This window comes from Sapajus apella, unplaced genomic scaffold (genome assembly GCF_009761245.1).
Source record: "Sapajus apella isolate SASKATOON/1434 unplaced genomic scaffold, GSC_monkey_1.0 scaffold30, whole genome shotgun sequence".
Lineage (NCBI taxonomy): Eukaryota > Metazoa > Chordata > Mammalia > Primates > Cebidae > Sapajus > Sapajus apella.
The window spans coordinates 19,559,707-19,675,020 of NW_022436970.1; the positions used below are offsets into that span (position 1 = coordinate 19,559,707).

The 115,314-nt window shown below is 47.1% G+C and overlaps 2 protein-coding genes, 1 long non-coding RNA gene and 1 other non-coding gene across 6 annotated transcripts in view; 2 read left to right on the forward strand and 2 right to left on the reverse strand.

Annotated features, from left to right (window-relative positions):
- Positions 1-23,094: 23,094 nt before the first annotated feature.
- On the forward strand, positions 23,095-23,229 carry LOC116561895. The gene has a single exon (XR_004273661.1). It is a non-coding gene; the product is annotated as a small nucleolar RNA SNORA55 (small nucleolar RNA).
- Positions 23,230-39,154: 15,925 nt separating this feature from the next.
- On the reverse strand, positions 39,155-60,274 carry DIPK1C (divergent protein kinase domain 1C). Its single transcript, XM_032293753.1, has 4 exons — positions 60,058-60,274; positions 49,310-49,987; positions 45,038-45,202; positions 39,155-40,128 (listed from the first exon to the last, which is right to left on the reverse strand). The coding sequence occupies exons 1-4, from the start codon at positions 60,259-60,261 to the stop codon at positions 39,910-39,912; spliced, it is 1,266 nt and encodes a 421-aa protein (XP_032149644.1). The 5' UTR covers positions 60,262-60,274; the 3' UTR covers positions 39,155-39,909.
- A 23,449-nt stretch (positions 60,275-83,723) lies between these two features.
- LOC116561678 lies at positions 83,724-85,034 on the reverse strand. The gene is made up of 2 exons (XR_004273553.1): positions 84,541-85,034; positions 83,724-83,997 (listed from the first exon to the last, which is right to left on the reverse strand). It is a non-coding gene; the product is annotated as an uncharacterized LOC116561678 (long non-coding RNA).
- A 12,295-nt stretch (positions 85,035-97,329) lies between these two features.
- The window catches only part of CNDP2 (carnosine dipeptidase 2), a 22,950-nt gene continuing 4,965 nt past the window's right edge, over positions 97,330-115,314 (forward strand). The window contains exons 1-8 of one of the 3 annotated variants that reach the window (XM_032293757.1): positions 97,330-97,348; positions 101,270-101,366; positions 102,205-102,348; positions 106,057-106,219; positions 108,974-109,062; positions 110,908-111,108; positions 112,512-112,596; positions 113,616-113,776. In XM_032293757.1, the coding sequence (XP_032149648.1) occupies positions 101,307-101,366; positions 102,205-102,348; positions 106,057-106,219; positions 108,974-109,062; positions 110,908-111,108; positions 112,512-112,596; positions 113,616-113,776 (903 nt within the window). In that variant the 5' untranslated portion in view covers positions 97,330-97,348; positions 101,270-101,306. Of the gene's footprint in view, positions 97,349-97,569; positions 97,695-100,040; positions 100,117-101,269; positions 101,367-102,204; positions 102,349-106,056; positions 106,220-108,973; positions 109,063-110,907; positions 111,109-112,511; positions 112,597-113,615; positions 113,777-115,314 lie in introns of those variants that run through there. The other 2 variants (XM_032293754.1, XM_032293756.1) reach the window with 2 other exon arrangements.

The following is a 115,314-nucleotide window of genomic DNA, read 5'->3' on the forward strand; positions in this document are numbered from 1 at the left end:
CTTTTTTAAAACTAATTAAACTTTAGACTTTATTTGAATTTGATTAGTTTTCCACTTAGGTTTTTTTTTTCCTTGTTCTGGGATCCAGTCCATGTTGCCACACTGCATTTAGCATATTATAGATTTTTGAGGGAAGTGATTAAGCACTGGGGTTTTCATGGTTTTGCTTTAAAAAATCAAATTTGCTTAAACAGAAGGAAGGAAATTGCACAAAAATCAACAGTTTGTTGAAAATTTATTTTTGTATGACAAATAAAACTTAACCAAATAAACCCACAGTTCTGATTATTACCACACACAAATGCACTCGTGCGCGCACGCACACACACACACACACACACACACACACATACTCCTCTTGACAGAATATAACATGCAGGATTAGAACAAAGGAAATGAGGTGAGGGATTTGTGCTGACCGCCTGCTGTCCACTCAGACCACGGCCAGCCGCCAAAAGCCTCCCTCACCTGGAGATCCCTTTGCCTCACAACCAGCATCAAGACTGCTCCTCATATGCAGTGTGGGAGGCCGGGGCCTGGAGGGCAACCTCACAAACTGGGATTTGCCTGAGACCCCTAAGGGAGGCACTGGTAGGGCAGGGGCCAGAAAGCAAGTCTCCCGACTGTGTGCCTGGGGCCTCACTCCGCTCCGTGAGCCAGCTTCAGGCACACAGCGTACACCCAGGCACTGGCTTCCAGACCGACCTCGATCACATCAGACTCACGCTGTGAGAGAGAAAGGGACAAATCCCAACACTATGAGAAAACGAAGGGAAGAAAAATGCTTCCAGACCATCACTAACCTAATATTTTCTTATTTCTTCAACTTGGAAAACTTTGCCCATTTTCAGATCTCTGGGCATGTTCTCAAGAAATCCCGCTACTTCCAGCGATTAAAAGCCTCCTGGGAGAGCACTTTTGGGCACTCAAGTTTCCAATTTCTATATTATGGTTTCACGTTTCCCAACTGGAAATACCACAGTTAATGTATCTATATTTAAAATATGGACTCAAAGTATTTGCTAATGTTTCACTTAGTCTTGCATTTCTTTGGCACCTGTAGAAATGAGGAGCCTGGGGAAATGGTGGTTAGCAAGCATTTATGGCTGACAGCACCCTGCAATTGCAAAAGGAACTTTTAAATGCTTTTAAGCCATCATTTCCCAATCCCTCTCCTGTGAGAAGGTGGCTCTATTCCAGAAAGTTTGTTAGGCGGTTCCAAAAAGTCATCGCACATAAGTGCGGGAGACAGAATTCTCGCCGTTCTCAAGCCCAGATTTGTCTGCTCCGATAAAGCTTAGGCAGGCACTTCCTCAGCACAGAACTGGGCCTAATCCCCAGGATCAAGTGGTTGCCCTCTGCCGCCTTCCACCCCACTAGCACCCGAGAAAAGGGAACCCTTCACCCTAGCGAACTTCAGTACATAGAATGCACAAATCACTTGTATGATTTTTCTCTGACATGGTAAATCCCAACTTCTTTAAGCTTTTTCATCTCATTCCATCACATCAGCATAATACTCTTTAGGAGAGCATTTTTTCTTTTAAGCAATAAAATGTCAAGTGCAGGAACTATGAGTTTCTGTCTTCAATTGTGAAATCTAAAAAGCCAATGATCTGAGGGGTTGCAGAGCCAGGCCTCAGAAAGGGCACAACTTCAGTGAAATTGCTTCCCAGTTTCCCCTGTGTTTAAAAGAGGAGGTGGCACCTAACATAAAAGAATGCATTACTTGGCCAGGTGTAGTGGCTCACACCTGTAATCTCAGCACTTTGGGAGGCCAAGGTGGGTGGATCACCTGAGGTCAGGAGTTCAAGACCAGCCTGGGCAATGTGGCAACACCCTATCTCTACTAAAAATACGAAAATTAGCTGGGCATGGTGGCATGCACAAACTTATAGTCCCGGCCACTCGGGGCTGAGGCAGGAGGATTGCTTGAAACTGGGAGGCAGAGGTTGCAGCAAGCTGAGACTCCCCTACTGCACTCCAGCACTCCGGCTTGGGCAACAGAGTGAGACTCCAAAAAAAAAAAAAAAAAAAAAAAGAAGAATAAAGAATGCATTACTTTACTCATCGTGGAATCTCAGGTATCTGCAGGAGTTGGGCGGGGGATGAAGAGGGACCATGCATCGCAGCCTCTCAGCTCAGGCAGTGGAAGCTGCCCTGTAGATTGCAAGGCACCTATGGACTCCTCGGTGGACTCTAAGACCTTGGTTCTCAAAGCCTTGTGTTCACCAGAATCTCCTGTATGTTGGGGTGGGGCCTGCATTGCTTACAAGTTCCTGAGGGTGGCTCCTGAGGCTGGTCTAGGGTCCAGGCACTCTGACAGCCGCTGGGCTGTACCTAATAAGGAGCATCCAAGCCAGGCTTCCCTGACTCACTGTGCTGCCAGACACTGGATCTGAACTACGACGTGTGCTGCGCTTCCCCCAACGCCATCCATATTTTCTGTTTACCGTCTGCTGTAACAGGATACCATTGACTGGCAGCCAGCCATGATGGCTCATGCCTGTGATCCCAGTACTTTGGGAGGCCGAGGCAGGCAGATCACTTGAGGTCAGGAGTTTGAGACCAGCCTAGCCAACATGGAAAACCCTGTCTTTACCAAAAAAACAAAAACTAGCCCAGCATGGTGGCAGGTAATCCCAGTGACTCAGGCAGCTGAGGCAGGAGAATTACTTGAACCTTGGAGGTGGAGGATGCAGTGAGCTGAGATTGTGCCACTGCACTTCAGGCTGGGCGACACAGCAAGTCTCAACCACAGGTATTTCTTCCTCATGGTCCAGAGGCTGGAGGTCTGAGATCAGGGTGCCCACATGGCCAGTTTCTAGGGAGGACGCTTCTCCAGGGTGTGGACCGCTGCCTTCCAACCACATCCTCACATGGCAGAAGGAGGTTTAGGGGCTCTCTGGGGCCTCTTTGATGTGTTTGTTTTGAGGCAGGGTCTAGCCCTGTCATCCACGCTGGGGTGCAGTGCTATGGTCAGGCTCACTGTAGCCTCAACCTCCTAGACTCAAGCACTCTTCCTGCCTCAGGCTCCTGAGCAGTTGGGACTACAGGCGTATACTATCACATCTGCCAGATTTTTGTATTTTTTCTAGAGATGGGGTTTTGTCATGTTGCCCAGACTGGTCTCAAACTCCTGGGCTCAAGCGATCCACCCGTCTCAGCTTCTCAAAGTGCTGGGATTGCACAGCCCCTGGCCTGGGGGCCTCTTGTATGAGGGCACTAATAGCATTCCTGAGAGCCCCATCCTCATGATCACCTCCCAAAGTCTCCAGCCCCTAACACTACCATGCTGGGGATTAGTTTTTGATGTAAATTTTGGGGTGGACAGAAATATTTAGTCCATAATAAATGTTTAAAGTGACTGAGCTAAATCAGTTAAGGGGAAAGCAACAATTTTTAATGTAGAAAAAGCAGTATCGACTGTTTGGTGTTGTCTTTAAGGGAAATTTCCTAGGCTTTGAAAGTCTTACCTTTGAAACGGAACAGTGCGGATGCGTTTCTGTTGAGTATTTTGAGCTACGCAGGTGAAGCTGTCTTCATTCTGCTTCCTAATCTGAAGGCTCCCATTTTCTACAGCCTCTGAGCTTATCTTATTTTACCAGCCATGGAATATATGTAAGTGTTGCTATTTTTAAAGGCAAGAGCAGAGGAATATTAAAGAACCCAGTCTAAAAGCAGAAAAAGCCAACAGACACAGAGATTATTTAAAGTCCTAGCACATTTCCGTGCTTAAGATGAACCGGTTCCAAACTGCCCCATTTACCACTTAACCTCCTTTCCCTCCACCACAGCTGCGCTTGGGGAATGGCGCCAGAAGAAACATTTCCCTGTGCTTAGTGGCTCTCCTCTTCCTTTTCCTCTCATAAGTTCTGGAAGGATTCCTATGCAATCAACGAACATGAAAAATGACTTGCAAGAGGATAATAGACAAGTCAAAATAAAAACAAACAAAAAAATGTGAAGGGGGTGCCTGGTTCTCCAAAACAGCGCAGCTGCCATTCTGTGTGGGGAAATCAATGATCGCGCCAAAGGAAGCTTCTGATCAGACTCAGTCAGTTAAAAATTGACCAGCCATTATAGATGGAGTGCAATGTTGGATGGGGGCTGGGGCATTCTAGAGGGGTCAGCACAGGCGTTGCCTTTGAGGGTCCCGCAGCACTGGGAAGGTGCAGCAGACAGAATAATGGCCCCCACCCGGAGGCTGCACATCCTAGTTCCCGGAAACCACAACTGTGTTGCCTTACACGGCATCAGGTGCTGATAAGTAAAGGGTCCTGATGTGGGAACAGTATTTTGAAATATTTGGGTGGGCACAATGTCCTCCAAAAGGTCCTTCGAAGGAAAGAGGGAGGGAGGAGAGCCAGAAAAGAGGCTGAGACAACAGAAGCAGAGATCTGAGGGAGGGAGCCCACAAGAAGGAGCACTTCTGGCACTGAGGGTTTCAGTGTGGGAGGGGGGTGGTGGTCCGTGGGCAGAGGAGGGCAGGCAGCCCCTGGGAGCTGGAAAATGCAAGGTCAGATACCCCCCTGCAGCCTGTGGAGGAACGAGGAACGCAATTCTGCCATCACCTTGGTTTCAGCTCCTAAAGACCCACTTTAGATTCCTCCAGGACCGTAAGGGCATAACCTGCATTGTTTTAAGTTATTATGTTTGTGGTAATTTGCAACAGCAGCCGTAAGAAACCATATAGAGGGACGGGGACGTAGAGAGGATGTGGAATGAGCCTGAGTGTCTCGCATGCCTGCCGCGAGGCTGAGTGCACCTGCCCCAGGCCCAGGTGCAGCAACCTCTCCCCAGCTACCTGCAGGGGCCTCTGACTTAGGCTTACAAGGGCAGTGCAGGCAGCCTCGGCCAGGGTTCTCCTCACCCCCACTGCTTACCACCCATCTTTAAAGACTCTGGACACATGAAATTTTGTGGAAATTCTAGGACAGTATTTTTCAGATGTGGGATCTGAGAAGCAACTCCTCAGTAGGAAACCCACTTAGAGTTCCTCACCAAACTGAGCAGATAGACTACACACAGCACCCATGAACAGGAAACTGGGACAAAATGATTTGTTAACAAGGAACACTTTCCAATAATGTTCTGAATACTATAGTACATGAGGATGAGCCCTACATGAGGCATTTAAAAGAGAAGAAATTGACTGAAAGCCATTCACTGTATGAGCCAAAAATAATTGCCCAATAGGCTTGGGATAAAGCCAGTGAAAGCAAGGAGCAGAGCCCACAGCAGCACAGGAAGCCTAGATGCACATTTGCTTTGAACTTTGTAGCTAACAGACCAGTTGAAGTTGGTCCTCCCCGTCCTGTACCCTACTTAGAAAGAAACCAAAAAGGAGGTAAAATCCAGCCCCCAAGGTCAGAGAAGTAGAGACTCCCGGTGGCTCAGAGCATAACCTTCATTCAGCCAGATTCTTTATTTGCCAAAGAGATCCAAGACTTGATTTACTTTGGGGTTTGTGATGGGGAGTGTAACCACGGGAAAGAGGACCAGGGATTGTTGGGTTGAACTCTACACATCATTCATCCAACAAGCTCTGAGCACCAGTGCACCAGGTGCTGTGCCAGGTAATAGGATACGAAAGTGCAAGAAGCAGCTCTGGGCACTCCAGGACCCCACCATACGAAGTAGAGGGGAAGGAGGTGAAGCATCCGGGAAGATGTGAGCAATCACTTATAACAGAAAGTGTGGCGGAATAACTTGAGGCCCCATGGGACATACTTGGTGAGCAGCTGGTGGTCTTGTCTTGCTCGGCAGACTGTTTGGCTAGAGTGTGCAAGTTGACAAAACTTTGAAGATATCTTGGAGAGAAAGTGGCTGCTTCTGCTTAAGAGGGATTTGGAGGATCAGAGAGGGAAGTAATAGGAACTAAACAGCTGCCCCAGGGAAAAGTATCCGGGAGAAAGAACAGAAACATTTTTAAAGGGATTTTAGAAATTTATGTGGTTTGCAATATAATATCCTTCTCCATCTTTTCAGATGTATTCATAAAATTGACACTACTTTTCCATGCTTCTGGAGTTTGTGGAGGGCGTTTTGAGTTGCAAGGATATGATAAGTCTATCAGTTAAGATTCTGCTTAGGCTATGTATAACAGAAATATCCAAAATAATAGTGGCTTAAATGGCATGTGTATTCCTCTCTCATGTAAAGGCAGTCCAAGGCTGATATGGCAGGTCCATGATAAGATCTAGGCTCCTTCAAGTTTTCTGCTCCACTATCTAAGCAATGGCTTCCATACTTAAGGAAACCTCTTTACCCAATGTGGCTGCTGGAGCTCCAGTCATCACATCTGCCTTCCAGGAAGCTAGAAAGAAGAGGGAAGGGCAAAAAGGCTGTACCAACCCTCTAAATAAAATTAGGATTCTGGTATTAAGGAAGAAGAGAATGGCCATTGAAGTCCAACCGAACAGTCTCTGCTTCACTTAGTCCAACCTATAAATGGGACTGGAGTAAAAGCAAGAGGACACCCCAAAAATCCCCATGTGAGTTACAAGTGTGACAAAGCCGCAGTGAAGAGATATAAAAATGTCTTTGAGATCATAAAGGCAGGTGGGGCTGACTCAGATTGCATGAGCTCTGAGAGGCTTCCTAGAGGAAGGTGTGCAGTATTTGAACTGAGCCTGGAGGCATGTATGAGAGTCCACCAGGTAAAAGGGAGAATGACATTCCGGTGGAGCACCAACCAAAGAACAGAAACTGGATGGCACTGTTCAAACTGCTGGTTCTGGCTGTGGTAATCCTGTGGTTGGAAGATAACAGCAGTCCCTACTTACATAGCACTTGCTGTGTGACAAATGCTATCCTAAGCATTTAACATGTATTAACCCATTTAATCCCCACAACAACGCTATGAAATCTGTATTACTTTTTATCTCCATTTTACAGGTAAAGAAATTGAGGTCATCTGGGTGTGGTGGCTCACACCTGTAATCCCAGCATTTTGGGAGGCCTAGGCGGGTGGATCACCTGAAGTCAGGAGTTCGAGACCAGCCTGACCAACATGGAGAAACCCTATCTCTACTAAAAATACAAAATTAGCCAGGCATGGTGGCGCATGCCTGTAATCCCAGCTACTCGGGAAGCTGAGGCAGGAGAATTGTTTGAACCCGGGAGGTGGAGGTTGCGGTGAACCAAGATCACACCCTTGCACTCCAGCCTGGGCAACAAGAACAAAACTCCATCTCAAAAAAATGAAACAAAACAAAGCTCCTACCCAAAACTTCCTCCCTCACCACCACCTACTTGGGAGTGGTATAACTAGGGCATCCTCTTTTGCTGTCTAGGACAGCTGGATTTTTCTTTGAACCATGGAGATGAAGTATCAATAATGAGACAGTACTTGCGCCATGCAGATGAAGAGCCTTCTTATTTGGAATCAAATATCACCTGGCAAGCTCCCTCTTAGAACCCAGTGGCTTCCATGCGAAGCCCAAGCCACATGATGAGATCACATGTAGATGCTCAGGCAACATTCCCAGCTGAGCTAATTTAACAGAGGCCAGGGAGCAGCCCAGGGAAGGAAGAGGCCATGTTGGAAGCAGATACACCTGCCTCATCTGCTCTAGACTCAGACATAGAAGGAGGGCATGCCCACCGCAGGCTTGCCAGACTCTGACTTCTGGAATCTGTCATGGTTGATTTTATGTAAGTTTGGGTGATTTTTTTACAAAGCAGCGGCAACTATAATGAAAAACTGACACATTTATAATATTATGTCTTCAAATACATACATGTTGCAGGTCTTTGCATTAACCCAAGTCTCTTTTCTATCCTTTTTTAAAATTTTTATTTTTTATTTTTTTTTGAGACAGAGTTTCGCTCTTGTTGCCCAGGCTGGGGTGCAATGGCACGATCTTGACTCACTGCAACTTTTACCTCCTAGGTTCAAGCAGTTCTCCTGCCTCAGCCTCCTGAGTAGCTGGGATTATAGGCACCCGCCACCATGCCTGGCTAATTTTTTGCATTTTTAGTAGAGACAGGGTTTCACCATGTTGACCAGGCTGGTCTCCACCTGCCTCGGCCTCCCAAAGTGCTGGGATTATAGATGTGAGCTACCCAGCTCCTTTCTATCCTTTTACAAAATTAATGTAATTTTCTGCATAAAGAATGTCCACATTTTATCTTAAATTTATTGCTACTTTGTTCTTGTTACTATTATAAATGGCAACTCTTTCAATTACATTTTCTAACTACTTGCTGCTTCTAGAAAAATTGCTAAATAATAATTAATTTGTTCTTTTTAATTATTTGGGTTTTTGTTTTAAATGTTTCCATCCTATTTGAAACTTTGTACTCTTTGACCAACATCTCCCCATGGCCCCAGCCCTCATAACACCAGATTCTGTTCTCTGCTTCTCAGTCTTCTTTATATTCCACATGTAAGCAAGGTCATGCAGTATTTGTCTTTCTGTGCCTGGCTTATTTCACTTAGTGTAATGTCCTCCAGGTTCATTCAGTGAGTTTTCTGAAAAACAAATTCTTTTGGGTTTTCTACTTAGACAATCGTATGATTCAAAAAATAATGACAGTTTTATTTCTTTCCTCTGGTACTTACACTTTTATTTATTTTTCTTGTGTTGCTGCGTTGGCTAGGACTTCCATTCAGGATGGTGAGGATTTCTGTGGCATTATGTATTCTGTGGCTTTATGTTTTCTGTGGCATTTTGTTTTCTATTTGCTTTGCTCTGTATCTGGCTCCTTTCTTCATCATTTCCTCTTTCAAAAATTGAGTTTATCAAGGTTTCTCATTTTCCTCTTTCTCTCCTTGTTAGAAAGTTACAGTTTCTATTTCTATTTTAACACACATTCCTAACTGTAAAATCTCTAAATGTGAACCCCCTACATACCTGCCCCTGTGGGCAGGCTCAACATTCTAGAATATTCTGTCCCGATAGCGCTGGATCAAACTGCTCTGGATGAAAAGACTTCAGGAATAGCAGACTTTTCCAGTTCAGGGGTTCTGGTTTCTGGGTTTCTTCCCAAACTGTCATGTTAAAAAAGGCTTAAGACAATTTGGCATATATTAATTCTTGTATGTGATTTATTATTCATCACTGATTCCACCCAAGATTATTGATAAGGTGTATGTCGTAGCTGTTTCTCCCTTTCCTACTCAACGGTCACCATACCTACCTACACCTGGGTGGCAGGTATTGGCCCCTAGTGAGTCGCCGCCAGATTCCCAGCTTCAAATGGCATGTAGCGAGCAGCCCACGGTCCATCTCCCAACTTTCCACTGCAATACTGGGGAATACGAGCATTCCTATTGCCAATCTCCTTAGCTAAGCTAAATAAACACAACTCACATTTCCCTAAAATGGCATCCAAGTGGTCAGAACCATTTGGACATTTCTTGACGAAACAGAAGACATACAAGCCGTGAAAAGGATGGAGTTTTAATTTTGATAATGGGTGACAGCTTGGCTTTTCTCCCAAGTCTAGTTTACTTGGATTTCTTAACTTAGCTCCTTTAGAATTTCCTAGCTGAGCTAAAAGTCTTTCCCTCCTTTTGGAGAATAGGTCTCCATTGAATTCTCTGGGATTTATTTCCTCCCACTCAAAATTAAAGCGAGTGAAAATTTCTATTATTTTCTGCAAAAAATCACTCCCTTAGAATGTCTTCACTCCAAATTCCCTCCCACTTTCCACATCATTTTTTACTTAGTTCCATTTTGTTCTTAAGTTTCTCTAATTTAGTCATTTTTAAGAGCTAAAACTTACCTACATTTCCTACCCTATGTTACTGACTTCTTTTTTCCCTCTGCACCCCTGTCACTCACTGTGCTCCCAGGATCCAATCCCCTTCTAGGATACACCGTCAGTCATTCTTTCAGAGGGCATGGCCTGGCAAACATCTTAGACTGTGAGTGCCTTTATTTTACCCTCATTCTTGAGGATAAACTGGCTGAGTATAAAATTTGAGGATGAGAGTTATTTCTCTCATTAAAAAAAAATACACACACACACACACACACACACACACACAAACACGCACATATATATATATTATTTGCATGTGTTTAATACAGGTTGAACATCTTTAAGCCAAGAATCTGAAAGACTCCAAAATCTGAAACTTATGAGTGCTGACATGATGCTCAAAGAAATCTTCACTGGAGGATTTTGGATTTTCTAACTGGGGATGCTCAGTGGGTAAGTACAATGCAAATATTCCAAAGTCCAAAAAACGTCAAGACCTGAAACCGTTCTGGTGCTAAGCATCATGGACAAGGGACACTCAGCCTGTATTGCTGGTAAGAAATCTGTATTAGTCTCATTATTATTCCGTGGTAAGGGATGTGCTATTTTCCTCTGAGTTTTGTTTATCTTTGATATTTTATAGTTATGATGAGTCTAAGTGTGAGGCTGCTTCTCTTTTTCCTGATTTGGATATCATGTGCTTTTCAACATGAAGACTTAAGTTTTTCTTAAATTCTCAGACTTGGCCGGGCACAGTGGCTCATACTTGCAATTCCAGCACTTTGAGAGGCCAAGGTGGGTGAATCACCTGAGGTCAGGAGTGGAACACCAGCCTGGACAACATGGTGAAACCCTATCTCTACTGAAAATATGCACACACAAAAATGGCTAGGCATGGTGGCTTGCACCTGTAATCCCAGCTACTTGGGAGGCTGAGGCAGAAAAATTGCTTGAACTGGGAGGCAGAGGTTGCAGTGAGCTGAGATCGCACCACTTCACTCCAGCCTGGGTGACAGAGCAAGACTCAGTCTCAAAAAAAGAAAAAAAATTCTAAAAATGTTTAGCCTTTATTTTTTCAAATACTTTGTCTTCCCCATTCTCCTCATGCCTTCCCTCTGAAGGAAACTCTGTGGGTTTGCTAGTGTCTAAGCCAGTTTCCATTTCCTCTGGGCACGTGTTGGAAGTTTTCCTTTTGTGCCCCATGCTGCACCGTGTCCGTCCTGCAGGTCCCTTTGCCATGTCCTGTCCCATGCTCCTGGAGGCCTCTGCAGACCTGTCTTCCATGTCCCTCCCAGCTCCTGGTGGCTTCTGCAGACCTGCCTCCCCCCCGCCTATGCTCTCAGTGGTGGCTGGCTTCTTGCATGGCACATCAGTTGAGTTTTCATCATCACTGCCATGATTCTTAGTAGAATTCCTGCTGGTTCCTTCCTAATTTTGCCTGTGCTTTTTTCATCCCCTTTTCTCTCCCAAGACTTCAAGCACAATTTTGTTGACATCTCTTCCAGATTGCTTCTGGGGTGTGCTTTAGCCTCATTGCTACATCCAGCCCCTGGCCCAGGAGTTTGCTACCTGTGTGAGGTGTAGTACTTGGCTTCAGTGTAAGCTAGCTCCATATGTAGACGTGCACCTGTCCAGGGCGTGAGACATCCACAGGGCCCCCAGGTTTTCTCATTTCTGGGCCAGTGTCCCATGTTCTTTTCTCAGCTCATAGGTGGCGTGAATTCAGAGGCCACACCTTCAACTGGCCTAGAAATCTGCCAACGCTTTTTCCATGCCTGGCATAGAGTGGAGGTGACACTTCTGAGCTGTGGCCGCCGTTGATGGGCAGATTGTTCTAACTCTTAGATCATAGTTGGGGTGATCCTCCCAGCTCCCTCATGAATGACAACTCCCAGCTCTGTGCTGAGTGTGGGGCACGAGGCAGGGGACAGAGGACACCTGTGGGCTCAACTCCTTCCTCCAGGCAAGCAGAGGCAGAGCTCTGAACGCTTCACAGTCCACTGAGTTCCCATCTTTGTTCTCAGCTGTGGCTTGGAGTTGCCTTCATTCTGGCGCTAGGGAATTTCAAGCGGGGATCTGAATTTCCACATGTTTTGTTATTTTATGGAGCATTTTTATGTGTTTGGAGCAGGGCCACTCTGTGAGGGGCTGGTCTCCATATCGGCTCCATCCACCATGACATGCTGACCAGAAGTCTGAGGTCATGGGGGTGGAACTGGAATTCTCAATTAGTAATGTAACCAGGTTGAGCTTGGAAGAAAAACCCAAGGATGCTGCGTCCTGGTGCCAGCAGTTGGCGCTTCCAGCCTGAGAGCTGTTGCGTTTCCCTGGACCGTGGAAGGGGTCAACTCCACTGCTCCTTGCATTTTTAGAATCCAGCCTTGTGCCTGGCCCAGCCTGGGTGCCCACGCGGCAGACGGCGGCCCCCTGCTCACACTTCACAGACCTTGTCTCTATGTCTCATAACTTTTTGAAGTAGACATGTTATGGCTTTTGTTCCTTTTAAAAATTGACTGTTTTGTGCTAAAATACATTTGAAATAAAATGTGCCACCTTAATCATTTATAGTGTACATTTTGGTATCGAATACATTCACGACGCTGTGCGACCTTCACCGCTGTGCATCTCCAGAACTCTCTCCACCTTGTAAAACTGAAACTGGCCCGGGTGCCCCTTCCCCTCCCTGCTCCGGCATCCACACTGCACTTTCTGTCTCTCTGATCTTGACTGGAAGTAGCTATGTACTGAATCCGCATTTTAAAGTGCAGAGCCTGGGGCCCAGAGAGCTAAAGTCTCTTGTCTGTGGTCACTTGCTAGGAAATGGCAAACCCAGGCTCCCACTCAAGGTCTGTGTCCACAGCCCACACTTTCGTGGCTCCTACATGTGGCTTCTTTCAAGTGAGCGCAAAGGAGGAAAGGGGGTTACTCTGCAGGACCTCAGTGGAGAGAGGAGATGAACAGGTGGAAACTAAATGTAAGGAATGTAAGGCAAGGGGGAAAAGAAGCCAGTGAGCCTTCTGGAAGGGCAGCAAGTTCCCAGACATTTGAAGAATTGAGGTCCTGAAAGGATGACCCAGCAGGGACAGGGCAGAGGGGACCCTGCCACAGCTAAGCACTGGCCTAGATGCCAGCCCTGTGCACCATCCATTCCCGGGCTCCAGCAAAACTGTTTTCCTGTCTATTCAGAGTCTGCCATTCATTGGACTATAATGCCCCATTTCATCTAATTGATGACCCAAATAGCTTCAAGTAACTCTCCGCGGGTGGCCAGCCTTTGTGGAGGGTATCCAGTTACAGGAGCTGTGCACCCGGGACGCCTTTTCTCTTCCACAGTGGGCACTGCATGGCGGGTCCCCCCTTGTCAGGATTAATGAGAGTTTTGGTTGCAGGGCCCCCGCCTGTTGCCACGTGACAATCTCACAAGCTCACCCGGGAGGAGAGGGGAACAGCTCATCAGGCCACTGAAGTGAGCAGAGAACCCAGGAGAGGAAGAAAGAGAGGTGGGGGGAGGGAGGGTGCAGAGGCTTCGAAAGTGTTTTCCAACATCAGACTTGGGTCAGCCTCCCTCCCCCTGCGGCAGGAGCTCACTGTGCCTGAGCCACTGCAGTACTGACCACGAATTCATCCCCGTCCTGGAAGAGTGAGGCGAGAGCTGCTGGCACTCAGGGTGCGTGGGGCCAGGCCCAGTGTTCCAGTGCCCCCTGCTAACCAGGAGTTTAGATGCCAGGGGCAGCTCCGGCAGTTTCTCTCAGCCACACTCAGAGCTGAGTTCCCTGATTCTGTGTGAGGAGGGAGACCGTCCCTGAGGCTGGGGACAGACAGGTCTTGGCTGGAGAGAGTGGTCTCATTCCATCTGTCCCGGCTTGGTCTCATTTTTGGCTTTCTGACCTTCCCAGGGCCCTGGTCTCGTCCTCACCCTAAGGCAGGCCCCCTCCTTCTGAGGGGCCTTCACACTGGGATGCCCGCTGGCCTTCCCAGGACCCTCATCTCGGTGGCTCTGAGCTGTTCCCCTTCACCCCGGACCCCCAGAGGGCAGTGGATGAAGAACAAAAAGCAGCAATTCCCAGCTACCGGCACCGGAAAAGCCTCTGCTGACTCATCAAGTCCTCTTTTTCAGCCATCTACAAAGGACCTTGAAGGAAAAAAGAACTAGAATTAAGAGCTAATCTCCGCTGTGATTGCTGCATTCACTCTAGTCCCATCGCCCCGGGGACAGTGGGGAAGGACCTGGTTTTCCTCTGTAGCCCTGGGGGACGCCTGCCCTAGCAGCCCTGCTCCCTGCTCCCTGCTCCCAGCTAGGCTGCTGGAAGCAGTGTGGCTCCAGGCCATCCTGTCTGCACAGGTACGGGTGTTCAGACACAGCCCAGGTGCCGTTCCTGCGAAGGGAAGGCCATCGACCATCCAGTGGTTTTTGTCCGAGGAAGCTCCTCCCCCTGGAATGGGCAGAAGGATTAACATCCAAGGATTAACCATGGGAAGAGGATTTAAACCCCCGAAAGGCCGACTTCATCCCAGACGGAGAGCATCTTCGGCTTTGGAGAATGCTCTTCGTGCTGTGTGAGGTGTTTACATCCTGAACCCTCTCCTTCTGCTCATTTTATTATTATTTTCAATTTGAGTCAGAGTCTTGCTGTATCGCCCAGGCTGGAGTGCAGTGGTCCAATGGCACGATCTCTGCTGACTGCAACCTCCACCTCTCAGGTTCAAGAGATTCTCCTGCCTCAGCCTCCCAAGTAGCTGGTATTACAGCTGTGCGCCACAACGCCCAGCTAATTTTTGTGTTTTTCTGTAGAGATGGGGTTTCACCATATTGGCCAAGCTGGTCTCAAACTCCTGGCCTCAGGTGATCCACCCGCCTCAGCCTCCCAAAGTGCTGGGATTACAGGCATGAGCCACCGCACCCGCCTAAGATCTCCGCATTCCAGTGAGCTCTCCTGTGTCACGCTAATCAAAGCGCTGGCACAGACTAGAAGGAAGGAATGACAACACCCCACCTCACGCATGGTTCCAAGGACAGGAGCAGCGCATGGGTAACTGATGTCAGCACTGTTTGGCCTGGGGAAAGCAAAAACGAGAGACACAAAGCATCTTCATCTTCATTCTGCTTTATAACCAAGGGCGTGCTCCTGGTCTGGGGGAGGTCATAGTGTTGAGAGAAATCATTTCTGGGTCACAGATTTTCCTAAAGAATGGCCCAGCTCAGCCAAGTTGCACCAGGAGGTACTGGAGCTCAAGGACAGTCTCCTCGCCTTTGTCACCCAGAGCTAGGAGGCTTCTGGACTCAGTGGGTGCTCACAGAGGCGGTGGCCTCGGCACACAGAACCAGCAGGGGCCTCGGTGCTCTGCAGATGCTGAGAGGCAGAGGGACCGCTGCACAGGCCTCTTGGGCTCTGCGTGTTGTTTGATTCAAGCCCACCTTAGAAACGCCGGAAAGAGAAGACAAGAGGGACGGGGAGGAAGGGTGCAGAGACAGAGCCTTTGAAAGTGTTTCAAAGACAGGGCCTCATAGACACCAGAGCAGGATTGAGACTGAAATTCATGGAAGCCCATGGCAGGCTGTTGAGGAGTGTTTGGGGGAAGCAACCTCTATAAATCCCAGTTTTAAGTATTGCTTGTGCCATCCAGAGTGTGCTGGGCAGTGGAGGCCCATCATTCCAGGCCCTGGTCAGGCGGAGCATCAGTGTATCACAGATTTTTTCCCTCCAAGGTATTATTTTCTTTCTTTTCTTTTTTTTTTTTTAATTGCATTTTAGGTTTTGAGGTACATGTGAAGAACATACAAGATTGTTGCATAGGTACACACATGGCAGTGTGATGTGCTGCCTTCCTCCCTATCACCTATATCTGGCATTTCTCCCCATGCTATCTCTCCCCACCCCCCACTGTCCCTCCCCTATTTCTCCCCAACAGACCCCAGTGTGTAGTGCTCCCCTCCCTGTGTCCATGTGTTCTCATTGTTCAACAACCGCCTATGAGTGAGAACATGCAGTGTTTGATCTTCTACTCTTCTGTCAGTTTGCTGAGAATGATGGTTTCCAGGTTCATCCATGTCCCTACAAAGGACACAAACTCATCATTTTTGATGGCAGCATAGTATTCCATAGTGTATATGTGCCACATTTTCCTTGTCCAGTCTATCATTGATGGGCATTTGGGTTGGCTCCAGGTCTTTGCTATTGTAAACAGTGCTGCAATGAACATTCATGTGCATGTGTCCTTATAGTAGAATGATTTATAATCCTTTGGATATATACCCACAAATGGAATTGCTGGGTCAAATGGAATTTCTATTTCTAGGTCCTTGAGGAATCGCCACACTGTCTTCCACAATGGTTGAACTAATTTACACTCCCACCAACAGTATAAAAGTGTTCCTATTTCTCCACATTCTCTCCAGCATCTGTTGTTTCCAGATTTTTTAATGATCACCATTCTAACTGGCGTGAGGTGGTATCTCAATGTTGTTTTGATTTGCATTTTTCTAATGACCAGTGATGATGAGCATTTTTTCATATGTTTGTTGGCCTCATGTATGTCTTCTTCTGTAAAATGTCTGTTCAAATCCTTTGCCCACGTTTGAATGGCCTTGTTTTTTTCTTGTAAATCTGTTTTAGTTCTTTGTAGATTCTGGATATCAGCCCTTTGTCAGATGGGTGGATTGCAAAAATTTTTCTGTTGGTTGCCGATTCACTCTAATGACTGTTTCTTTTGCTGTGCAGAAGCTGTGGAGTTTGATTAGGTCCCATTTGTCTATTTGGGCTTTTGTTGCTGATGCTTTTGGTGTTTTGGTCATGAAGTCCTTGCCTACGCCTATGTCCTGAATGGTTTTTCCTAGGTTTTCTTCTAGGGTTTTTATGGTGTTAGGTCTTATATTTAAGTCTTTACTCCATCTGGAGTTAATTTTAGTGTAAGGTGTCAGGAAGGGGTCCAGTTTCTGCTTTCTTCACATGGCTAGCCAGTTTTCCCAACACCATTTTATTAAACAGGAAATCCTTTCCCCATTGCTTGTTTTTGTCAGGTTTGTCAAAGATCGGATGGTTGTAAATGTGTGGTGTTGCCTCTGAGGCCTCTATTCTGTTCCACCAGTCTATATCTCTGATTTGGTACCAGTACCATGCTGTTTTGATTACTGTAAACTTGTAGTATAGTTTGAAGTCCGGTAGTGTGATGCCTCCCGCTTTGTTCTTTTTGCTTAGAATTGACTTGGCTATGCGGGCTCTCTTTTGGTTCCATATGAAGATTAAGGTGGTTTTTTCCAGTTCTGTGAAGAAGGTCATTGGTAGCTTGATGGGGATAGCGTTGAATCTGTAAATTACTTTGGGTAGTATGGCCATTTTCACAATATTGATTCTTCCTAACCATGAACATGGAATGTTTCTCCATCTGTTGTGTCCTCTCTTATTTCATTGAGGAGTGGCTTGTAGTTCTCCTTGAAGAGGTCCTTTACATCCTTTGTTAGTTGTATTCCTAGGTATTTTATTCTCTTTGTAGCAGTTGTGAATGGCAGTTCGTTCTTGATGTGGCTCTCTTTAAGTCTGTTATCGGTGTATAGGAATGCTTGTGATTTTTGCACATTGATTTTGTATCCTGAGACTTTGCTGAAGTTGCTTATCAGTTTCAGGAGAAATTGATAAATTCCTGGACACTTGCCTCCTCCCAAGCCTAAACCAGGAAGAAGCTGAAACCCTGAATAGACCAATAACAAGGTCTGAAGTTGAGGCAGCAATTCAGAGCTTACCACCCAAAAAAAACCCCAGGTCCAGACAGATTCACAGCCAAATTCTACCAGACATACAAAGAGGAGCTGGTACCATTCCTTATGAAACTATTTCAAACAATTCAAAAAGAAGGAATCCTTCCCAAATCATTTTTGAGACCAACATCATCCTGACACCAAAGCCCGGCTGAGATTCAACAAGAAAAGAAAACTTCAGGCCAATGCCCATGATGAACATAGATGCAAAAATCTTCAATAAAATACTGGCAAGCCGATTGCAACAGCACATCAAAAAGCTTATCCACCATGATCAAGTAGGTTTCATCCCGGGGATGCAAGGCTGGTTCAACATACGCAAGTCTATAAACGTAATTCCCCACATAAACAGAACCAAAGACAGAAACCACATGATTATCTCAATAGATGCAGAGAAGGCCTTTGACAAAATTCAACAGCCCTTTATGCTAAAAACCCTCAATAAACTAGGTATTGACAGAACGTATCTCAAAATAATAAAAGCTATTTACGACAAACCAACAGCCAATATCATACTGAATGGGCAAAAACTGGAAGCATTCCCCTTGAAATCTGGCACTAGACAAGGATGTCCTCTGTCACCACTCCTATTCAATATGGTATTGGAAGTTCTAGCCAGAGCAATCAGGCAAGAAAAAGAAATAAAGGATATTCAGATAGGAAAGGAGGAAGTCAGATTGTCTCTATTTGCAGACGATTTTCTTCCTTTCAGGTATAGACAACATTCTGAACTACTCACAAAGCACTCGTAGGCAGAGTCCTGCTCTTCGTGAGTCACACTCATTTGTAACACACAGGGCCTCACTGAGGCTCTGCAGTCTGTGCTAAACCCCTGCTATTGGTGAAAATTCCTTTTCAATGATGTAGATGGTTACCACCTAAGCCCTCAAACGTCGTTCTTCCCTGTAGTGTCCTAGCGACCCTTGCAGCCTCACCTCATCTCGTCTGTCTTCCCCTGATTCTGGCCGCTTGTCTCAGGCAGGAGTCACACCTCACGCCAGGGCCCTATCTGCTGTTGTCTTTGATGTGTGGCCACAGGGCTGCTTTCTAGCTGCCACAGCTCCCCTGCTGAGCCAGAGGGCAGCTGGTTCCCCCCAAGTCCTGTTCGCACTGCAAGAATCTCCCAGAATATCTCAGCCTTGGAGCCATGGCAACCCCTCCTTGTGTGAGGGCTCCCTTCAAGTGATTCCCCAGGGCAGAACTGAGCCAGAGCGATGGGCAGAGGGGGCAGCTAGGAGGAGGGACCCAGAGTCCAGTACCCCCACATCAGAGCCGAATCCGGGCTGGTGTGTCTCCGCACTGCCTCGCCCCTCCCATAGTGGCTGCAGTAGTTTGGGTTGAATTAATGATTCTCATGTAATCATGTCGTGTAAAAAGAATAACTGTCCCCGTAGCCATGGAATAAGTTTATACTGCTCATCCCTAAATAGGAGAGTCAAGTTCTGCCAATGTTCACAGCATTTTTCTGAGCTGCAATCGTCGAAGCATCAACTTCTCTCTATCAATCACAGAGCGCTCTAGTTAGGAAAGCAGCATCACACAATCATTCCATAAGCACTCATTAGAGCACCAACCCTTGCAGGCACTGTGTCTGGTGCTAAGGATGCAGGAACAAATAAGACCCAGTCTCTGTCCCAATGGAAAGAACAACAAACACAGGCACTGACTGTACTGTGCCCAGTGCCTGAGAGTTAACCACATCTGACCTACAATGGGGAAACCGAGGCACACATGCACTAGGTGGTGACGATGTGCCATGAATCACCTGTGCCCTTCAGTACTACGCATTGTTGCCTCCAGGCCCCTATAAAGTTTGAGGGCATTTGATCCTACTTAATAAAGCAAAAACCAACAAAATACAAAGCTCAGAAGCTCAGAAATGCAGGAGTCTGTGTTTCTGCCAAGGTGAACCACTGACCACCGGCAGTCCATGTGTCTTGCATGTTGTCAGCCTCCAAGGCTGGTTCTTCCCCAGGTCTCTCCATTTGAAGTTGTGCCGTAACACAGACCCCACGCCAGCACCGTGGCTCCCACATTGAAGGGCAGAGGCCAGCAGAGCCAGTCATGTGCTGGCGGCGGGGGCGGGGGGGGGGCAGGCAGGGAGCCTGGCTCCCAGGGCACAGGCTGCAGGTGTCATCGCCCCAGCATTTTCCTTTTTGGCCCCAATGAAAGACGGTGGCTTGAGATCCTGCTGTGCTCTCCAGAGCCTGCAGAGCGACACCATCCCTGGGGCTCTCCTCTTGGCCACCTGCCACAGGTCACAGGGCTCATTCTCCCATTGGAAAGCTCACAAAGAAAGAACCCGTTCCCACACACCCAGGGGAGGGGAACAAGCCCGTTCCAAGTATGAGCAGCTCAAAAGAGTGTTTCATTTTAAATGACTTCATTTGGTGGCAAACACAAAAACATAATTCACTTGTGCTTTAAGGAAAAGAATGTCTATTTTTTAAAAATACTGTTATTTAAGTTTAGGAACTTTCTATCTGGAATCTTGAGGTACTTTTAAAAAATACCCCCTTCCTTCAAGACCTTGTCAGAAGCTCTGGGTGATTTGTAATCTGCTAGTCTCCATGTTAATATTTGCAGCTGTGAAGCTTAGAAATGCTCTCAGTTTCCCGTTAGTGAAATCTTGCTTTGCAGGAAAAGAAAGTTTCTCAGAACAGCGTGGCTTTAGGTTAAAACGATAAAATAAACAAAGTGAAAATTGAGTGTTTCCTTTTGCGAACTTGACCTCAGTATGGGCACAATCTTTGTGTACGGGTTACAGCCATGGTGTTCATCACTAACACGTGTCTAAAAGTCTCTTTCACAACAAAGTGTTCGCGATTGGACACAGAGGTGGTGGGCAGGTGTGGAATCCTTATCCTTTTCCCCAAAAGCCTCCCGCAGGAGCAGGTGGAGCTTGCCCGGCCCTTCCTGCCCTTTCCTGCAATCCACAGGCTGCCTCGCTCTGCTTCTCAGGCCCCACCCGGGGTTCACTCACCTCTGGTAGACATAGGAGCTACATCCTTCACTCTCCTTGCTCTGCAGTTCTCTCTCTTCAAACAAAAATGCCCCTTCACTCCCCACAGCTGATTTTAGTTACATTTAGGAGTGCAGGTAACTTGCCAGGTGTCTGCCTGGTTCATCCACCCAGATGAAGGTGAGTTGTTGGCTGATCATGACCCCCCCAACCCCGCCACTGAGATGCCCACATCTTCATCCTGGAAACTGTGGACGGTGCCTTCTACAGCAAAAGGAACTTTGCAGATGCAATTAAGTTAAGGATTCTGAGATGATCCAGGCAGGCCCTAAAAGTCATCACAAGTGTCTTTGTAGGAGGAAGGGGGTGTGACCACAAAGGCAGAGCTTGGAGTGAGGTGGCCACAAGCCCAGGAACAGGGGCAGCCACCAGGTACTTGAAGAAGCAGGAGGAAATTCTCCCTGGAGCCTGCAGAAGGAACCAGCCCTCTGACACCTTGACCTCATGAACCTGATTTGGCTCTGGCCTGCAGAACTGTATGGGAATAAACTGTTGTTGCTTTAAGCCGCCAAATTTGTGGTGATTTGTTACAGCCATGGGGAACAAATCTAGGTGTATTATAGAACAGTTAACTCTCCCTGAAATGCAATGTTTGCTTTTGTAGAGGGGAGTCCTCTGTATTGGGAATTCATATGCACTTTGTGGAGTATTTGGCAGAGTGAAGGGAAGATTTGTGAAACGGACACTTTTCACTCACTTCTAGCTGGCCCTGCCTCAGTTTACTAGTGTAACATTGGCCCCTGGCCATGAAGAACTATACCAAAAGCATATTTGTATTAGTTGGTCGGATTAGCACTAGATAATTTGCAGCATGTCCTAGATGATTATTTTTCTGTACCAAAATTTGGCAAACCAACCTAGCTGATCATCGGAATGGCATGAGAAGCTTTTCTCAAAAAAATACTGACTCTGGAGTCATCCTTAGAGATACTGATTAAGGAGGTTTGGGATAGAGCCTGCGAATTTGCATTTTAAAAAGCTCCTGTGGGGGTTCTCATGGTTAGCCAGCTTGGGGAAACAGAGCTGTACACACCGAGTGCCCTGTAGTTTAAGAAACTATTTGCTTTCTAGCCCTCAGGAAATGTTTATTAAGCAGGGTCTGCCTCCAGGGACTTGACTTTCTTCAGAGATAGAATTTCACGATCATTTCCAGAGCCCAATAATAATTGTGTCAAGGAAATCCCTCATCACACTCAAGCTCCCTATTCTGCAGGGTAAGTTGGACATATCCACTCAAAACATTCATTGGGCACCTGTAATGTGCCAGGCACTGGGCATATACAAGTGAACTAAACAGGTAAAAATACCTGCCCTTCCAATCTAAACTCAATCGCCCCCTTCTTAAACCCATGCTTTTTTTCCTGGGTCACCCTCCAGTCCATCCCTGACCCAATCCACTTACTAGCTCATGACTCTTCTTTGCATTCATCTCTAGGTTCTCCTTATTCCTGGATGGTAAGGGAGCTATGAGAATACCATGCTGATCAGAGGTCACTCATTGACACCCACCGGGCACTAAGCTGAGTGGTGGGGACATGGGGGTCCCCTCACAGCCTTGGGGAAGGACATGTGCTGATTGTGTCCACAATGACGAAGCTATGTGCCAAGGCTAAGGGGAGTGTAGAGAAAGGGACCAGGTGTCTTCTCAGAAGAGAAGGACCCTGAAGGACGAGTGGGCACCTGCCTGGTGGAGAAGGTGGGAAGAATATCCCAGCATGCGGAGAGGCACAGAGGCGAAAGAGGAGTATGGATGCCCTCGTGATCGCAGTTTTCATTATTCAAATGGCCACAGTAACACCTAAGCATCTGTAAAATCCTCACTCAAAGACCCCCTGGTTTCAGGAGGCCTATTCCTGCCTATGACAGTCTCCTTCTGCCTCACTGTTCCCAAATCATTCCTGGACCAACAGACTTCCCTCCCAGACCTCAGGAAAACACCAGTCTGCCTTCCCTGATCAGTACACTTTGCCAGGCTGACTCCAGGTATCCTCTTTTTGTGAGCAGAGGAAGCAGCCCACCTGTGCTGTGTTATTAACACGGACAAGTCCCATCCACAAGCTGGTGAAACTCCATCAAGAAGACTTCAGATTAGAGCTGATGTCCATGACAACAGCACCCATCTGTGGCTGCTGAAGGCTTCATCGTCCCTTGTGAATGAGTGGTAAACTCCAATCCTGTTGCATCAGGCATCCACAAAGGATCTGTGGCTGCTCCTCATCCTCCTCCATGGCATACTCTTGCCCACGGAAATGTCTGTCTCCACCATTTTTCATTTACAGTTTTAGTTTTTCTTTCCCAACCAATTTCTTTGTTTGATCCCCAATAAACCTTCTTTTATAGATTTCCATGTGTTTCTTCCAAGGAATTAGAAGGCTTTATGTCAATTTCAATCTCCAAAGCTGATAGCAACTGAGAAAAGTGCTTTCTTCAGATTAATACCTCCTCCTGACTTGACATTGAGCTATTAATAATCACTTGGTATATGCTTTCACCAGGAAAACCATAAGAGCCAATAGAACTACAATATGTGGATATAAAATAAGCTGTTTCTCCCCAAGCTAGATTTTTATGGATAGGCTTAAGTGCTTAAAAGAGACAGAAAGGAGCACCTGAATCTTTCCCATTCCTTGCTGCTTCATGCCGGTGTGGGGACAGACAGTGCTACAGTATGAGCAGAGGAAATCCGGACAGGTTGTTTCCCATTTGTCTTGGGGCCTGTCTCTACAGCTCTGCCACATTTAAAAAAAAAAAAAAAAGAGTGAGAGACAGAAAGGTTCCTAGTTCACTTCCTTCCTGTTATCCACTAAGATCATTATCACATCGCCAAAAATGAGGTCCATTTGTTAAGATGCACCTCAGTGACTTGTTCCCCAACCATGTATCAGCACATCTCCCTCTCCAAGATTTTAAATTGATGACTCCTCTGCCCATTTCAGCAGTTTGTTCAGCATTGTATGTTATTTACAGCTGCCAACTGACTTGTTGGGGCTCCTTATGAGTCGACTGAAGACATCTTAGGTGGGTTCCACTCCAAACATGAAATCCAGTCACCTTCCAGGGGCTGCCCCCACACCTCTGTGGCTGCTGCACCTTCCTCCTCCTCTTCTCCAGAATCCATGTCCTCATTTTGGTACCCCAGCAGAGCAGAGGATGACAGTGGCCTGGACGCCCTGCCTTTTCAGCCCTAGCCCTTCATTCTCTAGACCACGTGATGTTGAATAAGATTTTCTTGAAGGGTTTAGAACAACTAAAGGGAAATAAGTGGTTGAATAGGAAGATTTTCAAATGTGCAGTATAGGATGGCCTCCATAGTCCAAGGGGATGGTTAATATTAAATGTCAACTCGATCGGATTGACGGATGCAAAGGATTGTTCCTGGGTGTGTCTGTGAGGTGTTGCCAAAGGAGATTAGCATTTGAGTCTGGGCAACTTTCTTGCCCAGAAAGTTGCCCCAGAGACAATGTGGTTCTCACGAGCAGTACCTTCCCCTGCTGGGATTTCCCGTTTAGGATGTTCCCCTTGGTGCTAGAACAGTCTGGACCGGTGTGGGTTCTCACCAGGAGGCACTCACATCTCCTCACCCATGGATGTCTCTTCCAAATATCAATCTGGTGCCAACTGGTGAAACACACACACTCCCAAGTTCAACGTCATGAGAAGCATCTGGAAGAATACAAACATCTTCCTAAGAACAAAATTTGCAAGATCTTGAATGCCATCACATTCCCCTTGGACTATGGAGGCCGTCCTACACTGCACAGTTGAAAATCTTCCTATTCAATCACTTATTTCCCTTTAGTTGTTCTAAAGGATGGATGGATTGATATGGATGGATGATGGATGGATGCATGGATGGATGAATGGATGGATGATGGATAGGGGATGGATGGATGATGGATGGATGATGGATGGATGATGGATGGATGATGGATAGATGATGGATAGATGATGGATGGATGAATGATGGATGGATGGATGGATGATGGATGGATGGATGATGGTTAGATGATGGATGGATGGATAGATGGATGGATGGATGATGGATAGATGATGGATGGATGGATGATGGATGGATGGATGACGGATGGATGGATGGATGGATAGATGGATGATGGATAGATGATGGATGGATGGATGGATGGATGATGGATGGATGGATGGATGGATGGATGGATGATGGATGCATGATGGATGCATGATGGATGGATTGATAGGTGGATAGCTAAGATAGTAGCTTCCCTTTCTAAAGCTAACACATTCCAGCTATTTCCTTAGCTATCTAGGAGCTGGTACATTACTCATCTTGGGCAGACTTTATTTTTTGTCACCACCACCCTCTCTACGATGATTTGAATGTGTCCCCCAGAGTTCATGTGTTGGAAACTTAAACCCCAATGCAACACAGTGCAGAGGCAGGGCCTTAAGTGGTGCTTAGGTCATGAAGGCAAAGCCCATTAATGCTGTTATCATGGGAGTGGATTCCTGGTAAATGGACATGTTCAGCCCTCTTCCCTTCTCTCTCAAACACACTCTCTTTGTATTTCTGTCACAGAATGTCTCATCAAGAAGGCCCTTGCCAGATGCCAGCACCTAGGTAGTGGACTTCCCAACCTCCAGAATTATGAGAAATACATTTCTTTTCCATATAAATGACCCAGCCTGTGGTATTCTGTTACAGCAGCATGAACGGGACTAAGACAGCCCCCAAACCCTTTCAGATTGTTTCCTTGGGCCTGTTAGGTGTTAAAAAAACAGGATCATTTCTCATCTATCTGCCTGCTTCCCTAGCCTCACAAAGACCCAGGTACAACTTTAAAAAGACTGCTTGCAAAAACCTGGAAAACACAGGCCATCCTATTCACCTGGGGGAAAAGGGAAAAAAGGGGGGAAATCGAGGGTGAAACGCAATTTTTCTTTCACTTATATATGGTGGATGGGGGTGGTGCATTTCAAAAGGAAACTTCCGTGAAGGGGAGAGGGATCAGGGTGGCTTTCCCCAGCCCCCCATTCTGCCACCTGCCAGAAATACTGAGTGTTCTGCAAGCTTTGCAGCATATTGGCTCCACCAGTACACTTATGAAGACTTGGAACTCCAACTGTGAAAGGTTTCCAATTTCTATACTAATTTATGTCATGTATATTTTCAGCGTCACTGTAGATGTTAATTCTCAAAAATGGTACCATCTCACTCAATATTTTCTTTTCATAATAAGAGAGCTTCTATGGAATGTCTTTTTAAGTCAATACTATCATAAGACAGCTAAATGATAGATGGATATAGATGGATGACGGATGGATGGATGGATTGATAGGCGGATAGCTAAGACAGTAGCTTCTCTCTCTAAAGCTAACACATGCCAGCTATTTCCTTAGAGCAGGTACCTAAACCTTCTGACTGCTCATTAGTTGAAAGTGGGCCCCCCCACCCATGTTTTAATCTTCAGACTCAGCTGTTCAATCAAGCTGGGGAGGAAATGACTGCGTTGACAACTTCATGAGGAATCTCAGGCATATATGTTCCAAGGAAAAGCCACATTAGAATGTATTATGAGCCCATATGGGCCCTTGGAAGCAGCAGCAGGAACAGCTGTCTTCTGAGGTCCTTGCCAATGGGCCTGAAAATCAGTTGCACCGTTGACCTCAAGTGGAAATTTCCTCACCCACCCTGCCATGAGCTTTCCAAGTTGCCATATGGTGCTTCCTGCTCTCCCATGAGCCCCTCCCATATGGTCCCCGTGTGTGGAGGTTACAGTTCGAGGAAGATTTGAAGAATAGAATCACAAGGATGGATCCAAGAACAAAAGGTATGGCCAAGCCACAGATGTGCTCATGCACAGATCCAACACACTCCTCCACACGGCTCACGCTGGACCTAAAGGATGTGTTTAGTCATCCCTCTCCTCGGTCCCAAAAGGATTTAAGATAGATCACTATGTTACAGCCTTTGTTCACAATTTAGGAGTAAATATATTTTCTCAATTATCCTCAAGAAGAAAAATTAAAATGAAACCAAAGCAAAATGAAGAAATGAAGGCTCAAAAGAGATTTTAACAAATTGCTGTCACACATTTTACAAACCTACTTTCTTTGCCTGACACATCTCAGTTTTTTTCCTATCCGTATCTTTAGTCTCAAAAAAAGGCTGCAGGGATCCAATGTCCTTCATCAATTTTGCTGCAACAGCAACCACAGACTTACCCCATTTTCATAGAGAGAGAAAGAGACTTTAAAGACGCATCATTTGCCTCTACTTATACTCAGGTACAGAGCCTACCTGTCCTTGTTACCTGCTTTACTTTTCTCTCAAAAAAAAAAATGAAATAAAACAGAAAATTAATTACATCCCAAAACCTGCAAAACATAAAGAAAGTGCAACATCAGAAGTAAAGTCGAATTCTATCCTGACAACATGTGAGTAAATAGTGCCTTTAAAACGTTTTGAGAATGAGCAGTAGATTCAAATAATGGAATTTTCTTTTCAACTGTGAGCACAGTACATCATAGAAGCTGTGTCTATTCAGGGTTAGAGGCACAAATACAACTTCTGTATTCCTGACGACATGAAATCCAGCCTCTTACATGAACACAAATATGAACGTGCCTCCGATGTTATTCAAAGACAAGCAGTGCATATTTTGGGTGTGAGAGCAGAATGCTTTGTTCCCAACTCACAGAACAGTTCTGTACCAAGGATATGAGCAAAAAATAAGCTTGATTTTTATAGACTTGTACTTTTTTCCCAAGGCCTTGCCCCATAATCTTATTAAATTTAACAGTTCAAAATAAGTTTCCCTGGGAAACTTCAAAAACTGACTCCTATTTTTGAAAACACTGACTTTTAAAATGTTTATTATCGATTTTCAATTACCAAAAAAGTCAGAAATTTCCAATATGGAAGATTATGACTTCAGAAGTAAATAGTCACCCTTTTTTCTCTCTCAGAGACAACTGGAATCAGTAGTTTGGTGTATATACCCTTTCAGGGTTTAAAATTTATAGAGACAGATTATTTGTATAGATACACACTCACTGACAGATGTTCTGCTTTTCCTAGCAAAATGGAGCTGGAATTTACCAACTGTTCTGCTGCTTGCTTTCTCCATGTCATGATGTATCCTGGACGTCTTTCAATTTCTGTGTCCCCTTTCTCTTGGGAGACCCCACTTTCCCGTCCATGGTGTGGCTGGGACAATGGCCCCCTGCTTACCCATCTCCTGCTGAGGGACAGTTCACAGGGAGTGAGTAGGCTATTGATCGCTCTCTGATTTTTAGCAATTGTGAGATGCAGCTGTGAGTCTCCTGTGCGTATGACTTTCTTGACTTGGGCAAGTCTGTCTCTGGAATGGAGTTGGGTCCCTCAGTATGGGACAGGATGAGCATGGCATGACTCTGTGGACAAGGAGGGCCTAGCTGGCCTCAGGAGGCAGCTTCCGGCCTCAGATTCACAGTCATGGAGAGTGGGCCTCAAAGCTCTAGGAAAGTGGTTTTCAACTTTTTATTTTAAAACAGACAGATCCCTTTTCAAGTAAAAGCTGACTTGGGCCACCTCTATCTAAAAACAAAAACATCAGAAAAATTGTTCTGGCTGAAATAGGATGAGGGGGCTCAGAGACAGGCCTCAGTTTCCCCTTTTCTCCCTATGCCTGCTCAAACTCCTTGGGCTCCAAGAAACAAAGTTTAAAACATCAGAGTGAGAGCTGGCAGGGGACGCTGACCTTTGATACCAGAGGTCGAGCAAAGACCCCGCAAACAGGGCAGGGCAAACCCCAAATCACAGCCTCCTGAGTCCTGCGGTCATGTGCGGAGCCCCTTCTGTGGGACAAACCCGGGCTTCAAATGGGAAAGAAGTCTGCAGAGCAGAGACGGGACAGGGTGCTCCAGCGTTTGGAGGTGTGGAGTGAAAACGGTGTGGCCATCCTGAAATTATGAAAATCATCATGGTATCCCTCACATTGTGTCCCTCTGACCCGTTGGCTGTGCGCAGGCCTAGAAATCACCCATCTGCAAGTCAGTTTCCCGTCAGGGAGGGAACATTTCAATGCCTGTTTTGAGCCTAGCAAGGGACTTTCCTGAGTTTCCCGGATCTTGGGAAGAGACATTTGCCCCGGGTTCCTCATCGCAGTCACCAGCCACTGTGTTAATTGCACAGCTGCTCTGGGCCATGCCTTGTGGCTGCTGGGAGGATATAAAGAAAAGCAAACAGAGGTGGCTCCTGCTCTGGCGTGGCTTCTTACAGTAAGTGGCGACCAACTGTGTGGTGCTATGGAGGCAGCGTGGGAGCTGAGGCCACCCTGGAGAGAGGAGCTAAGCCTGCTGCGTGGGAGAGAGTCCCTGGGGAGGGGCCCAGGGAGAGCATGGAGAAGGTGGGCGGGGTGTATGGTGGAAAGTGTAACACTGAGAGGGCTTGTCTCGGTCCAGTCCTGGGGAGTGGGAAAGTCACAGCTGGGGACTCACACTGTCCTCTGCTGACCACTTGTGATGTCTCTGGCAATACCCCTCGGTTTACTCAATACCTCTGCCTCCGTGGTGGATAGACACCCACACTTGCCTGGCTGAAAACTCAGTGGGCTCCTGATCTCCCCAGCGACACCACGTCTCAGTGAAGAACTACTGCATCTTTTCACTGCAGTGGCCACAAAACATGGGGCGCTGCCGGAGTCCTCTCTTGGCCATGTCTGGTCTGTCGGCAGATTCCATGCAGAGGCTGCCACTCCCCCACGGGGACGCGCTGGGCCTAGCCATGCCCAGGAGCCCCCGCCAAAGCCTTCCTGTTTTGCACCCCCAGGCCTGCTCTCGACACACCTCCAAACCCCTCCACTTCCCACCTTCAGAATCAGAGCCCAGCCTGCGGGATGAGCTCCGCCAACCTCCTCATCATCCTCCGCTCATCTCTGGCCTCCAGCCTCCAGAGAGCTCCTCTGCCACTCCGCTCATACCTCCACGGTCCAGCCTCACAGCCTTTGCCAGGCTGTGCCCCTGCCTGGACGCTCTTCTCCCTGGGCAATAGCCCTTCCCCGCCACCCAGCTCTGCTTCCACCCAGAGCCCTGAGCATGTTTAGCTGAAGGTAAACATCACCTGCCTTCTGCCCACCCATCCCCCTGCCTCAGAACGTTAGCTCTTTGAGGACGTGGATTTTTGGCCCGTTTTGTTCATTGATCTGTCCCCAGGGTGCTGGGCACATTGTAGGTGTTTGATAAAAATGTGTGGACGGAATGGATGAGATTTGAAGCTGGGGAGGCTGTGAACAGAGGCTTGGACTTCTCCACCTAAGAGCGGGTTTGTGGAGGTTGCCGACGAGGCTGCCACATGGATCCAAGTACCAGAGGAGAGCGGGGCTGGGCCAGAGCAAGTGGAGGCGAATGAATGCAGGTAGACTGGGCAGCACCGAGGGGCTCAGGGGGACTGGGCATGACGGGGAAGGGATGGTGTTGATGAACCCCTATTTCAGGATGGGGCACAGGGGTCTGGAAGCCCTGAGAAGCCTCTGGTTTAGGGAGCTGATGCATTCCGTTTTGTAGAATTGAGTTTGTGAAGCCTTTTAAGAACCAAAGAAGAAGGAAGATTGATTCTCATGGGACTGGGGGTGGGACTTGGAAATAAAATTACATTTGGCTTCACCTTGAAAAATGGAATAGGACTTCATGGGCAGTGACGGGGAGAGAGCCTGGGGGTCCGTAGGTACCACCTGGATGGGCAGTGACCACCAACCGTCAGCTTGGTGAGTGCTCCCGAAGGGAAGCAGATGAGGGCAATGTGTCATAAACTACAGTATACAATGATCTTGGATGCTAACGTTACTAGTTTCCCACCCAAATCCTGTGAAGGGCTGACTATTCCAGAATGCGTGACTGCGCTGTTGCTTTGGTACTAGGGAAAACTCATGCTTTCCTTTTTCTGGTGACTCTCTACCATCTGCAATTTTCAAAAGTAGGTTTCCTTTGTTTTCCCACAGATAGAAAACCTTCGGTGACTTGGGCAGAGTGTTGCATAAGGGAAATGGGTGCCAGTCCTGTTATGAAGGGTGAACAGGTATCATTCACGGTGTGGGAAGGAGAGAGGCAGAATGAGGTGGGGGCCATTGATTCATGGAATCTCGGATGGTGGTAGGGCCACAGAGGCAAGTAGCAGCTCTCGGACTAGAGTCCTGGTGTGTGTGTGCATGCAAGTGAGAAGGAGGATGTGTGCATGAGTGTGATGGTGTGTGTGTGTGTGTGAGCATGCAGGAGAGAGGAAGAATATGTACATGACTGTGATGGTGTGTGTGTGTAAGCACACATGTGAGATGGAGGATACATGCATGAGTCTGATGGCGTGTGTGTGAGCATGCAGGTGAGAGAAAGAATGTGTACATGAGTGTGATGGTGTGTGTGTGTGTGTGTGTGAGCATGCAGGTGAGAGGGAGAATGTGTACATGAGTGTGATGGTGTGTGTGTGTGAGCATGTGTGTGAAAGGGAAGATGCATGCATGAATGTGATGGGGTGTGTGTGTGTGTGTGTGAGCATGCAGGTGAGAGGGAGAATTTGTACATGAGTGTGATGGTATGTGTGTGTAAGCATGTGTGTGAAAGGGGAGATACATGCATGAGTGTGATGTGTGTGTGTGTAAGCACACATGTGAGATGGAGAATGCGTGCATGGGTGTGATGGTGTGTGTGTGTGTGAGCATGTGTGTGAAAGGGAGGATACATGCATGAGTGTGATGGTGTGTGTGTGAGCATGCATGTGAAAGGGAGAATGTGTGCATGGGCATGATGGTATGTGTGTGTGAGCACACACATGAGAGGGAGGATGTGTGCATGAATGTGGTGTGTGTGCATGTGTGGGCTTCCACAAGTGTGTTTGCATGTACAAATGTGCACGTGAGTGTGTGTGTGTTGGGGTTGGGGGTGGCTTCTTAACCAGAAGTAGTCAAATGCAGGCCATGGGTTCTCCGCCTGCTTCCCCTGGTGTCAGCAGAGGCACAGATGATGCCCTGCAGGCTGGAGTGAGCACATGGGGCTTTAACTCCAGCAGGAGCAGAACAGTGGGGAACCAGAGGCAATGCAACAGATGCTGATGGGCTGGAGCACCAACAGAGACGCTCTCAGAATTGATGATGCCCAAGTCCAGCCAGGCCTTGTGGTCCCAATGCTGATCACGAACAAGAAAGAAAGCCTCCTTGGTCAGGGCCCACGAGAGTCAGCCTGCTCCTGGGTGCCCGTGGACCCAACCAAGCCTTTGCTACACTCTTTCCCTTAGCAAACTGTATTATAAATACCCCTCAACAATCCAGATTACAGCATTTCTGAAATTATACTATTAAGAAGCATTTAAGAATTTGGCCATTTTCCTCCCAAGAGACTGCATAAATTATGTTATTATGAAAAGCAGAAGTTTATTTATTTTTTCCAGGATATAAAATGTTCTTAGAGATGTTGCTTTTCTTTTCTGGGATTTCTGAGCCTCCACAGTGAATTAAAATTCCTACTCTTACAACTCAGGTAAACTATTTGAAGTTTTCATAAATAGGTTTGCCTGTTTGCCCTTTCCACACTAGCTGTGTTAGCTGAAGCCTCTTGTTCTAAATGTTTGTGACGTTGCTGGCTAATGAGTTCAGGGGTATTGACTTTTCTTTCAAAGACAGCACCTTCCCTAACGAGACAGGGCTTGTCCGGCATATGGCTCCCATTGGCCTCCAAACGGAATCTGGGAGCCGTGGCCCCCACATATCAGGGACAGGGTCTCTATCGGGTACCCCAAGGCCTCTCCCACAACTGTACTCTGGTTCACCTCATGTGTTAAGGCCTCAGCCCACAGTCCTCCCTCCCTGAGCCCATCTGGGAATATCTTTCTAAACCCACTTGGAGTGATGAAGCTTTGTGATCACTGTGGGACACCGACCTCCTGCCATCTCCAAGGATGAGCAGCCAAGGTGGCCCAACAAGGAGGTGAGGGAGAGAGAAATGAACATAGTGAGTGCAGGCTGGCAAAGCCCCTTCTGCAGGGAAATCCTCCACTTTGCTGCCCAAGTTGATCGGGGACTATTGGCTCTTGCCCATAGGGCAAATGACATCTACAACAAGCAACCTCCTCCTCTTGCGAGGAACCGCAGCCTTTGCCCGTCTGCTAACCCCAGCTGCTGCGGGTCAAGCGGGAGCCAGGAGCTCTTGCATTGACTCAGTTCTCAGCTGCACAGGCAGAAGGTTCTCTGAGGCGCACAGCCACACAGCAGAGCCCACCATGCTCTCAGGCAGGGAAGCTCGGCCAGGTCCCAGACAGGCGATGTCCATCAGAATCACCTGTGGAATATGATAGAAAGACATGTGCCAGGCTCCTCCACCCCAAGGCTCTCTTCCCTGAGATAGGAGGTGGGGCCCAAACTCTCCTGTATCAGCTGGAGCCCGTGTTTGGATTCACCCTGTGTGATGTGGCTTCCAGAGGGCTGGGGATGGGGCTGTCGCTGCAGCGTGAGATCATTGAACAAAGAGTCTGTGCCAAGAAAGGAGTTTAAGGACGCAGTGAGAAGGGGTCAGGAAGAGAAGCAGGAGAGACTACTTCTCACGCCAAAGCCAACCTTGTGGCTTAAATAGCTTGTAATCAGTTACTGACCTCTCTCAGTATGTGCGCTGTCCCAGGAAATCCTCACAACAGCCCTGTGAGATAGGGCAATTAAAATTATTAATGCACTTACAGGTGGGGAAACTAAGGCAGGGAGGTTAAGTCACTTGCCCAGTGTCACTAAACTGCTAGATGGTGCTGCTGAGAAAAGATTTCAGGTTTTCATCTCAGAGTTCATGTTTCAAACAGCAGACGTGGAAAATACAATGGATCCCAGTAACTTTTTTAATTTTTTTCAAGTTTCTTTCTCTCTCTCTCTTTTTTTTTTTTTTTTTTTTTTTTTTTTTTGTGGAGACAGAGCCTCACTCTGTCGCCCAGGCTGGACTGCACTGGCACAGTCTTGGCTCACTGAAACCTCCACCTCTGAGTTTCAAAGTGATTCTGGTGCCTCAGCCTCCCGAGTAGCTGGGATTATAGGCGCATAGCACCACACCCAGCTAATTTTTGTATATTCAGTAGAGATGGGGTTTTACCATGTTGGCCAGGCTGGACTCCTGACCTCAGGTGATCCACCTGCTTCCACCTCCCAAAGTACTGGGATTACAGGCATGAGCCACCTCACCCAGCCTGCCAGTGACATTAGAGGAGGAAAAGAAAAAGTGTGAGCCCAAGGAAGAGGCAGGAGAAGCACAGAAGGGTGAGTTTCTGTAGCATGGAGCCTTCGGAAGACATGAAGGAAGTGCCCTGCTTGTGAACTCCTGGACTCCTGGCCACGTGTGGCAGACACACTTGACAGTGATAACAAACACACCCTGAGAACAGCCATGGATGCATGATGTCTTAGCTCCGTTCTGTTCTGAGCCAAGGAACTGGGAGCGGCCATCCCAGAGATTCATTCCTTATCTGTGAGGAACATCTGAGCCCCCAGCCCACACCACAGAATGCGATTCCAGGTATAGAGGCCCTTTGTGTCAGGTTAAATGAAGTTTGCTGGGTAGAAGGTGGTCGTGGAAGGGCGCTCACTGAAGGTGCTCTAGGAGCTGCATGCATTTTGCAAGCGCCTCCAGTTCCCCCGTCCAGCCCAGCACTGCCAGGTCATTCTGTATAAAGATTCCCCTCCATGACCTCTATGCCTGGTGTGCTGACTCTGGGTGTTTGCTTCAGCCTCCCAAACCTGCTGATACAGGAGCTGAGAAGCAATTACTTAGGCAGATAGTGAGGGCCTGGGAGTCCTCAGTAGGGCTTTACTTTTTAATGAAAAACAGCCCCAAATCATTTTCTAGCAACGAGCAGCCTTTAAAGTCAAGCTGCTAACAGAGACGAGCAAGCTGGGAGGCCGCATGAGTGAATGCTGGCGGAAGCTAGGGACTAGACAGCTTGAGGATGCCAGCTCCACCTTCCCTTCTCTGCCAGCCACGTGTAGAGTTGAGCAGACAAGATGGCCCGATCCACTGGAAAGCCCATTTGCCTAATAAGATTAGGGTGAGGTGACCATCCTTCCCCTCCCCCATGCACCATGTAAACATCATACCCAATCCTGTCAATCTGTGAGTCCGAGGTGAGTCGGATACCTCCTCAGACCAGACACTAAAATCTGGTGCCTTCGCCTCCAGCTGGTCCTTCCCACTTGGAGACCCCTTTCTCTATGCAGAGAGCTGTTTCTCTTTCCCATCTATTAAACCTCTGCTCCTAAACTCCTCGTGTGTGTCCATGTCTTAAATTTTCTCGGCACGACAAGGAACCCCAGGACATAGACCCCAGACAGTGTAGCTGCTTTACTGCCAGCCCTACTGCAGTTGATAGGGGTCCAGCCCAGCAGGCCATGCCAGCTGCTCAGACAAGACACTCACAGTGCAGCCCAGCAAACACCTTTCTCTGATCTTCAAAGTGTCCTGTAGGATTTCTTGAAAGGCTGAGCCTCAGCAACACACAAGAAGAGTGAACGACACCCCACTGGCAAAATACAAGGCGCAGAAGGAAGGCCAGACTTGGGGATCAAAACCCTTCAAGGCAAGTTTCAGAATCCAAAAGAGGGGACAAATCATTCCTGGGTATTCTCACATCACAAAGCAAAAGTAGCCAGTCCGGGAGAGGGCATGGCCCAGGAGCTCTCTAGGATACATTTTAGACAGCAAACTTGAAAGCCATTAGACTTGGGGGGACAAACGGTCAGACAGCCTTTTACCCTAAAGTGTCCTCAACAGTGAAAGAAAACAAAGTATGTTTTTAGAAGAGTAGCCAGCCTCAGTCATCTGTTTCCTCTCTGACAGCGGCAGACATAATTACACAGACCATGCATTGGAAGAAAATATCTGCAGCATCAATACCAGATTAATCATTTTTTAGAAAGATGACCTAGCAAAAAATGAGCGAAGTATGTGCACAATTCACCAAAAAAGCAGACATGTAGCTAATGTATGAGCACAGCCTCACCAGTGACGTGGAAATGCAAATTGATAAGATCTATGTCTCCCACTCCTATTAAATAGGCAGAAATGGAATCAACCAATAATATCCAATTTTTGTGATTTGTCAACACCTAGTCTTAAAATGTGCTGGGGCTCAGCAGCAGAAGCTGGCCGAGGATGTCAGTGTCCACTGAGAGCAGCGTCCAGTTGTATCCACTCTCTGGTCTCCTTTCATTCAGGGTTTCCCAACCCCCAAATCCCCATGGACCAGGACTGGTCTGGGCCCTCTTAGGACCTGGGTTGCACCACAGGAGAGAGAGGGAACAAGTGAGTGGAGCTTCATCTGTGTTTACTGCTGCTGCCCATCACTCACGTCACCACCTGAGCTTCACCTCCTGTCAGATCAGCTGCAGCATTAGATTCTCAGAGGAGCGCGGACCCTATTGTGAACTGCACATATGAGGGATCTAGATTGCGTGCTCCTTATGAGAATCTAATGCCTGATGATGGGTCATTGTCTCCCATCAACTCAGATGAGACCATCAAGTTACGGGAACACAAGCACAGGGCTCCCACTGATTCTACCTTACGGTGTGTTATGTAATTTTTTCATCAAATATTACAATGTAATAATAGAAATAAAGTGTACAATGAATGTAGTGCGCTTGAATCATCTCAAAACCAACCCCCTCCCCACCCTGCCCACGGAGAAACTGTCTTCCATGAAACCAGTCCCTGGTGCCAAAAAAGCTGGGGACTGCTGCTTTAGGTCATTAAGGAAAACCTGGACGAACCTTTTAGCCAAGACCACCATCCACGGAGAGTGGCTCCAGGAACAATTCTGTGCGGAGTTAAAGCCCAGTGCTGGGTCTTCCTGAGCTGGAGTGCTGGCATAGTGGGATTCCGAAGCTGGTCCCCTCCCTGGAGTCCTTCCATTGGCATTTGTGGAAGATTCCCGTGCCTGTTTCTGCACCAGGCCCTGTACCACAAGCTTGGTGCTCATCATCTCCTTAAATCCTCCCAACAGGCTGTGAGCGAGGTGGTTATCCCCAATTTAGAAGGTAAGGAACAGACTCTGGGAGGTAAGGCTTTAAAAGAAAATCAATAACCAACTCCATCAGCTTCAGCTGTAACAGATTGCATTCTTAAAGATACAGAAGTAAAAGGCAGGTTTTAAGGAGCAGCAGCACATGAAGGTGAACCAGGTGGGGGCACTTCTTTCCATAGCTGTTTTCCCTGAACTAACAGATGTTAGAGCCAAAGTGGCATTTGTTTGCCAAACACAGGGGCTAGTGTGGTAAACACAAGAGCATCTTCATGCCGTCATTGGTTTAAAAGATTTTCAGCCAAACTCCTCCACCTACTGCTATTCAAAGAACAGCTTCCCAATCAAGTTTTAAAAATAGTCATTCTTCCAATCATTTAAGGCAATGTCCTGGATGTTCATCTTAGATACTCTAGGAGGGCTGAGCAGGCTGGGCTTTAGATGGGCCAGGAGGCATGGGAGGCTAAGCCTGGTGGGCTTCTAGGAGGCGGCATGTCTCTGGACTGTTAGCTTTTATTTGCCTCATATGAGATGAGAATTGAGAGGAGGGTTTAGCAATATTGGCAGTGTTTGCAAACATTTGTGATGTTATGTGACATTGCCATTTGATGTTGGCCAACTGACTTGCTGACCAGTCCAGGTATCCACAAGCAAGTAGCCTGAGCCACCTACAATTTCTACACAAACCACAATGTGTTACGGTTTGTCAGCTGTAAGCCAATAGAGCATACAATTATGGAATTCTTTCTTTTCATCAAATGACGTTTTAACTACAATTTATCTAGGTAAATCGTGGCAAAGGAATCCTGCTGAAGAACTGGAGATGAATAAAGCATCATTTGCTTTCATTTGGATCAAACTTAAAGAGAAATAGCCTGAGCTTGATGAGTTTATAATCTTTTTCAGATCCCATCAACGTGTCTCTGAGAGTATTCTGTCTACCATGTGTTATTATAACAAAACATAGAAATCATTTAGGGAGACATTTTCCTCTATGAGTGGGGCTGTTGCCCAATTAGATCAGCCAGAAGAAAACTCATTTGCCATATTCAGAATACTAAATATTGATATACACAGTGTTAATTTATTACATTATATAAAAGCATTATTTTGCAAGGTTTCAAAATTAAAAACCAAACTAAGCTTCACCACAATTTAAGAGCTGCTGCCCTAATGGGAATTCCCAGGCAGGGATGGAAAAGTGTGTGTGTGTGTGTGTGTGTGTGTGTGTGTATAACTGGGTAGTCAAACATAACAGGAAGAGAGAAAACAGCTCCCTTTCAGCAATAAAACCACAATTGTGTTGGGTAATTATATGTTGCATAGTCTCCACAGTAAACAAAAATGTGTCTTTCCATTTTGGTTGAAAGGAAAACTAATTTTTTCCCGTTTCCAGGCTGGCTTTGCTGCCTGGTCACTGAGCTCAGGCCACTAAAGAATGGTTGGCATTCCAGAGTCCACCCATGAGAGAACCACTTGACCTCCCAGAGCAAAACCCACTGTTTAAAGGGCACAGAGGGCAACACCGGGTGGCTTCCTTCCTTCCCTCTCTCCCTCCATCTCACACCCGTCTTCCTGCAAACCTTTTTGCTTGTAGAGAACCTGCCCAGAAGGTGAACATCACCCAAAGTATGTCCCGACCGCCACAGAATGGCAACACACCCAGCGCAGCTCTGGAGAGAAAAGGAGCCCGACAGCCCAGAGCCCCCTTTCCTGTGGAATCCACTAGTCCTAGGCCTCGCCCTGGAACTTGGTTTTAATTTACTTGTGCCACAGGGTGGCTGACGTGGGTATTTTTCTTCTTGCTAGAATACAACTGCAAAGCCAGTCTTCCTGTCCGTGATGAGAGGAGGCCCTCTGTGGAACTCGGTGTCATTTGGAAGATCCCCAGTGGTGATGGATAAGAATAGCAGCTGGCCGCGGGCCTTCCAACAGGTCCTTGAGGAAGGCAGAATTTACAGCTGGGGTCTCTGATCAACCTAGTCCCACACATCATTTCTCAGAGTGCCCTGAGGGGCAGAGTCAGTAAAGGTAATCCCAAAGTACGGAAGAAGGCACTCCCCTTTCTCAGGTGTAGAAAGGGGCTGCAGGCCAGGAGAAGAGATCATTTGTAATGTGTCGATTTGTGACCTTTAAAACGTCAGATTAATATGTCTTCTCCAATGTATAACCCGCCAACATGATTTCCGGATTCTCTCATCTTTCTCAATTTCCCTTTTCATGGGAATTCTAAAAGGGGTGATCAGTTGGTTTGTTGAACACTCATGGGTCACAGGTATAAGTAGAAACCAGGTCCCTTTAAGTGAAAGCTCACTGGCTCCACATGGACATGCCCCGTCTGTCTTTTGCTGGAAAAGCTTCCTTGGGATCAGCACTGATGAGCACATCATGCTGCAGTATGAGTTGATGCTTATCACTTGGTCTTCAATCCACAAAAGAAAGGTGCGGGTCTCTGGTCCTGCCTGGAGCCAATGCTGACCTCAGCATTCGCTCTATTTTAAATTTTCTCTCGAGTGGGAAGACAATGCTGCATCAAGCCAACCTACAATTCCTGCCAGGGGAAGGTGTGTACAATACGTGGCTCCCGAAAGCCCCATCTATAACCTTGGTGGATTCCACAAAATGAGAAATACTGTAAGCTGCCAGCCATTACACACTCTGCAATGCAAATTACATTCCCTAAAAATGTATTTTTTTTATTGTATTCCAAAAGAAAGGTCACACTTCTTTGCTAGGTAGACAAGTTGTTCCAGAGGACACACTAGAGAAAGCACCACTCCCACCCTAACGCACATCCCCAACACACTCACCTGCTCCCACTCAGTCATGTACATGTGCCCACACTTATACACATGCTGACACCTGTGCACTCATGTGCACACACCCATTCACACTTGTATACACATTCACACAGGCGCACATATGCCTCATGAGCACACTCACCTGTACGCACACACATGCAGACACTCGGGCACATGTGTGCACACTCACACATGTTCACATGCTCGTTTGCACCCAGGCACAGGCATACACGTTCATTTGCATGCACACACACTTTAATGTGGTAACGATTTATAGGAAGGAGCAGCTGGAACTCTGCTGGGATGACAGGCGCAAGTGCCCTCTGCACTGAGCAATTGCACACAGGTTTGCGCCTCTGACAGAGAGCCCTGAAGTAAAATGCTCTGTACCCCACCCCTCCCTCAACACATTTTACACCAGGCAGCGGGTCAGAGGCCAGGGCAGGACCAGAGCGAGGGAGGCACGTCTCTGGCAGCAGCACTTGGCACTCCACACTGTGGAGGCCAGAACAGCACCCCAGAGATCACTGGTTTGCACAGGGAAATGGCTCATCTTTAAAACCATGGCAGAGGAAATCCATCAAGGTCTCTTTTTTCCCGTGTGAGCTTGTTTAAGGCCAGTAAGTGGCTACTCCTCTGCCTCCTGCAGCTCCCTCAGTGTGGCTTGGAGGAGTCTGCGAAGCTTCCAGAACATGCTGGGGGCTGCTCTCTGGGTGTTCCCGCTGGGGACCACAGGGTCTGCACATTCCTGCACCGCCTCCTGTAACTGCAGCTGAAGCTGGAAAGAGACTGCAGAGCTCTTGAGAGGTGCTGAAAACCAATGGCGAAATATTTTGTCACAGATGACCTGACAGAAAGAAGGGTGGGCAGTTAATTTAGGGCAGCAAATCCTCCTAAAAGCTCCCCAAGCCCAGGATTGGTTCTGAAACAGATCTCAGCTTCTCTCCCACCCCACCCGCATCCTTCAGGGAGCACAATTCAGAGACCATCCGATTCTGAAACGTGCGTTCACTTCTGCAGCTTAAACCTTTCAGCACCAGGAACAAACGACACCTTCCGAGAGGAGAAGCCGACCTCGGCGTGAGACAGAAAGTTCCCTTTCCAGTCCTCCAGCAGACGGAGGAAGTCCTGGGTGACACTGAAAAAGGACTGGACACATTTCTAGAGAGGAAGGGAAGCAGAAGTCACAGGCAGTCACTGCCGTGGAAAGAGTTGGTCCTCTGCAGGCCTGAGGGAGGCCAGCTTTGCCGTCACCTCCTGGAGATGAGCTTTCTTATCCACAAGCCGGCCCTAGTGACCACGATGACCACCTGACCAGGTCGTCTGAAGGGCCAAACAGTGCGTGAGGGAGAAGTGTGTGGACTTGAGCGGCTGCCTGTATCGCACTTTAAGGCTCATGGAAAAAAAGGTATATTTGAGAGAACAGGCTGCAGGCATCAGGCTTTTCTAAGGCTCTGTGAAACGTGTTATTCTAGGAGCAGAAGTGAGAATTAGCCACTCTCTTTCATTCTAATCAGGTATGAAGTTCAGTGATGCTGAGGATCTCTCTAGATTTCTCAGTGTAAACATGCTGTTTGTTTCATCGCTCCTCCAGCCTCCCACCCTTGGGGGAAATGAGCTGGGAGCCGCGTGCTTCCTTGTGCTTGATTTCCCTGTATCACACTCGGTATCAGATTCAATTAACAAACGGCTCCATTGTAGAGAGCTACTGCTTCACAGAGGACAAAAACTTCAACTTCCATTTCACAACCCCTGCAAAGGCAAGGATTCTTTTCAAAACCTAATTGTGTGTTTTTTTTTTTAATAGAGATTACATTTTCATGTGCAAAATCTAAAATGTTCTTAAGGCCAGACCGCAGTCTTGGGCTCCATCCCACCCCGCTGCTCAGCTCCCGCTCTGAGAATGAGACAGTCTTTGACATGCGCATTTCCTTTTTGTTTTACACATAGGTAGTATACTACACACACTGCTCTCAAACTTCCACCCCCATTTATATGCGGGCGATCCCTCCAAATTGATTTTTTTTTTTTTTGAGACAGGGTCTCACTCTGTCACCCAGGCTGGAATGCAGTGGTGCCATCTTGGCTCACTGCAACTTCGACCTCCCTGACTGAAGCGACCCTTCTACCTCAGCCTCCTGAGTAGCTGGGACTACAAGCGTGTGCCACCACGCCTGGCTAGTGTTTGCATTTTTTGTAGAGAGCAGGATTTTACCATGTTGCCAAGGCTGTTCTTGAACTCCAGGGCTCAAGCGATTCACCCACCTTGGCCCGCCAAAGCTCTGGGACTACAGGCATGAGCCACCTCTCCCAGCCATTCCCTCCAAATCTGTTCTTATGAGGATATTCCATGTAATTGAATGGCCACTTGTGAAATGTGTGCATGTATCATAAGTTATTTAACCAGTTCCCTACTGATGGAATTGAGGTTGTATAATAACATTTTCTAGTATGAAAAATGCTGCAATAAATGTCTTGCAGATATATGCTATTGCATTTTGTGCATGTGACTACATTTCTAGAAATGGGATTTCCAGGTCAAAGGGCATGTGCATTTTTGTTTTGATAGATATGTTAAATTGACTCCATAAAATTTCTACTAGTTTCTAGTCCCTGGCAATATATCCAAGAATGCTTGTCCTCCCTTAGCCTCTCCAACGCCAGTGTCACACATTCATTTTGCCAACAGATGGGTGAAAATGGTTTCGTTTGCATTTTTCTTAGTTTGAGAGCTATTGGTGCTTCCTTTTCAATGAATGGTCAAGTTTCTATTTTTGGCCTTTGTTGTGTTCATTTGTAGATGCTCTTTATATCTTAAGGACATTGCCCTTGCTTTAGGTTGGTTCCCCAGGAAATAGACTCGAAGACGGAGCTTTGCAGGCAGGGATTCTTTGAGGCCTGTCCTTGGGAACCACACTCCATGGAACTGCGGAAAAAGCACATGTGTGCGGCTGGAGGGGGGTCCCTGTGGAGTTGTCCCTTAGTGAGGCACAGGGGGCTTGGTGTCTGGTTCGCCCTCTTGAACCAATCACAAGATGCTGCCTCTGGAAAGTGGGTCTCCCCTTGGTGAAGCCAGTCCTGGGAGAATGAGCCCCAGCAGCCGGAAGGAGCTCCCTTCCAACCTCTGCATCCCTAGTCTATAAGAAGAACCACAAACGCTTTGTAAATTTTCTCATGTAACTTTTAAATTTGCTCTGTTGTGTTTGTGTAATTTTGTTTACACCAACATGGGTTTTCTTCTGAAAGATAATTAAACTTGTCAACGGCTCCTCTTTGGCTTTGTCTCATACTTGCAGAGGCCTTCTCTACACTAGAGTAATATTTGAAGCTCGCCCAGCTTTTTCTCATACCTTAAGGATTTCATCTTTTCACGTATCTGAGTCACCTGGAACCTAGTGTGAGGTCAGGAGTAGGAAGCCAACATGGTGTTGTCGTGCCCAGCCAGCCGGTTTACCAGCACTGCTCACTGCGCAGTCCAGCTCTCCCTGCCCTGGTCTAAAAGGCCCCTTTATTGGAGGCTAAGTACCTGTATTTCATAGGTCTATTTCTGAGACAGTTTTTATTGCATTTTATTGATTTGTAAATTTATACAGAGCAAGATTTTTTGGGGTATTTTGGATTCAAAATGTAGAAAATTAAGGCTCGTATGGTAACTCAAACTTGTAATCCCAGAATTTTGGGAGGCTGAGATGGGAGGATCACTTGAGGCTAGAAGCCTGAGACCAGCCTGGGCAACATAGTGAGACCACGTCTCTGCAAAAAATTAAAAATTAAAAAGTTAGCTAGGTGTGGTGTCATGCACCTGTAGTCCCATTTATTTGGGAGGCTGAGGTGAGAGGATCACTGAAGCCCAGGAGTTCGAGGCTGCAGTGAGCTGATTGTACCACTGCACTCTAGCCTGGGTGATGGAGCGAGACCGTCTCTAAAATAAAATAGAAATAAAAAGTAAAAAACCAAGAAAATATAAAATAAAGAAAATTATCTGTAATCCTACCTTCCAGAAAGACTTGGTATATTTGACATTTTGGTATATAAGGGATCATATACTGTTTAACAAAAATAGGAAGGTATTGTAAAGACTAATTTGTAACCTGCATTTTTTTTTCACCTAATGCTTTATAGTTTCTCATATCTTAATAAAAAGTGTAATTTCATTTCTAGGACTTTATTCAAAGTCAATAATCAGATGTGTGCACAAATAAAATTGCCCAACTGAAGAACAGGGCTATGTCCAGCAGCCACACACCCTCAAGAGAGAGGTGATTCACAATCACCTTAGCAATATAGACACTTCTCTATTTCCCTGAAGCCTCAACTGTTAATTAATAGCATTTCAATGACTATTCCCGATTGGTAAGTGAAATTTATTATCATTGAATTTTAATCTTTGAATGGTAAGACAAAATAATTTTCCAAGTTGTTTGGCCATTTGGATTTCAGCGTTTGTGTATTTGGTGACTGTTCTGTCAATTTTCTTTGTGTTCCTCCTGCCCCTAATGAATCGGTAAGAGCCCTTTCTACATAAAGGTGTAAACTCAGCCTCTCGTTATTGTGTTCCCATTTTGTGGGATGGGATCGCAAAGCGGTGGATGCTCAGGTGAAAATTATCTTCTTCCCACAGCTCAAGAAGAATGATTTCATGACAGACTCCGCCAAGGGTGTGAATCCACATTAAAGAGGCTGGGATGGAGATGCCTCTGAAGGCCACCGCATTCCTAGGCTTCCTGAAAGGGGAAATACTCAGTGATTCTTTGGCCCACAAGGTTTCTATAGACTCTGGGGTGGTAGAGTCGGGGTGTTTGTTTGGCCTGGCTGGGACCACTAGGTTAACAGCAAACCTGTCTCCACCTTCCCAAATCATCCCCATCACGGCTCATGCAGCACCATGCTGGGCTCCTCTCTCCTGCTCCTACGTAACCTGCGTTGTGGGTCTGCAGTGGACTCACACTGGCCTTTCAGGTTCAAGGAAGGACAAGCTACAGTCAAGGGCCCACTAGGGGAGCAGGTTGGAGAGCGTGAAGCCAGAGCCTCGTGAGCGATCACATGCAACCAGGCCACCGGAGGCCCACCTGGACGCTGCGGGACCTCCTCCGGCTATGATGAGCACCTGTGGGCCCAGGTGCATCCGCCCTCCATGAAAGCCTCAGTGAGGGCAGAAAGAAACAGCTGCTGCCACCAGAGGGGACATGCTTCCACCCCAGACAGGGAGCCTGAGGCTCACTGCCTCTGAATGCCCGAGACCTGTGTGCATTCCACGTGTGGCTGATCTTCTGGACTCGGCTCATTTCTTTCACTCTAAACTACCTTCTGGTCCTGACTCCTGGCCTGTCTGGATGGTGCTTTCTGTTCAATCTGTAGTGAGGCCAGTGCCTCAGGACTGCTTTGCACCCTTCTCAGTCTTGTCTTTGGTGTATTAGTCTCTGGGTTCTCATCGTGTGTGTGCCTGTGTCCATGAGAGGTTGTTGATACGTGCGGTGGAGCCTGGGCAAGAGGAAGCCCAGCAGCCAGCTCTGCAGGGAACACCCCTCAACAGATGCCCCTGGGTCACCTGACCAACAACCCTGGGGGAGGGCAACAAAGAGCACATGACTGTCCCATCCCTGCGGTTCTGCCTTCATTGACCACATCGACTGAGCCAGATGGATGGCCTGAAAAGGTTGCCCTTGAGCTCCACAGAGGGTATCTGCAGTGCTAGCGGCAGGAACAGCCGGACAACACCCGCCCTCCCTCCCCCAGCCCCGGCGGCCTCTGCTTACCTGTAGGTTGTTGTTGACGCGCTGTGCTCCGCACTTGTTGACTCGCAAATCACATCTTGAAAAACAGTCAAAGAAATTGCAGTCTTCATCTCCTGTGCAATTCTGTTCAAGGATTTCCCTCATTTTAGGTTCAAAAAAGGCCATGTCCACGTCAATAGCCACCACCTGTAATCAAAGGAGCACGGGGCTATCAAAGGGCTACTGGTCAGCTCTGCGGAGAGGGGGCCTGTTCACAGCTTCTGCTCAGCTCATGCGGGTGCCACTGTCCAGGTCACAGGTGATCCCCGAACTCCCACGAGCCAAGAGAAAAGCCCCAGCCATGCCCTGGGGAGTGGACTGCTCCCCTAAAGTGCCTGCATGCATTTTCTTTTACACAGGCAACTGTCATGGTTATTGCAAGGCTTTAACTGCAAAAAGAACCTCTGCAGCCATGGTGAAAGCCCAGGATTCAGAACTGTCACCACAAATATCACTTTTCATCTTTAGACATTTTCTCAGCTTTGCCAGTGGGATCTCTGAGATGTCCTGTAAATGAATTTCCCCTCTGCTCCCTTACCACTTTGGTTTCTGACCCTCAAGAGTCAGAAGGTCTGTAAAACTGTAAAATAGAGAATCTATCCTCGTGAATACAAGCAATCCAAGGAATCTACATTCCAGTGGCAGGTCTCCGGGTGTGATGGAGAAACTGAGGTGGGCAATGCCTGTGTTCTCTTCATGGCATATCTGTTACCTGGGTCAGCTGGTTTTGGACTGACAGAGGACAAAGTGGGGGAAAGTTCTCGAATTAAGATTAATATGCAAAGGACCTGAACAGGAGCGACGCCCGAGTTCACTGTCGTCGTGAGAACCCGATGACCCCCGGGAACTTCAGATTTATCTCCCTGGCATTGAACCAAACAGACTTCAAAAACAAAAAAAGAAGAACTTCTAAAATATGCAGCTTTTCCTCAGTCACCTGGATGCAACAACAAAAACAGATGAGCTCAAACCTGAGAAAGCCTGGAATCTGCCCAAATCAAGCCGTTTATAGCTTCGGGTGTTAAACAGCCACTAGGAAACTTGATGACTTTGATGGAGTCAGTGGCATTTCACAAGCCCTCACAGGTCAGCATCCAAATAGCAGCCTTTCCTTCTCCTTTTGGGAGTGTTTCAAACAGCGTTTCATTCATTGGTCATTCCTCCTCAGTTCTATGCAGTTTGGGAAGCACATTTTGGTTTGGGTTTTAGTTTTAGTTTTTCATTCAGGATTGATGCTAAAGGCAATGAAGCTTCTTGCGGATTATTTAGTAAAATGGAGTTGTATTTCAAAATATGTGGGGAATAATGAAAATAAACAATATAGGCCTTTTCTCTATTTAAGGGATTTTGCCTAATTACTAATTTGGGCACTACAATTTCTCATTTTAATCTTTCCTAACCCATTATTTAGCCAAAACAAATAGCTGATTTCATTATTTGTGCTGGTTAACACACTAAGAATGAAGAAGGGCTATGCTAATGACTCCCGTCTTTATAATTCATTCCTGGGGCTACGGCTCTTCTTTCTATGGTTTCCAGCACACTCCCCAGCCTCCCCTGGGCCCCTAATTAGAATTTTAGCTTCTTGCAACTTCTCCTTCCCATTTTCTGATAGTTTCCTTCTCATCTCTCAAGGAGAGCCAGATTTATTTTTTAATTTTTAGTGTATGAGGTCTACAATGGATTACAGCTCTTATAAACGTAACCCTATGCACCTAAAATAAGAACAGTATTAAAAAAAAAAAGAACAGAAAAACCTACATCATGTTTCGTAACATCAGTAGAATCATAAAATCCTTCCTGCATGAAATTACCCAACTTGCCTCATCTTCTTCAAACTTCCTCCTGGCATCAGAATAGGAAAATGAACAAGAATTATTTCATTCTTCACCAAAAAGTGTGGCCCTGGAGTAGGAAACCATACCATCTGCTGGAAAAGAGTACTGGGGTGCAATAGTTTAGGGTCATGAAGTCGTGATGATTCCTAGTTACTCATTTACAGTCACTGGGCACACCCTCAAGATCTGCAAGTGGGCATCCTCTGGGAGGTGCCCCTTCCTTCCGCAGGGGCAGCCCAGCAACCTGGGCTCAAATGCAGGACCCACCCACCGGACTCTGAGCTCACCATCTCTCAAACTTGAGCCCACATGAAAATCAACGAGGAGGCTTGTGTTTAAGACAGGGATTGCTGGCCCCCAACCCCGTTGTTTCAGATTCAATAGGTCTGGGGTGGTGTTTGAGAATCTGCATTTCTAATGAGCTCTCTGGTGATGCAGATACTGCTGGTTTTCACTCAAAAGTTGTAAAAGCTTGGGTAAAATAACTCCTTGAACCCCACGGTCTGCAAGAAGGTTCCAGAACAGCAGGACTGGTGACGGGAATGACTCCTGTCCTCCCCTCCCTATTCTCACCCAAGCCAAGGCTGCAGTGGAGGTAACAGCCCTGAGCGGTGCAGCACCAGCCAACAAAACACAGTCCAGGGCTAGGCGTAGGCTGCGCAGTCATTATTTCATTGAGCAAATGTTTTGTGCTGACGGTGTGCAAGGTATTGGAGGCACAACTCAGGTGGTTCCCACAAACCAGTCACTGGACAATCGACAAGTGTATAGATAAAAGCATCTGATGACGTCCACTCGGCCTCACAGACCCCATCAGCCCCGGCTCCTTCAGGAAGCAGATATCCTCGAAATTCCCTCAACAATTACGGCACCTGCTGGATCCCACTCACTGATGCTTACTGATACCTGCCGGAGGAAGAAGGGGGTGACTGAGTGGCAAGAACTGGCCCGCAGCTGCTCGGAGCTGGGGTGTTGTACGTGGATACTCACTGACTTCCCCCCCAAGGCCTCAGTGTGCCTATGGGTCATTCCCCGCCACACACATATCGGCACAGTGTCTGGGAGATGCATATGGCACTCAAGTATTGCAAATGGAGCTGAGTTCCCTTGGAGTCCCCAGCCCAGCACACAGACCCCCTGGAACCTCCCAGAACCTCCTAGCTCATTCCCCGCCACACTTTGAGGCTCCCCGGCTTGTCAGCCCCTGCTGGCAGCAGGGGCAGAGGCATCAGGACAGAGCACTGAAGGTGAGATGTACAATGCACTTCGCAGGGATGAGGACATGGTTGGAGAGGGGATTTTCACTGGCAGCAGATTTAGCTTTCCAGCTGCTTTCAGAAGGCCATGCCACTCCTGTGCCACCTGCCTTGGAGGCCATGACTGGCAGTAACTGTGCCTGTTTTTTGTCCCTTTATGTTACGACCATGATGAAGAACACGACCCTACCATGAACCAGGCCCCACAGTGACCAGCAGGCGCCGGTGACTGGAGCTAAGCTGGTCTTTCTGTTCGGTCGATGTCACGGACCACGTAAGAATGAACTTGTTACAGCAGGTGGGGAGCAAGGCACGCCACCTTCCCCAAACCCATCCCACACCCGCGACATCCCTGCCAGCCTTATTACTACTTCCTGTCGGAGGGTCCCAGTGCCTGGCACAGCATGAGGGCATTGCGATCATTGCAGCAGCATTACTCTGACACATCAGTGTTTGCCCAGCCAGGTAAAGGGAGAGGGGTTTGTGTTACATGAAGACACTGAGGCTCCCACTGCTGCTCGTCCACTCCTGCTGTTCTCATGTGGCTGCCTGGCCCCAGGTGCAGGAGATGAACACACATGTGCCCCATGGTGCAGTGGCAGATATTTCTACCTGGGCAGGTCTTTCCCTTGTGGAAGGCATGAAAGCTCCATCTGTTCCTCTAGAAGTCTTACGTAGGGAATGGAAACTAATTGGAACCTCTCCAGAAAAAAACCACCGGGTCACAGAGCGTGTACAGCTTGAGAACATCACCCCCACACCAGAGGCCACCCTCCCTCGTCGCCCTCTTCAGCCCCTCACCCCCTGCAGACTATTTTCTGCTCAAGTTAAACAGACCTGCAAGAGAGGCTCCTCAAAGCAGCCATGGGGCTCAGGTGAAGGACCAGAACAGCGCCCTGGGAGGACGAACCTGGCCTGGCCTTCTGCCTCCCACCACGGGCTCTCGCCATTCAAATCCTCACTCCAGATGCATCTGTTCCTTGCTAACATCCGAGAGGAAGTGGTCTGGTGAGTGGGAGCTCTCTGAGTTATTTGAGACTACAGAAGCGACAGTGGTTTGCTAACTCAGGCCAGGAGCTCAGAAACCCTCTCATTTCCTTCCCAGCAGACCGGAGAACTCCGTTCTTCACACATAAACACACCCGCCCTGCACCACTTACTGTGAAGTCACTCCGGATGGCAAAGTTCTCTGGCTTGATGTCACAGAGGTGGAGGCGGTGGGAAAAGTCACTGTCAAAATGGTTCACCATGTCCAAGAAGCTGAGCGCAATGTTGCTGATGGCCTTGGCCTGGCCACCCCCAGGGGCACCCGGGGCCCGGTCCAGGGGGAAAAGAGCCCAGTGGTGGGGGCTGCCCGCAGCCAGGAACTCCACGGCATAGAAATGGCCGCAGGAGCCCAGCACAGGCAGCACATGGGGGCTGAGGTCCTGAAGCAGGCTGAAGTAGACATACTCCTCCTGCTGCAGCAGGGCCCACAGGCTGGCCAGCTGTCCCCGCCAGCGCGGGCCCCGCCTGCCCGGCCACCACGGCCCCAGGCTGCTGTTGGACAGCTCCAGGCCCAGGGCGCTCTTGACCTCCCCAGCCACCATCAGGAGGAGTTCTGCCTCAGGGACGTCCTGGCCACCCTCTCCTGCCTCCTCTTCCAACAGGCCAAGGGGTGGGAAGCTGGAGAAGGCCTCCTCCTTGGACTTGAGGACCACGGGCCGGCCCTGCCAGTCAGCCTGCAGCACCTTCTTGCCCCTGTTGTAATGCAGACAGCGTCGGAATAGCAGCTTTCCCGCCACGCACAGGTCCTCGCAGAGGTCCCCAGCCAACGCACCGCCCCGGTAGTCCCTGCACTGGAAGGAAGGGAACAGTCGTCACCATGGAGAGATCTATTTCTCAGCTGGGGGTCAGAGAAAGGGACAGCCTGGCCTCTGCCCTCAGGATGCTGATAATCCAGCTATGCAGAGAAACCTTAGCCCTGTGGACCGCAGAGGCCACCAGCCAGTGAGTAATTCAGGGTAGGGTTAGAGGAACTGCTCGCAGTCATTACACAACTCAGTCGGGCCTGGGACAGGTCTGCAGAATCAGGACACCTGCAGCCGGGGAGCTGACTTCCCATCATCCAGCTGGGTGGCTCTGGGAAAGCCAGAGACCAGGAAACCAACAGGGGAAGGTGCTGACCAGGCATAGCTCTCGACTCTGGCTACACTTTAGGGTCACTGGGAGAGCTTCTGACTCCTGCATCTAAGCAGCGAGGTCAGGTCTTAACTGAGGGGACCCCGGGAGCCCTATCTGCCGCCAGCCTTGACCACAGTAATGACACTTCCTGCAGGTACATCCCTTGAGCTTGCTGTTTTCCATGTGAAATGGAGCGGCCTATAAAGCTTGCAGGCTGGAGGACTGCAGATGTTTAGGGGAGAAGCCTCTAGAGGATACACGAGTGAGAACAGGGCTCATGGCTGGTGAGCTGCAGAAGAGAGGGACCAAGGAGGACCCATGCAGGATGCATTCTGGAAGAGTTGGGTGTGTTTGCATTCAGGCGATAGTGAGCAAGGCTGTCCAAGAGCCCCCAGATGGGGTATGTCTTCTAAACTCCAGGAGACCTTAGGATGGAGCCACTAGGGGACCTGGCAGCCTTCCCCACCACACCACAAATTCCCTAAGAAGCTGGTCCAGGCTGACAATCTTGCCAGAGGGAGGGAAGGAAGAGGCGCAGAGTGGAAGGAAGGAGAGGACTGTCATCCTCTTCTCTCTTTCCTTTTTCAGAAACGCTAAACCAGTGGACCATTTTGATTAGGTGTTGAGTATATTTCCTAATCCCACCCATTTCCCCCACAAATAGCTTCCTCCATGTCAGCAAATAAGGCCTCTCTTCCTTCCTGGAAATTCCACAGCACATGAAACCACAGAGTAACCCTAGTTCTTCTAAGTTCATAAGAAATATCAAATCCCAAAGCTCATGTTCTCACCCTGTTTCGTTTATGAGAAAGGACCTTGAAGGCTCAGCAGTAGCAGAGTGCAGCATGGTGCCAGGACAAAGGATGGGGTCAAGGGCCCGAGCTTGGATTTCATGGTCCAACCATGCTGCCAAGTGCTTACCTGCCCCAGGCTTCAAACTCCTTCCCTGCGTCATGCCCCTGCCTCCCTGCATGGTAATTGTACCAGCCAAGTGGGAAGTGTGTGTGGACACCACAGCATATGCACAAGCCAGGCAACAGGAGAGGCTCAGGAACAGCCCTGGGTTCCTAATCAGACACTGCCCAGCCTCATAGGTGGCCGGGTAGGTCAGCTTTACCCATCCCAAGCAGATTACAAGCAGCTCCTTGAAGTCAAAAGCTGGACCTCCAGTGCCTAGATGTATAAATAATTCCAAAAGCAAACTTACCGTGGTGGCTCACCCCTGTAACCCCAGCACTTTGGGAGACCAAGATTGGCAGATCACTTGAGGCCAGGAGTTTGAGACCGGCCTGGCCAGCATGGTGAAACCCTGTCTTTACTAAAAATATAACACTTAGCCAGGCATAGTGGTGCATGCCTGTAGTCCCAGCTACTCAGAAGGCTTAAGCAGGAGAATCGCTTGAACCCAGGGGGCGCAGGTTGGAGTGGGCTGAAATTATGTCACTGCACTCCAGCCTGGGCAACAGAGCAAGTCTCTGTCTAAAAAAAAAAAAAAACCTCTGATAACTACAAGTTTTTCATGACTCATTTGACCTTATGTGGTGTCAAAACCCAGCTGAAAAGATACGAGCCTATTTGTATCTATATGTGTTTGACTTGGTATGAATTTGCCTACATTCTACGGTAACATTATTAACTTGATTACTGGCACTGCCTCACATAGTACTATATAACATATAAGGTACTATGTGATCTTTCTAACATTCAACAAGATTTGAATTTTGAAACACACCTGGCCCCAAAATATTTGATAATGGAGGAGCTGGGGGCCTTTATAAACCCTGCAGGCTAATTGTTCAAAGTGCTTATTGAAAAGAAACGGTCCCAGTGCTTAAAAGAAGTATCTAGATATTTTTCAGAACTATTTCAGGTAGTACAACAGCCCAAAAGGCCAAAGCCGAGCTGTCTGAGCTGTCCCCGGCTCCCAGCTGAAGGGGGTGCTCCTGCCGGTCACTTCATTTTGGATCTCTCTATAATGCACTGGGTTGGGGGCGGGGAGTCTTGCTTGGCCAGCACAATGATGCCGGCGAGAGACTTTCTATCTATCGTGATTAGACAGAAACCCATGAACCTGGCCCTGGAGCTAGTGACACCTACCCCATTTGCCTGGGGCTTTGCGTCTTTGGAAACCCACACCTGTAAGGAAGCTGTATTAACATACACTCGCCAGCTGCGTTAAACACATTTGGAATTGTGCACCCACTGTGTTCATCTTGGAATTTAACTCAAGAGAATCGTGGTAAAATGTCATTCTTGGGCTTTAACCCTGGTCACTCTTCGCAAGGCATGGGGTCATGAAAGGCGTATGAGGGGACGGGGACCCTTTGTGTCCAGCACGCTTTGCTTGCCTTGGCCTCCACACCGCCCTTCAGAAGAACACGGCAGCTGGTCAGGCTCCTCCAAGACCTTTCAGGACAGCCCTGGGATGTGAGGTGAGGTTGAATGATAGGAACTGAAACCACCATGAGCAAGAAGATGTCGCTGGCAGAAACAGTAGGGGCTGTTCGTTTTACTTGTTGGGATTTGCCTCTTGCTTTATCTGGTATTTACAGAGGTTCACGTCTTTATAAATCTGGTAAGAAAAGGCAAAAAAAAAAATTGTTTTCTGATTTTTTTTTAATTAAAAAAAAAAACTTCCGCAAGTATGATACCCAAAATAGTTTGATTCACTCCCATAAAATTTTATAGTGTTACCACATATTTCATTTAATCAAAAGTACTTTTGCATAAAAAACCATTGAAAAAGAAAGAAAAGCACACAGTAGAACTCCAGTGGAGCCAGAGCTGTGATTCTGAGCTGGGAACTTCAGGGTCCCACAGTGCTGAGGAGGGGCTGGCGGGGAGACGTGGTACTGGCTGCAACTGAGAGAGGAGGCTGAGGAGAGAAGTGTCAGCGGAGTGAGGAGGGTACCCACCGTGACTGCCAGGGCCCTCACCCCTCTCATCTAAACTGTGGCCACCAGAGCCACTAGCCATGAGAGACACCTGCCGGCCAAGAAGCCACCTCCTCTCTGCTCCACTGGGATTGGGACTGAGCCGCCCCCAAATCAACAGCTCTAGCCTTCCAGAGCAAGCCAGGCTGTGTGTGAGCCTGGACGGGCTACCATCTGACCACAGCTGCCAGGCTCCGGAGTTCACAGAGCAGAGGGGACAAACTTCAGAACTCCTAAATGGCATGAGAGTGACAGAGCAGGGCCCCAGTGAGGCTAAGCTTGGCACAGATTGGGTCTGCCTCTGGGCTCTGCCCCTAGCTTGCTGTGTGGCTCGTTTCCGAGTCTGGAAAATGAGGATAATGATACTGCGTCACGGAGTCAAACAAGGTCACAGGGAGACAGTCCTAACACAGTGCCCGGCCTACGGTGGCTCGCTCAATGTTAGTTTCCTCTCCAGCCCTGGTTGGAAAGGGTTGGTGGCGGGGGGCAGGGTGTCTTCTTCCTGGGAGGGATCCTCTGAGCTCAATTTTGAGAGAGGAATTAGAAATCTTCGAGGGAGAGGGCAGCTGAGTCACAGAGAACTTGTGCAAAGGCCCTGAGTTTCAAAGTAGCCCTGTGTGTTCAGAGCACCAGAAACGACCCTGGGAATAGAGGGCACAGTTGAAGCAAGCACCTGCTGACAGGCTGAGCTGCCTTGTTGGAAATGTCATTCAGGGTGTCTCCATGGGACTTCAATGCTTCCTACCCCGCCTGGCCAAATCAACATTTGCCCCAAAGCCAGCACCACCCCTAAGTGGAATTCTTGTCTCCCTCCCCTACCCCAGGGCTCATTCAGTCATGGCCATGTGAGTGCGGCACTGGGTCAGGTCCCCACAACACCATATCTAATACAAAACTGTGCCTCGTCAATAAAATACAAACCTATGCGAGATTTGCTTCTGTGAATTTGGAGGGCAATTCCAAACAGGAGTTGTGAGACGTTTAAAACAATGGTATAACTGTTGAATTTGGCACCCAGCCTATGGATTTTGGAAGAAAACATTCCTTTTGGCTATTTTTCTGAACATCAGCACATTGGGTTGTAAGCCTGCCTCCCTGATGCCTGCTTCTTGCCGTGACACTATGTATCAGAAAGGGCAGCAGGACCAAAGCTCTGACCAGACCTGCCAGCTTCCACAGGTAAGGTCTTGGGTTTATAACCTAACTTTTCAGTACCCCAGTCATCCCACTTGTCCTAAGAGAGCATTTACATTAAAGCAAAGCGTGCCTGAAAACGATACAGGTCCTCCCCAGCTTACAATGGGTTATGCCCCAACAGCTCCAGAGTCAGTTGAAAACGCGTTTCATGCACCTAACATACCGAGCATCACAGCTTAGCCCGTCTACCTTAAACATGCCCAGAACACTTACATTAGCCTCTGGCAGGGCAAAATTATCTCATACAACACCTATGTAAAATGAAGCATTGACTATCTCATGTAATTTCATGGAATTTATTGAATACCGCCCTGAAAGTGAAAACCCGAATGGTTGTATGGATCCTCGAAGTGGAGTTTCCACTGAATGCATCTCACTTTCACCCTGTCATAAAGTTGAAAAATCGCAAGTTAAGCCATCCTAAGTCAGAAACCATCTGTATACAATTGTAGTTACAGCACCGATGTTCCTTGATGTCCTTTACAATGAAGTATTTTTGGCATTTCAATTCCTACTCTTCTTGTGTAGAACACAAAATTAGTCTGCTTTTCACCAGTGTGAAAGTAAGTCTGCAGCACCTTTCTGCATGTCTGTGCCTGCTGAGCACAGAAAAAGATTTAATCCAGCATTTTAAAAAACAGTCAATGTACAAACTACAAGTTTGAATTTAAAATTTTCATCAGGCCAGACACGTGGATCATGCCTGTAAGCCCAGCGATTTGGGAGGCTGAGGAAGGAGGATCACTTGAGCCCAGGAATTCAAGACAAATCTGGATGGGCAATGACTCTACAAAAATAAAAAATTAATTAGCTGAGCCATGCTTATAGTCTCAGCTACTTGGGAGATGGAGACAGGAGGACTGACTGGCCTGGGAAGTAGAGGCCGCAGTGAGTCCTGTTTGCACCACTGCACTCCAGCCAAGGTGACAGAGGAAGACCCTGTCTCAAGAAAAACAAAAAACCCCAAAAACTTTCATCATGTTAAAGATAATAGTGGAATATTTTATTAGCAGCATGTCCTTGTCCTGCTGAAGGAGGTAGGTTTTGTTGTTGTTGAACTCAATAGAAGTAGTTTATGTAGGACCATTTTAAAAATCAATCTTTAGGCGGGGCGCGGCGGCTCACACCTGTAATCCTAACATTTTGGGAGGGCGAGGCAGGTAGATCACAAGGTCAGGAGATTGAGACCACCCGGGCCAACATGGTAAAACCCCATCTCTACTAAAAATAAAAATAATTATCTGGGCGTGGTGGCATGTGCCTCTAGTCCTATCTACTCGGAAGGCAGGAGAAATCACTTGAACCCAGGAGGTGGAGGTTGCAGTGAGCTGAGATCACTCCACTGCACTCCAGCCTGGGCAACAAAGCAAGACTCCACCCAAAAAAAAAAAAAAAATAGTATTTCTCAGACTCCTCTGTGCATAGGAGGAGGTCCTAAGGCCAGTTTAAAGACAGTTACACTTCTGTACCCAGATGTGTATGCATACAAAGTCCGCAGGTATTGGAGTTGAAAATAAGCTGAAGAAACTAGTTTAAATCTTATTGCAGCTAACTCTGGCGTGCTTTTAAAATTAATTATGTTTGCAGTGGATCTGTGCTTCTCATGGGTGTGAAAATATCCAGAGATGCACATTCCCATTACATCAGTCCTGCTTTTGTAAGAAGCACTCTTTGCAATTGTTGCTTAGTATCTCTCTAATTTATGTCATGGTTCTCAGGCAAAAACAAAACCTGTCCACTCTAGTCTAGAAAACTATTGATAAGGCCACCAAGGTCACATCTGAGGGCTGGGTTTTCTTTTGTGTGTTTGTTTTTAAGGAGCATTAAGTTCCTCTGCAGTTAGCAACATTCATACTTGACAGTGCTAGTGTTTCCCTAAGCAGCTATGCTGTGCATTGCAGAACGTCAGCACAGTTAGCTCGTCCACTCTGTAACCCCTCTCTGCTTTTAGGAATGTGGATGAGCACTCAGGCAGTCATTCACTGCTGAAAAACTCTCTGGATATGTGCCCTGGATGCTGTAGTCCCGTTGGGACCTTGACAGTTTCTGTCACAGCAGCAAAGAAATGTAAGCCTGCCCTATTAAAAATGAATCACTAATGTAGACAGCTACATGAAATTCCATCAAGACCTCACCAGCCAAAAAAGCCAGTTAAGCCTTCAGAATATCAGTCTGTGAGAATATCTTTGACATGCCTTAAGAATGACATGGTATGGAAGGGTTAAGTATATGAGTTATTATGTAGAGTTTCCATTATTAGAGAAACCACTGACTGTCATGTCATTGCTACCATCAGACTATCCAGGGTCATATCCTGGCTCCTCATCATATTAACTGTGTGAAGCAGGGCAAGTCGCTTCTCCCTGAGGCTCAGTTTTGCTATCTATGAAACGGGGATACTGAAAGCAAATATTTCATAGAGGTTGTTGAGGGAGCTCAGTGAAATAAGCCCCGTGAAACAATTCGCACCATGCCTTCCCTGAGGAAGAGCCAACAGACAGCAGCCCGCATCTTCCACCTCAGTGTGAAAAGCTCAGCCTGTGGAATGAATGAGAAGCCAGGTGTATCAATGACCCAGCACCAAGCTAGCTCCCCAGCTGGCTTGGCTTCCTGACACAGCCCACTAGACAAGCAGGGCTCCAGAGACCTGAGTCCACTATTTCACAGTGCGTTGTTCCTCTTAAAGCTGACATTAAGGGGAGCCTTAAGGTATGACCAGGAATAATTCAAGCTGGAAGACCCAGGGCTCAATCCTTTGGAACAATTCAGGTTGGCTCTGCCAGGAACTTGTCAATGGGACGTGGTCGGCTCCCTGGGGAGGTGGGGTGTGGGCTTGGGGAGAACATGAAGACCTCTGACCCCCATGCCCTGACTCGCCTCTAAGCTTTTTCCTGTGATTCCTTTATCCTACAGGTGGGTCCACCCCTGGCAGGCCAGCAGTGCCCCTTGCCAGGCGGGAGCCTGGGAACACTGGCAGCCGAGGCTACCGGGGGGGCGGGGAACCCACCACAACTCCCTGGGTCCTGCCAGAAAGTCTCCCTTCGGCCCAGCTGGCAAAGTGGTTTCTTCTTTGCTCCAGTATTCAGAGTGAAAGCTAATGAGAGTCTGGAGGCCCATCAGGAAAATAACAACCAGTTTTATTATTACGGATAAAAGCTAGGCAGAATGAATCGGGAAGTGCCAGGGGAGCAGAGACAGAGGCTCAATTCAGCTCAAGTCCTTGAAAGCCACAATGCCAACCTCTACTTTGCAACTCAGCCCGGCAGAGTAGGGATTGTGAAGATTGGGGTTGTATTTAAACCCTGTCCTAACTCAGAGTGTCCTGGGTAAAACTTAAGCCAGGGTGCTGTGTGGTCTCACATCAACATATTCAGGATGAAAACGATAGAAAGGGAAGTGGCAGGAAGAGGGACAGGGGGAGAGTTCCTAGACTGTTCCAGGAGTCAGGAACTCAAACAGGGCCTGCGGGCAAAGGCTGCTCCCCCACAAACCAGTTCACCAGACAGCACCAATCGACACCTAGGGAGATGGGCGTGGCCTCTGACACTGTTTTTGTGGCTGCAGGAAAGATTGAGGGCCTTCAGGGCCAGAACCAATCTCTCCAGCTTTATGTCTGACTAGAAAAGATTCCATATGGCTGCCGCTGAAGATATATTGGTAAAGCCTCTAAACAGAACTGGTTTTAATTTACAACCCTGGAATGCTGGGAAAGTTACAATTAGCAATTACTTAAATTATAGTAAGACGATTTAATTTCCATTAGGCCTTTCCTCACTTAACCAAAGGTAAAGAAATGAAAAATGGCATTCGTTTTTTATCTTAAAGGATTACTACATTAAATTTGTAAATAGGTATTCCACTTTAGCCAAACCATCAATGTTAGTTTGCTATAATTAGTCTATCAGCACTCCCTTCACCCAAGACAAGAAAACCAGGGGGAAAAATTTATAAGTGAAAAAGATTTTTATGGGTTACTAAGAAAAATCAGTGAGCTCTTGCGACTTAAAACTTGATAGAACTGGCCAAGTGCAGTGGCTCATGCCTGTAATCCCAGAACTTTGGGAGGGTGAGGCAGGCGGATCACCTGAGGTCGGAAGTTCAAGACCAGCCTGACCAACATTGAGAAACCCCATCTCTACTGAAAGTACAAAATTAGCTGGGAGTGGTGATGCATGCCTGTAATCCCAGCTACTCGGGAGACTGATGCAGGAGAATCACTTGAACTGGGAAGGTGGAGGTCACAGTGAACTGAGATCGTGCCATGGCACTCCAGCGTGGGCAACGAAAGTGAAACTCTGTCTCAAAAATAAATAAATAAATAAACAAACAAACTTGATAAAACTTCATGTAACAGTAGAAGGGGGTCAATGGAAAGAATCTGTAAGTGTCTCACCTACATATGTTCAATTCACGATGACACATGTATTAGAGTAAATTAGGGAGCATAACTTGTTTTAGCTAGTATACCTGGCTCATTTAAAAAACATTTCCAATCTCACTTAAACAATCATTTACTTTAAAAACCTTTGTGATCCCACATTTTGAAAATCTACAGTCTCAAAAGGCCCACCCAGATGTAAGCAATTGAACTGAAAACTGCCCATGTGTTTCTTGAAGATGTTTTAGAAAATAGATCAATTTTTCAAACCAAATGCTTAGATGGTCACTATTTTAGAAAGTGAATAATCGCTTGAGAAGTCATGTTAGAGTAGTTGCTACTATCTTCCCCTTTCTGGGATTTAGGGGACTCCCATCTTTATTCAAGTCTCCTTTGCGCAGGAGAGAACGGCTAGCCACCTTTCCAATCAACTAAAGATGTGCATTGCATTCACAGGATCTGAGCCCAGCGCACGCAGCAGTCTGTAAAATGCCAAATGTTTCTTTCCTTAATTCTCCTGCTCAGCTGAGGAGCTGCTGGATGTGAGCATTCGGCCCCAGCACCCTGGATCTGTCGAGTCCGAGCCGCCTCCGCAGAGCGCTCTGACAGCCCGCGAGCACTCAGGGTCGGTTCCCACAGACCGCGACTGCGGAAAGCCTGGGCTCTGGAGCGCACCGAGGCAGGGGCCCGACCAGCCCTGCGCGTGAGCTTGGCGAGGTGTGGGGGGGTGGTGTGACCTGGCAGCCCAGGGTGGAATCACACAACGCGGGCTGGGCTGGAGCGCTGAGGACCCCAGAGACAGAGGCGTGGCACCTCCGATCCCGAACCGCTGGCTGGTGCCCAGAGCTCTGCCACCCGACACTGGACGCGATCACGGAGGGGGCTGCCCGGAGGCTCAAGCAGACCTGGACACTCGGATCAGACCCGCAAACTTTCTTCTGGAGCTCGGGCTCAGGGGTGGCGAGAGTAGGACTCAAAGGCTGGCTGGGGAGGAAGGGCGGATTCTGGCGAAAAGGGGAGAGACACCCCCCGCGCGCCCACGGAGCACTCCCCGCTGCGTTCCCATTCGGGGCACCTGGGCGTGCGCTCTGGCATTCCACGCCTGTGTCGGGACCCCACACACCCGGCTGGTGCCACCGCCACCCGAGTCCCCGGAGAAGGTTGAGGCTCGGGACCGGTGCTATCCCCACTCCCCGGGGATACGCGCGGCGCGGGGCAGAGCGGCGGCGGGACCTACCAGCGCGGCCAGGATGCGCCGGCTCTTCTCGTCTGTGCAGCGCTCGGAGAGGACGCTCGGGTGCGCGCGGAGCAGCAGCGCTGCCGCCAGCACCCAGCCCGCGGTCCACGCGGCGAAGGCGAGGAGCACGCCCCGCCCGCAGCGCGGGTGCCGCCCGCACCACCCAGCCTGGCCCCGGCCCCGCTCTCCCGCCGCCCGCGCCATCGCCAGCCCGGCAGACGCCTCGGCCCCGCCGCAGCCTGCGCCCCGCGTTCCGCGCTCTCGTCCCCGCTCGGCGGCTCAGGCCCGCGCGGCGGGGAGAGGGCGCGGGGGAGGAGCCGCGCGAGGGGAGGGAGCAGGCGGAGGTGGCGGGGGGCGGGGGGGCGTCCAGCGGCGACAGCCCGCGCGCGCGAGCACCGGCTGGGGATCCACTCGCCGCACCCCCTGCTCCACCCTCTCCACTTTTTTTTTTTTTTTTTGGACTTTCTTCCCAGAAAGACGAGCTCCCCACTTCAACGGAATCCTGGTAAATTGAATCCCCTCTGTCTTTGGGGACTGGCTCCTCTGACTACGTATCTTTAATTGCCACATTGTACCCCGCTTCTCCCCTGAGCGACTGCCTGGTGTCCCTGCCCCCGGCGCTTTTTACCGCACCTGCTCCCCGTCCCCTCCCGTTTACTCTCCACCAGAACCGCGCTACTGAGTCTCACCCCAATGCGAGTTTTTCCGCCACGCGCACCCCCGCCCCCCGCCCGGCCCCGGCAGTGAGATCCGGAGAGTGCGGAGAGTTGGGGGTCCAGGACAGTCAGGGGGTTCTGGGACGATCCAGCCCTCCCCTTCCCACGGGCACCCCTGAATCACACCCCTCGCCGTCTCCCAGGCTGCAAAAACTCGAAGGCCTCCTTCTCAGGGCTACAAAGAGGTGCTCTCTGGAAACACTCCCTGTTACCGGGGAGGACACGTCCACCACGTGTGTCTAAATCTGTATTTACAGATTCGCAGAATAATCGGGGGCTCAGGCAACCGTGTTCACATCCCAATCGTTCTGTAAAGCAGGCTGGCCGCGGGCCCACAGGGCGTCCCAGGTTCTCACCAGCACCCCTCCCCCACCCCACCCAGGGATGCTTCTCACTCCCCGAACGCCTTTCTCCAGACAGGGGGAGGCGGCGCCGCCCCAGAGGAACTGTCACAGCTGAGGGGCCGTGAAAGCCGCCACGCCCAGCGGCTCCTGCATTCACCGAACAAAAGCGCATTCAGTGCCCAGTACCCGCCAGGCCATCCCGGGCCGCCCTCCCGCCTGCCCTGAGCCTGAATTTCACATGACCCGTTCCCGGGTTTAGAGATAATAGAAACATGCCCTGATCACAGCGTGCTGTGATTGTCCCACAGGAGCTGGCTTCTTGCCCTGGTCTCTTCTGCAAACTCGATGGTTTAACTTTATTTTATGGCTGGCTGGGTGGTAGGAGTCCCCAGGAATGACCAACCATCAGTCTAACAGATCCTGAGCCCCAGGAAGCACTTTGGGCACACCACAAAATATTCCCTGAAGGCAACAGACCTTTAGGATTTGGATGTCACTCAATCAATAGCACTAAGGAGTTGGGCCAGGTGAAGGTCCCTCTGTGTGAAGATTCCTCCACCTCCAACCATCCCAGCACAGGCCAAACCAGAAGCACCATGTGTGAATATTTTCATGGGTTGGCTGTATGGAAACTTTGTGGTTTCATTTCAAAATAGGTGTGGAGTATAGAAAGTGTCCTAGGATGCTGCATTAAAATCTCAACTTGAGGCCAAGCCTGCTGGCTCACACCTGCAATCCCAGTGCTTTGGGAGGCCAGGGTAGAAGGATTGCTTAAGGCCAAGAGTTCAAGACCAGCCTGGGCAAATATATATATATATATATATATACACACACACACACACACACACACACACACACACACACATATAGAACAACAACAAAGTTAGCTGGGCATGGTGGTGTAGCCTTATAGTCCTAGCGGCTCTGGTGGTAAAGGCAGGAGGCTTACTTGAGCCCGAGAGTTTGAAGCTGCGATGACTATGATTACCCCATTGCACTCCAGCCTGGACAACAGATCCTGTCTCTAAAAGGAAAAACAGACATCTCAACTTAATGTGAAGTTGTTTTCCTTTCCCAGGAATTTTATTTGGAGTGGGGAGAGGGCATGCAGGAACGGGAAGAATGAGATGAGGAAGTGTGACTACTTATCCTTTAAAACATAAAAATGGAAATTACAGGGGGGAAAGCAGAACTTGAAATCAAAATTAGTTAGCCACACTAAGATCTACATGTTGTTTTACTTTTGTGGGTTTTAAAAATCTGTTATTAAGCATACTTGTTTTGGCATTTTATAAAGCATTCAGAAGAGAATATAAGTATAATCCCACAAAAAAGAAATCTTTTTAATATTTAGCACCACTTTAACACAGAAGTGATAGTACTCTCTACAGCCAAAATAAAATCCTCAGACCAAAGGCCCCACACAAGGCTGCCTCCCTGTTGTATAGTCTGTGCACTGCAGAAAACCTGGTGGGGCTGAAGTCCACCAGGGCTCAGTTCACCAAGCCTTTTCCTGGGAGTGAGGAGGGGGGCGGAAAGGGGCAGCTGACTAGAAGGGACAGCTTTATTTTGCCTATCTAAATGGAGCTTTTAAAAATTATTATTCACAACAGGTGGCTTACCTACCTCCGTACTAAAGATATTCCCCTAGAGCAGTAAAAAAAATAAACAAATAAATAATTGCATTATTTGTTGCACATTGTTACCGCAAGCAGGGCTCCACATAATTCAGGATGACTAGCAGCTATGGGAAGGGGTTTTGCAGATCAGATGAAGGGTGTGGGCAGAGCTGGGGGAGTCGCGTGGCCCTGTGTTGCATCACATCAAGTTGATCTAAATAGGCTTTGACTCCTTAAAGAGAGTATACAATTCAAGAATGGCTTCCTCCCTACTCCCTTACCCAAAACTATGAAAACTGAAGTCATAATATTAGAAATGACTGAGTATAATGATCCCTCCAACCAAAATATCAAAATTAATTCAAACAGAAGTTCGCAAGGCAGCTTTCATTTGCCTTGAAGGAAATGGAAAGTTAGCTCTGTAGAACCACATAAGCCAACAGTACTGGAGGCAGATGAAAGGCCGCCAGGGCTCTAGGACCCAGGACCCAGGACCCACCCCCGTGCCCTAGTCTCGGGCACCTGCCAAAATGCACCAGAGTGGACACATGGTGTAATGAGGGTTGGCTTGCTTTCATAAAGTGATATTTCTTCATTCATTTACTCCATTAGACAGCAGGAGCCTTCAGGGTAGGACCTTCTTTTCTTCTCAGCACCTCATATGCACCTGTCTTAAATGTCTCCTACATCAGTGATGGAATATGGGCACCAGCATTTCCTCTGAAAGATCAAAAAACTTTCAGTACCTGAAGAACTGTCCTTGAGAAAGTGCTTTTAACACGTAAGCATTTATTTCTGATTTCTGATTCCCTGAGGAGAAGCTGAGCGACCCAGACACACCCCAGGGTCAGGAAAACCTTTGAAGACACCCCCTGGGTTCTGAACTCATCTCCTGACAGCTGACCTTGTGACTGGGAGCAGAACAGGACTATTTTGCTCATAAGCTATCACTGGAAGACAAAGTAAAATTCGATAGTTTCCTGACTGGGAATAGCCCAGACAAACAGGGTTATTCATGCTCACGCTCCTACATTTCTGCGACCTTGTGGACATGAGCACGTGAAGGTATACATGTCATGGCCATTTCTTGCCCCAGGCCAAGAAAATTTCCAGCATTTACCAACTTTACCAGTCATTTGCAAGAGTTATAATCAGAACAAGATTTTAGTTCATGCTCACTTTTGCTGCGACCTCTTTTGCCCCATTCGGACACATGCTACCACACAGGCACAGTGCGGAGAGTGTAAGAAATTGTGGCCTCGGCCAGGCACTGTGGCTCACACCTGTAATTCCAACACTTTGGGAGGCGGAGAGGTGTGGATCACCTGAAGTCAGGAATTCAAGACCAGCCTGGCTAACATGGTGAAACCCCGTCTCTACTAAAAATACAAAGTTAGCCAAGAGTGGTGGCAGGCACCTATCATCCCAGCTGGGAAGCTGAGGCAGGAGAATCACTTGAGCCCGGGAGGCGGAGGTTGCAGTGAGCCGAGATTGTGCCACTTCACTCCAGCCTGGACTAAAAAGCCAAACTCTGTCTCAAAAAAAGAAAGAAAGAAAAGAAAAGACAAGACAAGACAAGACAAGAAAAAAGAAATAGTGTTCTCTTTCAGAAGGGGAGCAAGTTTCTGGTCACCAGTAAGGTGGAGGAAGAATAAGCAGAGAACTTAAAGGACTAGCCAAGCCATCCCCCCTCAACCACACTCCATACTTTACAAAGGTCAATTACATCACCTTTATCCAGATACTTACCTTTCTTTCCTCTTAAGTGAGATCAGCCCTATTTTTTAAGTGAGAATTTTGTTTAGAGGAAGGAGAAGGTATTTTGTAGTCTGGGGCAAGCCTGAGGATGGTTAGCAGGGAGAGGGTATCCTGGCTGTAGCTGTCAGTGGGAGCCCTTTACAGCCAGAGGACAGAGCTCCAAGAAGTGGGGCAGGGTGGGGGCCGGGGGACACCAAAGTAGCAGCACAAGGTGGAGAATGCAGCTTAGGCTGACACCAAAGAAAGGTTTATTTTGTAGTTTTACCTAGGGCCCTGAAACTGTCTAGTTTGTAAAACTTATGAGCTGTTTTATACTGATTTAAGATAATTAGGAAGTTTTGTAGGATATAGGCAGAGATTTAGCATCAAGATGCTCTTTAGAACAGAATTTGTAATAGCAACATTGGCAGTAACCTACTGTGTACCGTGAGGACTGGTGAAATAAGCCTTAGTCCTCTGTCGGTGGAGAAATGATGCCGGCATAAAAACTGTGATGTGAGATGTATGTTGACAGGAAATATATTACAGGAGAAATTTGTCGTTTCTACTCATCCTGCACCTTTTCACCTTCTCCTTGCACAGAGCTTCCTTTCAAGCTCTGATCCCACCTGCAGCGCCAGCCTGGGGTGGTCCCCAGATCCCTGGGGAGGGCCCCAGATCGCTGGACTGAGATCAACTTCTCATTTTCAGCCACAGGGACGGGTCAGGCAGCCCAGGCCCCAGCGGGCCAATCCTAGCCAAGCACGCAGGCTTCTCAGGCTGAGATGGCCAGGCTCTGAGGAGGTGGTGGCTAAGAGTCACCATGAGGGGACAATCTGCTGCAGGGGAGGCCAACCCAGAGAAAGGGGGAGAAACTGAAACTGACTTCTGAGGACGACCTTTGAGTTCTCGACTTTCCAGTTACCCAATGATACATTCTCTTCACGGCTTAAGCAAGTTTGGGTTGGGTTTCTGCCCTTTACAATGGAAAGAGTCTTGACCAGTGCAGATGTTGATGATATCATGAGTGAAAAAGCAAGTTCCAAAACATTATGTTCCATGTGATTTCATCTTACTCACGTTTTAAAGCACACCATATACTTAATGCGATGTACACACACACACTCTGAAAAGTGTCATGAAAATGTTGATAGTGTTATCTCCAGGTAGGATTGCAGGTGATTTTTATTTTTATTCTTTTTGCTTATGTCAATTTTCTAATTTTATTTCAGGTAAGCACACATCATTTGTATAATAGTAAAGTGGTATTTTTTAAAAAGAAGAATTACCCAAAGAGACTTGGATATGGGAGCCCTGGCCTCTGTAGCTGTGGCCTCTGCAGCTGCTCTTTTGAGCGGGACGTGGGAGACAGATGCAGCGTGGGCCACACTGGGCCACTTTGAAAGACTTATTGCTTCATCTGCTGTGATCGTCCAGCTTTGTTCATTTTTCTGTAATAAAGCTGAACTTGGTAGGAGTTCATTCATTCATTCATTCAGAGCACTGCTGAGCACTTCTCCTTTGGTGTCCAAGATATGAAGATGGGAGAAACCGCGCGCAGCCCTCCTTGGTAAGGGAAACCATCAAGCAGATCTCTCCAGCGGCTTCTGTGCAAAGGGAGATGCTGCGTCTCCATCATCGTCTGTTCCCTTCTACTGGCCCTGCCCCACTGGGCTCTGCCAGGGCTGCCACTGCTGCTGCCCTCACAAAGTCCAGTCCCAGGGCCACTTGTGAGGTCTTGCACTCCAAATGTCCATAAGGACCCCAAAAGGACCAGGGTGGGAGCCATAGCAGAGGAACAGGAGTGGGCCAAGCCACAGGATCCTATCATTTTTCTTTTTCTCCTGATGGCTTTTAATCTCATCATCTTGCAGGCCTGAGGAAGTCTCTCGATCAGGAACGAAGGACAACAGCTCTTGCCCCTCCATCTCCTGCCTGTATGACAAGAGGATACGTATTCTTGAGCCTCATGCCTCTTCTCTTTTTTTTTTCTTTTTTTTGAGACTGGGTCTTGCTCTGTTGCCCAGGCTGGAGGGCAGTGGTGCAATTATAGCTCACTGCAGCCTTCAACTCCTGGGCTCAAGCAATCCTCTTGCCTGGCTAGGCTAATTTTTTTTTAATTTTATTTTTTTTAGAGATAGGGCTCAATATGTTGCCCAGGCTGCTCTCAAGCTACCGGGCTCAAGCAATCCTCTTGCCTCGGCCTCCCACAGTGCCGGGGTTACAGATGTGAGGAACTGTGCCTGGCCCGTGCCTCCTTTATAAGGGAAGGGGAATCATAGATCTTCCATACCTTCGGCCTTCAGACTACTGGGTTATAGTCATCATCATTTTTATATATTAATTAGTTGATTGATTGATTTACCTTGAGACAGGGTTTCACTCTGTTGCCCATGCTGGAGTGCAGTGACATCGCCACAGCATACCGCAGCCTCTACCTCCTAGGCCAAGCATCCTCTTACCTCAGTCCCCTGAGTAGCTGGGACCACAGTTGTGCACCACCACTCCCAGCTAATTAAAAAAAATTTTTTGTAGAGATGGGGTCTTGTGGGCCGGGCGCGGTGGCTCAAGCCTGTAATCCCAGCACTTTGGGAGGCCAAGGCGGGTGGATCACGAGGTCAAGAGATCAAGACCATCCTGGTCAACATGGTGAAACCCCGTCTCTACTAAAAATACAAAAAATTAGCTGGGCATGGTGGCACGTGCCTGTAGTCCCAGCTGCTCAGGAGGCTGAGGCAGGAGAATTGCCTGAACCCAGGAGGCGGAGGTTGCGGTGAGCCGAGATCGTGCCATTGCGCTCCAGCCTGGGTAACAAGAGCGAAACTCCGTCTCAAAAAAAAAAAAAAAAAAAGAGATGGGGTCTTGCTATTTTTCCCAGTCTGGTCTCAAACTCCTGGGCTCAAGGGATCCCCCTGGCTTGGCCTCCCAAAGGGCTAGGATTACAGGCATGAGCTACCATGCCTATCATCATTTTTAAGCAGATTTATTGAGGTATAATTTGTATATCATGAAATTACTGTGTTTTAGGCATGCAATTCAATGATTCGCAGTACTTGTGCAGAGTTCTGTAGCCATCACCACCACTGTGTGGCTATGGAGCATCTCTGCCATCTGGGAAGCTCCTTCCTGCTCACCTGTGTCCCTTCCACGCTCCCACTTCCAGCCCCAGACAACTGCTAATTGGTCTCTACAGCTGGGTTTTTTTGGACATTTCATATAAGTAGAATCATACAGCAGCATCTTTTCACCTGGCTTCTTTCGCTTGATGCTTTTCAGGGTCATCTGTATTGTACCATGTATCACTACTGTGTTCCCTTTGTGTGATAACAGCATTCAGTTGCATTGTTTGAATACAGCCCCAGTGTTTATCCACTCTTCAGTTGAGGGACATTTGAATTGTTTCTACTTTTTGGCTATTGTACCTAGTGCTGCTAGTTGGCTATTGTACACAGTGTGCATAGTGACACATATGCGTGTGTCTTATGTGGACATATGTTTTTATGTCTCTTCAATTCCTAGGAGTAGAATTGCTAAGTCTTATAGTACATATATGTTTCACTTTAAAAAAAATGCCAACCTATTTTCCAAAGTGGTTGCACCATTTGACATTCCCATCAGCCACGTCTGAGGATTCCAGTTTCTCCGTATCCTCACCAACACGAATTATATTCTTTATAGCCATCCTAGAGGGTGCAAGGTGGTATTTCATTCTGCATTTACATTTCATTTCCCTGTGAAGAGTCGTCACTTTTATTTTCAATAGATAGAAGGGACCCGGCAATTAAGTAATTATTATTTCATTGTCTTGCAGCTGGGTCCTTTTACGATACAACCACATTTTAGGAATTTCAGTCCACATTCTCTCCACTTTGTGGCACTGCCTGGGTTGACGTAGTGGCAAGAGCCTGCACAAGAGGTGAGGAGGATACTGTTTGCCGTGGAGTTATCAGGGGATCTGCAGCCCCAGAAAGTGGGGTGCCTGATCTTCATTGTGGGTGCCACAGGGGTTCCAGCTCCCTGGAGTACACATGAGCACAGTGTTAGCCTTTGGTCTTGGAACACCAACAATACTGATGAAGGCCTGGGAAGTGGAAAACTGAAGGTGCTTAGCATTATCTGCTAGGCATACCTCTAGAGCCACTCACTGGAGCCTTTGCTGTTCTGTTTTGCAATGCTTCTGTTGTTTTCTGAGGCTGGCCAGAAACCTTTGCACAAAATGAAGCACTTTGTTCCTTATAGGGCTCAGCTTGGCTTGTAACCCTCTGAGATTTCCTAACCACCCACAGTTGTGCTGTATTAATTGGGATGAAGCTTTAGGAAATTCCTAATCTTTTTTTTTTTTTTTTTTTTTTTGGCCGCCCTTCTTGTATTTTCATTCCAACTGGGGAACAGCTGCTGGTTGAGATTTCCCTCCAGTGCAAGGGAGAGCCGGGAGTCCTATTGATGCTACTCCTTCCCGCCCTCACCCCCACATATACACGGCACTGTCTTCATGCAAGCGCGTGAAGACTCCCATCAAGCCCATTCTACTCATGCAGAAGCACGACACAGGGGGAAACATGTCACACTATGTGGTTTTGGAACTCTCACACCAGGTCCTTAGGAAAAAGTGACATCCTAGAATTTGTCATTTCTCTTTCAGCAAATAACAGGTAACTCTTGCAGAGAGCAGTGCTCTACTGTTAAGTATGCCTGAAAGAGCCTGTAGCCTGACCTGCTCATCTGAGATGAAATCAGGACCAATTGGGTGGGTTCCTCCCAGCAGCAGATGGAGAGAGAAGGCTCTTCACTCTCTGGTGGGCCCAGGGTGTTCACATCGGAAAAGCTGTGGATGCTTTGCCAAATAAATCTCCTAAAAATTCTGATGGTTCTGAAATTAGATTCCCCTTACCAAAGGACCAGGTGGTTACTAAATGTCAGCATATGAGAAGCCACAGTGTCCCATCAGCCCCATCTCCCTCACCCCCTTTAATCTCAGCTCTTCAAGTGCTGGTGGAAGATGGCACTGGCTTCATCAGTCAAGGCTGCATTACTACACGGGAGAGTTGGTGCCAGCTGGCCTCACTCCCCAAGAAGGACCTCATAGTCTTCCTACTCGCAGACAGCCTTTGCTCAAACACAGTCCTCCTGGGAGCCCTTAAATGCACCAATGACATCAAAATCTACCTAACCTCCTAACACAGAAAGCTGGGAAAATCCTCAGTTCTACCCCTTTCTCACACCCAACAGCAGATTTTTAAAGATAGAGTATTTTAAAAGAAGTTTTAGATTTGCAGCAAAATTAAGAAGATACAGAGATTTTCTATATACTCCTGCCCTCTGGCATACACAGGCTCCCTCATCATCCACATCTCCCACCAGGGTGGTACATTTGTAACTTACACTGAAGTTCATAGTTTACATGAGGGTTCACCCTTGGTGCTCTACATGCTATGGGTTTGGATAAATGCATGACATGGATCCATCATTGTAAATACAGGGCAAACAGATAAACATACAGAAACAGTTACAGGTGGAGATACAGATACAGATGCAATGACAGGTATAGTTACAGATCAGTTACAGATACAGATACAGTTAGAGATACAGATACAGATGCATATACAGATCCAGGTACAGATGCAGATCCAGTTACAGTTATAGATACAGTTATGATACAGATATAATTACAAAAACAGATATAGTTTCAGATACAGATACAGACATATGTACAGTTACAGATACATTTACTAATATAGATATAAATACAGTTACAGCCAGATACAGGTCCAGTGACAATTACAGTTACAGATACAGTTACCGATAAAGATACAGTTATAGCCAAAAATACAGTTACCAATACAGACACCATTACAGTTACAGATACAGTTTCTGATATAGATATAGTTACAGATACAGTTTTAATACAGATACAGTTACAGTCACAAACAATTTCGGATATAGATACGGATACAGGTACACATACAGTTACGGAGACCATTACAAATACAGATGCAGTTACAGCTTATACAGATGCACATACAGTTACCAATGCAGATACACACAGCTAGAGTTTCAGAGAGATACAGATACAGGTTACAGATGTAGTTACACAAACAGTTACAGATACAGTTGCAGTTGACACAGATACAGATACAGTTGCAGACACAGATACAGTTACAGTTAATAGAGATACAGATATAGTTCCAAATACAGATTCAGTTACAGAAACAGATATAGATACAGGTACAGATACAGATCCAGCTACAGTTATAGATATAAAGATACAGTGACAAATACAGATATAGTTACAGCTACAGATACAGTTGATACAGACGAGGTTACCAATATAGATTCAGTCACAGATACATGTACAGTTACAGATACAGTTACCAATACAGATACAGACAGACACAGTTACAGACATAGATGCAGACACAAATACAGATCCAGTTACAGTTACAGATACAGTTATACATACAGTTTTAAATACACATACAGTTTCAGATACACTTACAGTCACAGATACAGTTTCAGATACACTTACAGTCACAGATACAGTTTCAGGTACACTTACAGTCGCAGATACAGTTTCAGGTACACTTACAGTCACAGATACAGTTTCAGGTACACTTACAGTCACAGATACAGTTTCAGGTACACTTACAGTCACAGATACAGTTTCAGGTACAGATATAGTTTTAAATACAGACACAGTTACCATTACAGTTGTAGATATACATACAGATGCAGTGATAAAGAGACAGATACAGTGGCGGTTACAAACACAGCTACAGTAACAGCTACAGCTACAGATACAAATGTAGACCCAGACCCAGAGCAGTCTCACGGCCCCGCAGTTCCTCTACCTGTGACTCATCTCACCCTCCCCACTAACTCCTGGCAACCACTGATCCTTTTCATAGCGAATCATACAGCATGTATCCTCTTCAGACTGGCTTTTTTTCATTTAGGAATAATCATTTAAGCTTCTTTTATGTCTTTTCATGGCTTGACAGCTTATTGATCTCACCACTGGATAATATTTGGTTTTCTGCTTGTAGTACAGCTTATTTATCCATTCAGCCACTCCAGGAGTTCTTGGTTGCTTTTAGATTTTGGCAGTTATGAATGCTATAAATATATGTGTGCAGGTTTTTGTGTGGATATAAGTTTGCAGCTCATTTAGGTAAATACCCAGGACCGTGATGGCTAGATCATATGGTAAGAATATGTTCAGTTTTCTAAGAAATTGCCAAATTGTCTGCCAAAGTAGCTGGATCATTTTGCATTCCCACCAGCAATGGATGAAGTTTCTCCACATCCTCACCGGCATTTGGTGGTGTCAGCGTTCTGAATCTTGGGCATTCTAATGGATGTGTAGTGGATCTCATTGTTTTAATTTACAGTCCTGTGGTGACACATGATGGTAAATGAATTTTAAATGGGCATTGGAAGCACACTTACAATGTCTAAGGCACAAGGATGGTACAAAACTCAAAATATTTTTTTAAAAATGTGTACTTAAAATAATTTGATTTTGGATAGTTCATGAAAGGCAATAAAATAATCATCATGAGAAGCTAAATTTGATCTACTCCTTGCACCTGACTTACAGTGGAGAATTATTTTTATGTTGACTTAGTTTTGGGGCAACACTGCCATCAGTCCGTGCTTTGGGAAGCAAAGGGATGGCCTTCACTGGCCTCTCAGGCCTCGCACCCAGTGTGCAAGTCCTGTCTAGGTCGCTATGACAACGTCTCTTCCTCTCCCCAAAGGCTGCCATTTGCTCAACTCCTGTGTAATCTCTGTAGACCCGGGTCGCAGCCTCTAGGCTGGCCTCTTCTAATCCTGCCTCTGTCAAGCTATGAGTTATTTTCTTGGAAAAGGAAGCCAGCCAGGCTCCTTTGATTGCCCCATGAACTGTTCCCAGCCAGTGCCATTCCTGCCCTTTCCTGCACAGAGCCCGCCAGTCCCTGTGGTGCTGTCAGCTCCTCAATGTTTGTCACTGGAACTCTTGATTCTCCCTCATTCCTGGGCCCCTGCTCGAGCTTCAAGACCACCTCCAGTACCACCTCTTGGGGGCTCACCTGACTCCTCCCTCCCCCGGCACCTTCTAACACTTCCTCATGGTGTTTAACTGTGTGTGTATGTGTATGCATGTGTGTGTGCACGCGCGTGTGTGTGTGTGTGACAAGTCTGGTCCTCCCACTAATGGGGGACTTCTCACCCCTCCTGGACTCCGCATCCAGCCTGCTGCACAGTATGGTCCTTGGATGGCAGTGAAGAGGGTCCCACCTGCTCTTCTCACTCACCTACTTTGAAATTCAGAATCAGCAGGAAGGCCTTCCAATGAATACTTTCCCTGGAGATAGCAAACCTGTGGAAGACAATACCACAAAACATGATAGTGAGAAATAAAAGTCACTTCAGGAGAAGTTGGTAAACACATTTACAATTACGTTGGTTCCACAGGGTTTCCATGGATACCTCTGCTGCAGACATAACCCAGACCCAAGTCACTTTCATTTCTCTTAAGGCCTACTGCTTGTATCCTACCACGAATTACAACTTTTACCTCACTAAATAGCACTTCATAAAAGGAGGAAAGGCCGTCATGACTTCCTGAATCAATATGCACTTTGCTAAATGTTCTAGATAATTTTGGCACAGAAACAAGGCGTGAAGGAGAGAAAAGTCAGTAAAGGATAAACCATGAAAGCAGCTCATAAATAGATTAACGATATTACATATTTTTTAAATTTTAATTTTTAATGATAAAACAAGTGACTGAAAGATACATAATTCCCCATTATAAACTTGATTCTTTTATTATGGTAAAATACATGTGACATGAAATTTGCCATTTTATCATTTTTGAGTATACAGACATTAAATGCATCCACATTGTTATATGATCCTCTCCAGAACTTTCTCATCTTCACAGACTGAAAATCCGTACCTATTAAACTCCAACTCCCCTCCTCTCTTCCCCTGAGCTTCTGGCTCCCACCATTTCACTTTCTGTCTCTATGAATTTGACAACTCTAAGAACCTCATATAAGTGGAATTATGTAGTATTTGTCCTTTACGTGATGTTTATGTCATTAGAATTGTCTTCCCAAGGTGAGTCACCTTCTGTTGTCTGTATATACCATGTTTTGCTTATTCTTTCCTCGGTAGGTGGCCATTTTAGATGCATCCACCTTGTGGCTACTGTGAATGGTGCTGCTATAAAATTGGTATACAAATATCTGTTTGATTCCCTGTTAGAAAACTTGTTTTTTAATAAATAGAAATATCAAGCAGTAAAGAGAAAGAGTCTTTGATAAAGCATGATTGCCTCTGTGAAATCAAAAAAGAAAAAAACGGATTCTCTGTCAAGTATGGACTATGGCTCTTCTGATTGCAGCTAAGTTATGATAGCCATGTTTTTTTGTTTTGTTTTGGTTTGATTTTGTTGTTTTTAAGTTTCAAAACAATGTTTTACAGGCTTGCCAAGGTACAGTGTTACTCAGGAAGAAAGTCTCATACAACAAATGCCACTCAATGCAAGTAATCAGGTAACGCTAGCCAAAAAAAAAAAAAAAAAAATCGACTTTCATCTGCATAGATCAATTAACTCAATACCTCGGTCATCTAACTCCCTACAGGCCTTCCTGCAGCATGCCCTGTGTCTCCCTTTCCAGCCTCACTGCCAAGTTTCTCTCCTTCTGTCATGCCATTTTCCCCTTGTTCACTCATGCCTCCTGCCAAATGCACTTAACCTTTTTCTTTAATGGGTTCCAGTTTTAATGGGAAAGGCTTGCTTAGTTGTCCATAAGCCCTACATGCCCCTTCACATCAATGCTGTCTTAGATTCTAAATTCCAAGGCAGGGTAGGTATTGGTTTTGTTTGCTTTGAGTTGGGAAGTTGCCTGTGTTTCCTGGTCCTCTGCGTGGAGGAGTGGAGGGAACCGGGGCAGGGAAGCTGCAGAGCAGGTCCTGGCCTCCCTTCCAGGGCTCTTGCTTGCTTTTATCATATCTGGGCGTGAACGTCTCATCGGCATACTTAATTAGCTTGTCTTATTATGGTGCAATCAGAAAGCAGACCTTTTTGTTCACAACATCTAGTGTTTTTAATATTCTTGGCTCTTGACATTTTTGGCAACACTCATAGCTTAGTCACTTTCAGTGCTAAACAATAGTCTCTTTTTTCAGTAGTAAAGCGTCTAGTCCTGTTTAACATTAGAACTCCAGAATTCATTACAAATCCTCTCCTCTCTTGGCTCAGGTCAGCCTCAGACCAGAACATCTGCACTGAAGAAGGAGGGGTATGATCGGTTTCCTCTCCATTTCTTCGTCTCCCTCCTCCCCTGCTTATAATAATGTTTTTATTTCTTTTTTCCAATCCTTATGTCTTCAATTATTTTTGAAGTGCAATGTTGTTTAGACGTAATAATAGTAGCAGTAGTATTAGAGGTAGGTATCCCTATCTTGTTCCTACTTTTTTCCCCTGTAATTAAATCACATATTCCATTTGCATCACTGAAGAGAGCATAAAACTGGTACTAGGAGCTTTAAGGAGCTCTTCTTCAAGGAAGGTCTTGCAGAATATCTATCATTTAAGACACATAATAATCATCTGTAAAAATTCTGATATTAGCATCTACAGTTTTATTTTTAAATTAGCAAAACAGAATTGGCCTTGTGGGAAAATGTGTACTGTTCTATGAATTATAACACATGTATAGATTTGTGTAACCACCACCACAATCAGGATATAAAATAGTTCTGACACCCAAAAAACTCCCTCGTGCTACTATTTTATAGTCGCCCTTCCCCTCACCCCTAACTCTTGCTTAAGCTGCACCCCATAATTTTTGGCATGTTGTACATTTGTTTTAATTTGTTTCAAAATATTTTCTAAATGTCCTTGTGACTCTTCATATTTAACCCATTTATTATCAAGAAGTATGTTATTTAATTTCCAAATACTTATAGACTTTCCAAATTTTCTTCCTTTATTGATTTCTAATTTTATCCCGTTGTAGGCAGAAAACACACTTTGTATATTTCAGTCATTTTAAACTTGCTAAGGTTTGTTTCATGACCTGACATATGATGTAACTTGGAGAATATACTTGATAAAAAATGTGTACTCCACTGGTGTTGGACAAAGTGTTCATTCATGTCTGTTAGGTCTCACTGGATTTTACGATGTTCAAGTCTTCTATTTCCTTGTTGATCTTCTGTCTAGTTGGTCTATCCATTACTGAAAGTGTATTAGAAGTCTTACTCTTGAGCTCTCTGTATCTCACTTCAGTTCTGTCCATTTTTGCTTCATGTATTTTGGGGCTCTGTTGTTAGGCAGGTATATGTTTACAGTTGTTCTGTTTTTCTGATGATTTACCCTCTTAATCTTATAACATATCATTCTTTGTATCTAGTAAAAAGTCATAACACTTATTCTGTCTCATATTAGTATAGCAACTTCATCTTTCTATTGGGTACTGTTTGCATGTTATAATTTTTTCTATCCGTTTACTTTTGACCTCCTTATGTCTTTGAATGTAAAGTGAATCTCTCATAGACAGTTTAGAGTTGGATCATACTCACTTACCTGTTCTGCTGACCTCTGCCTTTTAGTGGAGTGGTTAGTTTGCTTACATTTAATATAATTACAGATAAGATAGGCTTTACATCTGCCACTTTACCACTTGTTTTCCATATGCATTAGAGCTTTTTTGTTCCCGTATTTATTTATTATTGCCTTCTTTTGTGGTAGATATTTTGTGGTATGATATTTTAATTTCCACACTGTTTCTTTCTCTCTCCCCTTCCCCACAACATGGGGTGTGGGCATTTTTTGAAGTTATTGTCTTAGTGGATTCCATAGAGATGACAATAATATCTTAAGACAATAAAGTTTGATTTAGTACCAACTTAGCTTCAATCACATATAAAATCTTTAATGTAGCTTCACTCTCTCCTCTTCTCCTCTGTGCTATTATCACCTAAATTACATGTTTATACATTATAAACACATCAACATGGTTTTATAATTATTGTATTGTTCTGTGTTGTTTTTTAAATCTTATAGAAAAAAAGAGGAGTCATAAATAAAAAATGCAGTGCTACTGGCTTTTACATTTATCTATAAGTATATATTTATAAATGTATAAATGCTAGTTGCTTTTACCATCCTTCTTTCTTTCTTCATATGCTTTTGAGTTACTATCTCATGTCCTTCCATTTCAGCCTGGAGGACTCCCTTTTGCATTTCTTGTAGAGCAAGTCTACTAGTCATAAATTTCCTTATTGTTTATCTGGGTCTGTCTTGTTTTTCCCCTTCACTTTTGAGGAATACTTTTGCCAGATATAGAATTATTGGTTTATAGTGTTTTCCTTTCAGAATTGTAAATCTGTCATTCCACTTCTTTCTGGCCTTCATGGTTTCTGAAGAGAAACTTAATCTTTTTGAGGCTGACTTACTTACATATGACATGTTGCTTCTCTCTTGCTGCATTCAAGATCCTGTCTTTATTTTCCAACAATTTGACTATGATGTGTTCTACTTGTCTCTTTGAGTTTATCAAACTTGTGGTTTTCTCAGCTTCTTGGATGTATAGATTAGTGTTTTCATCAAATTTGAGAAGTGTTCAGCCATTATTTCTTCAAATATTCTTCCTGACTCTCATCATGCATATATTGGTGTGCTTGAGTGTGTTCTACAGGTCTCAGACGTGCTTTTCATTTTACTTATCACATATTTTCTTCTGCTTCTCAGACTGGATGATCTCAGTGTCCTATATTCAAGCTCAGTGATTCCTTCTTCTGCCATTTCAAATCTACTGCTGAGCCTTTGTAGTAAAATTTTAATTTCAGTTATTGAACTTTTCAACCCCAGAATTTTCCTTTTGTTCTTTTTTACAATTTTGATCACTTTGTATTGTCTGTTTGCTGAGCTATCATTCTCATACTCTCCTTTAATCCTTTAGACATGGTTTCCTTAAGTTCTTGGAGTATATTTATAGGAGTTGGTTTAAAGTCTTTGTCTAGTAAGTTCAACATCTGGTTTTCCTCAGATATTTCCACTGACTGCTTTTCTCTTTTTCCTTCTGTGTATGGGGCTATACTTTCCTGCTTCTTTACATGTTTTGCATTTTTTACTGAAAGCTGTACCTTTAGAATAATATAGTGTGTCAGATCTGGAATTAAGAGTCTTCTTTTATTCTGAAGATTTCTTGGTTGTTTTGTTTGTTGTTGTTGTTGTTGCTATTTGTTTGATTAATGAGTTTCCTGGACTAATTCTATGAAGTCTGTATTCTTCACTGTGTACAACCACTGCTGGAGCACATCTCTTTAGCAGGCAACTTACAACTCTATCTTAGTCTTTACTGGCTTCCTGTGCAGAGCCTCAAGATCAGCCAGAGATGAGACATCAGAGCCTCCTGAGGTCTTCTCTGGGTCTGCACACACCCTTGCGTTTGTGTGTGGCTTTCTCAATTCCCAGAAATATGCTGGAGTTTTTCAAAGTCCCCTGGAGTCATCTTACTCATTAGTTTAAGTTTTTTTGTCAACCTCTTGTAGGTCCTAAACGTTATCACCATCTCAGGAAGATACAATGTTAAACAATTGCTACTCACTGTTTTTGTGGAATGATCTGGTGATAGGGCTGTTTACAGAGTGAACTCTGAGTCAGGTCAAGCTAAGACAAATAGGGTCACCACACCACTCGTCACCATGCACTGCCACCCATTCACATCTCTACTCACAGTAAGCTAACTGCTCAGCCAGCCTCTACCCTTGTCTTCCTGCAGCTCATACTCAAGAACAGATAGTCCTCTGCTCAGACCCTCTCACGGCTTTCCTTCTCCTGTAAGCAAAGCTCAAGTCCTCACCATTTTCTACAGGATCTGCCCTTGGTGACTTCTCAGTCCCAGCTCCTGGCTTTCTTTGTCCCACTCTCTCCGTGAAAGCCCCACAGGCTCCTTTGCTGCTCTTGGGCAACCCTGGGCACACGGCCACCTAATGGCCTTTGAACTTACTGTGCCCACAGGAATGCTCTTCCCACAGAAGTCCTGGTGGCTCCCTCCCTCACTTCCTACTGGCCTGTACCCAAAAATCACCTTCACTACCGCTCCCTGTTAAATTTTATTCTCTCTAGAACTCATTATTATCTTACATACAATGCATTTTACTTCTGTCATTTAATATTGTCTCCCTTTCAAGGATATAGATCCATGAGTGCAACTATATTTCCAGGGCCCAGATTAGAGGGAACTTGGTAAAAATCTGTCGAGTAAATGAATGCGTGCATCAGCTCATCACTGAGCAAGGCTTTGGTGATGGCCTGGTTCCACTCCCACATACACCTCCACCGCTGGTCTTGAGGAATGATGATTCCTGTGCACTGATGGGGGAGGCAAGAGGAGAACTTAAATTGCTGTGCTCTCAATTAACTTACCCCTCACAGCCACCCCAGCTGCCCCTTCCCCCAACCCCTCCCACACCAACAAAAGCAGCCTTCAGCCTGCCTCTCTCCCCAAAGCCTTCTTTATTTGCCTGTTTATTGTTTTCTTGATTCCACGTTTTTCTCTTTTATCCAAGGCTGATTTGTGGAAAGACAGCCAGAGCCCATGTTAAGTCTGCACGTTAGCAGAAACTGGATGCTTCTCCCCCACCACGCCCCCGCCCCGCTTGTTGGCTGATATTTCAGGTCCATATAATGGTGGAGCCGGGGACAGAAGAGAGGTGAGAAACCATGCTGCCCTGTGTGACGGTGCATGCTGCAAAACTGCAGGGAGTGATTTCACATGCATATGGCAGCCTTGGGCAGGAAAGGTCTCACTTGAGGAGGACAGTTGTAATTTGATGTTGAAGCCCTCAAGATATAGTGTAGTTCAAATGCTGGGGGCTTTTCCCTCAAGGGATGCTTTGCAGGCTCTTCAGAGATGACACTCCAAGAGCGGAGTGTCTCTCCCACCATTTTCTTGATGGCTCCTCTGGCTGCTTGTACCTGTGTCCTCTGCCCCCACCCCTTCCAGGTGGTTCCTGTGAGTGGTGCATAGTCTGGATGTTTGTGTGCCCCTCCCCCCATTCATATGTTGAAGCCCTAACTCCCAATGTGATGAATGTGATGGTATCAGTAGGTGAGGCCTTCGGGAGGTGATTAGGATTATTAAAAAAGAAAAAAAGAGGCAAAAACTGCAACCACTTTTGCGCCAACCTAATACAAGATCATGAAGGTAGAGACCCTCTGGTGGAGTTAATTAGTGTCCTTATAACAGGAAGAGACCAGATTGTGTGTGCTCTCTCTCTGTCTCCCTAAACCCCTCCATTTAAGGACATAGAAAGAAGGCAAGTCAGGAAAATGGTCCCTGCCGAGAACAAAATCTCCCAGCATCTTGATCTTGAACTCCACCCTCCAGAACTTCGAGAAATGAACTTCCATTCCTTAAGCCACCCAGCCTATGGTGCTTTGTCACGGCCGCCCAAACTGGCTGATTCAGTCGAGGCCATCACAAGATGATCCAGTCTGATTCCTTCCATGGGATCCATACCTGGCCCATGGGAAACTCTGGGAATAGATCACTCCCATCCCAGACACTTCCTCTCTGCTTCCCTAGGGCAGCCAGCAGCCATAGACATTCAGCTGCAGGCTCTTCCAGCACAAATCAAATTCACGTCAGTAGACGCAGGCCAAGCACCTCCTCTCCTTCCCAGTGGGCAGAGGAGAGCAAATTCTAGCACCCCAACAACTCACTCCAGAGATTTGCTTCACCTGCCTCCAACCTCTGCCATATTCTGAAGGTTTATACCTCTCAAATATGTATGTGTTGAAGCCTAATCCTCAATGAGGTGGGAATAGGAGATAGGGAATGAGGGCAGAGTCTTCATGAATGGGATTAGTGCCCTGATAAATGTCCCCAAGGGAGCTTGTTGTCCCCTTCTTCCATGTGAGGATGCAGTGAGAAGGCCCCACCCATGAACCAGATTTGCCAACACCTTGATCTTGGACGTCTCAGCCTCCAGAACTGCTAGCAATAAATTTATATTGTTTATAAGGCACCCAGTTTGTGATATTTTTGTTAAGCAACCCAAATGGACTAAGACAACCTCTGTAAATAGTCTTAACTTTGCTGGTAACCAGAGGGCTGGGGAGAGGTGAAGGGCTAACCCTGGTAGAACCCAGTTTGGGCATCTCCTTTGCAAGTCTTGCTGGCTGGTCTAGCCCCTCACGCTGAGATATGAGAACACTTGGACCTATTCTATTGTGGTCTTAGAGCTTTCTGTCAAAACTCCAAGGCTACAGGGAGTCTCATGTAACATCTCGTCACACACATAAAACAAGTTGGTTATTAACGAGAGAGGAATGAAGGAGGAATGGGAAAGAGAGAAGGAAGATTTTCTATTAATGCAAGCCAAGTGAACAGGAATCCCCCATCCAAGCAAAACCCCCCTGTGCAGGAGCAAGAGACCCCCCAGTGGTCCTTTGGGATACTGCAGGATGCGTCTGGGAACTTAACTGTTCGTTTCCCAGACTTTTCCACTAATACCTCACAGTGTGGGGGTCTGAATAGTGACCCCCTCCTCCTCACAGATGCTTATGTCCTAATCTCTGGAACCAGTGAATGTGTTAGCTTATATGGCAAAGGAATCTTTGCAGAGGTGATGAAGTGAAAGATGGGAGATTATCCTGGATCATCTGGGTGGACACAATACTGTAATCACAAAGTCCCTTAGAATAAAGGGATGTCAAACAGTCAAAGTCGGAAAAAATAGGTGTGAAGATGGAGCCAGAGGCTGGGGTGATGCAGTTTTTAGATGGAGGAAGGGACCACAGGAGCCGGGAATCTGGGTGGCCTTCAGAAGCCAGAAGAAGCAAGGAAGTAGATCCTCTCCTGAAGCCTCAGGAACCAGCCCTGCCGACACCCTGATCTTAGACTTCAGACCTCAATGTCTGTAAGAGAATTAACTTCTCCTGTTTCAAGTCACTAAGTTTATGTTAATTTGTTACAGTAGCTACAGGAAGCTAATACTGCACATGTATCTTTTATTTGCCTTTTATTTGGCCAAAGGAAGGAAAGTTCTCTGGGTACTTTCAACATCTAGAGATCATAATAATATATAGTTATGAGGCAAACACAAGTGCTAAATGCAAACGGGTTTTCCACTGTCTCCTGTGGATTTTCAGCAGACTTAAAGGGATGCTGGAATACTTTCAAAATTGAGCTGAAATTCCATTGTGGACTAACTTAAGAATGAGTTCTTCACGTCCAGAAAGCCAAGCTCTGATTCATTTGCTTTTCTTTTTAGAAGCACGATGAAGACCGACACCCGAATTATGACTAACAACAACTGTTCACAGGTTAAAACCCTGCATAATAATCCATGACCAGGTTACCTGCCTGAATTCATGACTTAATTTATCTAGCCCATGTTCACCCAGTAGGAAACATGTGTTTTAAAGAAAAATAAAACTTTATTCAGGGTTCCCAGCAACATTTAACAACTGAGCCCATCTGTTCAATAAAATCTTAAATTGGGAGCTTGTCTTCAGTTGTATTGAGGGAAATTTTAAGGCACCAAATGGAAAGATAAGTTTATATTAATATTTTTGTCTTAGTTCAGGCTGCTGTAAAAGAATGCCACAAACTGGGTGGCTTAAACAACGAGCAGTAATTTCTCACAGTTCTTGGGACAAAGTCTGAGATCGGGGTGCCAGCACGGCCTGGCTCTGGTGGGGACTCTTTTCCTGGTTTACAGATGGCCGATTGCTTATATTTTTGCCTGGTGAAGACAGAGCACCCTGGTCTCTTCACCCCCTTCTAGGGGCACTAATCCCCTTCATAAGAGCTCCATCTTCACAACCTAAGTACCTCCCAAAGGTCCCACCTCCAAACACAATTGCTTTGGGGATTTAGGCTTCACCACATGAATTTTGGGAGGATACATAAGTTCAGATCCTAGCAGTTACCCATATGTTTCCAGCCTTAGCCAACCATGACTAAGAGGTGAGGACACAGTTCCTCTCTACATCCACGCTCTAGCCACACAGCACTCCAGTCAGCTGGAGGTTATACACTGGCCCACCCTGTAAGTTCCTCTTAGTTCTCAGTGTCTCCAATGGCATGGCTCAGGGCCTTACACTGACCCCAGGTCTCCTGGCCCTCCTGTCAGTTCCAGCACCTGAGGGCTCCAGCATCCCCTCTAGACTGAGGTGGGTACTCCCTGTACTCACAGCCCTGCACTATCAGAGTCCTGCTGGCCTGGGGTGCAAGCAGGAGAGTGGTGCCTCCCCAGCCCAGGCCCCGCTGCATCCCAGAGCAGCACCCTCACGGTCAATCGAAAAAGCCAATTCTGCCTGGGCTTGGGCCTCACTCCCCTGGCCACAGGCCCCCAGCCCTGCCCGCAGCCTACCGCTCCTACCCCCAGCTGCTCCTGCCCCCACCCGCTCCTGCCCCCTCCCTGTCCTGCCCCCACCCGCTCCTGCCCCCACCCATTCCTGCCCCCTCCCTCTCCTGCCCCCACCCGCTACTGCCCCCACCTGCTCCTACCCCCTCCAGCTCCTGCCCCCTCCCGCTCCTGCCCCCATCTGCTCCTGCCCCCACCTTCTCCTGCTCCCTCCCGCTCCTACCCCCTCCTGTTCCTGCCCCCTCCCGCTCCTGCCCCCACCCATTCCTGGCCCCTCCCTCTCCTGCCCCCTCCCGCTCCTGCCCCCACCGCTCCTGCCCCCTCCTGCTCCTGCCTCCACCTGCTCCTGCCTCCTCTCACTCCTGCGCCCTCCTGCTCCTGCCCCCTCCTGCTCCTGCCCCCACCTGCTCCTGCCACCCCTACTCCTGACTCCAAGGCCTCACTGGACTGGAAGTTCCAAAAGAAGGAAAACTTTTCTTACACATCTCAAAAGCACACCCCAAAGAGGAGTGATGGGGAAAAGAAATCCCACCACCCCTGCCCAGCTGCCTCCCTGGCTCCTTCATGGGCCCAAAACCCCCTGACCCATCACTTTGAGTGCACAGAAAGCTCCCCAGCTTCTTCCCAGACACCCCATCCTAACAACCCGCCACACTAGAAAGCAGGCCTGGATTTCTACAGACGGTCCTCAACCTACCGGGCTCGGGACACCCCAGGGACTTGAGCATCCTGCCATTCCGGCTGCGACTTTCTGGGGTTCTCGGCATATGGCTATCCTCTTTAAAGCTTTCCAAGAGAGTGTCCATGGACTGAGATAATTCTCAATCATCAATATCCTCAGCTAAAAGTAGTAGTGGAGCTGCTGACACAAATGGTTTCTTAAATTTTATTTTGTCAAATTAAGTACATCAAAGAGCTAAATGGTTTTTGAGAATAGACAGCATGACTTGAATCAGGAGACAGCAGAAGCCTCCGGAACAGGGCCCATGTGACATCCTCGGCAATGATTTGTGGCAGCAGCTGGAACCCAGGGCTGGGGTGCCTTAACTGTCATTGCCTGATGGTTCTGAGCAGCTCTGTCCTTACTTAGCCCAAGGCTGGATCCAGGCTTGCACAATCTGAAGGTTTTGCAATTTAGAGATTGCCCTAAGTAAAGGAACGGAAAACCACACATAAAAAAATTGAGGCACAAAAGTGAATGCTTATTTTGAAGGAGCCTGTGGGGGAGGAGCCTTGTACCTTAAATGTTATTAATTTCACAGTAGATAACTTCTCTGACTTGGCTTCAAAATCCTAGCACAGCTTGGGCTCTCTGGTGCTAATCAACCATCAATCAAGCATCAGGTAAGCCATCCTTGATTCCTCCTGTGTGGATAACTGGTTGTGTTCTTAGGCCTTGCAGGGAGGGACTCCCATGTTCAAGAGCCACGAGGCTCTAGAGAGTGGGCTGAGGGAGGCTGTGCTGTCTGTGCCAGGACTCCCCAGACCTGCTCCCAGCACTCTGAATGAATGGCAGTTATCCGCCGCACGTCCCCGGACCTGCTCCCAGCAGTCTGAATGAATGGCAGTTATCCGCCTCACATCCCACGGAACTAGCATTTCCAGACCTGCTCTCGGGATCATTTCACTCACATTTTTCAAGGTAAGACCTTACAGCATGCTTCAAATGTGTGGCTTAATGCAACTCACCTGTGACACTGTGGGTGAGCGAGGTATTCATTGGCCCAGGGCAGGCTGCTGTGCCCAGACAGTTGGCCCGACAGCTAGGGGCTTGCACTGTCATCTCCTGGCTACAATTTCTGGTCTCCACTAAGCATTCTTTTCTTCCCATTTCCCCCCTACTTTTCTTCCTCTTTTTCTTTCTCTTCTTCCTTTTAGAACTACCAGTAAACTTCAGCTGCTCTAGACATCGCTCATTAGCATGTTTGTCTGGCTGACTGCAGCGTGAGATGTGGTTGGGCATAGGAGCTGAATTAGTCTGTTTTCACACTGCTGATAAAGACATGTCTGACACTGGGCAATTTACAAAAGAAAGAGGTTTAATGGACTTACAGTTCCACATGGCTGGGAAGCCTCACAGTCACAGCAGGGAGGTGAAAGGTGCATCTCCCGTGGCAGCAGACAAGAGAAGAGGGTTTGTGCAGGGAAACCTCCCTTTCTAAAACCATCAGATCTGATGACTCATTCACACTCATGAGAACAACATGGCTAAGATCTGACCCCATGATTCAATTACCTCCCATCGGGTCCCTCCCACAATACGTGGGAATTCAAGATGAGATTTGGGTGGGGACACAGCCAAACCATATCAGGAGCCATTGGAGGATTGAGTCAGAGTGGCTTTCAGGAGGGCAGGAACACAGAATGTGCTTTGTAACCCTATGTGAATAGTAGGTGACTCAGGACAGCACACCCCAAAATTCACATCCACCTGGTTTTCAGAACAGGACTTTACTTGGAAATAGGACTTTTACAGATGCAATTCATTAAAAGGAGGTTATACTGAATTAGGGCAGGCCCTGAACCCAGTGGCTGGTGTCCTTATGAGAAGATGAGAAGCACACAGACACACAGAGACGAAGGCCGTGTGAAGACAGAGCTGAGGTTGCAGTGACCTGGCCGCAAGCCAAGGAGCACTGAGGCTTGCTGGCAGGAAGGGTTCTCTCTTAGGGCTGCAGAGAGGGCGCATCCCTGCCAGTGCCTGGACCTCAGGCTTCTGGTCTCTGGAGCTGGGAGACAATGTGTTTCTGGGCTTTGTGAGCCACCTGGTTTGTGGCAGTTTGTTACCCCAGCCCCAGGCACCTAAAATACGTGGAAATAAATTACTTGATAAACCAAGTCTCAAGGGTGTGGCTGACCGTAGGGTACTGAGAGAGAAAACACCTCCACTTGCCTGCTTATGCCTGGATTGTTCAGCACGGCTTTCATTTCCTAATTAAAGGTAAGACCTTAGAGCAAATGGGTCCAGGAGGAGTAATGCAATGATTTGACTTAGATTTCATGGTGAGTGATGTTTCTGAGCCAAACATTGTTTTGAAACCCTTACTTGGGCACTGACGGTGCCAAATATTTGAACGCAAACAGAAAATGCAGTCACATAAGTGAACATGTCTTCACGCATTTGGTTATTTTGCTATGTCCGAAGAAGGAATGGACATGTCCAGCCTCCGCTTGTGGAGTCTGTGTGGTAGCACATGGGGCATAGAGTGTGCGCTGGTGCTCGGCCTGACTCCCGTTTTCCTCCATTCCTCTGGCTCTGGGTAGATTGCTGTCGTCAAAAGCACACAGAACTTTGGATATTTGCAGAAAAGTTTGGTGGTTTCAATTTCCCTCTGCTTATCAAGGGTTTTAAAACTGTTAATATTCTGAAACAGGGAAGTGTTTTTTCTCCTCTCACATAAAAACTAAGTTGGGAAAATAGCTTCAAACTGCCAATAAAAGGTATAGAAATGATGAATGTTTTCAAATCCCAAATATACACTTCTCTTCTCAGCTAAGAAAATGAAAGGTGGAAAGTCAGTCCATCAAAAAGGGAAAATCAGGCCGGGCACAATGGCTCACGCCTGTAATCCCAGTACTTTGGGAGGCCGAGGTGGGCAGATCACTTGAGGTCGGGAGTTTGAGACCAGCCTGGCCAACATGGCAAAACCTCTTCTCTTCTAAAAATACAAAAATTAGCCAGGTGTGGTGGCGCACGCCTGTGATCCCAGCTACTCGGGAGGCTGAGGCAGGAGAAATACTTGAACCCGGAAGTGGAGGCTGCAGTGAGATGAGATCATGGCACTGCACTCCAGCCTGGGCAACAGCGTAAGACACTGTCTCAAAAAAAAAAATTAAAATTAATTAATTAAAAATAAAAAAGGGAAAATTGAAACCATCATTTCCTAACTGCCTTTACTTGCAGAAGAATAAACCACGTCGGCTTAGAAATAAGTGATGTTATAAAAAAACATGAAACACTAAGTACAACACGTGAGAGATGTTTTGGCAGAAATCTACTACAAGTTATTGATTAATGAGTATAATTTTGTGTGAGCACACATGTTTTCATTATATTTTGGTCCCTTTATTTTAAATCTGAAGTAAGCTGCAACAAGGGTTGTATGTTTATAATTAAATTCAGCATTTGGTTCTTTTCTACATAATCCATGCAAGATGAGGAGTGATGACAAGCAAGATTCAACATTAAAAAAAAGTTATTTTCCTGATTAATTAGTAAATATAATCTTCAAATATTTGGATTTCTAAAAATATAAATGAGAAATGAATAGTGGCATTCTTGCAGCATGTTGGGATGATAAAAATCCAGAAGGCTCACCCCAGGCTCAGAGATGAATCCTGACAGTTGGTCGCTCGGTAGAAGGTGACAAATCTCAATCAGCATTATTAGTTGCAAAGTTCCAAAATTAGCTTGAGGCTCACAACAGCATGGCAATTAAAATACATTAGTAGAGGAGAAGAGATGAAAATAAATAAGATAAAAACAAATCATTTTATTCAAGCCATTGTCATAATACAACGCACATGCGAAAAGCGTGCGTCAACTCGGCCACCAGTCCCCTCCCTGCGCATCTCAGGCCTTCCCACTGTGGGCATCAGTGTGAGGGCCCGGGATTCTCAAAACTCCCTGTGCTGCTCGTGGGGCAGCTGTCTGCTTCCAATCTCTCTGCTTCCTGAAATCTTCCACGTGAGGGGCCACAGCATGACTTACGCTCTCGCTTCATGTATTCAGATTCCTCCTGTAACTATAAATGAAGTGCTACCATTTTGCTTTCTTGAACAAGAAGTTCGTGGTTTTTCTCTTTGGAATACAGAGAATGAGGGATTTTGTGAAGCTGTGCTTAGAAACACCAAATGGAAATTAAACTACATTTTGAGAATTAAACGATATTTTGGAAATTCTGCCAAAGTTAACTTTCTATGTTGAGAGTTTTACTTTTTTTTTTTTTTTTTTCAATAAACGATAAAACTTCTTGAGTCCAGTCGCCTGTCAGGGTTGTGGAAAGCCTGACAAGGACGTTTTCACAACCGTAGACAAGACAGTTCCTCTTCTTAGCCACCACCCTCAGCTTGGCACACATTCAGGTTAAATGAAAGTAATTAGAAAGGTAGCAGATTAGAGGGAAAAACACAGCCTCGAGGTTTGCTCTGAGGATCACATGAAATGAAGAATGAAATGAACAATGCAACATACTTTGTGAACTGCTAAGCATTACAATTTTTGAATGGCACTTTTTTTTTTCTTTTGCAATAGCATCTCGCTCTGTCACCCAGGCTGGAGTGCAGTGGCAGAATCTTGGCTCACTAAAACCTCTGCCTTCTGAGTTCAAGGAATTCTCCTATCGCAGACTTCTGAGTAGCTGGGACAACAGGTGTGCGCCACCACGCCGGGCTGATTTCTGTATTTTTAGTAGAGACGGGTTTCATCATATCAGTCAGGCTGGTCTCGAACTCCTGACCTCAGGTAATCCACCCATCTAGGCCTCACAAAGTGCAGGGATACTTTTTAAAGAGCATTTCTGCATTTTCCTTAGATTTAATGAATGCAAAAAAGCTCGAGGGAAGTTACTTCAATTTAGTTTCAGATACAATCTAAAGATTCACTTCAAGTATACCTGAAAACATAGAACCATGTGGAGGCTGTTTAAACAGCTCTCACATCCCATGGGTGATTGGGCCAGCATCTCAAAACCTGGACATGAATCAAGGAAGGGGCTTTCTGTCCTTACGTCCAGAGGCTGTACATATGGCGAAAATTTTGAACTGTGTTGCAGTTTTACGGGGGGGCAGGGATTGTACTTCTTTTTTTGCCTTGGATAGAATTAGATTGCCTATATTTATATTTATAACCTGCAAACGGAGAGTTTTATGCATTTATCCAGATATGCAGTCTCAGATTATGAGTAACTATAACCTTGAGTCTCAAGCCTTTTCAGCCTATATAAATGTATATAGATACATATATGTGTACATATACACGTGCATATAATACATATTTTATATATGTAATCTCTCTGTATGTATCTAATTCTGCTTGCCAGTGTGAGAAGAGTGGGGGAAAGAGAAAGCACTTTAACTTTCCTCCGGCTGTAAACCTGCTTGAGAGGAAGATCTGAAGCAGAGAAGGAAAGAAGCAAAGAAAGAATAGCTTTATCCAGCCATTCATTTGTTCACTTCCTCTTCAAATTCACATAGAGCCGGGCGCGCGGCTCGTTCAGTATTCGAGGTGGTAGTTCAGTGTTAGTTGGAGCCTTGTGCTGACATGATGCACAGTGACTTTTCAGAACAGTCTTTCCAAAAATGTCATATTTTGAAAAGCTATGTGCTACTCTAACACGTCAACAGTAATGCATCTCTAAAAAGATAAATGTTAAAAAGAAAAATCCAGTGTTAAGCTGATCACAAGGCTCCTATTCAGACACATGGCAGCCAGACTCTATCTCTAGTAAAAATATATACATATATATATGGCTAAAAATAACTGCAGTAAAACACAGAACATGCAGTCCGGAAAGCGCAGACGTGTCAAGAGAAGAAGCCAGAATGACAGATCTGACCGTTACCCACAGCCACGCTGAGACTTACTCTTGTTCCATGATGTTTTTGCTGACTTTTGGAAAAAGCCTGTAAAGATTAGTGGAAAAGGCAATGCGTTATATTTTGAAGCTCTTTTGAGCTTTTTGAACATGAAAATCTATGGCGTAGTCCAGGAAGATTCCACTGAATTGGAGGAGATTGCAGCCAATTTTTTGAATTCACTAAATTGACTTTCTTTAAAATACTTAGAGTTAAGGTATTATATAAATGTTCTGAACAAGAGAGCAAGAAGTACTCATAAAAAAGTGTTTAGACTAGGATTTGCTGCTGCTGCTGCTGTTTTGGGTGGAGGGTAGTCATTGGAATAATTGGAGTTCCTTCAAAGCAGTGATTTACGAGACTTTAAGGGCTTAATTCTATATGCTCATTTTCATTTTCTTAACTGCCTGCTTGAACTTCTCTGCCCAGGTCGGCCCCTCTAGATTCTTGGATTAAAATGCTGCCTGGGGACCGCCGAATCAAGAAGCATGCACTGAGTGCAGCGGCAGCTTTTAACTAGAGGATAAAAATAGCTCTGTTTTCACAAATGCAAGGAGAGAGTCCCAGCCTGATCCCAAGGCTGTGGAGGAAGAAGGCATGGGAACCTTCTGCCTCCTGCTGCTTGCTTCTTTCCAGCACTCTCCCTAGTGAGCCAGTGCAAATGGCCAAAAGGCCTTTCCTGCCATGTGTCCTGTGAGCTGGGCTGTCCCACAGGCCCTGTGGGGTCTGCCAGCTGTGCAGCCCCTGTCCTGGGAGAAGTCCCAGAGGGCCCTGCATGCCCACACTGCTCTAGGGGGTCCCCAAGCACAGATGGCTGCACTGTGTGCTGTGCGGTTGTGCCAGACGGGCACCAGACCCAAAGGCAGCCATCAGCATGTGGGATTGGGCCAGTGGCTCCACTGGCCTGGAGAGAGCCTGGAGCGAGTGTCCTGCACAGCTGGGGAATTTTAGTTCCAATGATGACTTGCTAAAAGAGTCACATGCTCTCTTCTGAGAAACGTCAACCTGAGATGTAGAAAACGAAGTATCCAGGTAGAAACTGAAGCAGAATGACAGCCAGCAGGGAGCAAAGGCCTGAGTGGCGTGGGTGCCTCGGCAGCTGCCAGTCACCAGAGGGGGCTGACTGTCCACGCAGTGCACACTCCCAGTTCACCGTGAGCAGCTCTTCCCTGGGGAGCCCTGCTAGCCTTCGCAACTGTGTGCTTCTGTTCCTGGCTGCTTGAAAGTCTAACCCAGGGAGGTTCAGTAAATATGTTAGGCCTGGTCCTGACCCTAACGGAGCCCCTCCTGCAGTAAAGGCTGGGTGGGTGGGGTGGGGGACAAGACTGCAGATCAACAGAGAGCAAGGAAGAAGCTGCCTTACCCTCCCCAACCTGCTTCCAATCCCATTTTCAAAGCATCTTCCTGGCTGGGAATTGGAAAACATGCAGCTATTTGTTAGGCACAAAAGTTACTACCTGCGGGGTGTTGTACTGTCCACATGTACAAGCCATTATTCTAGAGTAACAGATTCTGGGCAGAGAGCACATTCCCACTTCCTCTGCTCATAAATGCTCTCTGCAGGGACACACAGCTTACCGGGGGAACTGCGGCAGGATGAAGTGAAGCAGGAATCCAGGGGTCACTTGGTCCCTGCAGTCCTTCGTCTATCCTGATGCTGTCACTTAGGCCAGAACTCATACCCGCTGTGGCTGGGGACACACAAACTGAAAGACACCAGCGGTCCACAGACAGCAGCATCGGCATCAGCCATGAGCTTCACATCAACCTGGGGGAGGCGAGCGGAGGAGCAGGAATTCTAACTACAACTAAGGCCCCATGGGAACTGACTGAGAAAATTCACTGGAGTGAATGCCTCTATCTGGAAGGGATTCTATTAGTTTCTACGTCAGATAGACCTGGGTCTTTGAGATAAAAATCAAGTATAGTTATAAAAAAATTAAATCTTGCTTTTACAGATAAAGCCTTGGGGCTTCAATTCTCTAAGTACCATACACATAAAGCGCTTCTGCAGCACCCTGCATGCAGCAGGTGCGTAGCCAGGCAAGCTGGTATTCTGTCTCCCACCCATACAGTAGGATGGACCGGTGGTGAGTGATGCCAGCACACTGGGTGCTGCAGCTGAGGCCCGAGGAGACAAAGGCCCAGAGCATGGCAGCTGTACAAATGAGGCAAGTGTTTGAATGTGGAAGCCATTTCAAATGAAAATCATGTGAGTTGTATTTAAATAAGTATATCTGTCCTGGGTCAAATAGTGTCTCCACAAAAGTCATGTCCGCCTAGAATCTATGAATGTGCCTTATTTGGAAATAAGGTCTTCTCAGATGCCATCCAGTTAAGAGGAGGTCAGGCCAGGCCCAGTGGCTCACACCTGTAATCCCAGCACTTTAGGAAGCTGAGGCAGGAGGATCACTTGAGCTCAGGGGTGTGAGACCAGTCTGGGCAACACAGACAAACCCTGTCTCTACCAAAAAAAAAAAAAAAAAAATTAAGTTATTTTAAAAAAGAGGGAATGGGTGCAGTGGCTCACACCTATAATCCCAGCACTTTGGGAGGCTGAGTTGAGCGGATTACAAGGTCAGGAGTTCGAGACCAGCCTGGCCAACATGGTGAAACCCTGTCTCTACTAAAAATATAAAAATTAGCTGGGTGTGGTGGCAGGCGCCCGTAGTCCCAGCTACTGGGGAGGCTGAGGCAGGAGAATCGCTTGAACCCAGGAGGTTGTAGTGAGCCGAGATTGCATCACTGCACTCCAGCCTAGGTGACAGAGTGAGATTTTCCAACTCAAAAAAAAAAAAAAAAAAAAGAGTTTGCTGTCTGCATATTACAATTGCTACACAAGACATAAGAGTTCCAGCCATACAGGTTAATCAGCTCACACACCATAGCATGAAAATTAGATTTGGCATACAAAGAAACAGCAAAACTAACAAAAGTACATATGGGCTTAATAATACATATGCAAACAAAAAAAGAACAAGAAGAAGAAGGAGAAGGAGAAGGAAGAAGAAGGAGAAGGAGAAGAAAAGAAGGAGGAGGAGGAGGAGCAAGAGGAAGAAGAAGGCTGGGCATGGTGGCTCATGCTTGTAATCCCAGCACTTTGGGGGGCTGAGGTGGGTGGATCACCTCAGCCTACAAAATTTACCTGGGTGTGGTGGCACATGCCTGTAATCCCAGCTACTTAGGAGGCCGAGGCGGGAGAATTGCTTGAACCCTGGAGGCAGAGGCTTCAATGAACCGAGATTGCACTGCACTCCAGCCTGGGTGAGACAGAACAAGACTCTGTCTCAAAATAATAATAATAAGTATGCACTGACATAAGACTAACTGTGGGTGACAGTCTACTTTTCTGACCATTTGAATGAGATAACATTAACAGTTACAAGTTTTATTGGCCTCAGAACCACATCAAAGGTTATAGAGCAGGGATCTCCAATTCTTGAATTTCTCAATTTCAAAAATTCTGGATTCAATATATTTAACGTGAGATATGTTTATCATAAGAACTGTTGCAAGTTTGACCACATGGGTGGTACTTTGATGACCAAGGATATTTAAAATGTGAAATACATTGAGATTGATTCGTGATTCCCTTAGGTACTGAATAATTCTTGGTATTCAAGTTTTAAATTTTATTTGTTCATGAAACACATTCAAATATATAGACAAGCAAAATCCACTAAGAAAACATGTATTTTCCTACTCCTGGTAGGCTTATGAGGCTCCACTTGCAGAATAAAGAGGAAAATTTCCAGAAAATGTGGATGGAAGTGGGTCTAGGTGAATCGAGGTGTCTTTAGATGCCATGTGAGGATGTCTGCATTTCATTCTGGGGCCATGGCAACTTCTGACAAGCAGAGGTCCAGTTGGGCAAAGAGAGAAGCCCAAATCTAAGCAATGGCAAGAGGATGGAGAGACGGGGCAAACGAAGACATCGCAGACGTAAAGTCCAACAGGTCCCTAACTCATTGGAAAGCTGCAAAGGAAATGGAGAGCCATTGGGGGGTTGTATTGGTTTTCTATTACTGTGTGACAAATCACTACATTGCAGCTTCAAACAACACCTGCTTCTTGTGTCTCAGTTTCTGTGGCTCAGAAATCTGAGCCAGTCTTTGCTGGACCCTCTCCTCGGGGTCTCACAAGACTACTGAAAGAGTGGGCCAGGCTGTGTCTTCATTTGGAGGTTCAACTGGGGAAGAATCTGCTTTCAAGCTCATTTGGGTTGCTGGCAGAATTCCCATGACTGAGGCACTTGCCCCAGAAGCCACCCATCATTCCCTGCCATGCGAACCCCCTCCACAATGTGGCATCTGCTCAAGGACAGAGGGAGAACATCTGCTGCAGCTTCAAATCTCTCTGACTTCTCTCATCTATGATTTCTGCACCCTCCTCCAAAGAGCTCACCTGATTGGGTCAGACCCACCATTGTCCAAGGGGAGGGCCAAGAATCTTAGCATTCTGCCTACCACAGTGGTGGCATGAGGAGAGAAAAATCAAGAGTTTGGCTTTGGACATACTGATATTTGAAGGGCCTGGGGGATATGCCAGTCAGAGAAAATATGAGCATTTAAGAGCTGGAGAATTAGATTGGGTGATGCCATGGGAATGAACACAGGGCCAGAGAGACTCCTGGAGACCAACTGTAGAGTGGACTAGAACTGACCAACTGCTTACAGCTAATGAAATGTAACGTCCATGTGTAGTTGTTCCTTCCTGATCTCCTTATACTCTGCTTTCTTCTTTAGGCCTTCCTACTTGGCAGGGATTCTCTAACATAATTTCCAACTGTTTCCCTGAATATGGGTTTCTGGAGAAGCATTATACTTTCCAAAGTGGTCTCTGTTCCCAGAAAAGTTGTTTTCCAGGGGAATGCATGCTCCCATTGTCTGTGTGTTTAGCTAGGTTTGGTTAAACAGGTCAGGTGTGGTGGCTCACACCTCTAATCCCAGCATTTTGGGAGGCCGAGGCAGGCAGATCACTTGAAGTAAGGAGTTTGAGAACAGACTGGCCAACATGGTGAAACCCTGTCTCTACTAAAAATATAAAAATTAGCTGAGTGTGAGAGTGCACGCCTATAATCCCAGCTTCTCAGGAAGCTGAGGCAGGGGAATCACTTGAACTTGGGAAGCAGAGGTTGCAGTGAGCTGAGATCATGCCACTGCCCTCCAGCCTTAGGCAACAGAGCAAGACTCCATCTCCAAAAGAAAAAAAAAGTTTGGTTAAACAGACATGACAGATTCTGGAGACTCAATTCCATCTCATGCCGAGAACTAAAAATTTCAGCAATCGGAAGCACGAGCTAATGTTTTATTGTTGTTGTGGTACCATGGTGTTTTTATTAGAATGATCACATAATGTGAAATTAATCTTTTTATTTTGAAATAATTTTGTTTTTTGAGTGGATCTGTTATCAATAGTGACTTTTACAATGTTTGCATTCCCTACATTCTGAGAATGGTCACATCCTTCCTCTTTCTGAAGTACTTAACTTGTGGCCACTCCTCCACATACTTCTTTGTTTTCTCTCATAATGTCCCTGTTGTCCTCAAAATCAGCAGAGAGAAATAGGAACACATTTATGTCGCTCTTTTAGCTCAGATTTGTTGCCACTGAGCCATCTGCAATGCATCCTTTAAGAAGCAATGGACGTGCAGGGCCACCTGCTGGACAGTCAGAACTGAGCACACAGCCTCCAATACCAGCTGCTTACCTTACCATCTGAGACAGATGACTCGGCACAAGGAGATTTAAGGACTGAGAGAGTTCGGAAGGGCATCAACCTCCAGCTGCCCAAATTTTCCAGGGGCTCCCTCCTAGAGCATGTGGGTGGTGCAGCTGACCTGCTGACCTCAGCCAAGCTCTCCTGTTCCTAGCAGTCTTGGTCCCTGCACAGGATTAAGTAATTAACACTCCTGAGTCACCTTCTCCGTGCCAGGCATTGTTCCTGATGCTGTATGTCATCAACTCTTGAAGCCTGTCATGCTCCTGACAAAGGGACAATTTGAAATGCCACACGGTGTCACTGGAAGATGACTCCTTAATCAAGGACACTGATCAGGTACTGATTTGGCATTATTCTCAGAGGAATAATGACAACTAACATATTTCCAAGTAACAGCTTTCTACATTAAGGGTAAATTTTGGTTTTGTATTTTCTTAACATTTATTCAGATTCATAGGAGAAATGTTTTCACCAACTTTTGTCAACACTGATTATTGCAAATGCACATTCATGTTTTCACTTGGGCTTAAGCATCTGCTTGCTCTTAACAAGTTCTCAACAACTACTTTTCTCATTCTTTTTTCTTACCTTGAACCTATTAAATTTTGGTAACTAGTTTGTTATGGTTTCTATGCTAAATCACTTCTTTTTGCTATATATATGTGTATATATATATGTGCGTGTGTGTGTGTGTGTGTGTGTGTGTGTGTATAATTTTTTAAACCAAACCCTCTTTTCAGCAATAATCTCATTTATGGATCCCTGAACTAATTTATTTAAAAGCCCCGTAGATATGATTACAGGGTGTATTTTCCACCAATGTTTACTTTTTGCAGTGTTTGCAAAGTGTGTAATATATTTAGTTTTTTTCTTTTTATCATTCATGTACTAATAATTGTCATGAGAATTTAATGCAGAAGAAAAAAGTTTAATACTTATAGCTTTTTGATTATAGCAAAGTGTGTATGGCCATATCACCCTGAACGTGAACTAATCTCATCAAGTTATAGCAAAGTAAATATTAATTTAAATTTTTATCATATTCTGTTGTAGAGAAAAATGTTTGGGATATGAATAAGATTTTTAAATATAAAAATATTACATTTAAGAAAACTCTGAGGGATGTGGAATGGAAATAAAAAATAAAAGACGAGGCTGGGTGCTGTGGCTTACACCTGTAATCCCAGCATTTTGGGAAGCCAGTGTGAGTGAATCATAAGGTCAAAAGATCGAGACCATCCTGGCCAACATGGTGAACGCCCGTCTTTACTAAAAATACAAAAATTAGCTGGGTGTGGTGGCGCATGTCTGTAGTCCTAGCTACTCGGGAGGCTGAGGCAGGAGAATCTCTCGAACCCTGGAGGCAGAGGCTGCAGTGAGCCGAGATCACGCCATACACTCCAGCGTGACAGAGCGAGACTCTGTCTCAAAAAAATAAATAAATAAAACTTAAACAAAAAATAAAAGAGGAAACAAATCATGTAAATTTTAAGGGGGGAGGTAATTTTATTTTAACATTTTACATTATGTGGGAACTTACACATCTCTTAAAACTATTAAATTTATTTTTTAAAAATAACCCCTGAGCTATCACTCTTTAAAGAATGTGGTAGTGGTAAAAGATTTTTGTTTGTTTTGTTTTGTTTCATATATATCATGTAGGATTGTTGCATAGGTACATACATGGCAATGTTGTTTGCTGCCTCCATCCCCCTGTCACCTATATCTGGCATTTCTCCCCATGTTATCCCTCCCCGGTAGTGGTACAAGTTTTAACAAATTCTTTTGAGACTACTCTATCGGAAAAGTGAGCAGACCAGGGTATAACAATTTTAACCCCAAGAATTGTAAAGATTAAAAAGGAAAGCGCTGTCGCAGACGCTCAACCACGGTGCCAGCTCTGCTTCCTTCATCAGTTGCTAGGGTCATGGGACACAAATACTAAAATACGTCCACTATTGGTGACAGTGCTGGCGAACGCTTTGCCAATCCAGTACACACCGACCCCTCATTGGAGCTTGCGTGACCCGCAGGAGTGAATAAGGACCCCTCCAGTTTTGAACGCCATTGCTGCACTGCAGGCGACTTCTCGGACCCCACCGTTGAAGCACCAGGCCCTCTGCCCACCCACGAGCGACCGAGAAGCACAGCGCAAGCCCACAGCTCCGGACACGTGCTCCTGGGGCGCCCTGCCTTCCAGTAAATCCGAGCCCTTGCCACGCCCATATCCCCCCCGCTCATCTTCGGGGCGGGGCGTAGTGACGTAAGCCCTACGGACCGGGCCGGGATTGGTGAGCGGGGCGGAAATAGAGCTGGGAGAGGTGACGTCAGCCGTCCGCACAGGGCTCAGGACGGAAATGGGGCGGGGAGTGGGTGACGCCATGCCTCTGCCCCGGCCGGATTGGTGGGCGTGGCGGGGGCGGGGTTGGGCGGGGCGATGCCTGCCCTCCGGACAGGGCCGGGTTGGTGGCCAGGGCGACAGCGGAGTGGGCTGGTGGGCGTGGCCGGGACACGTGGTGCGGAACCGGCGCCGCGCCTGCTGCTGGTAAGCGGGCCTTGCCTAGTGGGCCTTCCTTCCCTGGTGGGTGACCTGAGCGGGGAACGGGCTGGGCTGGGAGGACCGTGGGCAGCGGTGAGCGTCACGCCTTATTCGTGGGGGAGTGTGGGGCGCCTGGCCGCAGCCAGGCGGGAACAATGGTGTCCGGGCTGTTCCCGAGCGCGCGGTCGGTGGCGGAGGCCCGTTACGGCCACGGCCTCGTGGCCTCTCGCACCTCCCGGGGCCCGGGGCCCGGGGCCTGGCTCAGCCGGGCCACTCGTGTCCCAGCAGCGCCGGGCGCGTCCCGGGTCCGCAGGGACAAGCTGGGCGGCGCACTTGGCCTGGGCCTACGTGGCCCTCCCTGGTGGAGTGTTGTGTAAAGACTGTGGTTGCAGAATGGGGTTGCAGGGAGCAGAGCGCTGGTCAGTCCACACCCGTCCCCGGAGGCCTGCTGAGAACTGCAGCCTTTCTCTAACGGATTCCTTTCCGGGAGGTCTGGGGTGGGGGGGTGTGGTGGGACAGACGCGCCCCAGGTTCAAAGGGCCCTGGACTGGGTCCCTAGCTCCCACCAGCATTTGAAGCTGAGTTTAAGGCTACAGGAGGAAGCATCTGAGGGAAGACAAAATTCCCTTGCCAGCTTGCAGGTCTGGGGCAGGTATCTCGTTCAGTGGCCTTCCGTGTCTTCATCTGTGAAGCAGAGACAATATTTGGTCCGCCTGGCCGAATGTCTTTGAGACCTTGGACCTCGCAGACAGAGTCACCAAACTACTCCTCCCCACTGCCTGCCAGGGTCAGATCCTAGCGTAGACTGCGTAAAGAGTCGGAGAACCCGGGGCCTGTTCGGATACCTTCCCTGTCCCTAATGTTTGTAGGCAGGAGTGGAGAAAGAGAAGTTCACATTATATTTAGGGATCATGTTCTAGCTCGGGCAGATTGGAGATTCCTACCCGTCTCTTAGTGGTTCTTATACAGAATTGAAGGTGTGATTTAGTTATTTGTGTAATATATGCCTTCAGTTATCAAAGGACAGGTACTGAGATTCTCAGAACCAGAAAACATTTGTGTGTACTGCTGGCAGTTCCAGGTGCCACAGCAATTTCTCCTTCCCTCCGCTGGTCTCAATGTTCAAATCATGTTACTCCCTTGCCAGGCACAGTGGCTCATGTCTGTAATCTTGGCACTTTGGGAGGCTGAAGCAGACAGATCACTTGAGCCTAGGAGTTTGAGACCAGCCTGGCTAACATGGTGAAACCCTGTCTCTACAAAAAATACAAAAATTACCTGGGTGTGGTGGTGCACACCTGTAGTCCCAGCTACTTGGGAAGCTGAGGCAGGAGGATCGTTTGAGCCTGGGAGACGAAGGTTGCGGTGAATCAAGATGGCACCACTGCACTCCAGCCTGGGTGAGAACGAGACCCTGTCTCTAAATGAATAAATAAGTTACTCCTTAAGAACTTTAGATTTTTAGAGGGGAATGGGGTGTCATTTGAAAAGATAATGCTTGCCTTTGCTCAATCCAACATACAGCTTTTACCTTAATTAGTGGTGTTCTCCAGAGCATATAAAAATGGTTCCATTGAACGGCTTTGTAACAGGCAGAGGTGAGACAGGAGTAACCCTGAAGTGTGAGTGGGAGGAAAAACTGGAACCTGGCCTAACCTGGTTTGACTGGATGAGTGATGAACAGGAGTTGCTTTTTAGCCCATCTCCAATGGTGGAACAAGCTGATCTCTGTTTCCTCTCTTCTAGTGAAAGTTGTAACTTAGATAATTACAGTCATATGTCACTTAAGGATGGGGATACATTCTGAGGAAATGCATCATTAGGTGATTGGCTGTTGTGTGCACTTCCTGAGGTACGCTCACACCAACCTGGATGGTACAACCTTCTACACACTAGGCTGTATGCTGTAGCCTATTGCTCCTAGGCTACAAACCCATACAACATGTTCCTTTACTGGATACTGTAGGCAGTTTTAACAGAGTGGTAGGTATTTGTGTATCTAAACATATCCAGACAGAAAATGAACGTTTTAGCTCCATCATGATCTTTTGAGACCACCGCTGTTGTTGACGGAAATGTTAGATGGCACATGACTGTATTTTTGAGTGACTGTAGCTACAATGCCATTGGTTAATTTGACTACAAGAGCATAATATTTATGAGAATGTTCCACAGTGAGCTTGGGATTTGTGGCATTTAATAACCAGAAACCCAAACGAAAATCACAGCATGTAGCATATTGTCCTGCTAAATAGGATTTCTTTTAATGTGAACAGGTGACTTCCTTGTGTACATTTTAGGCAATAGGTGGAGAACAATTTGATTTATTAACACTGAAAAACATCTCTCCAGCATGCTCATGGGCTCCGTCTTGCTTGAGGCTCCTCCAGATGAGTGCCTCAGTGGAGAGATCCGAGCTGGCTGGGAGGTATGTAACTATTCCATGCTCTGTGGCTGGTGTTCGAAGGTAGAGGGCACTTGAGAAGGCAGCGGCTGGATCTCCCACCCATGTAGAAATCACGTTTGTGACTTGCAGTGCCCTGCGGTTTCATCACCCTGCACAGCAACAGCCACTTTTGAACAGCTGCCACGCTGGGTGTCACGGTGGATAAAGTCTCCTCTCTGTTTAGAAATCACTTTGAGATCCTATGCCAAGAAAACAATGCTCTTTACCTGCAGCACGTCAGTGCACAGGTAGCTTGGCAGAGGTAGTTTGTCTGGCATGTAGACACGGGGCTGTAGTAGGGTCCTGTCACTCCGCAGCTGTGATTTCAAGGCACTTCACGTCCCCGCAATCTTGAACTTGCTCAGTATAGCTGGGTGCTTTCCGCTGCAGAAAGCTAATTATGAAAGTCCCAATACCAGAATCATTTTTACATTGCATTCATTCTGACTTCTAAAAATAGTCTGATAATGTGTTTTTGCCTGTATCTGTGAGTGGGGCAGAAATTGCTGGGTGTCATGCATGAAAGCAGGTGACAGCACGCACCACAGAGGCCACATGGCCTGTTCTCTTGGTGAGGTGCTTGTGGAGGTTTAGCAGTTGCCCTTTGGCTGTATCTGGACTAAGAACATCAGCTTTCTTCAACGGAATCTGGTTTTCCTTGGGCTCTGTCATCTGTGTCATGGGTTTGTGGTGGTGGACACAGGATGTGACATTTTTGCTGGGATTCCCTGAAGAGACTGTATCCTCTGGGATAATAGAAAGTAGAAGTTATCTTAGTGCTTTAAGAGTGTAAAAATTTTTATTAAAGTCCCAGTAAAGCTAAAAGTGCCTACCTTTAGTTTTCATTATATTTTCTTCAACATAGGCCCTCCCTCTGTTACCTGTGGACACAGGATTTTGTATAGTTTTTCCTTCCAAATAAAGAAGGGAAAATTAGTCCCAACCTCTAACTGGTGCCCAGAGCTTTTGTCTCTGAGGCCGCAGTCACTTCCTGGAGCCTCTGTGGCTGAGGGTGTTGCAATGCTGGCCTGGAGGGTGGAGCAGCATTTTACAATTCTGAACAAGTGCCTTCTGGGCCAGTCGCCCAGTCAGTCCCCACTGGAGACAGGACTGACCAGTTCCTCTTCCTTCCAAGAGCCTTCAAGATCTGCGGTCTGGGGTCTGGTTGAAAGATGGCGGCCCTCGCTACCCTGTTTAAGTATATTGATGAAAATCAGGATCGATACATTAAGGTAAGGGAATATTCATTTTAGGAAACATTAAAATCTGATTTAATCCCACGGGGCCTAGAGAAACTGTCAAGAGCTAATATGAATTATGCCATTGAAATCCAGAGTTAGACGATCTGCCTAGAGATTTGTTCCATTAGCTGCTTCTCATGGTATAGGTTACACTTTTGGTTTTTGACAGACAGTGTTAATATGTGTTTCTAAGAATAGCAAATCTAATTGAGATTTTTGTTTCATCTCCATCAATTTCTTGTGATAGTTACAGATTAAATAGTTTACATTAAGCATGTTTTAAGTCATTTAATAATGTTATATATTAGTCTGTTTCTTGATGTTAACTTACAGCATTGTGCTTTAAAGTTATTTTTCTTAGACACATTTCAGACGAAATCTTTAGAATTCTCATTCTAAAAATTATACTTTGGAAAATATGGCCATTGTCAGGATAATAAATCAGCTAATTTGGACTGTGGCGACAGTGGGTCTTTTCTGTATCTTTCAGTTGTAATTTAGTCTGATTCAGATAAAAACTTATTTATGGAAGCTGATACATTTTACATTCACTTCCTCTTTGATGATTAAAAACAAACCTTCTGACATTTTTCTTGTGTACTCTAGTTCTTGGTACAGGGATAGCACAAACAATTTAAAAAATCTGAAACACAAAGCACTTGTGATGGGTCTGCCCTTCTTGGAGTCCACCAGTTCAAGTGCAGCAGCTGTGGGGGTGGGGGGGGGGGCGAGCCAGCCATGTGTGCCTGGAACGTGGCAACACTGTGGAAGCTTTTGCTCCCTTAAGGACACCTATTCAGAATCCCTCGTTGCTTGTTGTCCACCACAGAAACTTGCAAAATGGGTATCTATCCAGAGCGTGTCCGCATGGCCTGAGAAGAGAGGCGAAATCAGGAAGATGATGGAGGTTGCCGCTGCAGACGTCAGGCAGTTGGGCGGCTCTGCGGAACTGGTGGACATCGGAAAACAAAAGGTGGGAGGCCGCATTCTTTGCATTGCAGGACCACAGATTCTGCCTGAGGAGTTGACAAGACTCCACGAGTTCTTAAAAGATCTTTTGCTTCAGATAGCCCACTCATCTTTAAAACAAACAAAAAAGGACGTGCCCAGTTTGGGTGGTAAGTTCTGTATGTGACTGCTTCAGTTGGACCGGGACAAAGGTTTTGTGGCACTCAGCATTTTTCTCCAGGAAGCAGAACTGCTGACAGTTACTGAGGACTAAGTTAATGTAACAATCATTCTTAGAGGATTGCTGAGATTCTCCTCCCAGCCATCATCAGTAATCTTTCAAACTAGGAAGTTACACTTTATCCATGTCCATTTAAAAATGATACAAACTAGGGAGTTACATTTTATCCATGTCCATTGAAAAATGATACAAACTAGGGAGTTACATTTTATCCATGTCCATTGAAAAATGATAGAGACTCCTCCCTGCCTGCCCGCCCTCAGGCACACGGTGCTGCATCTATGAGCCTTGTTTTTTTTCGAGACAGTCTCCCTTTGTCACCCAGGCAAGAGTACAATGGCATGATCTCAGCTCACTGTAACCTCTACCTCCCGGGTTTAAGCCATTCTCCTGCCTCAACCTCCTTAGTTGCTGGGATTACAGGTGTGTGCCACCATGCCCAGCTAATTTTTATATTTTTTGTAGAGATGGGGTTTTGCCATGTTGGCCAGGCTGGTCTCGAACTCCTGACCTTGGGTGATCCACCTGCCTTGGCCTCCCATAGTGCTGGGATTACAGGTGTGAGCCACTTTTTGATAAGAGATATTTTGTTTGGCAGTCGGTTGCTTTTCAATGCAGGATTTTGATATGTAAGAATGGTTTGTTTTCTTCCTAAATGAACAATCTCACTTTGTGGTACAGCAAGTTCTCATGTCATCATAGGTTCTTAGAAACTGCAATTTCAAGCAAGACAATGTACAACAACAGGTCCTTGAATAAGATAGTTTTGTTCACTTAAAGTCAGTTTCTAAAAGCCTATCCATGAAGTTGAGTGAGGATTTACTGTGTGTGTGTGTGTGTGTGTGTGTGTGTGTGTGTGTGTGTGTATATATATATATATATATATGTATATATATGGTTTTTGTTTGTTTGTTTTTTGGTTTTTTTTTGTATTTTGTCAGGACGGGGTTTCACCATGTTTCTAGGCTGGTCTCAAACTTCTAGTCTCAAGCAATTTACCTGCCTTGGCATCCCAAATTGTCACGCCACCGTGCCTGGCCTCTTACTGTATATTATTTCACTCGTTTATTTCAGATGATTTCAGCCTCATGTTAATTGCATGTTTCGTGCCATATATTTTCAAAGTTTGTAATATTCTTTTATATTCTTTGATCTAATAACACGCTTTGACTTATCTTGTTTCTTTGGCCTGATGATTTGGGTGTCAAGCTGAAATCACAGCCCTAGAAGCTTGGGTGTGGCCGTTCAGCTTAGTGCGCTAGTTTCATGGTGGGGGAGAGTGGAGGCTGGGCACAGTGTCCACTGGGAGCCCACAGAAGGCTCATTCAGAGCAGGTTCAAGCCCAGGCCTCCCAATTCCCCAGGCAGTGCAGTTCATTTGAGGTTTTCTCCTGAAAACAAATTTAATAATTGACTTAGGGTATATTATAGCTTCCCAACAACTTTTCCCCCACTCTTGGGAGAATAAACCAAGTTTCTTCATGTTGTTTCTTTTTAGGGTCAGACTTGCTTTGCTCCCTTTCCTTTATTTTCCTAATATATTTTTTAAAATTAGGTGCAGCAAATCATTTTTAGGAGTTGTTTATTACAATAGTTATATTTACTTCATTGATCACTGTCAGTGCTGTACAGTTCTTAAGAAAGGGCCTTTCATTAAAAACTAGGTTATTATTATACTATTTTGAATTACATAACACCGATTTTTATCAAGGAATTAAAAGATACCATCACTGGTGGAAATCTTCTGCAGAGACGTTTGCGGTGTGGGGTGACTACACATCTTCTCTTGTCTTCCCACATGTCTGTGTGGCGGTAGGATTCCGTTTTTCATAGTGATGGTGACTTGCTGCAGCGTTCAAGGTGGAGATGGGTGTTTTCCTATGTCAGTGCAGAAGTGGAGTATTTTCAGGCTCATGAAGGAAAGGTGATGTTGGACATTTCAGAACAATTTTACCCATGGGCCCAAGCAGCTTCTTAGAAAATGCTAAAGTATTTCAGAGGAGCTCTATATTGCACGGGAATTTATTTAGAGAAACTCTGTTATCATTTGAAAATGATTTTTCTACTCAGGCAGCTGAAGGCCAACTGGACTGCCAGGGCCGTGGGTCCTCTGCGACCAGAGGCCCATCACCAGCACTGTCCTGATCTAGTTGTCATTTCAGTGACTGCTCCTTTTACCTCTGAATTGCAAACTGTTAATTTAACTTCATTATCAGTTTAGTTTGTGTGATGTGTCTATGAATACCTATTTTTATAAACAGTATTTTCTAGTAACTAGACTAATATGTAGGTATGTCATGGTTTAGCATGAACAGTCTCTTCCTGCTGCAGCTAAAACCATCCCCTGCCACTAGCTTGTGACACATCGTGATGATCATGGGTTTTTTTTCTATTGGAATATAGGACTGGTAGAGGAGCTGCATGGCCACAGGAGTCTTGTACAGCCTGAATGGGCCACGGTCTAGTAAAAGGTGAAGACCATTGACCTGATGTGAAAGTTGGAAAAGACCTAAGATTGATTTGCCCCCATCTAGATGCAGGGGTGGGCTGGGACGCCTGTCCCATCCTCCCTTCCTATGTATGATTCACCTCCATCTGCATGCACAGGTGGGCTGGGGCACCTCTCCTGTCCTCCATGCCTGTGAGATTGTGGAACACTGATAGTGCCTTTCGGACAAAGCTCAGAAGGAGTACCAGCTATGACTACCTTTTTAGAATGGCTAAATGTAAATTTAGATATAAAGATTAAATTGTTATATATATATATCTTGGTTTATATCCCTTTGTATGCATAATTGTAATTTATGTACAGAATTTCAAAAATGTATCTTCTGATTTCAGATTATAGTTGATTTTAACCATGATTTCAGAAAATAAACTAAGTTGCATCCCGAACTCAGCCTGCATGTTTTGTTATATAAAAGTCAGAAAAAATCAGCCTTTCAGAATTTACCAAACCCAGCCGGGCGCGGTGGCTCGTGCTTGTATTAGCACTTGGGGAAGCCGATGTAAGTGGTTTGCCTGAGCTCAGGAATTCAAGACCACCGTGGGGTCAACATAGTGAAACCTTGTCTCTACTAAAATACAAAAAATTAACCAGGTGTGGTGGCTGGCTTCTGGAATCCCAGCTACTCTGGCAGCTGAGGCATGAGAATCACTTGAGCCTGGGAGGCACCGGGTGCAGTGAGCTGGGATCATGCCACTGCACTCCAGCCTGGATGACAAAGGGAAATTCCCTCTCAAAAATAAATAAATAAAAGAATTTACCAAACTGCCTGCAATTGGCAAACATGATTGAGTAGATGTGCTCTGGAATACAAGAAAGTAAATTCCTAATTAACGACTCCATTGAACAGTGTGCTCTTAAGCTATACAATAGAGGTTGATTGATGAGGACAGATAAGGAAGCTCAAAGTCTTTTAATAATCTCCTCTGTAAAAACCAAATTTCTTCAACAAAAGCTGTCCTTGCTTCCTTTCCTCTCCACGCTCAGCTCCCTGATGGCTCAGAGATCCCGCTCCCTCCTATTCTGCTTGGCAGTCTGGGCTCAGACCCACAGAAGAAAACGGTGTGCATTTACGGGCACTTGGATGTGCAGCCTGCGGCCCTGGAGGATGGCTGGGACAGCGAGCCCTTCACCCTGGTGGAGCGAGACGGTGAGCACTGCATGCCCGTGTGTGCCCAGAGGAAAAGCACTGACCTTTGCAAAGTCACTGCTAGTCTGGTTTTCTCTGTTTCCAGTACATACTGTTTTTATTTCATTTTATTTTTATTTTTATTTTTTTGAGACCAAGTCTCGTTCTGTTGTCCAGGCTGGAGCGCAGTGGCAAGATCTCGTCTCACTGCAATCTCCGAGTCCCGGGTTCAAGCGATTCTTCTGCCTCAGCGTCCCGAGTAGCTGGGACTACAGGCATGCGCCACCATGCCTGGCTAATTTTGTATTTTTAGTAGAAATGGGGTTTCACCATGTTGGCCAGGCTGGTCTCGAACTCCTGACCTGATGATCCACCCACCTTGGCCTCCCAGAGTGCTGGGATTCCAGGCATGAGCCACTGTACCTGGTACAGACTGTGTTTAACATAACCTAAAAATGGAGGTTTCTCACATGTGCCTCTGTCGCTGACCTTCCGGAAGGCCTGTTTTCACGTGTGCAAACCAGTTCTCCGTGACTGGGGCCAGCCAGGCTTCCTCTCCTGCTGACGCTTCTTCTCAGAATGTAAATTTCCAATCAGAGCAGGGCTGTCCTGAAAAGGCTGTCGCCTCATACTCCTCCTCTGTCCCAACTAACAGCTGCTTCTGCGGTGTATGTTGGTGGCCTCCTTCACCCCGGCTGCCCTGGTGGAGGTGGCAATGTCACTGTTATTCACGGAGTGCTTCTGTGTGCCGGGCACCTACAGGCCTTCGAGGCCCGTGCTGTGAGTGACCCCGCAGGCTGGCCTCTTTTCTTCCTGCTCCTTCTGGGGTAAAGGCCTTCCACTTTCCACTTTCAATTCTGAATTTCTACATGCGCCTGCACAATACCGCGTTTGACCAGATGAGGAATCCTCCCTCCCTGGTGGCGGGCCCTCCTGGCTAAGTTCTAGCCTCTTCTCATCGAAGCCCTTCCATCTGAATCATTGCCTCTGTACTCTAACCTTTCCTGCCTCGGTGTCGGTTGTGTTCATTACTGTGCAAAATTGAAAATGATTTTACTGAAAGCAAGGTTTTCGATGAGATGTAATTCCATGCCATTGCCATTGTCACAGTGGAATTGCTGACTTGCGGTCGATTGTAGGATTAACCCTCTGTGCGCTTGGACGCCCCTCGCGCGTGGTCCGGCGTGTCTGCTGGCCGGGCCCTCGCTGCTCGAACTGGCTCCCTCTGAACAGAAGTCCTTGTCTTTACTACTTGTCCACTGTCTCACAGTCTCCGTGATGGCACCATCTTCTGCCACCTGCACCAGGAACTGGGTCCCCATCCCTGCCAGGCCCTCCTCCAGGCCATTGCCTTTCCCACGTTGAAAGCCCCGTCTCCACCTCCCGCCCCGTGCTGGGTCCCGCTCCCACTTCTGAGCCTTCACGGTGCCACTCCTTTTCCAGGCTGTTCCCAGAGTGACCTCAGCATGCCACTTCTCTCCTTGACTCCCCCTGGAGGACTCAGGATGGCACAGAGGGTCCCTCCCCTTGCCTGCCTTCTGCCTCCCCTTCTCCCACCTGTACCCAGCCACATGGGACCACGTGCAGCCCTCAGGAGCCTGTGCTGCTCAGAAGTGCACCTGCATGGGCGTCAGCCCCATCACCGCTGCCTCGTCCTCTGTGGGGCCTGTCTCCGACCACCCTCTCAGCCCTCCCTGTCCCAGCCTCACCTGTACCGAGGGAAGCATCACTGCCAGCCGCACTGCCTCCCTCTCCTTGTCAGGGAGCCTTGGAGGGTGGGGGCAGGTCACATTTGCCCGCGGCTCTGAGCCAGGACCGTGCCAGCCACCGTACTTGTTCAGTGTTTGTCACAGGGATAAGGATTTTTTTTAGAAGAGTTTATATTTGATCTTCAGTTTTTGTGAAAAGTTGGGTTTCATTCATAAAAGAAAACTCTCCAGGTAGTGATGACTTTCAGCCTCATGCTACTATGGGCTGGGTCATGCTGAGACTGCGGGACCTGGGAAGCAGGCCGAGCCCCAGGAGGTCAGGAGACTGGCTGGGAAGACCCAGGCCCAGCAGAGGGCCGTGTCCTGAGGCCGGCTCCTCCTCAGTCTGGTTCCATGAGGCCAGCACCATGTGGCAGAAGATGGAGGAGGGGTGGGGCCTTGTCTTCAAGATGTCACTTGTGTTGTCAGCTTCCTCAGAAGCAAGTGTGGTGAGGGGCCACTGTGACTGATAACGCTGATTAGAAGCCTTGTCTGTAGTTTTCAGAGTGATAACTACAGAAGGAAGTAGAGGCTAAATGAGAAACATGCTAGTTCTCTGTTTTTTATCGAATTAAGTGTCACAATTGGGTGGGGGTGAGATTATGGTCCTTTTTTGACAAAGGTGCCTTAGCTTCCTGAGCAACTGGGTTTCCAGTCCCCATTGCTCCCCAATGCTTCTGGTAAATGGGTTTTAATGAACTAAGCAGCTGGCTACAGCTTCCTGAAGTTAGAACTGGAGGTCTCCACCCTAACCCAGCAGGAAGCCATGCCCCCCGCTGACGCTGTGACCATGTTGGGAGAGGGAAGGGGTGACGTGGGAGCATCCACGTGGCTTATCTCTTCGATGATGGCGAATTCTTTGGCACATTTAATGATAGTGTTGGGTGGAGACTCGGGTCTCCTGCTTGGAAGGGGAAGCCTCCCTCGTGTTTGCTTTGCTAAGGGGTCATCAGATGTGCACTTGAGATATGCTGCTTCTGGGTTCGTTGTAATCATCAATTTATGAATTTGTGGATTGCTGTTCTAGGCAAGCTGTATGGGAGAGGTTCAACTGATGATAAGGGCCCCGTGGCCGGCTGGATGAATGCCCTGGAAGCGTATCAGAAAACAGACCAGGTATGCCCCCTATGCTGACTCCTGCCTGGGCCTGGGTTCCATCTGAGCCATAGGAAGACAGCCTCTCTGTTCACACAACAGCTTGTAAAGCTCACAGGAAAAGAGAAGACAGGCATCGCCCAGCCCTTATCGCACAGGTGACTCCGATTTAAGAGTATAGGTTTGTTTTCCAGCTTTAGGAAACATTCAAAGTTTAATTGTTTTACAGCTGCGCAAAGGTCATCATATTGGCAACTCAGCATGATTTTTGCCACCTCAGGAAATGTGACAATGTGACTTTTCAGCCCCTGACTGTCCCTGTGAGTGTGGTTCCTTGCCAGAATGTAATGCACCCTTAGTGACATCACACAGGCCCCTCACTCTCTCTGTGTGGTTTACATCCTCCTAAAAATAAATTCTGTTTTTTAAAATGTATTTTCCGGCCTGGTGCGGTAGCTTACACCTGTAATCCCAGCACTTGAGGTCAGGAGTTCGAGACCAACTTGGCCAACGTGCTGAAACCCCATCTCTACTAAAAATGCAAAAATTAGCTGGGCATGGTGGTGAGCACCTGTAATCCCAGCTCCTGGAAGGCTGAGGCAGGAAAATTCCTTGAACCAGGGAGGTGGAGGTTGCAGTGAGCCGAGATGGTGCCACTGCACTCCAGCCTGGGTAACAGAGTGAGACTCTACCTCAGCAAAAGGAAGCTGTGAAATATCTGCTCATTGTTCAAGGTTTGCTAAAAAGCAGACAAGTAGAGAGAAAAATACTGGCCTAGAATCCAAAGACAATTAGTATTTTGAAATTTACCAGGATTTTCTGTGGCTTTTTGCCTAGTTGTGATCATGCTGTGTAGACATCTTTGCATCTTGCTTTTATCTTGTATCCTGATAAAATAAGAATAAGATAAGCATTTTTGTCAAAGCATGGAATGTTAGTTCTGAAAACGGTCTCAGCCCTTCTGGTCCAGGGGATCACTTTACATGGTGGGAAAGTGATGCCCAGAACCACCTGGCCTGGCGCGGCGGAGCCTGCATGCTGGGCAGGAACTCAGAAGCCTCCCAAACTCTGGCCTCGTGGAGCCCTCAGCCTCAGCTGCAGTGGAGGCACCTCAGGCTGTGGGGGAACCAAGGATGACAGGTGGCTATGCACAGGGAGAGGGCCTGTGAAAGATTTTATGTGAAGGGCAGAGCAGGAGGAGGAGCCGGCAGGGGAGGAAGCACGTCCATGAACAGGGCAGTCTGGGGCAGCCTAGGCGGTCTGGAACTAGGACTCAGTGGCCTTGAGTCCTCATTTAGGCCCTGCAGTTCTTTATCCTGTGTGGCCTTTGGCAAATCACGAGTTTTGTGCACAACCTCATTTTTTCACCTTTTGAGTGTGGGGGCTAGAGTCGGAAGAGCAGCTGTGAAGCTACAAAACATGATCCAGACACTCGGCGAGGTGTGCAGGTTGCCACTGGGCCCCTCAGGAAGAGCGGCGCTTCTGTGCCCGGGAGCAGCACAAGGTCACGTGGGAGGACCCACGCCGCCTGCGTCAGTGGCTCCCCCGGTATAATCAGGACTCACGTGGTGTTGTTTGTGTCGTGGCCCTTACTACAGAGGGAGCAGCACAGGCTTTCCTGAGGCTCTCCTCGGCCATGTGGGGTGGCTGCAGAGAGCCCCACCTGGCGGGACTGGACTGGTCAAAGTGGCCTGGAGCCACAGTGGCCTGGCAGGGCCTGGGGAGGGGGTGACGACAGGTGTACACAGAGGCCCATGTGATCGGTCTGGAGAAGGCCGGAGATTTGAAATGTGTAATCCTAAGTGTGGTTTCTAGAAGGAAAGTTCGCAAAGCTGAATATCCGCTCGTGCTGTTCCCTTCTCATAGGAGATTCCTGTCAACGTCCGGTTCTGCCTCGAAGGCATGGAGGAGTCAGGCTCTGAGGGCCTAGACGAGCTGATTTTCGCCCAGAAAGACAGCTTCTTTAAGGACGTGGACTACGTCTGCATTTCTGACAACTACTGGCTGGGGAAGAAGAAGCCCTGCATCACCTACGGCCTCAGGGGCATCTGCTACTTCTACATCGAGGTGCAGTGCGGAGTCCTACGGCTTCATTTTTCTCTAACCTCTGAGTCTCCTGGTTCTTCCAAACCCAAAGTAGGCAAGGACCCAGAAGTCAGGCACACAGGATGGAGAAGCACAGGGCTCACTTAGCACCCCAGTTCCCAGCTTCCATACCCCAGATGGACAGCAACACCCGCAGTGATCAGGAGTTAATCTCACAGCAGCATTAAGCTATGTCAGTGTGATTTGCGATGCTGCCTTGGAGCAGCTGAGAGGAGATAAAATGTTAGTTCATTTCGGAAGATGCAGACACATACAAAGCATTTTAGAAACACTTCCTTCTGAAAGTTGAAATATTTATACGTTAACACTTAGGCTTCTTATACCATGACTAAGTGACTGACTGCATGGGATAAAGAGAAACTGAGACCCGGCGTGGTGGCTCACGCCTGTAATCCCAGCACTTTGGGAGGCCGAGGCAGGCAGATTACTTGAGGCCAGGAGTTTGAAACCAGCCTGGCTAACATGGAGAAACCCCATCTCTATTAAAAATACAGAAAGTTAGCCAGGTGTGGTGGCGAGCACCTGTAATCCCAGCTACTCGGGAGGCTGAGGCAGGAGAATTGCCTGAACCTGGGAGGCAGAGGTTGCAGTGAGTGGAGATTGCACCACTGCACACTCCAGCCTGAGGGACAGAGTGAAACTCTGTTTCAAAAAAAAAGAGAAACCGAGGCAGCACTGAACGTGGGAAAGGCCAGGCCTGGGCCAGATTCTGCCGCTCACTGGCTGGTGGTCATCTCTCAATACCCCACAGGGTAACGTGTGATTAAATTAGGTCCTGTCTACAGACGTCATTTATAACCTGAACAGTGCTAAAAATCACTGCATTTGCTACCCTGGGCACTAACTCTGAGCAAGGCACCATTCTGGTTTTATAGGTGGCCCCGTGTCACCCCCAGTGCTGGGAGGGGCATTGCACCTCTGCCCATTTGCAGGCGAAGAGCCGGGCACGTGGCAAGCAGCTGCTTTACGCTTTGTATGTGCTGCTCAGTGCAAGGGTGAGGTCTGACCTCGGGTCTCAGGCTCTGGGCCTGTGGCAGGTCTCATGTTGGGCTGCCCTCAGCAGAGGTGCAGGGTCTTCATGAAACTTCTAGAAAAGGCTCTGAGTGGTAGGCAGATTGCCCTGTGGAATGCTTGTACCTGTGGCTAGTGTTACCAGCTTATCTGTGCTTGGCATATGCAAGAGTATTTTTTGTTCCTGCCTAAGGTTTTAATTTGGGAAATGCCTTGCTTTGCTCCCTGAGAGAGCAGATTTTGATTTGGAAAATTGTCAGGCCTTGTAAATGCCCTTTGTTGAATTCACTGTCACATGATAAAAATAAGCTCCCACTAGGCAGCCAGACACAGCGGCCTTTGTTTCCGTCCAGGTGGAGTGCAGCGACAGAGACCTGCATTCCGGGGTGTACGGGGGCTCGGTGCACGAGGCCATGACTGATCTTGTTTTGCTGATGGGTAAGTGTCGGATTGGCGTTCAGTCGCCATTTAAGGGAAAGTGGACGGGCATGATTTCCAGACTGTCTGTCATCAGCTTTGGTGCCTTTCGGCATTCCACATGAACCAACTTGCGTCTCGGTTTCCAACTGCACCTCCCCCTCCCTCCACTCACTTGTCCCTCTGAGAGGCCCCCTTGTTTTCTTTTTGCCTCTGAAACCCTCCCGTGCCTGTCACCACCTGTTGAAACCTTGCCCTGCCTCCAGCAGCCAACTCAGATGCCCCCAGGTCCTGTCTGGCCAGGCCCCTCGAGGCACGTGCTCCTGTCCTTCCTCTGGATGTGGTCATTTGACATCTCTCACAGGGCACGTGTTTTGGTCTGTCTTACATGATAACCAGCCCCATCCACGTCCCCCTGCTTGATCAGCTCTTTGAGAGCAAGCACCCCATCGCGCTGTTCCCGGCGTCTTTTTGCAGTGAGGCCACCCACAGCCCACTCTTCCCACACCACCCCCCCAAGCTCTCCTTTCCTCTCCACCAGATGCCAGCCACCCACGTGATGTCCACTCTGTTACACCCACAGTTTACCCCCCTCAGTTCGGGAGCAGCTTGTTTCTTGTGGAATGCACATTAAAAAGGCACATGGGCAGTGCAGTGGTTGTCAGAATGGGGCTGCATGAAGCCAGCCTGCTGGTTTGCCTCCTGGTCCATGACCAAGGACAATTCCCTTTCCCCACCTTCTCCTCAGTCTCCTTATCTGAGAAATGGGCATGCCCAAGCTGCTCCCTCATTGGCTGCTCTGCTGATTACATCACTGGCTGAGCCTAAGGCCCTGGACAACACCTGAGAGGCAATGCATGCTGGGACGCATCCGTGAACATTATTCTGTGGACCGTGGTGGCTGCTCTTGTCCCCTCCCTCAGCCACGTGGCTGTGGGGCTGCGTCTCTCCCGAGCTATGCTCCTGGGGTTGGTGCAGGAAAAAGCAGCTCGCCTTTGCGCAGCCCCCCGAGTGCTGTAACCCTCTCCTGCTTCCCTCAGGCTCTTTAGTGGACAAGAGGGGGAACATCCTGATCCCCGGCATTAACGAGGCTGTGGCCGCCGTGACGGAAGAGGAGCACAAGCTGTACGACGACATTGACTTTGACATGGAGGAGTTTGCCAGGGATGTGGGGGCGCACACCCTCCTGCACTGCTGCAAGGTGCTGGCCCAGGGCTCGGCCCTGCCACTTCCCTGGGTCCCGGGGGTCCCCGAGGGAAGGAGCTGGAATGTCCAGTGCACATGAGTCACCAAACAGTGCAGACATTCCGAAAGCAGGCGTGACTGGGTTGCTAGTTGTTGGGATTTTTAAATATCAAAATCCACTTTTGATTCCATCAGGCCTGGAGAAGCATGCAGAGGGGACACAGGCTGTCACCTGCTGCAGCGGCTCTGCCGTGTTCATGTTTGTAGAGTCACCTCCTTACCACTGGGCCCAGGGACCATTAAGCCACTCCAGAGCCAAGTGTTGGGTGGAAACTGTATAGAATGTTCACGTGTTAGGGGAAAAGTGGGTCATGACTTTTCTAATAGGCCGTAGGTTTATGAGGTATATGTAGGTTCTGCGCCATTGATTCAGCCTACATCCATGGAATCAAGCACTTAGGTGCCTGGGAGACAAGGGAAATAAGGCCAGGCTGGGCCCTTGAGGTTTGTCTCTCAGAGACAGACAGGCAAGAACTTCTAACAGAGTTGGCAAGAACTCTTTAATTTGGGAAATGCCTTGCTTTGCTCCCTGAGAGAGCAGATTTTGATTTGGAAAATTGTCAGGGAATTTTCCTGACAAGGGCCATGCTGGGGAGTTCCAGAGGCTGTGGGCCTACGCGAGCAGAGGGGCGTGGTCCTGGGAACAGCCGAGCCTCTGGTCACAGGGTCCCGTCGGCCAGCAAAGGTGCAGGGTGAGGCTGGCGTGCTGGGTCAGTAGGAGCACAGACATGTAGGCTGCTTGGGGTCAGACAGGCAGCAGAGTGATGTGCCACCAAGACCGATGGAGCTGCCGTGGAGCTCCGGGTCTTCCTAGGAGACGTGAGCCACAGCAAGGCTTTGAGTTCATTGGATCTCAATGACAGTGGGAAAGGTTATGGGTCAGGGTGTTGGAGCTGGGAGACCTGTGAGGCTGTTGCAGGCGCCGGAGCCTTGGCTGGCATCAGGGTGACAAGGGAGGTTGGGGGACACTCAGCCCCTCAGGGAGGAGCCTCTGGAATAGCAAGAGAAGGTCCCCAACAACAGTGACTGAACAGAGATGTCATGGACTGAGGGGTTGGGGAAAAGGTGGGTCTGTTTCTCTGCCCTGTTCTCTCAGACTTGGATTTGCTTCTGTGCAGGGGGTTTTAGGGCCTTGTCTATGCCTCCCAGATAACATTGAGCTGTTTGGTTCACAAACAGAAATCTACACATTCAATGGCTAAATCACTGAGGAGCCTTCTGGAAGCTCCTTTGGGGCACACCTGCTCTCTTGACCTGCCTTCTGCTGCTGCAGGGACACAGAGGGAAGGAGCAGGCAGGAAGGTCATGGTGTTGATGACACACTTGGGAAGCAGGAGACAAGGTCTCCCCTGGTCTGAGGAGACAGCATCTTCGGTATTCACAGGCCGTACCAGATGTGCTGATCAGCCTGGCTCTGCTCTCTCAGTAGGAATGGGCCGCATACCCATGTCCCGTGGGCCTGGGAGAGGTCTGCACATGCATCATCAGTATTCA

Coding starts and splice junctions, on each gene's coding strand:
- DIPK1C (XM_032293753.1), bottom strand. CDS start 60,261: ATGGCGCGGGCGGCGGGAGAGCGGGGCCGGGGCCAGGCTGGGTGGTGC. Junction 49,988..60,057: donor GGCGCATCCTGGCCGCGCTG/GTAGGTCCCGCC, acceptor CCTTCCTTCCAG/TGCAGGGACTACCGGGGCGG. Junction 40,129..45,037: donor GCGTCAACAACAACCTACAG/GTAAGCAGAGGC, acceptor TCTTTCTGTCAG/GTCATCTGTGACAAAATATT.